The following is a 135,960-nucleotide window of genomic DNA, read 5'->3' as shown; positions in this document are numbered from 1 at the left end:
ATTTCTATGAAAGCATAAGCGCTAGTAAAAATAATATGATAACTTTTGTACTTAAAATTGCCTAATTGACTACAATATTTTTTCGATATTATACTCAAATACAAACACAGTGGCACGCCATAGCACATATACTGGTGAAATTCTCAAATTATGAGCCATTCGTAGAGTTAGAATTGTATTACTTTATGTTACAACTTCGCTTTCGCTTCATTGCAAAAATCGTCTTCACTATCTTGTTATAGTAGTAAAGGAGGCCCGTGCCCAACAGTGGGACAGTAAATAATACAGGGCTGATATTGTTATATTTTTATTATCTTTTTATGTACATTATATGTATTGAAGAAAATCTAATATGGGGCTCTATGAGAGCAACAGAAGAAAAACAAAGCTCCACTGCCGAAGTGCCGAAGTACTCTGATCCAGCATATTATAAAAAAATGGACTGTATTATATTGAGTGAAGGTTCATTTTCAATAATTAGTACAAGTTTTTGATGACGATAGTTATTTAACGTGGGTGGGTCATGACGTCTTTGATATAAGGTGATTATAAATAAGGTAATTTGTCAAATGTTTTTTGTATAGTTCATTATATCATTATTATTAGCACTTATTATACATATTCCACTGCTGGGCACGGGCTTTTTCTGCTTCTGAAAGGGTTTAGGGCTTAGTCTACTATGCTTAAAGATTAGATCGCTTGAGTTTTAATAATTTCTCATTAATCCGTATATAAAATTATATTATTTTTTGGTTTGTACAGGTTTTTGGAGTCCGTTTCAATACACCGAAATAACTAGAAGAGTATGTCACATACCTCATGCTAACCAATACAATAAACAGTAGCAACACCATGCAAAACCTTGACTTACAAATCATGGCACTCCTCTACGCTCGTTATCCTGAGACATAAGATGTTAAGTCTACTGAACAACATATAATTCTATCAGCATAATTTAGGACAACAATTAAAGCAAATAAAATATTAAATACTATTGTATACATGAGTCAGGGTCACTAACCTATGAATCGGAGAAGGGACAATCGTAAGCCTAACCAAGGATGCGCGTGAGATTCGCTCGTGACCATACTTCATAGTTCCATACCAATTGTGCCTATATCCATTGAATTAAAGCTGTTTGTGGTTAAGATTAAAAACAAATTTGTAATTGGTAATCGTTTATGATTCCAATATCATTAGTTCACGCTTGTCACATCGAAAAGATTGGCAGAGGTGTAATCTGTCAACTAATGATTAATTTGTATATCTTATGTTATGGTGGTGAGCATTTAATTTTTTCATGGCATAGACTGCTAAGTTAGCAAGTCTGCGGATGTCCAGCGCCCCATGTCATCCACGATTCTCAAAGAACAGCCGCGTCGTTGGCATTAAAGAAATAAGTAAGGATAAGAAACTGGTGGAAGGTATTGTGCTTCCGAATGTCTCACTTGCTATGTTATGGGGTCATAGGGGAGAAATAAGTTAGGATAAAGTAATGGTGGGAGGAATGGTGCTTTCAAATGTCTCACTTCTCATTAATATATTATTAGGTTATTTTTACTTCGATATTCTGTGAGATTTTCAATAAGAGAATTGGCTTAAAATTTAGGTGGAATAGCGGAAGGGTAAATAGATCCTATGGACGTTAATTACCGCATAACAGGGAACAGGATCTTTGTAAAATAATGACATCCCGTCAAGCTTACTCGTGGTATACCATTCTATAAATTTGTAGCTCTAGGACTTAATTTAGCGGTAAAGGCTCTGAATACTGATAAAATTTACAGAAAATTCTTCTGACAATTTAAACCATATCACATTATTTCTTTCTATGCTTTCTTCTTGTAGATAACTCTTTTTACTTTGTACCCACCGATGTGACGAGTAGCATTTACTCAGGAGCTGCGAAACAGGCAGAATGTTACAACTGAAAGATGTCTTGCGTTGGAATATATTATGTTTTAATATTTCTTGTATACAAAAGACTCAACCAATGCTTATAAAATTGGTACTAATTATAGTTATTTTACAAAGCTATCTTAAGATCTCAAGCTTGTAAATACGTCATCATTTAAATATAAATGATTAGACATAACATCAAGTGCCATTACGGGATAATTAAATATTAATATTTGCCGTATAAAACGATTTTGCTGTATATGTATTTTTATTATTTAAATGTAATTATAGTCTATAAATGTAATGATATACAGACATAAGTTTTTGCGTAATTAGACAAAACAGTTCATTACTTAATTTGTTATTTAGTTTTTTCAAATGTTATTAAATATTATTTGATCATTAAAAAGATAAATTAAAAAAAACTGTATTGCTCACCTATAATTTTTTTTCTTAATCCGCCTTGTAATGGAGTTATTAAATACATATTTGGAATAAGGAACATATTATGCACACGTTAGAGGAACATAATATTACTATTAAGATATTAAAATAAATTACATAATGAAACATTTCCGCCAGTTTCTATCCTAGTTGTTCGCCCGTTATGTCCTTCGTCAAAACAGCTAATGTAAATAAATATACACTTACACATATATACATGCTAATATATTAATAACTAAAAACGCCGAATAGCTTAGTTGGTTGTGGAACGGACTGTCGAAACAAATGTCTGCAAGTTCAAAACCAAGGGCACACACCTCTGAATTTTCTAAAAATTATGTGTGTATTCTTTGTAAATTATCGCTTGCTTTAACGGTGAAGTAAAACATCATGAGGAAACCTGCATACCTGAGAAGTTCTCTATAGGAATTTTGAGGGTGTGTGAAGTCTGCCAGTCCGCACTAGGCCAGCGTGGTGGATTAAGGCCTAATCCCTCTCAGTAGTAGAGGAGGCCCGTGCCCAGCAGTAGGGCAGTATGTATTATAGGGCTGCTATTATTATTATTTATACAAACAACTGACGCTTCAATTTTATTTATTTATCAAAGAAATATCTTACTTATTACGTCATAAGAATATCCCCATAGTGACAAGAAAATATGGTTTGCTATATCGCAGATGTTAAGTCACATGGCCTATAAGGAACCGCGGCGGTCACTCAAAGCCTTTTTACTAAAAGAGCAACTTCACTCGGGTTCATTGAACCGGACTTTAATTAAGAGAAGTTTGACCCGAAGTTGCTAGGCCAGTTTCTATAAAAATAGCCCATTTCTTAAAGTGATGCTCATAAAACTGATTTACTCGTGATATCTTGAAGATGATTTATTTCCTTAGTAAGTTTTTGTTTGTGAATAAAAATGAAGTGGAGTCCAGTAAGAATTTACAAATGTATACTAGTTTGATTCCCGGATAAACTTCCTCGGTTTGAACTTGAGACGACTTTTAAACTCAGCCGCGGGTTTGCAACCCGGCCCATACTCAATTCTGAGTGATCCGGAAGTATTTAATTCGGATCTTAGTTTTGCGAGGGCCAAAGTTTCTCGAAGTACAGTCAGCCACACTACTAGCTGAACAAATTTAAAACTTAAAATCGCTACAAAACGTTTGTGTTTTTATCAAAAAAAATCTTTACAAAGATAAAATTAAAGCAATATATTTTACTTCACACAAAAAACATTATGAAAACTTAACTCGTATTAGCAATTTGAAGTTTTAAATTGGTTCATCTACTTCTGTGGCTGGCTCTACATATTTCTTCATGACATAGTTCTTCATATCTACTATAGTGTTATACAGTATGGAAATAGCTATTAGGCTTTATTTACTTAGTGCGAATAAAGCGGAATTGACCAATGTGATTTAGCCAGAATAGAGTTAAAATAACAAGGCGACTGGTAGGAGCCCAGATCTTAATTTTAATTATCTTTATTTTGATATTGCACCCACTTTAAGAAATAACGTCAGAAAAAATAATGTAATCATCTTATTACATACACTGAGGACAATTAGTTGCATTGTAATAATGTTTATCAGTGAGAAAACCCACCTTGAATACCATTAAATATAATACATAGATATATATGACATAATATCATGTTGTTGAAATTGCTGGTGGTAGGATATATTTTATATATGCCCTGATAGCGACCACCGTACATAAGGTGATAAAACCCGCTATATTAGCCCTCGTAAGTGTGTCGCGTTCCGGGATCAGCCTGTGTATATCCGGTTCCAACAGGCCGGCATAATTTTGTCGATTGCTGAGGGGTAATCATCACTCGTCTTCTTCTATAATAACCATCTTTTAACACATTTATCTATAAAATTCATATATCAAAACATGGAAAGAATTTCACAAATAGGACATTTTCTTTATCAACAACTGAAATACTAACGATTTAAATTCAGTTCGGTTTGGGAATGATAAAATTTTCATTGCGTTACGTAATCATGTCTGCAGTGATTCTGATCACATGACTATGTAAATTGGATCCGCCAAATGATTCACTCAGGTCCGTTTCGTACGAAACCTTTTTGTACCAATTAATTAAATTGTATATAATTTTATAAATGGTTACGAACTATGTTAAATATGTTGTTTCGTTCTAATTAATAGATATTGAGTTGTTCTTAATGCATAATATTTTTTTTTTAAAATGTATTTTTGTCACATAATATAAGCTTTATTATTTTAATAACATTGGGCTTTCATGATTCTTTGTTAGAAGTTGGAAAAGTTAGTCAGTTTTTTTTATAGTCTATACAAATTATTTATTATACAATTATTTAAACTAGTTATTTTGTAGTTTCATCTAGATGCTTATCATCTTTTACTCTCTTTTAATTGGTTGGATATTTGTAATTTAAAACCATGGTTGTTTTTAATGCAATTTTATTACTCACCGGTATACCTACTTATAAATCTAAAACTACAAATTTTTTAAATTCGTTTTCCTCAAAATTTTATATTGATATGCGTTGTGCGCTTCTTCATAATAATCACGTGCTCTTACCTAGAACACAGTCATTTTATTTAATATTAAAAGCAGCGGTCGGCGACCTTTTGGTAGGCAAGGGGCACAAGGTGGCAAAATTAGCTAAAGGCGGGCCATACGTATAACATTAAACCTAGAAACCCTGCTTTAGATGCGCTTACTTTTAATTTAATACATTTATTTTGATGTGTAAACCTTATTACAAAACAATCACGGGCCACAAACAGAACGCTCGCGGATCGCGTGTTGCCGACCGCTGATTTAAAGGAAACACCTTGACAAATCCACCAAAGAAATATTAATTGGCGTAAGGATTCAAGCCACGATAATCATAATACAAGTTTTAAAGTCCTATTTAGCGAATTAATTGAAATTAAATACATGCCATATACGAACTTGCTTCGACTTAAACGGACTGATGTATTTCCGCGTCAAGGTATAATTCGTGTTATTCGAATTGCATGTCATCAATATAAATAAACATTGTAGTATTTCAATATATATGATTGAGCGAAAGGGTGTTTGTGTCGAATAATATTTTTTAATTATGTTAAGGTTAATATTAGTGAAATATTAATTCACTTATATCCATATCTAGTGTACTTCATAATATTTTCTAAATTCAATGAGATTGTGCTACTATATTTAAGTTCTTTATAATATTTTCTCATAAGATTGTGCTGAAATTAGCTTCTTGAACAATGCATATATTTGAAAGTAATATTTTAATAGAAACAGCAAAAGAAAAGTTAAGTTATAACTCACGAGTAATAATTTGGAATGAGTATTTAGGTAGAACTTGCAATATTAAACTAGGTTGTAATAATCTGTACATAAAATACTTAATTTTATTTGTACCTTCAATGTATAAAATATAATGAGCGCATGAATTTGCGTGCTTTAAGAAACCGAATATATGTTCCACGATGTTCTTAATATGGTCATCTTGGAAAGTCCGGTTAGAGTTCTGTTTGGGATATTCCAAATTCCAATCACTTAACAACAAAATGTATTTTTTATATTTCATCGCAACAATTTTCCCTAATATCAAATTGTACCTTTATCCTCATTCTTCGTAATAGAGCATACAATTCTAATTTATATTTCAATAAAACTAAGATTGATGAAATTAAAACAGTGAAACCGACATCGTTAATATAACAATTAACTGCCAACATTTTCTCACAAAGCACATGACGCGCCTAGTATAAACAAAGCATGAATAGCACACGCCCTTTGCGTCAGAATAGTGGGGGAGTTAAACGGCGGGAGAAAGTATGATCTTCCGTAACTACGAGCATGTGACTCGGCTCATGTGACCACGCTGTGCGGGTGTACACAATGCATTGCAAAACAGCTACCGATGCAGGTGAACAAGGCTTACGGCACGCATTCCGTGCGTTGTGTAATCGGCCGAAATAAGCTGGCCGATGAGATCGGCTTAATGCCGGGAATTAATCAAATGAGGTCAGTTTGGTTTTATAACACTGTTATTAATGAATGGTAAGTGTAATAAAAGATATTTAATCTATGTATTGTTTCTGTCGACACGATCTTGTACTTTATAGCTGAGAAGTTTCCCTTACAATTCCTTAGGGATTAAGAAGCAGTGTGTTTATTTTTAGGTTACAGTTTAATGAATTTATTAATGGAATTGCAGGTTATGTTCATTGCGTTTGTATGGGGAAGATGGTTTACAACGAAATGAAAGTAGAAACATTAATCTGTATTAAGATCGAGTCGATGTAGGTTAAATTACATCTGCATTACGTGTTATCTTGAATTTCTGCCGAGAAGTTTTATGGATGCCGCGAGTTACACAAAGGAAAAGGTTGGTATTTATTGTGATTAAGTTATGTGATCGCAATTCGTCATTCAATTAAAAATGTAAACCTTGGTTTAAATTTAAGACAATGATTGAGATAGCGTATGGATGCTTTAGTGAAGATAATTAGACTAAACTAGACATTATATTTGCGAGTTTATAGGGATGATAGCTTCAATATGCTTAGGTATGTACGTTAAATGCTATCCTCGTAGTTAGTGAAGAACATTTTGTATTAAAATCTGAAACAAAATTAACCACATTGAAAAAGGATACAAATAATTGCCGCATTCCCAGAATGTAATTCATTTTAAAAATAAAATAATTTAATGTAATATGTAGTTTTTGTTTGCGAAGCGCAAATTTATGACTAGAACACGGAAGTTCAGTCAATGCAGCGTCAACGATGCACAAAATTAACATGCTTATTAAAAGCGCTTACTTATACCTAATATATCTTAGTTGACCAAATCGAAATTTTGGTGTTGAGCCTCATTCATGACATTATCATAATTTTATTAATTACTTTTAAAAATGTTTTCGGATATAAAAGTACTTGACGATTTCTTACGCGATATTTTTTTTTTATTTGCCGAAGAATATATTATTATTGTTTCACATGCCTTATGAGACCGTGACCATGAAGGCTGCAAAGTCTCTTAAGTATTGGGAGAAAATAATAATATAAAAATCCGCGATAAAATCCGGAAAAAAATCTAATTTCAACGTCTCAAATTCGCGTAAACATAAGAAATCATTATGCCGTATGGGGTTTTTATCTGTAATGACACTTGTGTATTAACATGTAATTATAAGTCGCATTTTATTATTGTCATAAACTTGATAAAGTCAAAGGTAGGTAAACAAAAACTCATAAGAATTCGACGTAGCCTAGTTGGAAGTGGAACGACACGAATGCGCGCAGGTCTCCTGGATTTTTGTTTATTTATTTATTTATTTGGACAACCAACAGAACATACACCATACATAACTATTTGTAACATTACAGTAAATAATTGCTGCAGTGCAGTTTTAATTTTCTAAAGTTATGTATGCATACGAAGTCTGTCAATTCGTACTAGGCCAGCATGGTGGGCTAAGGCCTTATCCCTTAATAGAGGACGTCCGTACCTGGGCAATGAGATCGTATATAAAACAGGAGTATTCTAAGACAAGAAGTGAGAATATAGATGTAATTGCAATTATTAAACCCCGTTTATCTGTTTATGCACGCAATCTCATATACGTATGTATTTGCATATCCATCACAGTAAGGACATAATTCCTTGTTATGCTAATTGCTTGTAAACATATGTCTGTCTGTTTATTTTCCGTTCTTGCCCACACTTAAATTTTACTTCAAGAGATCTATCTGTACTTGGTGTATCTCGGTACTTGGTGTCATAAAAGATACATCACAAACCATTTTACAAAAAATATTATTACTTATTTAAATATGAGATGATTTATTATGTCTAGACTACATTTGAAATAAAACGACCAAAGAAGTGAAGTATGAAATTTGATTTATATAAATTTATTTATTCATTCTTTTATCCATAAAACTTTCCATTTTACCTATTATTGCCCTATCTAGCGCTTAAAACGCGACTGAAACCCTTGTTTCGCAAGCTTTCGCAACTGTATCCGCGTGATGTTATTTCAACGATAATCTGACACTCTACATTCCAGAATAAAAAATCGACCGGTTTCAAGCTGTACTCCGAATTGAATAAATACGATTATCTACTAATAATTTATGATCGTATTTCCCTAAATTGCTTCTTCTTAATATTTTCTCACAGGATATTTCAGTTAATTTTATATCGGTTAAAATTTGAACATTGCGAAGGATACCAAAAACAATAAATCGCCGCGCCGTCGTAAACTTATGTAGTTAAAAAAAAATCTATTGTAAAGAAAGCCATAAGAGATATCTTATGCTCCAAGTATGTTAAAAAGAGGATAATAAATATATTTCACACTCCGTATACAAAATGTATAATGCTAAATGTCTTATTCTAAAGATTAACTTTTTTAAAGAAAGGCATACTAGTAAATAAAACACGATAATTACGAACGTTAACCGAGACGAATGTAGTTAACGCAGATCATCACGCTAACGAATTTTACACAGTCGTGTAACACCAGCGTGATCGGTTTAGTTGCTTCACGCTGTTTAGTAACGTGGTTTTTCATAATTTTATTGTTTAATAAATTAAATGCTGGCTGAGATTCTGTTTAATCATTAAAATTTGTTTGATATTGAAACTGTCTGTTTAATCGGTTGGAAAATATTTATTTGAATTAATTATTATAAGATTTTATATCTGTTATGAATTTTATAGAAATGTCGTATTTATTTCTCATACCTAAAACATTTAGAAATATTTTATATCTCAGAAATATTTTTAAGCGATTCTTATCGTGTTTATGAATTTTAAGAAATTATAAATTGTTAATAGAAGCAAAAAGTAATTACGATTTTTTTTGAAAAACATAAATTGACACAGAATATCACAGTATTATGTACAAATTGTCGAAGAAATAATAAAAAATAGGATAAAAATTAAATATAAAAATGTAATCATGGATAGAAATACGCTTCTGGCACCTGTTTGACGGCTTGTTAAGCCCAAAATACCTTTGATACAGTAAAAAGAAGACAATTTACTTGGTTATCCACATACGAGCATAGCAACAGTAGTTAATAAAACAATCTTCAAACAAATATCAGCTTTATTTAAAGAACGTTCAGTTATTTTTACCTTATTACGTATGCTCATTACAATGCAACACAAGTTTTATTGCCAAACGTGCTTGTCTCAATTCCATCAGACTCGTTAAATGTTCTACGATACATTGTAACGAACATCACGTGGTTTTTATCCATAATTAGATGATTGCCTAAATCCGGTGCAGTTTTTGATTATATTTCAATGATTTATATCTAGCATTGATAATGATGATGCATCTTATAATAATTATATTTTATTCTTGGCATTCATGTTCACTTAATGTTTTGTTAATAATCGTCGTAGCTTTCTGAATTAGTTTTATGTTCATAAAATTATATCGAACAGTTAACCTCTCCAAAGATAACAAGAATATCCGCCTTGTATTTATTATATAATATACAGTTTTATTTCTATATTCTGAGTACGGCCTTCTCTATTAATGAAAAGGTTTAGACCTAAGTCCATCACGCTTATCTGGTGCGGGTTGGTAGACAACACATACCTTCAAAGATCTTAAGGAGGACTTCTCATGTATGCAGGTTTCCCCATGATGTTTTCCTTCACCGTTAAAGCAAGTGATAATTCATAAGGAATACGCACTTAACTTTAGAAAAGTTAGAGTAGCGTATTGAACCTAGGGATATTCCTCTCGACAGTCCGTTGCACTTCAAACTAGGCTATGGCCGCTGTAATATCCTATGTTGATACTTATAACTTAATTTGGAAAGTAATTGTCAAATTCAGTTACGAATCATTTTTAAAATGTCCTGCAATGTAATTGTCAAATTAAATCATATTTTAAAAATGTCCATCCTTCGTCTTGCGTCTTCATTATCTCAATAACAAATGTGCAATTAAATACGAAAGTCCATTCTTAACGGTAGCGTCACAAAGCTCAACCGGTCGTAGTATCGTCCTCATCGGAAAATGTCAAGGCTGGAGTCGTTACCGCAGTCACATGACTCGGCCGGTCACATGATGGTTTCGCTAATATAAACGTGCTTCCAGACAATGAGCCTTCCGAGTCTGACCACGTTTTAGTCACATTAACTTTCTAAGTATGAAATTTGAAGATTTTGGTTTTTCATCAGGAGTATGATCACACGATGGTTAAGTTAAGCTACGGTTTTTTTAATAGTCTTATTATTTGTATTTATTCTAAAGCCCTTTGACTGTATCCTAATTATATTTGTTACGAAGGAAATTTTTAAATTTTTGTAAGTTTGAATCTACATCATTTATATGTTACTTAATTATGTAGATAAGTAAATACATTGCATATTAAGTGCATTTACTGATTTCTATCTTCTTGCCCATACAATTACTAGTATTTTATCAATATGTACTTCAAATATATTATTTCCTGTAAAATATTTAGTATTTCATTGAGATATTTGAAAACTATAAAATATGTTTTACTTCATTCGCATAAATTCTTTGTAAGATGCCAATGAGTTCACAACCTTTTCAAATAGTGCCAAGACAATAAACAAGTTATTTATACTTATAAAGAACATTTCTATAAATATTTTAGAATTAATTATTAAGTTTGTTATTCGATATCCAATTTTAATAAACCAAAGCTTTTATTCTGCTCCTAGTTATATTCGGCCTGCCAGCGAAAACTACACGAAAACCCGTTCAGAAGTTCCGGACATGTGCGCTAACAAATAGAATAACAGAAAGTCTTTTAAAACTTTGATTTGTATTATATTATTCTTTTTAAGCACCCACCTTCCTTTTTATAACTTTTTTCTCAATCTATATACTAGTTTCTGCTGTTTATTATATGTATAGATAACATTATATTATACACATACATGTTACTCCTGTAACCCTGAAGAGGAAGGGACAAGTGCACCAGGGCACCTAGTTTGCGCCTGTGTGATCCGTACTATGATCTGATAGGGCGCAACCCTATCGCCAAATCGGGCAAACAATTCAGGGCTGATAGACCAGAAAAACTAAACATCATTATGTCCGACCCCGGATTTAAACCCGCGCCCTCATAGTGAGGTCTTATGCACACGCAATACACACGGTACCACAGAGTCAGCAATTTAAAATTATAATAATATGAATAATTACTATGAGCCGTTGTTTAAACATTATTTTTATTTTATTGAGTATGTACTCTCTTTCTTACAATTACATTTAAAAATACCTTCAAATCAAGAACGTGAATATTTTTTTAAATTATTGATGATAGTTGATTAAGAATGTACAAACGGTTCATTATAAGGTCAATTTTATTAGAAACTGTATAACAGCGCCATCTATATTTTAATAAGAATAACACGTTGTCCACTACGTTTGCATTAGAGAAAATATTATCTTCCTATCAGTAGGTATATCGTCGAAGTTATCATTTCAAACGCTGACCTGCAGATGGCGCTGTACAAAGATTCCGAGGTAAATAAATTAATTTAAATATTTATAAGTATAAATAATTCCATCCACAAAGTTTAGTATATATTATAAAGCTTATACAATACTATTTCTTTTTGCAAAATTAGCGTTTAGCAGTAATTAACGAAGAAATATTAATGTGTAATAAAGTGACGCGTTGATGTCTATTGTATCGAGAACCGCGGATAGTAAATTAAAAGTATCCTATTATGGCTCTTAATAGCTATAATATTTTTTATTAATCATTAAAATTTTAAGATATATATTTGGAGCAAATTTTAGTTAGTTTTCACCACTAAATTCGGACTATTAATTCTGTGGTTATTTGAAAGATTTTTTTTATAGAGCCAAAACGAAACTAAAAATCCGCATTTAAAACACAGCATAAAACTGTAGACGTGTGAAAATATTTAATAAAAGCTTTTCTCGACAAGTTTAAATCAGTGTAGTGTAGTACCTATATTATTATATAAGGGTATATACTTAATTGCCCTCTAAGCCTAAGCCCGTCTAATGGCAATCTATTTAGAACATCTCCAATTGAGATTTAAGGTTAAAATACAAAGAAATTTTATGTTTATTTTAAACAATATAAGTAATTTAGTCGTAATTAAAATTAGTACATTCTTTAATAACATTTATCTTCATCATGTGAACAAAAATACATTCCGATAATAAACTAGTAATAACACTCTCTTTTTTCGGGTAAACAAAAGTATACGAATATATATACATATTTATATTATGTAGAATGAGATAGACTTCAAATTATTACATTCTTTAAAGCTTTTGTGGAATTTAAAAATTGACTTGGAATCCGTTTATATTTTTGTTATGAACCTATAAAACCGATTAGATCGAATTTGTGATCTTAACGAATTAATTCAAAACAAGAAATTTCACTTTCTTATTGGAAAGTATGACGATTTTACGTTATTCATCCAAAATGAACAACGGACGATGTTTATCTACGGACCGGATATTACCAAATATAATCAAATTAGTAATTTTAAAGGTTTTTGTTATTTTCTGTTTAAAGTCAAAATTTTGAAGATTAGGTTAAGTATACGGTTTTGTATATATTAAATAATTTATGTGGATCTAGAAAACGAACAATTAAGTGTAGCTATTTTACATCCGATATTATATTATGAATTACTTATTTTCCTGATAATACAAAAAATGACAATATGAAATCCATTTTTTTTGCTTTCTTCCCGTCTATATAAATATATTTATTGATCAGGGATGTTAAATTTAGGTCGATCCTATTCCAATAGCCCTGTTAATTAATGGTACATAGCACGAGTCCTTGTGCTAGTTGCGTGGAGGCGCGCAGGCGCAGGCGGAAGTGAGAACCGAAAGAAAGTACCAGCAACCGGTCGCGTTTGTGGGCCACTGGAGTTCACGGCGCGTCGCGTCGCCAGCCGCGGTCATTTCTATTAACAACCTGTCATATTGTCTTACATGATCCCGTTAATGTTACAGTTGGTAACATTATCTGTGTAAATAATACTGGCTGGAAAAAATATCATGGCTTCCTAGAGCGATCTAGAACTAACAATTCAAATATCACAATTTTACGATTCAAAATAAGAACACAATAAAGTATTTCAATATAGAATTATACTATTCAAAATAAGAATATTACTGAAACTACTTTAAATGTAGAGGTCAAAACGAAAAGCAGTAAAGTTGGCAATGACTTCATGACAAATTACAGCGTTACGTATTTTGGCAGGTTAATTTCACCATACTTTCTCACTGACGGTGTTACTTTAGCAGAACTTTCCTTCTTCATTCTCAGAAGTCGAACGCGCGCAATAGAGTCGCAAAAAAGAAATGATATTTTATGCACCAGATGTAATTCATGTTTACTGTAATCCGACGTAACGAGGTAATGACTGATCGATAGATGTGTTATGGACGTGACCTTAATATTGTTGGCATTTATGCTTCGAGACTCACTGTACAGATTGAGAATGTAATGATTACATAGATAAAATGGCGATAGACGTATTATACTAACATGTCTTTTTGCTTTTAGAAATACTATATTTATTTGCTGATATTATTATCTTTTTCATATCATTGATTTGTTTTATTTTTTACTAGCTTCAAAAATGGATCCGGTCGCGAACGTTCGAGAATGTTCGTTTTACGAAGCTACTCGCTAGGTGATTCGCTAGCCTCTAGGTGCCAAGCAAGCCGCCTGCCTGTGCGTTCGCGACCTTATATATATACAAAAATAATCCTTATAGCATGATTCAGTATTCACGCATGATGGCTTATTATTAGCGTATTTCATGTATAACCTTGGTGTTTCTATACCGATTTCTATGATTCTTTTTTATGGAATATTTAATAATGTTAACTTTTTTAATTAGGGATGACTGAAAGTGTTATAAACGTAAGAGTAGACAAATATAATGAGAAAGCTTCGAACTGCTAAGCTATCGGGAGTTACAGGTGTTATTGTGAGTCCACCATAAAAGATAGACATATGCTGTCGTGGGATATTTTTTACATAATTTTAAGGAGAACATTTCCGTCATACATGATTTCTGTGTAGCTTAACCATTAAGGTTGCACACGCGACGGAAGCTTAAAAAATGGAATAACTTCTCCCGTTTTCCCAACATTTCCCTTCACTGCTCTGGTCCTATTAATTGTAGCGTGATGAAAAGTCTACTATAACCAGCACAGGAGTATGACAAATAATTGTACCAAGTTTCGTTAAAATCCGTCGAGTAGTTTTTGTTTCTATAACGGTTATACAGACAGACAGACAGACAGACGAAAATTTTATTAATTGCATTTTTGGCATCAGTATCGATCCCTAATCACCCCCTGATAGTTATTATTTTGGAAATACATTTCATGTACAGAATTGACCTCTCTACAGATTTATTATAAGTATAGAAGAAGATATAGATAAAACTTGTGGTAATGTTATCACTTATACTACTTTTTGATGGCTAAGATAAAAATATACACTTAGATTTTTTAACTACATTTACGTATTATTGCTTATTGGTCATAAATAAATACGTTATATTATACTTTTCCATTTAAATATAACACTAATGCAAAGTAAAAAAGCATAATGCTCAAACAAAATAAATAAAACAATTTTTTTTGTTACATTCCTTAATGACTACTGTTACTCTAAGAGAATTCGTTGAAACGGTATGACCACATTTTCAGTCAAAAATATACTCTCGCATAAACCATATTCGCACTAAACTACAATAATATAAAAATATAAAAACTAAAACCGAGATTTTTGGCAAATATATATAATTCTATATTCTATTTTTTGGCACAATGTTAACAGAGGTACCGAAGAGTATATGGTTTTATTTAGTAGTGCTATGTTCAAATTACTCTATATATCCTATAAAGTTATGTCTTCCTGAATCTAATGATTGTGCATGCAGACTCTGAACGATATCCCTGATCTGGTAATTCATGTGATTTAGTTTGTAAAAAATCCTACATATCAGGAATATACAAAACTTTTGTTTGCAATTTTTACTTATAGCGAGGAAGTATACTATTATATAATTACTTGGGGCGTAGAAAGCTTATTCCGGTTTGGGCCAGTTTCTATATAATATTAATACTACCAAATTTAAAATTTGTAGTAGATTAGTATTATGTTCGGTGGTTAGCGATATGTGGCGGGTCAACATGGTATTTAAGACAGCATTTTCCGAACAGATGCACCGTCGAACCCTTAAGAGACTATTGTTACCGCAACGGATAAGTTTATGATAAAAAATGTATACGGAAACATTATCATCTTCCCAAAATTTAAAGATCAGGCGCCTATTCTTTTAACATAGTATTAATATGCAAACTCTACATTATGTAAAATTTAGAAATCAGAATATGAAATATTATGCTTTTGCTATGTTCTATAAATAAAAACGATTTAGCTATATTAAACGCATTTCGATTTCATAGAATATTTTATGTTTATTTCTGGTGTGAAAATTACGTAACACCCAGGAAACAATTTTTCAATAATTTTATGTCCTAATTCTGAAGCAATTCTCTACAATCTACTCACCATGCATACTGATAAAATAATATGTCATAATTATTCCGTAGGTTACTTTAAACGAATTTGATTAGAGTTAGCACCAGAGTTCATAATTGTAAAGTACTGCCCTGAGCAATAGAGTCCCATACACGAATAGAGTCCCAGAGGAAGTAAAGGCCCTAACACAAATATTCGATGTAACTGTGTCACAATATATGCGAATACATTGACCTTACAGCGACAAGTGCCGCGATTTGGGAATGAATAGCAATGTGTGTGGACATCGGTGTGTGCTTGAGTTACTTGCAGTTATTAGAATAGGAATTTTGATGTATTGTCGATTTTCTTCGCTTTTGAGATGTTTTTTATAGTTGTGTTCCAAATGTTCACGTTTTGAGATATATTATACTACTAATTGTTTTCTTTTAATAAATACATTACGTTATTGGGTTTCAGCGCCATAGTAATCTATTCATTTAATATGAAGATTATTAAGTCCATTTGTCGAAGGAAAGCACATAGTGGACGATAATATCTAGGTGAATTATTGATAATAAGTATGATTAACATTACCTCTTCGATTTAAGATTCGTTGATCAATGGCAATATTAAGAGAAGTAAATCTATGTTATGATCCACTTAAACCTCATAATTTTTTTACACAATTACTAAGATGGAACCAAAGTCTACCTCGAGATTGTGCCAGAACTAACATAGTGACTATCTAGCGGATCATTACACTTTGAGAGGCCAGTATAGTTGTTTTTTAGTACGAAACTGATTACTAAACTATAAGAATAATACATTTCTTATAGTTATAGTATTCAGTTTAGTACTAGTATACACTGACTACACTGATTGAGAGGCCAGAGGCCTTATTCTCTATCCCGCACGTTATTATGACAGTGTGTAACAAGCACGTAACACAACGCATCATGTTTAGGACTATAGAAATTTGGCTTACAGAATACCATTCCACACACATTTCTCGAAGATAACATGACACGGCCGCGTTACGCGTTTACACTATCATACAGAATAAGGGCCCAGTATTATTAGTTGTCTCTTAGTAGTAAACTGAATATTGAACTATAAGAAAAGTTGTGTAGTGACCCCCAGTAGCAAGTTGAACACGTAACTAGATCAAACGGCGAGGCATCTTTTGTTTATTCGCAACTGTTACTCTTCCCAATAATGTTATGTATCGAATGGTTTTGCAGTTATTTCAAACTGCCTGACCTTTTTAATTTCCTATCTACATATAACTATATTATTATATCGGCTAGCATCTAAACACACAGATACAATGTTTGTAAAAATATTATTAATCTAACATCGGTACTTAAATACGAAAGTAAGTCTTTTAAAATTATGATGAAAACAATAAAACATATTAAATGAAGTTTTCCAAAACTAGCAATTTTCCATAACACCAAACTTCGCGAACGCCCGCACCTTCGTCACACACGTCCTATGTACCGGGCGTTAGTGTTAGAGCCACGTTGGGGCGAGAGAAAGTCCTCGGGGTCCATTCACAAGCAGCATACAAATATTTGTGGACGCCTACAATACCAAAAACGAGTTTAGACCTTTCTACATTTGACGATGTCGGCCCAGGAACGCTTAGCGAGACTTTTGTTAATGAGTTTGTCGACTTCGGTCAACATTTTATAATAGGAAATATGATTGCTATTTTACGACCCTTTAACGCCTAGTTAAGGATTAATTATATTATTTCGTTCGTTTGAGGAATTTAGTGTAATTTAATAGGTATATTAAAATAAAATGACTTTTATTGCTGGTTTCATAATGAGATTTATAGTTCTGTTATATTAATTCTGGAATTAAAATAAATAATTTATTAAAGAAAATGTTTTTAATATTTTACTTTTCCCAAAATAACTTAATATCCAATATTACGTATGTACAATTGATATGACTAATAAGTTTCTTGAGATTTTTTTCCTTACACCAAAATTTTAATTTCAGAAATTGTCATAAGCTGTGATTGCGTAATAAAGTGGAATAACATTTCAACAGAAATTTGCGGTTTGAGCCACATTACAACTTTCTACATAGCATGAATAGCTATACAAAATGTTTTTTTATAGATACGATGACCAAAAACAAATGTTGTGGAGACGGGTTATATGGTCAGAGAGAGATAATATTGTAATAAAGGCTTTTAAGATTTGATTTTAATTGCCCAAAAAAATCTACTTAAAGGGTTAATGCCATTTAATACAATTTAAAATGTAATTAATAAATTTGTTTTAAAGAGAGACAATTACTAAGTTTCGTTGTTCTTGTAGGAATTCAGATATTGTTTTTCATTGGTTTATTTTAAGAAACATTTAGAATACTATGCTGATGTAGCTTTATATAATGTATGAAAATGTGACTTTCATCGTGTGTTTTTTAAATCTGGTAGTCCGGATTCCGGTAGTCCGGAATTATTTATTTTTGGTTTGTTCACTGTTATTTTAGGTATGTTTAGATATAATATAAAGAAAGTCATCTACTACTTTAATTTGAGTAAAATTAAAGATTTGACAAAGCTGTATTAACATTATGGACACGAATCTTTAATCTGATGCTACAGTTACACTGAGGCTCACAGTATGGTTATTGTTTCTAACTGCATCAGTCTCAACATTATAGGCGTCGAATCTATCATTGCTATCACAAAAATTCCAGTCATGGTTAGACTAAGTGTTTTCGGAATCACAAAACACATTTTCGTTTAACTGACCTAGAAATCGAATCCAGGATTTCACCGATTTCACAAGCCAAATGCTCTGCGATCAGACCATTGTGACAATAAAGAGATCACAGTTATCCGCATAATTGACATTATAAAATGTTGTTTTTTTTTTTTTAATTTATGGAATGACAATTTTCACGATAAAAATGAAATACATTTTTATTTATACAAGCATAAATTACTAAAACACTGAATAATTGCTTTTTTATTTAAGGCATATGTTTAGATTAGCGATATCTCTTTATCAACGCGCACGTTTTCGTTTTTACGTCACGTTATCGATTACACTTAAAGCGCGTTTACATACATAACCTTAAGTGAAAGTATGGGGCCGGTCCCCACATACTAATGCACCGAAATGTGTTAGGATTCCGTCACCACACCAGCGGCCGCACTTTTCTCCGTCGAGACATGCCGAGTCAGTAAATAAGTTGAATAAATTAATCAATCGAACTCAAGCAACCCCTTTTTGATGCCATAGAGTATGAAAATAAGACATGTAGGCATTTATTGAAATATACAAGGGAATGCTCTGACAGTCTTTAGTAATATTAATGCTAATGAGATTATATATTTTTTTCAAAACGTGTCAGATAGTATAGTTTGCTAATAAAGTAAAAGTACATTTTTAGAAAGTGACTACCTACATCAAAGTGGAAATTTAATAATACGTAAAACAATAAGCCATTTCATCAAATTCAAAATAAGTATTTTTATTTTTGAAGATCACCTTACACCACTACTAATTTTATCTCTATAATAAAAACAAACATAAATCATACTTAAAAATCTCGTATTTACTAAAGAAACATACACTACGTACAAATGTACGCGGTAATACAGAACACGCATCTACATTGTCGGTGATCTGTGGCGGCAACGGCTACCATCACTACTTTCCTTCCCTGCGTGTGTGACGTAACTCTATAAAAGAGTGCGCACTGAAGACGCCGCCGCTATACCGTTTCCGTACGCCAGGCTCGGTCATAGCGTTCCGACCACGTAAATAAGGACGCGGGCGGAACATCTTCCGCCGGAGCCCACGGACTCAACAGTGATACACAAAGGTGAAGTGTCAAACAGTGCACGTGCTAGTGACAGTGATGTGATGTGTAGTGTCGCGCCTGCCGGTGTCATTAAAGTGTGCGTTTGTTTCAGATACGAGATGAGGTCGTTGTTCTTGTTAGCAGCAGTATGCTGCTTAGTGTTGTCGGCGTGCGGTAGTCCTATCGCGCGGTCGGAGGATGAGAAAGAGGTGGCGAGACAATCACCGGCAGCTGCTGCGCCTGCGCCGGTCGCCGCCGCTGACGACGATGATGACGACGACGACGATGATGATGATGTTGATTTGACTGATGGTTTGGGAGGTGAGAGCACGAGATATTCATTATTGGCCTATATACTTGCACAAAAGGCAGTTCAAAAATTCTAATTAGCCTGGCTGATTAAATACCTGATAATGTACCATACCATCGACAAAATCATCAAATTAAGCTACAAACATGGAAGTTTTAAATATTTGATATAAACTAATATTAAATTAATTAAAGATAATTAGTTTAAATAGTTCACATAAGGTTTTCGCAAGCTAGTTAACTAACACATTATTTAAAAACATAAAGCTTTACAACCATCTCCGACACGAGAATATTTTTATGGAGACAATGTAAGTTTTGTTTCGCTGAAAAAATATAACTGGTCAAGCTTGTGTATATTGACCAGTTAATAGTTTTTACCGTTTAAAAGAGGAACTCGATAACGGTAGAAAGAATAAACTCGTGAGATAACTATGAAATAGACTATTCATCGATGATAGTAACTCTTATAGCAAATGCATTCGATCTTCGGTATGAAGTCATTTGAAAGCAATGTATTGCATTTTATGGACACCTGTGTAATCACTTCACTTTGTGCAGTAATTTTATAGGAATTCGCATATATTTATTCACTAGTGTAATTATGTATACTATAAGTAATTGAGAAGTAATTGATTTTATAGATGTCGATTTTTTTGGATTATTTCTATTAATTATTTTAATTGTAGTGATTAACATTATTAGTGACTTAAGTGTGTAAGATCGAGTGTAAGATTAGTAATATAGATTCTTATTACATAAAAAAATTTCAAACTGCATAAAGTAATAAATACAGACAATATCATTGCGCTAAACAACCCACTTACATTAGAAGTGTTTCATCGATAAAATTCCTAAGAATCAGGACGTGGCGGGGCCAATGCGGAATGTGAGGCGGGCAGCGTGACAAACGCTCTCAATACTTAATTAATTCAAAAAGAAAGACTCAATCAGAGAAATTGACGCCCCCTGCTTTCTATCGACGAAAGCCTCGCGACTAAGGACGTCACGCACCAAGAATCGGCGGTGCGCGAACTTAGATTAACTGTTTGTTTAACAGTTCATTTGTGTTCGGTGCGATCGTGGTGTCGATAAACGGTGCTAATAGGTTGACAACTCAGATATAGTAAACGTAGCACATTCAGTGCTAATTTAGCAGGTTACTAGCATTGATAAACAGGTGATTGGTTCCGTTTCTGTGTACTTAATATTCAAAACACATTATGTAGGTGGTGAAAATAGTAGGCAACATGACGTGAATTTTAATGTAAACTTTTCTCTTGTTCCCAGATGATGATGACGACGACGACGATGATGATGACGATGACGACGACGATGAAGAAGAATCTGATGATGAAGAGGATGATGATTATCTAGAAAGGTTCTTCGATGACATTCTAGGAGGTAAGCTCGAAGCAATAAAAACAAACCTTACGAAAAAAGCAAACAAGTTATTCGGATAAACATAATCGAAATATTATTAATCTACAGGCGATGAAGACGATGACGACGAAGAAGCCGAAGCTGCCGTACAGCCCGTAGTTGCCCCCGCCGACACAGTAGCCGCCGCACCTGCCGCTGCCGCCTCCTCAGTAGAAGAAGTTGCCGCTGCTTCTGAAGAAGTCGATGCATCGGACGCCGAAGCTGTCGCTGAAGGCGATGAGCCCGAGCCCGGACAGAAAGAGCCCGCCAGTGCTGAAGTAGAAGCCCCCGCAGCCAGCGCAGAAGTTGCGGCGGAGGCGGACGATGACGATGAAGAGGAAGACATCACTGATGCCCTCGACCCAGAGGAAGACGATGAGGATGACGATGAAGAAGAAGACGACGACGACGATGAGGAGGAGGATATTACCGATGCTCTCGGCAGGAACATCTCCGCGAAGCACTCACGTGAGTCTAAAAAGCTGAAGGCGAACGTCGCGGCGTATGTGAAAAAATCGGGGAAAAAAGCCAACTACTTGGGTAAAGTAAAGAAAACCAAAGCGACATCCGCCGCGGCAGCAGCCGCTGAACACAAAAAGTTCAGATAGTGATTAGACGGCGCCGGAGTTCAGGCGGACCACGCCCTCATCCACCTGTGAGACCCCTGCGGTCCCCTCCTTTAGCTTAGCTATTTATTAACTATTTATTTATTCTATTTATTTTATTTATAAGGTGAGCGTGTTTGAAGTGTGAATGTGTTAGTATGGAACCGAGAGTTAAATTAATGTCTAGATTATGTCACACCGGTCTCGTGGCAATTTATTTGAAATAAATCTGTTGTTCTAATTCTGTTGTGTAAAATTTTTTGTCTAACCTTCACGAAGTTTTGTGCGTTAGGACAGTTTGGATGATCAATTAATTTTGAACCTGGAATCGGTCAGAACACTAGTTGACTGTTTCTATTAATTCTGTCAGATAATCGAGTGACATTTTCTAGTAATTAATTTAATATTTCGGCCAATAAATGTATACTAGTCAGCTAAAATATTTATATCCCTATTATATCCTTTCCTAAGCTATGATATACCGATAATGTATTTCGCTATAACATGTTAAATTATTTATATATTTCCTTATTATTTCTAAAGTAGATAATAATATTGTAAATATAAATTAAAATAAGTAATTAACTAGCTTTTTGACCGATTTATCTATGTAGTCTAACGCACAAACGATCCTTTCTCCCGCATTTCATCCATCCCGCTTAGTAATAAAAACTAGTTTAGTCACGAGCCAGATATAATTATAAGATAAGGGGCCTCGGTGATCGATAGCCATCTAGAAATCCCGCTAGAGTCCAGTGAGGGGCGCGCCGCGACGAGCGCCGACGAGGAACTAGCTCGATGATGTGTGTTATGAGGTCGGCCGTACGCTGCCGCTTACTTTCCCAATCCAACAGTACGATGAACCCGCTCGATTTCTTTTACAACCTTGACACTTTCTATGACCTTGCTCCTAGAGCTTCCTGGAGCGACCTTGACAAAACAGACACCTTTCGACATAAACAGTAGAAAGTAAGTCGCATAAACCTCGTTACTCTCACTCGATGACGAAATCCTACAGCAAAATTTGCGTGCCGAGTATCCGCCTCAGTGAAAACGACATAATGAGATGCGAAAAGAGAAATTTTAAATGTTTGTCGTCGTGAAATGCTGGGAGTGTCGCGAGGAATCATATGCGACCCAAATGAAACTTGTTTGTCACCGGCTAGTGCCGGACACCTGCTTCGACGCGGGCGGAGCGCTTCCTTTCACGGAAATAAATATATTTTACGACCGCCACATACTAATCCGACACATAATTAATAATATACATTTTTCTAATCACTCGTTACATAATTAGTAAATATTTAGAGTTTGGCATAACATAAACGAATACGACATTTCGTAAATAATTATTAAATATCGATAACTGTTAGTGACCATAACATCGTAAATAATTAAAATAACTTCAACTGAATTGTATGTGTGTCGTTAAAGATTTCTTCGAATACGCATGGCTCGGCACGCAGTTTCTTTTACGTGTGGAAAATAGAAAATCCACCGTTGACTGGACGTATTAATTGTAACCAATGATTAGAATTCAAGTGGGGCTCCGTGAGACAGATACAGTTAGTTCGCGTGCCAACAAAACGTGGTTGGAATCGAGCGTATGTAGGTATTCAGTTGAATAATTATTAAGTCTATGTTAAACTTGCATGTTAATATGTAAGTACATGGTTACAAATTATAGACACAATTAAAACGTGTCAATGGACAGAGAAATCGTTTGCTAATGAAATTTCCCTTATTTCCTAAACTCTCTCCGTGCTCCAACAGGCCCCTTTGTTATGGATTTTAATTTAATCGATAATTTATATGCGCAGCGCGGAATTTCGATGAAATTCATAAACATTTAAATTAAACTTTCAATTTCACCGATACCCAACACAACATTTAAGTTATGTAAGTAGCACGGAATGTAATTAACTGTTTCACACGCAAAGGACTGAAAGCATTATGGCAAAAATAGAAATGCAGTCGTGGATATGTTAATGCTGATTAAATAAAGATAAACATAGCAATTTGAGGTTTACTAGTAGGTATAATTTTGTGGAGTAGTTTTAAAGGACTAAAACATGCCTCTACATTCTACTACGCCCTATTCGTTGCTGTCAAAGACATTAAACAGTATAATTAATTATTGTCTTCTTTTCTATTAGGATTGTTCAATACAATAACGAGATATAAAAAAAATACAATTATATAATATATACTTATAATTAACATTGAATAGTATAGAACACTGTAGACAAAGTTGTGACCATTTGGAGCTATTAAAATTAGGTCATCTTTAATTCTAAAAATCTCTTGACCACAAATAAAGTTGTATTTGCAAAGAAATCGAGCCTTTGGCGGCATTAATGAAATATATTGAATCGCTCGAGATAGTTTGAAACTGTTTAGTAGGTGTCCTATATGACGCAAGCATACTGTATGAAGTCGCATGATGATTGCACCTCTTTACTAATCGTGTTTTCCAGTTTTGCTTTGACAGCAGATAATATTGGATAAAACAAAGAAACAAAACTAACACGTATATTATAAAATAATCAGTAATTGCAACGTATACAGCAAGCGGCGTTTTTGTAATTCTTAGGATTTATTCCAACACGTCAATTACTCAATAATATGTTAACATATTAATAACATATTATATAACATAACATACTATATAATATAATAATATGTTATTTATGAAATATTATGGAATAATAGAAACACTAAATATATGTGTAGTTCATAGACGTAAAGCTATACTATCGACAATATTTCTACTATCGATTTTTACGAAACATCGAAATAAAAAACAAAAATATTCGCGTGATGCGACTGATATATAACAGTCACGCAAAAAGCACAGTTGATACTAATAAACTGACATCTAATCCGTTCCGTTGGTTGAACATTTGATGAATTGTTTTTGTAACAAACTTATAAACTAATAGTTAAATACTTGTTGCAGTAATTGCCGGCTCCGTAACAGAACGCGAATCGGTCTATTTAGAAACAATGATAATGAGCAATAAACGCAATGTCGTAGGAATTTTACAACAGTCATTTATACTTGTACCATTTAGTTTTAACAAGCGATCAAAGAAATTTATAATATCAGTAACCTGTATGATATGATTTGCTTGTAAAATATCAGATTTAACAGTATAAGTGTTAATGGCCTTGTTAAGATAAATTAAGCGTTATGTTTTGTCTAAAGTAGAATTAATAAAATTGGTGTACCTATAAGAATTTTAAGAATGTCGTTACGGGTAGATACTGTAATATATAATAATATGTATACTGATTTATAAATTCTAGCCACTTTAAAACTTAGTAGAGAAAATAAAGGATACGAAGATATAAACGAAAGGATAAAATAGGGAAGTTGATTTTCGGCTTTAGATATACTTCAAATATCATCACCCCTATATAATATTGTCTCACTGCTGGACACGGGCCTAATTTACTAATAAGAGGATTTAGGTCTTAATCCACCACGCTGGATTCATCTATAAACTTGTATTTAATTATCAAGAAATAGGAAAAAAACGATTTATATTTAAACAATTTCCTTAACAGGCTCTTTGGGTGAGGAACCCGAGAAGAAACCAGCTCCCGCACCAGTACCGGCTGTCTATATCGTAAAATATAACAAATTTGTCGACACTGTTCTTGAAAAGATGAATGAAATTTTGAGCAAGTCTTACGATCCAGTCAGCGTAAAACTTCAGCCCATCGACGCAAGTAAGAAGAGCAGCAAACCAAAGAAAAACAAGACCAAGACAAAGAAAAGGTAAATATTATATTTTGCTATTCACAATATTGAGACATTCATTATAGTGCTCTTTAATTAAAGTTTATGTGTACTTACAAAAGTTGTGTTGAGATAAATATAATGATTACCTAGTCAGTACAAGTACTTTACTAAATTGTTACAGGAAAACGTCTTCTAAAAAGAAGAACACAGCCCGTGGAAACACTACAAACAAAAACAAAGGAAATATATCATCAACTGCAATTCCCGAAATGGCCAAGGACGAAAATACTCAACTTAATGAAATAAGACCTAACGATCCTGTTTTGGAACAAATTGTTGAATCTACTACTTCTATGGAATCAAGGGCTTTGAAGTCAGGTACTGAGAGTGGCAAAGCTAAACCTACAACGACCAAAGTTAGGCCGCCGACTAAGCCTTTAAAAGCAAAGCCGAAACCGAAGCCACCAACAAAGACCACTACTAAGAAACCTGTGACTACAAAGAACAAGACCAAGACAGGCGAGAAGAATAAACCAAGGGCTAAAGGAACTTTGTATGGTCTTTCAACTTTGAGGAGATCTGGAGATGTTGCAGTCAGCATTATGTCAGATCACACTACAATTAAGAGTAATTTTGCTGTTGGACCACTAATTCTCAGAGTGGAAAAAGAGGTACGTACAATAAAACTTTGATATTACAATACTACTAATTTGTTACGACATAATGTTAAAAATATTATAACGTTAACAGGTTGGTCGTGGAGCTAAAAAAGAATTAAAGTCTGCTACAGCGACTACAACAGAAATGGTAGGAAAGATGAGCTTGAGAGTAAACAACGAAGGCGTCGCTACATTACACTCCATCAAAGTTCTACAACCTAAACAGGTAAATAATAATATTGTAAAATTATAAATTGTACATTTTTCAATAATGTAATTATTACTTATTAATAAGTTTATCAATTAAGCAGGTATTGCTATTTTATACTTTATTGTTCACGAGTAACCATTTTTTTTAACATGTGGGTGACCAAAACGAGCAGGTGGCTTATCTTACGCCAGTCCTAAATTTGCCCTTATACAATAGCAATTAGCAACCCATTTAAAACTTGAAGTTATAATTTATTGGACGTACTACTCTACGGCCTTTTAACTAATGTATTATAATTTTTGTCTATTTTTAGGTGAGAGTTGACAGCAACCACGAGCGTACCCGAGAATTAGTTTGGCAGCGCAGCGCGAGGATTGCCCACGTGGTCTCTGAAAAATTGATGTCTGCATCGAAACCCATGTTCCACCGCCAACCCGTTGTCAAACAATAAGCACTAATCTACAAATAGAATTAATTTTCATAAGTATATGTATTTGGGTCTAGTTATGGCTAAACAGTAGTGTTCCTTTGCCCGCATTATCTTTAAAAAAGCAAGGGTTGGTCGTCAGTTATTCTCTTTTTAATGCATTTATTAGATAAGATAAATATTTTTTAATGGTTTAGGAACACTACTAATCTATGTTTTGGCAACTAAGCTTTTGGGTGAAGGTTATTTAATGGTAAAGTATTTTAGCCCTGCAACTTTGGACGGCATTTTTAAAGAAAATAATTTATTGATATTTATATGATTTATTTACGTAGCAGACTGATTTATACGTTGCTGTCCTAAAGTTGTTTGACTGAACTTTCAATAATGATGACTCCTTTGTTAGCTATAGGATCTTTTTTTCTGAATCATGATACTCATCTATACTATTATATAAAGCTGAAGAGTTTGTTTGTTTGTTTGTTTGTTTGTTTGTTTGTTTGTTTGTTTGTTTGTTTGAACGCGCTAATCTCAGGAACTACCGGTCCAAACTGAAAAATTATTTTTGCGTTGGATAGCCCTTTGTTCGTGGAGTGCTATAGGCTATATATCATCACGCTATACCCAATAGGAGCGGAGCAGTAATGGCTAATCTCAGGAACTACCGATTCGAACTGAAAAATTCTTTTTGTGTTGAATAGCCCTTTGTTTGTGGAGTGCCCTAAGTTATATATCATCACGCTATGACCAATAGGAGCGGAGCAGTAATGGCTAATCTCAGGAACTATCAGTTTGAACTGAAAAATTTGTTTTGTGTTGGATAGCCCTTTATTTGTGGAGTGATATAAGCTATATATCATCACGCTATGACCAATAGGAGCGGAGCAGTAATGAAACATGTTGCAAAAACGGGGACAATTTATTATTTTTGAGAGCTTCCGTTGCGTGCGCTGCGTAAACGGTTAAAGTTATGCAACAATGATGTATGACGGGATTGTTCCTCTTAAAAAGTTCTAAAAAATATATTATAAAACAAAGTCCCCCGCTGCATCTGTCTGCCTGAACGTGTTAAACTCAAAAACTACCCAACATATTAAGAGGAAATTTGTTATGGAGACAGTTTGGGACCCTGGGAAGAACATAGGCTCCCGGGAAACTACTACTTTTATAACGGTAAACTTTAGCCTGAAAAACTTTATAACGCGAGCGGAGCCGCGGGCAAAAGCTAGTAATTAATAGTCAGAGAATGCATTTATTATTTTGTAATGTTAATGGTGCTAAGCTATAGATAAGATGAATAATTATTTCTTTATTTATTTTGTTTGTACAAGATTTATTAGAATTATATTATAGTTTGCAAAATGATCGTGTTTTATCTATTTGTTGGTTTTATTTCCTATCATGTCAACACAAGTAAGGGTGCTTTCCGTAGACAAACATCCATCGTATTAAAAATATAGCACTCTACCAATATTCATGTATCGACAGTAGACAACAGCATTTATATGCATTGTCGTGACTTTAGAGAACATGAACTGTGGACGAACAAAGGTATGTGGCCTCTATGCGAAGTAGGTCTTGCTACTTCTAGCACGACGCAATTTAATATCATATCTGATGAATTTATCGACAAGTCGAAAGGATGGTGTAGAGTCAAATCATTATCTTAGAGAAAAAAGTAAGCAATATCCACTTTTTACATCATACTACTAACTGTTATAGCAAAAAGTTTAGAGTAAAAAGAGGAAAATAAAACATCAAAAACAATATTTTTTACACAATGTATTTTCAAACTCAAGTATACGAAAATGTTTCATTTTTCCTTATAGATAACCCGGTTACATAAAACGGTAAATCTGTGGTTATTTCATCTGAATATTTTTTTTAGTACTTATTTTGGTGAACACAAACTTATTAAAATATAATAACCAGGCAATGTGTGGTTTTGATACAACGTGATATGGTCTTAATAGAAAGTCAAGATTTATAGATTTGTGCATACACGAGAAATCCAAAATAACCCAGATCTAAAATCCGAGAAATCTCGATGTAAATATCTTTAACTGGGAAAAGTTATGGTGAAATACATGCCATAGTCGCCCAATTGCGTAACGATTTAGAATCATCCGGTTTATATTTAGAAGATATTCAGTGATAAATCTATAGACTTTCAAAAGGCGATAGGCCAATTATGGCAACATCGAGATTTAAGAAAAAACAATGTCCAGATGATCTGTTTTAGTGAAAATTTTCAAGTATCATAAAAGACTTTTTAAGTCCGGATAGGAATGTAACCTACGCAGAGGAAAAAGGATTAATACCGGACTAATGAAGAAACTTCATATCACTTTGTACCAATTATACATGACCAATAATGGAAATTTTTACTATAAAATGTAGACAGAATAGACTCACAGATCTTTGGTAGTTATTACTAATAAGATTTTAGACGTATATTTCGTATTTGGACTGATCAGCTGTTGGTGCCCTGAGTGAACACTCGGTCTAGTGCAGTTCTTGACATAAGGCAGTAGTTTAGAGAGAGAGTATGTCGACGTGTCGGTTATTGTTAAATACCCATTTTAATATCGAAGCCATTTGCCAAGAGATGTTCGTTTACGTATTTTTTGGTCCTAAATAAGACTGAACATTATGCTCACAATCAAACAAATTGAAGGACAAAAATTTAATCAAGGAATGTTATTAGTTTTATAGATTTATTTAGGTAAGCCGAATGTCCAGCTCGAAGGACCAAATAGAAAAAAAAACAAAACGAAAATAATGTGGCTGTAGACATTGCACTCGTATTTAGAGAGCTTGACACACAATATTAGCTTAAAATATGTGAATACTACAAATAAGTATTAATATACGTCTAAGTTCTTACGTTACGCCTTCTATGCTTATAAGATTTACAACACAAACAATATTTACCTAAGTATATTTAATTAAGTACCGCACGTAAATTACGAAATAAAATCTTAACTACTGATATATTTTGATTTAGGATTGGAATAGGAACGTTAACTAAGGTCACTGGAGTGTTTTCACTAATGTAGTGAGGTTATAATGGCAGGTAATGACTATAGGATTGTTTGATATTTTTATTTAAAGATTTATTATATAATAATGTATTTAATTTAGGTATTCCATGTTCAGAGCTAGGTTTATGTGAAATTTTTGGACGATTTAACGTGTATAAAAATGTTACGTGTAAACATGTACAAATCATTATATACGAACAGCCGAAATTGCCTTAGTATTAGGTCTTAAATTTATAAGATAACATGTTACTATTTGTTATACTAGTATGGTATTTGAAGAATCTATTTACTAATTAAATGGAATTTACTTTTCGAGACTTAACGCAGTTTATATTGCTGTAAACTAATAGAATACGGATCCGACGCAGTTATTGTGATATGCATCACCTATAGATGGCGCTATACACAATTTCAATAGTAAGTATTGCTAACTAATGTCACTTTATACTGTACATACTTATACACTATATGTATATATGTTGGCGAGATCATGTGTCATTGATCTCTGTGGCGTGAGATTTGGCCGCACTCCTGCAAAGCAGAGGAGTCCTGTTTTGTTCGTCACATATGACTATTTCAGTAATTTCGTCGGTGCGAAGAGAGTCGTAGTTTGGCGGCGGCGTCTGTCCTTTTCCGTGACCATTGATAAGTGGCAGTGGTATTTGGCCGGTAACATCTGGAAATATTTTTTTTAATGTAAATTCAATTTACAGTCGATTTTAAATGTATCCGATAAAAGTTATCCATCGAATAACTGTAACCCGACTGAATGTAAAAGTGAACGACATTAATGTAAATGACATTCTTAACTTGTTTACATTTTATTTTATCTAATTACTAACTTTTATTTTTTCATCATGAAATTAACCTAAGAATTGTTTTGCTAGGGTTATTTTGCACTTTTTTTTTTCTTCGTATGACATATTGTATAATGTTATTTCTTGCTGTAATTGAATTCTGCTCGAAGACATTTTTATTACCAAACGCGAATAACCCGCTTTCTTCTCCTTAAAGTTAGTATTATCGCTGTTCATACAAACATTAACAATCAGTTGACTTATTTTCTCGCTTTCGTCAGCATACGAACAAACTTCAATAGGTCATCAAATGTGACCGCAGCTTAATATAACTTACTTTGCAATGTAGATTCTAACTCATTGTTAGACAGCACCACAACGACGCTGGACCCTGAGTTGCTGAACACAGAGGCCACGTTGGCCCGAGGCGAGAGCAATATCAGCGGCTGACCGCGAGATGAGAGAGAGCTTGACAATGCGCACATGCCTTTAGCCGCTGTGAAGTCCGCGCCTGAAATAACACAAAGTATATTATTTGAACACAGCGAGTTCGAGGACTTAGATGACTTATAATTTTTTATGACCTTTTAAATATATATTTTAATTATTTTTTGAAGGTTTTTTTGTTCTGGAAGGTCAAAGTGTCGTATACGGTTGGTTCGTCGGATTTTATACCATATGTACGTTGTTCAATATCCAATAAAGTAAAAAAATCATCCATTGTGGTACCCTCAACAATTTTCCTACCTTAACCCATTACATTTTGTTAGAACTACAAATTATAAATAAGTATACAAAAAAGAGATGCTAGTGGACTATTATAGTATTTGCTATGTGATATTTTTTCGTTTAATAAAAAAAACTGCTTATTACTAATTAAAATTTGGACTATGTTATAGCTTACCTAGCACATATCTGCAGTCTATAACGACTGGCATACTGCATCCGCCTTGTTTTTTCGCAGCTCTTTCGACATACTGACGTATGTATTCCACTCCAGGGAAATAGAGACTATTTCCCACGGTCACCATTAAGTAGTTGAGGCCCGATGGGTTCTGAAAGAAATATGTGACAATCTTATGTACAATATGGTTACAGGCCGGCATAATTGTGTCGACTGTCGAGGGGTAATCTTCTTTCATCAGTTGTCATCATGACATTATAGTGGATGGACCCTACTCTACTTACAATGAGGTGCATCGGGGTTACTATTTCGTACTCGTATAAAAAAAAATCGAGTGTACCCTTGATTTAGGTCCTGAGCATAGACGAATAGTCATGGATACGAAAATGTACAAAGCTTAGTCGGGTGTATTCGTTGCTCAAAATTCATAGTCATATTTATTCGCCAGTAGTCTAGATGAGACATTAGAAATTTAATGTACTACATGACTTATTGTAAGTTTTTTACGTTTTTGGGATATAATTTTACAAGCAAAGATTGATATTTAAACATTCCTGCAATTTATTTAGACTATGTATACACATCTCCTTTCTTCCCTTATTTACATAATTAACTCAAAATAAAATACCCATCAATGGTTATTAATAAAAAAATAAATCATTACTTAAGGGTTCCACAATAAACCAAGAAACGAATTAATACTTTACCTATATTTAAGACTAGCTTTTGCTCGCGGCTCCGCCCGCGTTATAAAGCTTTTCAGGCTAAAGTTTTCCATTATAAAAGTAGTAGTTTCCCGGGAGCCTATGTTCTTCCCAGGGTTACAAACTGTCTCCATACCAAATTTCATCTTAATACGTTGGGTAGTTTTTGAGTTTAAGACGTTCAGGCAGACGGATGCAGCGGGGGACTTTGTTTTATAATATTTTTTTTAGAACTTTTTAAGAGGAACCATCCCGTCATACATCATTGTTGCATAACTTTAACCGTTTAGTTTACGCAAGGCACGCAACGGAAGCTCTCAAAACTAATAAATTGTCCTTGTATTTGCAACATGTTTCATTACTGCTCCTCTCCTATTGGTCATAGCGTGATGATATACAGCCTATAGCACCCCACAAATAAAGGGCTATCCAACACAAACGTATTTTTCAGTTCAAACTGGTAGTTCCTGAGATTAGCCATTACTGCTCCGCTCCTATTGGTCATAGCGTGATGATATATAACTTAGAGCACTCCACAAACAAAGGGCTATTCAACACAAAAAGAATTTTTCAGTTCGAATCGGTAGTTCCTGAGTTTAGCCATTACTGCTCCGCTCCTATTGGGTATAGCGTGATGATATATAGCCTATAGCATTCCACGAACAAAGGGCTATCCAACGCAAAAAGATTTTTTCAGTTTGGACCGGTAGTTCCTGAGATTAGCCATTACTGCTCCGCTCCTATTGGGTATAGCGTGATGATATATAGCCTATAGCAATCCACGAACAAAGGGCTATCCAACGCAAAAAGAATTTTTCAGTTTGGACCGGTAGTTCCTAAGATTAGCCATTACTGCTCCGCTCCTATTGGGTATAGCGTGATGGTATATAGCCTATAGCACTCCACGGACAAAGGGCTATCCAACGCAAAAAGAATTTTTCAGTTTGGACCGGTAGTTCCTGAGATTAGCCATTACTGCTCCGCTCCTATTGGGTATAGCGTGATGATATATAGCCTATAGCACTCCACGGACAAAGGGCTATCCAACGCAAAAAGAATTTTTCAGTTTGGACTGGTAGTTCCTGAGATTAGCGCGTTCAAACAAACAAACAAACAAACAAACAAACAAACAAACAAACAAACAAACAAACAAACAAACAAACTCTTCAGCTTTATATAATAGTATAGATACATACCGTAACAACTTCGACTTCAAGCTGCGGCCTTGCACTGGGATACAGCAGAAGAATCAGGTTGACAGCCACACCGGCCAGTATGCCTAACTCCACGCCCACTGAGAGACATAGCGCGAACGTTGCGAACGCCGGCACGAGGTCGGCGCGCCGCGACCGCCACATTGGTTTTACTACCTGCGTATCAATATTTAGGTATAAGACATAAGCCTTTGATATTGTAGTTATTGAATCCTCTCATAATGTGTATACGACTATCTAATTTGTTTATTTATATAACCAAATGAAGTTATCAAAGAGAATATTATCATCCAAAACTGTGTACAACATTGAATTCTCGTCATGCTGAAACATATCGCTGACTCACAATTACTGGGTCTTACTAATTTTTAAGTTAATTGAAAATATCAGATTTAATATTTGAATGTCGGTAAAAGTAGAAAAGACAAGTTCAAAGTTCAAGACATTCATGGTTCCCTCTTTATTTCTTTTTTGGGATTAGTGCATTTGTTACTGAAAGACAAAGAATGTTATGATAAATATATTTCAATTTGTGCAAAAGCTATAGCATAGAACCTTGTAATAGTAAGCCAGAGATATCGTAATACTAATAACACCTCGATACAACGTCAGTTAAAATGTTCAAACCAGAATACTGATGTTTGACGGCGCAAAACTACCGCAGAACACATAAAATTTATTATATCAAGAATGCTTACGAGGAGCGATGAAAATGATTAAGAAAAACTTTTATCCGAAAATATTTCACAATTAAAACATTTAACTGAATGTCTATTGAAGTACTTTTGAATAATGAATTTTAATGATTACTATTGCGTGAAGTTATTAACATGTCAAGAAATCAATAACAGGAAAAATAATTTTACGGTAGAACGCTTTTTTGGACTGTGTTTAAGTCACTCTCAATTGTGAACTTATTTATAGTGAACATAAGACGTATTGCCAGTGTTCTACAAATATAAATATATTATTATAGGAGCGGTGATAGCCTAGTTAGGACTTGAATAGACTGCCAAGACGAATGACCGCAGGTTTAAAAACCAAGGCACATACCGCTAACTATTCTTTAGTTATGTGTATCGCTTGCTTTAACAGTGAAGGAAATCATCGTGAGAATACCTGCATACATGAGAAGTTTTTTATAAGAACTTTGAGGTTATGTAAAATCTGCCAATCCGCAGTAGACCAGCGAGGTGGACTAAGCCCCAATCCCTCTCAGTAGTAGAGGCCGTACCCAACAGTGGGACAGTATATAATACTGGACTAATATCATTATATATACTATACTAGATGCTGCTTGTGGCTTCAGCCGTGTGAACAGCCTTATAAGCTATAAAAGTCTGTAAATCAGTAGCGATTCATAGGGCCATCTGTACGACCTATGAGCCATCTAGTTATTTTTATTTATAATAATAATAAATCTTTATTTGAAATAGTAATGTAGATTTGTCTAGATACAATGTTTGATGATATCTGTATTAGTTAAGTAACTATAAATTATTTCAATTGTATCTCAGGGGGCAATGTATCGGGATAATGTAGCTCAAATTATGTTATTTAATGACATGATCTACCCGTGTGCCAAATTTCACACAAATCCGTTCAGCAGTTTCTGAGTTCACTTCAGACATCCAAAAATTCGTATTAATATGAGTAGAAAATAAAATTCTTTTGCCATGCGTATAGGTACAGTGTTACATGCAAATTGTAGACTTATATTTTTATTCACCTACTATTTTTTTACAAAAGTTTGGCAAAGTGGCTTCACAACACGTGATGGTAAGCGAAGTGAAGCTCAAAGAAACTATGGACCGGCAAAAGACGGAAGCATCCCCAGACTGTCGGCACAGTCATGCCGGCTTGGATAATTGCTTCTTCACGCTCCGCTCGAAAGATCCCAAGTTATAAGAAGGAGGGTTCCCCCCTGCGTGTTCACGTATGCTGCCTGATGGTGCGGCACAAGTAACTCAAATGCGATTATTAGTAGTTGCAGCAATTAGTACAATTACAAATTATGCATACGCCAATAATTATATAATATTATTCTTTAACAAATCATGAATTGATATATTAATAATGACTGGAAATTACATTTTACGTTACATTGCCCATTTGATTACGTAAGTAGGAATCAATTCTGAATAATTAATGATTATGTAAGTATGACCCATAATTTTCTCATTCCGTTTGAGTCGTTATTTTAGTTTTTAAAGTGTTTTCTAATATTCTTTTAAAAATATATTTTTTTTTAAATTTAAGATAAGGAGATACAATTTGTTTAACCTTGTATCTTTACATAGAAAAATAATATTTATATATTTAGCCAGACAGGAATCTCGTATGTTCTAGACCGTTTGAGATAGTACCACCAGTTTGTATATATCTACTATCACTTAAAAGTATGACAATACTATTAAATTCCGGTTCGAAGGACCATAAATCGAGTGTAATTATTAGATTTTATAAGAGTTAAAAATCTAATACTTTAGCGCTAAGCGTGTCCTGCAATACACTATGTTATTCTTCAAAGTTTTTCCCTTTATTGCCTCAATTTATTAGCAATCCTGGTGCCAACTAGGCTATCGAATTCAACTTGTCTTCATTGGAAAGAAGTAACACTAGTGGTCGACCGGTAGTTGAAATTCAATTCAATAATTATTTTTTCTTCAGAAAAATAAACTTTATATATTATATGTGTTACAAATATAATTATATATTTGTAACACGTATAATATATTCATATAAATTTTATTTTTCTGCACTCTATATGAACTTTAATCATGCCTATCTCACACTCCACGATGCACGAAATGTGATTAAAAAGGGATGCAAAGTTTTTGTCTTTACATATTGATTAGATTAGACGTGTCATAGATTACACTTACCTCATATTCTATCATGAATATGACGGCGCATATGACCACCGCGGCCAGAGACGCCTTCGGTATATAGTAGAAATAAGGCGTGAGTAGACTGAGAGCTAACAGAACTAGAATACCTGTAAAGAACAAATTTATATATTGTCATTAAAAATCGTTAGTTAAGTTACAGTATACAGCTCTTTACTGTATATTTTACTTTTACTACATGCATATTTCTCGGCGTCGATAGAAAAAACAATTCATGTAAATCTATATTTACTCAAATAAAGTGACTCCAGTTTTTACAAGAACATCCGTAACATGTTTTGGAAACTTTATAAAGTAAAAATATATTCATCACACATTTCTCCCTTTCAAACTCAGGGCTGATACTGAGCAGTAAACTACCATATCACATCCGTCTCAGTCACCGAAGCCGAGATACGAGAACTAAAATAACCGGGCCAAATTAAAATGTCAGTATTACCTGTGAAAATACTGCCGAACTGCGTCGCGACACCGCTCGCGTGGTTCACCGCGCTGCGAGAGAACGAGCCTGTGATCGGCATAGCGCCCACGAACGAACCGAAAATATTCGCCAGCGATAGAGTTATTAGCTCTTGCGTCGCATCCACTGATTCGCCGCTGGCTGGAAAGATATATAATCATGTTTGATGAACTTTTATTGATTAACTAGTTGACCCGACAGACGTTGTCCCGTCTAAACTATGAATTTGCAGCGCGCATTCTGTCAATCGCTGACAGTTATTTCAAACAATTGACAGTTATATAAAATTAATATATTCGTTAAGTTTTCTTAAATTTTCTAATTTTCCGCGCAATTTTTTGATTTTTTTCTTTCATAAGAACCTTCTCCTGACAATAACAAACACAACAAAAAAAAATAGTGATATCGGTCCAGCCGTTCACGCGTGATGGCGTGACCAAGGGAAATAGGGATTCATTTTTATATATATAGATTAGCTTTTGCCTGCGGCTCCACCTTCATGAAAAGATGGTCTGGGATAATTGTTTTCCTGGGACAAAGAATAACTTATAACACTCAGGAGTAATGTAGCATCCAATTGATATTTTTTATACATGTGGCAAAGTGACCCTACTGCTTCTGATAGTAAGTGCAGTAGGGTCCAATAGAATGTCGATTGACGATAGATGATTACCCCTTGACAGTCGACACAATTATGCCGGCTTATTAATATAGTCTGAGAGAGTTTTAAAAGTTAAAAAATCGACTCCACCTTTTCTCTTCTATGTGGAAAAGTAATGAAGTCCAATGGGGGGTCTGAGCAACACTCTTATTCACATGTTGGATAAAGAATATGATCGTTTTTACAACACACTAACTAACTGACGCTTCTCGCGAGGTTTTCTAGTCTGGGCTAATTATTTCTGAAACGAACTCAGAATCTTTTGGCCACTGCGTATACATTGCCACTCGACCAAGGACGCGACACTTTCGAAAACTCGACATTGAACTTAATACAATACGCTTAAACGTAAATAAATATGTTTAATATTTCTAAAGTTTGATCAAGTTTAATATATAAGGATCAATTCATACACATTATGTCGGTTAAATATAATTTTATAGCGAAAGTATAATATGCACAGGTGAGAAAATAATCGGCTAACAAAGAAATTTGAGTTTTATAACAAATAAGATTAAAATTAAATTACGTTTTAAGATCATTTTTATTTATAAGTGACAGTTTTACTACCGAAAATATTCAAGACCTTCACTTTCAGTGAATAAAATAAGATGTGTATTTGTTTTTATTTTAAGCTATATTTCATAAGAAACATATCGCTGGCTCACTATTACAAGGTCCTATGTTATATTTGACGTGAAATTTTAATTATGTATATCACGTGATTATAAGTATTTTTAGTGAAAATTTCTTATAATCCCAGGAGATAAGTGAAAGCAGATCCATGGATTATTGTTTTTTTTTTATTTTTGCTAACACATTTTTTTAAATCTCATTTTTGCTACAGAAGTAAAATAACATAGGACCTTGTAATAGTGAGCCAGCGATGTATTGGCGTCATTTAAGATTTCATTTTGCACGACTAAACGATTTCGCTCAAATAGATATACTAGTCTCGAACGAATATTCAATTATATACCGTAATTTTATCTAAACAAAATTGTCCATAATTTAATAATTCTCGAACAAATAGAAAATAACTTCAATTACCTATAAAACGATAAAAAAACTGCACAAACAAGATTATAATCAGTCGTAACAATTCTTTAGTAAACGTAAACGACAAATGATTACCATATCAACAACTCAATTATTCGCAGTAATAATTGTTCGTGACAATAAACGGCAGATTAAATTGCCGTAAGCGTTGTAAGAAGCGGTAATTCGCGTTATCAATCGGGTAATGTTCGACGATAACTTTTGTTGTGTGTATTTTCCTGCATTTGGCTTTTGTGTTTGTTGGACTTTGGATTTTGTAACATTTGATCGGTATTTGATACCTATTATTAGGTTCGGGGTAAAATTAATAATGTAAATTGCAAAGTAATTAATAATAGTTGCAATGGCACTATTCCCGGATATACTTAGCAACTTTAGAAATTTAAATCAGAATTGAAGTTGGCAGATTTCAACATTTGAGTAAATTCAAAATTGACATTTTTTATTAAATTTGCATCGAGGTCTGATTTTTACTGCGGACACAGACCTGCTGTATATAATTAATGATTTTTTATAATTTACTATCAAATAAAACATGAATTATGATTTCTTATATTTACGCGAATTTAAATAAAACTATTGTTTGGTTTTTATCGCGATTTTTTTTATATCATTTAAAATCGCGATACAATACTGTAAATAGTTTTATTGCCAAACACGAATTATATTTATTACGTTCAAATTATTTAAAAATATATGTTTTTCATTTTTATACACAATAAATTATAAATTCTAATAAATAATATTTTCCGATATTGTCTACAAACATTAGACAGTCTACAAAATTTATGTTCCAAATTATTTTAATGAAAAACTTGTAACGCATAAATTCTAATATCGTGATAGATGGACTTATTCTGACAAATAGGCGTTCTGAATCGGTTTTGGATAAATTATTCAGTCAGAAATAAAAATTCAATAAACTAAACAATCTTCACTTAATTTTCATTCTTTATTTTATTCTTATTTACAATTTACGTTACATCGTGTAATTGGTCTAGTGACATCGTTTGACTACTGAGGTGTCCCCGCAGATTCAGGATTTGACTCGCGAACCGGTAAAAAAATGTGCGTTTTTCGGTCTATACCACCCGTTTTTATGTAAATAGAATTTTCACCCGATATGTCCTATATAAGTATAGGCCATATCGGACGAGAGGATAAGTCGACCTAGGCGGTAAGCCTTCTGTCACCTCATATGACGAAAGCGGATTCAGTAGCCTACAGCAGCTTCAGAGATAAAAAACGTGTGTTTTTTGTAGTTATTTATGTTATAGCATGTGTTGTATACCTTGATAGGGACCATACATAAATTATGTCATATATTAGGAGGAAGCGGGAGGGGCTCAACAAGCCAAAGGGGCAGGGGCCATAAGTTTCGTGTAATCATTTGGCAAAATTTTCAGTATTAACCCATTTAGCATCGGAATGTTCGCCGGGAAACATGACAGTTACATGACATTACGCGTGTCACGGAAAAATAACCTTATTATGTAGTATACAATAAGTTTATATTCCCGTGACACACGTAATGTAGCTGTCATGTTGGCCGGCAAACATTCCGCTGGTAAATGGGTTAAACACAAAAAAAAATATTAAAAAAAACTAAATATATTATATTCAATCTATGGTTATAACATATTATGTGTAAAACTGCAAATCATGTAATGTCACACCAAGGGGGTAGGGGTATCCTGCAAATGTGACTAATCATGAAATTCGTGTGACGTTATTTATGAATGCACCTTATTAGTCCAAGATAAGAAATAATAAATCTTCAAGATATTTTATGATCAAGCGACGATAGCCTAGTTGGGAACGAAACAGGACGAAAGTCTACAGGTGCAAAACTTAACATACCACTGACTTTTCGAAATTACGTGTGTATGATTTTAGATTTATTGTGAGGAAACCTACATACCTAAATATTCTACATTAGAATTTAGATATGACGTCTGCCAATCTATATTAGGCCACCGTGGTCGACTAAGGCCGAATCTCTTTCAGTGGAAGAGAAGGCCCGTGCCCAGAAGTGGGACAGTATATAATACGGGGCTGGCATTTTTACATTGTATGTAATTTTGGAAGGCAAGAATAATATTGGGAAAACTGTTCATACAAAAGAGACTTATTGTCATCTTGTAAAGTACTATACGAGTCGAGGTAATCAATCGCCTAGTCCGTTTCTAAAGAATAAGCCGAGGTATGTATTTTTGGGAAGTACCCGATTTTATAATGGTAAATAGGTTACGAATATGCAAAGTAGCGGAAAAATTGTATTCATGGACTAATTGATAAGAAACGAAACACAAAAATAATTATTTTAGTTCGCAATATATTATCAAACAGGATAAATTCAAGGCCAATTCTAGTCAACATCCCGATTCCACAAACTCTCAACGCTCTTATTGCCCTTCTTAACATCACTACGTTTTGACGTTTTATAAAAATTAGTCTCCATTTCCCTTGGTCATCGCATCACGCGTGAACGGATGGAAATATTTTGCTATTTCTTTTTATGTTGTGTTAATTATTGTCAGGAGAAGGTTCTTGTGAAAAAAAATATATAGAAAGTAGACCAGAACATTAGAAAATTTAAGGAAACTTAACTACAATATTAATTTTATATAACTGTCTGCAAATTCATAGTTAAGACGGGACAACGTCTGTAGGGTCAGCTAGTGATCCAATACGAATGTTTGCTCTATTGTAAAATTAATTCATGATACCGTATACCTCATGCAGTTATTAAGTATATTATTGATTTGTTTAATATTTCAGTGTAGTCTAATTGAAATAAATAAATAACATCACGGTGGCCGTCAGTTTACGTTACTATAAACGTATTTTCACAATTGTTGATTAATCATTATCTACTAGTTCGAGTTTATGCCAATTATAACCTGTTAAATGTATTGTACAAGTATTTATATATATCGTCGGTAAGTAAAACAAATATCTTGGTAACGCCAACGAGATATTGATACAGAGATAATAAATAGAATATACAAAAATACTGCCGTGCTAAGCTCAGAAGCGGTATCTCAAAAAAACAAAATCTTGATTTTTATGTCGTCAAATAGCTTAAGGAAATACCTATCCAATTAACTAACCTAAATAACGGTGTATTGTTTAGAACTTGTCAAAAAAAAATCTTAAAAGAGTTTCTCTATGACACTTTTACATACAAAACTATATTTACAAAACTTCGATTATCTCGAAATAAGGCTTCCTTGTCATACCGCTTTTGCGCTTAGCAAAGCAGATTGTAAAGGCATTAAATACTCACCAAAAGCTTTAGCAATAGCTACATTGCCCAACACAGCAACAATAGGCACTAAAACTATCGAAGATCCGAGATCCGAACACATTTCGGTGAATGACACTGCCCTGCCTCCATACTCCGTGTTGAAAGGCGGCAACCTTAGCGGCGGAAGACCTTCTCTGAAAGAAATAAAAACCGTATAAATAGAAATTATTTGAAAGTGAGGTTAAACCGATAAATATATAATTAACGTAACAAACGAACAATTTGATGAGTGCAATGAACTCTAATTGCACGTAAAATCTACAGTTAATTCGCCAATAAGCCAAGATATTCGCGGGCATACGTAATGAACATAAAACTACGTACGCGTGCGGTTTCGAATGAACCGCATTTAAAACAAATTCACGAAATGTATTAAAACATTTTGTTTGGGCGAAACCAAACCACAAAAGCAACATCAACCGCACTACAAACAGTCACATCAGATGTAATGGATACAAAAAAATATTAAAGAAACGTACTTTACTGTTCCTGTGAGCTTGAACGGTGATTCGGAGTGGCTCTCAAATATAAACGCGGCCAACGAACACAGAATAACTATTATAGCATTTCTTGACGTTGACAACAACCACAATGCCTTCTTAAGACCCTTTTGGCTCGCTGGCAAATTTATATCTTTCATTTTCTGAAATGAAAAAAATACTTTAGACGTGTTTATATTTCGGTGCTAGCGAGAGGATTTTAAATTGAAACCCTGAACAGGTTCTGAAATAACTGACAATAAACATGAAGCTATAAGAGATTTTGTTTAATTTCAACTTTACGGTTGTTAGCGAAATTACATAAGATACTAGTAATGGCGTACTTAAATAACGCCAATTAGAGGCGTGAGCTATTATTTCTTAAGACAATGCCCATTGAGGTTTTTTGAGTTCAAGGCGATGCGTGACTATTGATTATAACGCAAAATATGATTAATTATTTTATCCAACAATCAAATTCTGATCTATGATATGCTTGTCAGTGGTGAGGGTGAAATTTTCCGAAAAGGAACCCTACACCATATAATATAGGTACTAATATGCATTAATGCGGTGTGCAAATCGTTCTAATTATAATTCGATTTTACATAAATTACTAAACTAAGCGGCGATAGCCTAGTTGGGTGTGGAACGGTCTGCCAAGACGAATGTCCGCAGGTTCAAATCCCAAGGGCACACACCTCTGACTTTTCTAAAAAATCATGTGTGTATTCTTCTGAATTTTTTCTTTGAATTTATCGTTCGCTTTAACGGTGAAGGAAAACATCGTGAGGAAACTTGCACATCCGAGAAGTTCTCTATAGGAATTTCGGTGTGTGAAGTCTACTAATCCGCACTAGGCCAGCGTGATGGACTAAGGCCTAATCCCTCTCAGTAGTAGAGGAGACCCGTCCTCAGCAGTGGGCAAGTATAATACAGGGCTGATATTATTATACTAAAGAAAAGTCGGAAAAAGAGTTATGACTTAAGTTAAGAGTTATACCTTCACCACTGAAGCTTGTTGAAATTACTGAAAAACATCGTTTTTTTACTATAGATTTTTTAAATTCCATTCTAAGTTACATTGAGGAAATAGTCGTCTCCACTTAAGATCTAGTCTGTTCCAACGATTACCGGTACAGCGTCCAAGACTCGCCAATTGCGTCTCAACTAGCTCACATTTAGAGCAATTACTTTCTTTTTATTTGGACTACTGCGGACGGTGAATTCAATTTTAAATAAATGGTTCATTCTTAATGACAAATTCTAACGAATAATATGATGTCTCCTGATTTAAAATAAAACTTGTAGTTAAGTTTTAATTCAAATATAAATTTTAAATATGTTTATCGCTCCTGACATGAACATATCGTACGGGCTTTTTGTGTAAAAATTTATAGATCTTTATTCGGGAAGTAGACCTTAAGTAGTAAAGGCTTCACGCTACGAGCAAGGCTAGTATAGCTATATATAGTATAGTAGCTAGTAGTAGGGATATTTGCAATATAATATTGTGATGGGACTAAAAAATGGTAAAACATTTGCATATAGAATCCTTACAATATTGGTATGGTAACATACAAAAATAAAAAGATATTTATTTTTCTTTACAGTTTTGATGTACAATAAAGAGTTTAAACAAATAAATAAAAAGAATCATATAATTATATACTTACTCGCATTAAAAGCAGGACTGCAATGCATGTCAGTCCCAATAAACTATCAGGTATTCTTGCGTTTGGTATATTTATTATCACCTGGAAGACAATAAATATGATAACCTTCACAAACATGTATATTACAATTATAAAACACCAAATCATTTATGACATAATAAACCAGATAATCAGAAGCGAGTATGATCGTACTTGTGACGATTGAAATAATGGCCCCTAAGTAAGAAAGAAAGGTTTTTATTGTTGGAATAATAAAAAAACAAGATTATATATTTATGTTGTAAATAAAATATATATGATATTGTGCCAGCAATGGCAACCCTGATTCAGCTTCGTTCTGCAGTACAGCATAACCAATACTGCAGCGCTGATTTACATTTAATTTAATAAAGTTTAAGTGACTTACTTTTTTAATAGTATCCAAAAATCCACCGGATCTGAATTGCAAGCCCAACAGACCCTTGAGTTGCGATACCGCTATTATCACAGACGTAGCTGAAGTGAACCCTACGGTGACCGGCACCGATATAAAATCTATAAGTACACCTGCGGGACAAAAAAATATTGAGTGCCGTAATGTTAATGTTAAACTATTAAACATTATTTTATACAAGCTTTTGCCTGCGGCTCCGGTTGCGTAAATTTATTGTTACGGGATACATATTTTTCCGGGATAGAAAGTAAGCTTATAGCATTGCCAAGTACTGTAGATTCCTATTTTTTTCAAAATTGGTTTAGAGCTTCTGTGATTAGCGCGTTCAAACAACAAACAAACTCTTCAGGTCTTTTATATTAGAATACACGGTGGATTTTTAACATGGGGTAGCAAAATTACCTGCCTTAATTGATGTTGTTTCTTAAAAGATTGCCCATATAAGGATCAAAAGCCTAATTTTATCATTTTTTTATTCTGCTTCGATAATTACTCTCCAAAAAGTATTCACCAGTCGATTTAATCTAACTATAAACTATCAGTTCCGCACCACATCTATCCCCAGATCAAATCTACATCATGCCAATTGATATCCGATTCATTTGTAAGGATTACCGGTGATTGCGGGATTTCATTGTAATGGAACCATTGCTATTACTGTCACATCTAAATGTATAGTTGGTTAGAACGCTTGTATACAGAATAAATTCTCGGAATTATCATTGATTTGTGTTTGAACTAAATTATAGAAGCCAGTCAGTAGAATTATGAGTCCGCCGAATCACGAAGGCTGAAAAGTCTTCGAAACGTCGGGAGAAAATAATAATATAAAAAATCGCGTTAAAATCCGTAAAATAGTTTCATTTTAATAAATTATAGAAATTATTCAGTGAAATGTTGTTATTATTATGTTGTTATTATTAATTATTCAGTCCCCCCCGTGACCATGAAGGCTGCAAAGTCTTCGAAACGTCGGGAGAGAAGTAATGTATTAAAACCGCGATAAAATTCGTAAAATAGTTTAATTTAAATGAAATAAAGTCTTACGTTAGTAAAGATCTCACCAACTTAATAGCGTGCTATAAAATAATACTCAAAAACAGTTTCGCATCGGGATTTATTGATTCACAGACGGTATAAATAAAAATAGAACAAAAAATAATAACTTATACACAAACATTTCTATGAATTTGTATTTAAACACAAAAATACTTTTGTTCACCAACTTCTTAGTATATCCAAATTTAGAAAAAATAAGGAAATTAAAGACCTGTTGAAAAGAGCATTTATCTTGATAAAATATTTATATCACGGACTATTAAATAACAAGGGAATTAAAATTTTATGGGAAGTAAACATGATCAAACAAATAGACGGTCGAGTGAGTTTCCATTGGAGCCACAGAGTAATAATAATTTGACCGTTACTTATTATAAATAAATTATTGTATACGGTTTTCGTTCTGCGAGTGTATAAATATTGGCGGAAGGAACCGCGTTTGTTCTGACTTTAGACCTGTATTGTATACTATCCCACTGCTGGGAAGCGGGTGGGTTTTGACCTTAGTCCATCACGCTGGCCTAGTGCTGGTTGGCAGAGTTCACATTCCTTCAAAATCTCTGAATACTGGTTATTGCCTAAACTATAGATGCTATTTTTAACCAACGGCAAGCCTAATACGATGTTTAATAAAATAATAATTCGTGATTATATTTGTTGATGTGGTATTACATATGGTTTTTAGTTGTAATGATCCCCAAGATGACCATTATTACCAAGATTTTTTATAGTATTTATTTTTGTTATTAAATAAATAATGGGGAACTAAAGTCAAATTTTGAGGGTATGTTAAATCTGCCAATCCGCTCTAGGCCAGTGGTGGACTAAGGCCTAATCCGTCTCAGTAATAGAGGAGACCCGTGCCCAGCAGTGGGACAGTACATAATACAGGGCTGATATATAAGGTGAAGCGGCGATAGCCTAGTTGGGTGTGGAACGGTCTGCCAAGACGAATGTCCGCAGGTTCAAATCCCAAGGGCACACACCTCTGACTTTTCTAAAAAATCATGTGTGTATTCTTTGTGAATTTATCGTTCGCTTTAACGGTGAAGGAAAACATCGTGAGGAAACCTGCACATCCGAGAAGTTCTCTATAGGAATTTCGAAGGTGTGTGAAGTCTACCAATCCGCACTAGGCCAGCGTGGTGGACTAAGGCCTAATCCCTCTCAGTAGTAGAGGAGGCCCGTGCTCAGCAGTGGGCAAGTATATAATACAGGGCTGATATTATTATTATTATATAAGGTTGAATGGTCAAAAACCTCACGAAAGAAATATACAGAAAAAAAAAATTGGGCTTATTTTTAAAATCATTAACCACACTACACACACATATTCGCATAGTATATTTACAAGTTTTATCGCTGTTATAATCAAATACAGTTCGACTAGTTAGAAACGCAAACAATAGAATGTGATTAACTCGGGAGCGGGGCATAATGAAAAACGTATAACCGACGGCAAGCAGTAGGGTCGAGATATTAGAATTTATAAATGGAAAACATCGTAGATTTGTTGTATAGGCCATACTAGATTCAGGTACGAAATTTATCGATTCTTTTTTATATTATTTTGTGACTACTTTTTTGTAAATTTTTATTTAGTTTTTATTTATTACACTTTATTATAGATTACAGGTTATAGTACAAACATAAAATATGAATAATAATAAAATTAAGACAATAGTGCAATTGTAAAATTCTACAAAATCTTATGTAAAGGAATATTAACCAGGCCTATACATAAATAACCTTATGTTGTATTATCATATTAATAATATAAAGTCGAATGTCTGTGAAACCATAATAATTTTTTACTCAACAATTTTCACTGTCAGAACGTCCTGAATTAATACTCCTTCAATAAAAAAGGCATGGCTTATTCTGCAATTGAACTTATTAGACCGTTCATGGAATATCTTTCAGTCCTTTTTTGGAAAGCCGTAATGAATGCAGCGTCAATTCTCTTTAGTATTAGGTCTTGAATGGAAATTTTATTTCTATGTTCTATTTCATTCGGTTTAAATGAAAGGGTTGGGGTCTAAGCCCACGCTCTGCCGTCCTCATTACGCGCTCCAAATGATATAGTTAGTGTATGTATCGGATGTTGCGATTTTCAATAAACTGATAACAAAAGGGAAATCATCGTGCTCCGTCGGCGTTAATATGTACGTAATGAAAATTTGATTTAAATTACACATGTTTTGTAAAACCTGTTTATTCGTTAATAATATAATAGCCAATGGTATTATCGCTTTGGTTTATGAAATCTAGTTTTTTTTTCGGTGTTTGAATTTATTCGATTTTGGCTGTAATATATTTTCATTTGTAATTTTTAGCAAAGTAATTATATAGAAATTGTTATTTTTGTAAGCGCCTTCGTGTATATCGAATAGCAGATAATTTGGGAAGCACTTGGTGGATAACGTATGAACAAAATATGTGAAAGTTTCAATTGTTAGGATAATTCCCAACGAAATAGGAACCCTTGAAACAATACCACACTAAAGGGGGTACAATTTACCAATATTTAAACATAAATATAAATTGGAGAAAGTCATTATTTGCTTTTTGGTTTTTAAACGGTGATAGTGTGGCGGGACAGCTAGTGCATATACCGCCATCTTGTCAACATCGCTGGAACTGCAAGAGGATCGATGCAGTGACACAACTGGAGTGATAATCACACAGCAATCACGATAGATGGCGACATCGATCCTGAATCACGCTTGCACAATTTGAGCGATGTGAAGAATATATACCACCTCCGAATAGGAACTGTCGGAGGGGCCGCGGCCGCTCGGGCGCAACATCTGCCTGACTGGAAATCTTCCCCCTCTATAGAGGAATGCAACCATCTGTTCCTCTACAGTGGCGTCTACCTTTACGCCGCTACAGTGGTGACCCCTGACGCTGAACATCATCGCACCGTCATCAACGAGACCAGCCGCATCTGCATCACCCGTCACTTCCTTTCCATCCAGCCAGTCAACACTTCGCATAGCCAGTCAGCACTCGCCATTAAGGTTTACCACACGCATGCTGCCAATGCAAGCCTGGTACCTTCGGTACTCCTGCACGGACTTCGGCTCCAACGTCACGGCACAACTGCGCTACAGCCGGACCATCTACGGGCAGCATTCGCCGGTTGTCGCAGTATAGCCACGTGACGCACCGGACTCATCGCAGAGGACGCAGCATCGATTCCGACTCTCTGGAATCGAACACCGTCAGTTTCGCTTCAAAGGAGCTGACCACCCGCGCACAGCCCTCTGAACCACTAGGGCCAATTGCGCACGGTTCCGATTCACTGGGACCACACCCCCGACTCACTGGGGGCATCTCACCCCGACTCACTGGGGCATCTCACCCCGACTCACTGGGGCATCTCACCCCGACTCACTGGGGCATCTCACCCCGACTCACTGGGGGCATCTCACCCCGACTCACTGGGGGCATCTCACCCCGACTCACTGGGGTATCTCACCCCGACACACTGGGGGCATCTCACACCGACTCACTGGGGCATCTCACCCCGACTCACTGGGGCATCTCACCTCGACTCACTGGGGCATCTCACCCCGACTCACTGGGGCATCTCACCCCGACTCACTGGGGACATCTACATCCCGATGCACTGGTGCAATCTACTCTCTGGCACCGACATGCTATACGCTTAGCATCGAAGAAGACTCGACTGAAGACTCGACCTCCGGTCTCCGGGGGGGAGTGATGTGGCGGGACAGCTAGTGCATATACCGCCATCTTGTCAACATCGCTGGAACTGCAAGAGGATCGATACAGTGACACAACTGGAGTGATAATCATACAGCAATCACGATAGATGGCGAGATCGATCCTGAATCACGCTTGCACAATTTGAGCGATGTGAAAAATATATACCACCTCCGAATAATAATTTAATGCCGAATAATAAAAGTAAATTTAAATTATGGATTTTCTCAAACTTTGGACTGCTTCGCTGGCTATGCAATATTCATAGACAAAACTTGAACAAAAGATGAACAACATAATTATAAATTAAAATTAAAAGCTGGATCACCCAATTATATTGATAAAGATGTCTATACAGTTTCGAGAAACAAATTTAATACCGATTGTATGGAAACGGTACCATATTTAAGATAGAAATTCCAAACAAGTCCGTGGTTTCTAAGTATTAAGAAGTGTTAAGCTATATACATATATATTGCACCAGCCCCGATACTAATCAGAACGGAAAAAGTACCTAATCAATCAGCTGCAATTAATTCTTTATTTTATAACTTTATCGACGAAGTTCAAAGTTCTAAATCAGGAATGGACACGAACCCTTTTAATATTAACACGGTATTCAATATGCCACTTAAATTGGCTCCCGAGCGCTGTCGATATTGCGTTCAATCAAGCTTAGTGCTTTTGCAAATATTATAGTGTGCACTGGATTTAGTTTGGTTCTACATTAGAATTTAGAATTACGTCTACTTATGTGGCCAATTTAATTGCCAAAGTATTAACTACCGTTTTAAATATCTTTTAAAGTATATTTTCGTATACTTCTAGTGTTTGATTTGAACTTCTATTATTATAGTTAACGTGTCCGTGAATTTGATGGATTATTATAGATGTGTTGTTAGTATAATCAAGACGACCACTTATTTACAGTTATATCACGGTTACCGTGTTCAATGAAAATATCATTGGCATGACGATTGATCTTGATTAATGATATAACACACTTCGTGTTATAAAATAATAATTTGATATAAAAAGCCTTCAACTACTATTAATTAAGCCATAGAAAATTGCAAAACAATTGAGAATTTCTTGCAGTTGAATATTAATATTTGTCCTAGAAATGTTATTGACACAGTTTTTTATTGACCTTGAGAACAATAAACAGTCGATGATAACAATAAAGTCTTCATACAAAGGTTCAAGATGTGCATTTTAGAAGGCATTACACAATCAGTTACAATGTGAGTTCGTAATATTGTTATGTAAACACGTTTGTATTATTAAAACATACGTTTAGATGCACAATATAAAAAATATAATATTTTTAAAGTGACCTAAGTGAAGTAAAAGTGGCGATAACCTAGTTGGGTGTGGAATGGACTGCCAAGACGAATGTCCGCAAGTTCAAGACCCAAGAGCACACACCTCTGACTTTTATAAAATCATGTGTGTATTCTTTGTGAATTATCGTTCGCTTTAACGGTGAAGGAAAACATCGTGAGGAAAGCTGCACATTTGAGAAGTTCTTTATAGGAATTTCAAAGAACTAGGCCAGCGTGGTGGACTAAGGCCTAATCCTTCTCAGTAGTGGAGGAGGCGCGTGCCCAACAGTGGGACAGTATAGAATACTGGGCTGATATTATTTATTTATATTTTTTAAAGTGACCAGAGAAGGAAATCTTTAGTCTTTGGGGAAAGACTGTGTTATATTTGATGAAGATGGAAAATAAATAAATTAAACAATTCTTACCTAAATGCAACAGGCCCATAACTAACTGGACAACGCCTGACAGGAAACACAGAAGCACCGCATAGTCAGTGTTCCTTCCCTGTATCTGCTGATACGTCATAAGGGCCAATAAAGCCGTGGGGCCCAGAGTTATGTCCTTACACGAGCCAAATATTATGTATACGAAGCATCCCATAAACGAGGAATATAACCCGAACTGTAAAAACACTACGTGTAAAAATTTTATGGTGGAACGGAGTGGTGTATCAACGCATTCATCACATTCGTGTGATATAGATTTTTGGTATAGACTCGTAAAACTCAGTCATCATTGTTTTTTTTTTTTTTTGAGGTTATTAAATTAGTTCTGAATGCTAGAGGTATCTGTTTCAGAAAGTAATCATTAGAAGCTGCTCATGTTTTTATCAATGACATAATTTGTAACATTGTTACAGTAAAATAAGCCTATTGACCAGTTTGATTGAACGGCTGAATTCTTGAATGTCTTTTCCGACTGGGAAATATCAAATTGACGCTCAATATTTGTCATGTCTGAATAATGTGCGCCTTTGATCGATTCATTGATAAATCGGTCATCGCATAACATCACTCAATAAAATATAACGTTCCGGCTGAGATTGTATATTTATTAATGGTTTACGAATCACATTGGGTTTGTGTGACCAAAACATCAATCAAAACGGAGCATAGTTTATCAAGAAAAAGTATTAAGAGTCTATACGCCTAATAATACTGACAATTATCATAAACTACTTGAACAAGTTTATTGACATATTTATCTCATAAAGTATGTTTGTTTATTTAATGTTACCTGTGGCTCCAGGCCGGCGAGCGTGGCGTACGCCAATGCCTGTGGTATGACTGTCAAGCCCACAGTTATGCCAGCTATCAAATCCGCCAGTAACTTGTCAGAATTATATTCTGGCAGCCATTTAGAGATTGGCAATCTTTTGTGCATAAACCTTTTGCACTTTGTTTGCCTCTTTGATCGATGCTTGGACGGCGATGACATAATGACAGGTTTTTCTGCGAACAAAACGATATATTTAATTGGGATCATTGTTATTAAGCGATAATTAATCAAAATAACCACCGTGTACAAATACAAGCAGGATACATAATGGTGTCAGAATATGATAAAATTGCAATTCGCAATCACCTAATTAAAATGACATTATGTGAAAGTGGTTGCCACACTTATGTTGCGTAAATAAAACAAATTAACAATGCCATTAAATCGGTTTATATAATGTTAGATTAACGGGTGTGAGTTACCATGTCAGGCGAAATAATAACATGTTTATATTAACACACAATAATACGAAATAATCAGTGAACAATGTGAACCTAATAAACGTATTAAACAACTCAGCAAAACAAAATATGATATAACAATAAATATCGATACAAACTTTCGTAACAATGTTCAATTTGTTATTTCGATAAAGTTTATGAACAACGTATATTCACACAGATATGAACAAGCGCATTTGAAAATAAGTTTAGTTGTTCATTTACAACATGGATTGGTCGCTGCTGAAGTTTTAGAATAGAAAGACGTATCCGCACAAACAGTGTACGTGTGTTCTTACCGCTTACGTATTCATACTGTTCGGTTAATGCACCATTTGTGTGCTGGCCGACCATACTTAGTAGATGTAGGCGGTAAGGGACGGTAATATCGCGGTATAAGTAACCGGGGCGTTCCACCTTCCCTAGGCCTACAAAGGACTTTGGCAAGGAATATTGGAGTAGTTGATTTAATTTAAGACCCTTTGTGTCGCACACTTCCAATTTCCTAATAAAGGTCCGCCCCCCAAACTGCGAACGAAAAACAAAGGCTTCAAGTTCTTACATGTTAAAGGGAAGAATAATCGATGCCTTTATTTATTATTTGAAATACAATACACGCTTTATTACTGCAATGAAGCAAGCTTTATGTTGTCGAAAGAGAAATATGTTATTGACTACAATTTATGTGGGAAAATTATAATGCTCATTGGCTTCCAAATAAGCAAAAGGACGAAAAATTGACAATATAAATCTAAAGTACAATCAAAATGACAGCACAAAGAAACAAGAAAATCATGTTCCACGCCCCAAAGACACTGTCTCGAGGCGGGGAAGAAACAAATCAATTACTGTCAATTCATCTCTTAAGTGCCAAGTATTGGAAGAAAATTACCTATTAAGGGAAAGTGTTCCCGGTCCGAGCAGAGAGTGTTGGTCATTCTAGATAATACAGGGGTCGGGCGTGTTAATTTGCGATGGTATGTTACGTACGTTGCTAATAAACCTCAACGAACAATGTCGTAGGGACGCTTTGTTGCCCAAACCAGGTGCGTCTGACCAATTATTTGCCCAGATTAGATTGAAGATTTCCATTAACCGTTGTCTTTGTGCTTGTACATTGTAAGTTTTTCGCTCAGTTTTGTGTGTGGTTATTAAGGATTATTTTTTCGTTGGTTTATCTGTGAGCTGATGAGATGTGATTTTTTGTATTTAAATTTTATCTTGTTAGTATTCAAGGGTTACGAATCTTGTCTATGTGGGACACTTACCTCGCTTTTTTCATTTTGAATTTATATCGTAAAGCAATAGACAGATTCATAAATATTGGCTTACATTAATTGTAAGGTTTGATCTATTTCATCTCATTTATATACCGATAGTCAAATTGGGCGGTAGAAGTTAATAACTTGCTTTTTATCGCAGTCCGAGCTATCAAAAGATTCGTATAAAGAAAGAAAAAGAATTGCTATAGACAGATAATAGACTAGCTTATCGTACAAATTTCAACGACTCGGATGTTGTATCGACGATTAGTCATGTGGCGGATACATATATCCGTATTTGCCGGAAAAATCCGTTGTCCGTCTCTGTTTCGAGGTCTCCAACAAATCGTTCTTATTTACATAGGACAACCGCAAAAATATTATTTGGAAATACTAATAAATGAATAAAACTGCGTGGCTGGTAGGTTTTCATAGTTTATGGTCCACAAGAAAGATTTTGTAGTATTTGGTACAGAGTAAAATGAATCCTCCTAGCCCTAATTTTGGCCATGGCGGCTAATCTCAACGGAGATCAGCTAGGTACGCGGGAGATATTATAGTGCACAAGTGTATGCGCAATACACAGGTGCAGCCTCTGTTCCTTTACTCTCATAGTTCGGTGGCACGGCAATCCGCCATGACCGGAGGGGGATCAGGCGCAGGGCCAACGGCTTTCCGTGTTTTCCGAGGCACGGGGGAATCACACTGCAAATACTGAGTAATGTTTTCAGATGGAAAAACGCAGTCACAATTATTTTGGCTCGACCCGGGAGTCGAACCCAGGACCTCAACGCAGTAGTCGTACTCGTACCGTGTACAATTACAACTACGCGACCAAGGCAGTCACAGAGTAAGTAAAACCCCAGGAAAGAACACAGGATATTTTTATATTTTCTTCAGAGATCAATTCTAGTAATGTGATAGAGAACTGAATCTTTAATTTTCAATTCATCCAATAACCACTGGGACTTTTTTTATAACACGTCATGCGTGTAATAATATAATTGACATCGGACATGAACGGTTTTCATGATACTTGAAGCGTGAAGGCCACTAGAAACACCACACCACATGAAAACCAGCTATTATACTAATGTTTCAGGCAATGTGAAAATCTGCAATAATGTTTGAGTATTAGCACACTACTCATTATTTATTAAGCGCTAAATGGATTGACACAGATTGGCTAAATCCTACTAATATTATAAATGCGAAAGTGTGTGAGGATAGATGTATGTTTGTTCCACTTTCACGAAAAAACTACTGAACGGATTTGGATGAAACGTTCCAGTTATATTGGTTATACATCAGGATAACACATAGGCTACAATTTAAAATAATTTTGTGTAATTTGGTCATAATATAACGATACATATCAAGTAAGTCAGAAAAAAAAAATATCCCGGGAAACTCCTTCATGTGGGCGAAGCCGCGAGCAAAGCTAGTCGAGAATAAAGGCTAATTATATCCCCAAAAAACTTGGACAATTTCACGAAAGTGTAGTCGTGAGTCGATGCTAGTATTACTTCTATGTATGTCATGAGTAACAACTCACAAATTGTGCGTATTGAAAAACAGTAGCAATTAGCGTAACGTCTAATTTTGTAACGAACTATTTTTAGTAAGTAGATCACCCATAGATTTTTGTGATGTCAAGTCGCGTCTATTTAACCAAACAGATGGCGAAAGGTGAAAATTACTAAAAGGGAACCCGACGCAACATATAGGTACTAAATTGCATAAATAATAGTAATAATATAATAATATCAGCCCTGTATTATATACTTGCCCACTGCTGAGCACGGACCTGAGAAGGCCAGGCCTAATCCCTCTCAGTAGTAGAGGTACTACTGAGAGGGATTAGGCCTTAGTCCACCACGCTGGCCTAGTGCGGATTGGTAGACTTCACACACCTTCGAAATTCCTATAGAGAACTTAACAGATGTGCAGGTTTCCTCACGATGTTTTCCTTCACCGTTAAAGCGAACGATAAATTCACAAAGAATACACACATGATTTTAGATAAGTCAGAGGTGTGTGCCCTTGGGATTTGAACCTGCGGACATTCGTCTTGGCAGTCCGTTCCACACCCAACTAGGCTATCGCCTCTGCACTAAATGCGGTCTGCAAATTGTTCTGTTGATATTAATTAGAATACAGAAATACTAAATAAAGGGAAACCGATGGGAATCGGGTTATATGGATCCTTCACCACTGAGCCAAACATGTGCTCTCAATTACAGAGTGCTACATTTTCTAATCTCGATTTTTTTTAACAATATTTCTGTTAATAATTACAACTAAGATTACTATAAAATATTAATTTAAAAACGTTTTTTTTTTAATATATTGCGTGCATTATAGTAGTCACCATGTATTTAAAATGTTGTTTTATTTATTTTTATTTCATAAATGTAACGTGAATTGTGACGAATGTAAATTGATGATCTTAAACTAACTAGTAGTCGTCCAGCGGTAAATATTCGACCGTCGAATGTAGTATATTTGTAACAAATATTATACATCAATTTTATATTTCTGTAGTCCTACATATGAACTTTAATCATTCAAAATCTCTCACTTCTGCGTGTGCGCAGGTATGCTTAAAAAGGGAATAAAAAATATTTTTTACGTATTGATATGCACGTTAATAGTGACATGTGCATTTACGCATGTAAATGTCTACAAAGCTAATACCGGTTTACTAAATTATACAATAACGAAGGCTATAGATAATCTATACATTAAATAAATGCTACCATTTTAAAAACATAAAGCACTTATTAACTGCAACTAAGTAAGAACAGCAATCAAAGGTGATAATCAATTTTATAATTTATACTATAAACACCATTTATTAAACATATCAAGCGAGACAAACTAATAAATTTATACATCATTTAATAGACACAGTTTCCTTATATTATAAACTAATAAAAACTTTTTGAACGTAGATTTGAATAGATTGCAATAAATTTAAACGTATGGCCTTGTAATGCAATTTCCGGGTACATTATTATGAAAAGGTACGATATTTCGTGCATATAATACGCCGTATTGTTTACGACAATCACTAAAGCGATCAAGATTATTGAATTAATATCCCTGCTTGATCATAGTTAACCTTTAAACGGATGCAAAAAATACGCGATAATATAATCAATTGGCAACATGTTATTCAATAATCATTCCGGTTATAAAAAAAATTATAAACATAAGCTAGGTGGCGTGTTCATTCAATAATCATTTAGGTAACTACTTTCTTATCACAGTTCAAATTCTTGAAAATATAAGGTCAAATACCTAGAATACACATAAAAAACCACGTGGCCCACATAATCATTTAGGTAATTAAACTTTTAACACAGTTCAAATTCTCGCAAATAAAAGGTCAACTGGTGTCTAATTTATAGATAATAAACCACGTGGGGTAATATGACGCAATTTATTTTTGTACCATCCGACATACGTTAGTAGTTTTCTAGTTAGTATTATAAGACATAGGCCTTTTCTAGATAATCACGTGTTGTTGGTGATACAGAGGTCAATTTTAGAAAAAGTTGCCATAATATAATAAAATTGTGTCATTTTAATTAGTTTTTTTCTTATCGAGTGTTGTTGAGTTCGTGGTGGTCGTATTAATTTCTCGATAGGAGATATTTTTTTCGTATTTTTTTTTGGCTACTCGTGTGAAACCGTGCTTACGATAGAGTTTCAACATTTTCGTAATACATATTATTGATGATTAAGTAGTAGGTACTTATTAATCATATTGTTTCAGATAGTAGTGTCGTAAAAATTGACCGTGGGTCACGATACAAAATAATAGGTATACTTAGTCTGGCCATAAATACTGTTACACTTAATTATAAAAAAATATTACATTTGAATTTCGAATCTGTCATTTTTATACGATTGTTCATTGTGTTTTCTCATTTTGGCGCCAATACATTGTAAAATATTTTGCGATATTAAAATGGTGTGGGGTGATAAAGAGAACCGAATCGCTGTGATAGCATTACACAAAGTAGGTATGGAGCCAAATGCAATTTTTAAAACTCTCCATACACTTGGTATTAGTAAAATGTTTGTGTACCGGGCTATTAATAGGTACAATGAGACCTCCTCTGTTTGTGACAGAAAAAGATCTGGCCGTCCACGTAGTGTTCGTACGAAAAAGGTGGTCAAAGCAGTAAGGGAAAGAATTCGAAGAAATCCTGTCCGAAAGCAAAAGATTTTATCTCGGGAAATGAAGATAGCACCTAGAACCATGTCGCGTATTTTAAAAGATGACTTAGGACTTGCAGCCTATAAGAGACGCACTGGCCATTTCTTAACTGATAATTTAAAGAAGAATAGGGTGGTAAAATCGAAACAACTACTGAAGCGGTACGCAAAGGGAGGTCACAGAAAAATTTTGTTTACGGATGAGAAAATTTTTACAATTGAGCAACATTTTAACAAACAAAATGACCGTATTTATGCTCAAAGCTCTAAGGAAGCTTCCCAATTAGTCGACAGAGTGCAACGTGGACATTATCCGACTTCAGTGATGGTTTGGTGGGGTGTTAGCTATGAAGGAGTGACTGAGCCATATTTTTGTGAAAAAGGTATCAAAACATCGGCACAAGTGTATCAAGATACCATTCTTGAGAAGGTAGTTAAGCCCCTTAACATCACCATGTTCAATAACCAAGTATGGTCCTTCCAGCAAGACTCGGCGCCGGGTCATAAAGCTCGGTCCACGCAGTCTTGGTTGGAATCGAACGTTTCGGACTTCATCAGAGCTGAAGACTGGCCGTCGTCTAGTCCCGATCTTAATCCGCTGGATTATGATTTGTGGTCAGTTTTAGAGAGTACAGCTTGCTCTAAACGCCATGATAATTTGGAGTCCCTAAAACAATCTATACGATTGGCAGTGAAGAATTTTCCCATGGAAAGAGTGCGTGCTTCTATTGATAACTGGCCTCATCGTTTAAAGGACTGTATTGCAGCCAATGGAGACCACTTCGAATAAGCTTTTTATATTTTTAATTGTTTTATATTTATGTATTAAACTGACACACTGTAAAAGTAATAAATGTTATTTGCAGTTAACAATTTTCTTTTTTCTTTATTACAATATTTATGGCAAGACTAGGTATATTCATAATTTCAAGCGTTTAGATAAAAATCATACAAATTACTGTTTATTGCACAACTAGTAAGTTGTGCCCGCAACTTTGTTAACGTGGATTTAGGTCTGAGTTTGAAAAGTTTTAAAGTAAATTGTAAATATCATAAAATGATTACTTTTTCCAAAATCCGATTTCGATGAAACTAACTTTATATTCTGATCCCTGTCATACGCTGTCCACCTGTGAAACTGCATGAAAATCCGTTCAGAAGTTTCAGATGTGCACTAACAAACCAATTGAAAAACAGGGAGAAAACTAAAAATTGCTTATTTATGTTCTATTACTCTTTCTTTGTCATCCCCTTTTTTATTACTTCCTTCCAATGTACAGACACGCCGTATTCTGCTGTTTTATTATAAGCAGTTAGTATAGTTATAGTTAAGATCAGAAGGTTTAAAAGAAATGACTATGTATATAATGTGTATGAGCCTATTAACAACTGGAATAGCAAAGATTTTCCAAAACACGCAGCTCATTATTTTCCTCAATATTAAATATCCGATCATTATAGATCTTAAATAAATAAGCAACAACTTCATAGAAAAACTACTACATTCAAACACACGCTCATATTTCTTAAACAGCATACATACACTTTGTCCTTACGCTTCAAGTTTCACGGACGAAATTGATCAAGCTATCCATAAAAGTTGACTGAGACATAGATAAGGACAAAAAGAGAAAATATTACCACAGTTACTGACCACAACGACGGTACGGAATAGCTGTTCGAATCAACTATCGCGCACTAAACGCCTATCGGGGTTTCTGCTGGGCAATAATCCACCATCCCGAGGCGGCCATCTATCATTTTGGAAGATAACCACGTAATTCCTAGATCAATCCGTCGACCCTTGCGTCTGCCTAGCTATCAGTCACCGACGTCGGCACGTGACGAATGCTCTAGTGGAGTGTAAACCACAGTCGATAGTATCTCACTACTGTCTTTGTGATGTGTATTCTATGGTGGATAATACAGTTAGCTTTCTTATTATATGAATGATATGAATATACATTTTTTAATGTAGTGCCTATATAAAACAAGAGATAAAATAAATAAATAAAGAGATAATATATATTAATATGGGAAGATAAAACTATTTACCCATTTTTAAGCACATTGCGCGCTCGAACAAGTGTGAGATTTGGCATAATTAAAGTTCGTGTAGGGAAGTGCAGAAAAATAAAATTTATGTGTAGTATTGGCACAAATATTTTAACGGTTGAATGTCAACTATTGGACGACTACTAGTTTTAATTATTGAGTAGATGAAAAACTAAGTTTAAAATAACTTTGCAAGGATATTTCGGACTACCTATATTATAAAAATATCATTAAATATCTTCAAATGAAATATATTCATAGTTTCTGATTCGAAAAGAAAACAAAAACATTTTATGTAAACCAAACGCACATTTTTATAGCTGACTTAAAGTTAGTCAATTAACACACCGTTTACTCTCACTCACTACTAAAGGTAAGCTGTATGTATACGAAAAATTAAGAGAGTGTGCCACATATTTAAATAGGGGCGCTTACCAAAAATGTATCGTGCGATAACAAATGCAGTTGCGTAAATCCTTTTGCAAATAATCACTTTTCTTTGCTTGGTATTAGTTTCAATAGTTGCGTCACCGTTTATGTAATTGAAATATACCAACGTTGTAGTAGCTTTAGTAAACAAACTTTTTTTTTTCGCCTAGCCGGTTATTCCTTTGTATATGTAAATTTATATATCTAGTTTTGTTTCATTTTAATTAGTCACCGACTCCAAAATTGGTAACTGTATATACCTGTTATGTGAGATTATTTTTAGTAGTTTTTGAAGGCGTTTAATTTATAATCTTTTTATTCATACAAATCTTTGTCTAAAATCTATGTAGGAATATCGAAATTTCTCTGAACGAGAACAATAAACGGAATGTGATTGTTTGACGAAATAAATAGGGCATATTTGCGCAGTGGAATGTCTATTGCCGTTAATGCCTATCCGTTTCGAATTCAAGTGACTAGAAAATGAAATTTGCGACCTCTTTTGAGAGAAAGTACTTTGTAGCAAAATGTTATATGAATCGTATTGTAAGATTTTTCTTTGGTATACAATAATGTTAAAAATCAAGGAGGTAACACCGATCTATTTTGTCTGTATATTAGGAAGAATAATGTTTCCTTAGCCGGTTTATATTTAACCCGCATGGGACTTTATTTAAAATAAGAATTATCTTGGACCCTTCTTACTTTTTTTATTAAATGGCCAGTGTTGTGAAAGTAAAATGTTTGTATAAGCGATATAAATTTATGGTTAATATATATTTTTTGTGCAAATTAAGGTTCATAAAGAATATTTCTATACAAATTAGAAAATAAAATCTCAAAATTCCGACCCTCTTTGGTTCGGAAATATCAAAAAACTTCATCTCCGATTCTAACAATTCTTTCACTAATAAAAAGCTACAATATATCACCGTCACATTTTATTACAGGAAAGAAGTTTTTTGCAGGCGGAACCGTTAGCATAAGCTAGTCAAACAATATACTTCAATTAAGAAAGTTCACTAAAATTAACCTAACAAAATCTTAATTACAAAACAAATATGCTTCAAAATTTATTTCATACATCATACACACAGAATGGAATCATTTTGCAAACACAAACAACAGTAACATGCTACTTACGTTTATATTTACAATAAGCTTAACAGATAGCGAAATATCAAATCGCATAGATTACGGTCCGTTGCAGTTAATAACCACCGTGGGACCACAAGCAAACAATATTTGGATAATCTGCTATTATTCCGCAAATGAAGGTGTTAAACGGGATCCGGTGTGTATATGCAATGATCCAATTCGATGCCATTTATAACCTTATTGCCATTGATATTTTACGCTTAGGCAAATGTTTATCTTTATATACTTTATTGTTGAAATGAAATGATTTATTTGAATCTGTAAAATGTTATACATTATTTAGATTCCGTCAATATTAACTCTACCACCAGTTCGGAAAGCAGTTTTCACCAGAGAAGAACGGGCAAGAAACTCTGGTGTTGCTCTTTTCAATGAGTTTAGGGTAAAGACTACAGTACATGATAAAGTGTGAAGAGAAAAAAAAAAGTTTAGAGCAGTTCATTTTTTGTCTTTGGATAATGGTTTATTAGTAGCAGTATATCTGTTCCACCAATTTTTATTCTACTAAAATGTGGAGTCACACTTCTTCGAGCACATTGCAAGAAAGAATACAAAGAATATGCAGAAATTAATTTTGCTGGTGGTAGGATATATTTTATATCCGCCCGGATAGCGACCACCGTACACAAGGTGTTAAAATCCCTCATAGTGGCCCACATAAGTGTGTCGCGTTCCGGGATCTCCCTGTGTATATCTGGCTCCAATAGGCCGGCATAATTGTTTCGATTGTCGTGGGGTAACCATCACTCGTCAGTCGACATTCTATTGGACCCCACTCCACTTACCATCAGATGCACTGGGGTCACATGCCTGTATATATAAAAGTCAATTTTATAAAGAATAATTCGCAAAGGAAATTTAATTTGTATTTATCACATAATGAAGGTATTATGACTACAAATATATATTTTTCAAATAGAACCCAGTATGTTCAACTGCTGTGACATTATTTTGCAGCATTAAAAGTTTCGTCTTAATGTCTCGAACTCTGCCCGATCTGATTAAAAGTTTTTAATGTCATTGCGTTAATTTCGATGAAAATTATAAAATAATAATTTTCCGATGTGAAAACTCTGTGTGGGTGTCTAACCAAGTTAACAACATTTTTAGATGTTCCCAAAGCTTTATAATATAGAGCGGATTTTCCGAATATTAGCGAAGCAATGTTTATTTTGAGAATAGTTCGATGAACCTGGCCTGTAACCTTAATGAGAAGCCAACACGGTTTAGGTCACGCCTTAAATAGTGGCGGCTTAAAGTAGAAATGATCGTATATTAAAAAAAATATGTTTCATTTTAATAATAAAATATTGTATATACATTATCCCCCTTATTCATAGACGTTATTTATCTATGCTCTATCTTTGCTGTGATAACAAGTCTGTTCTCAGTGCTGACGACATGGCAGCTTTCGCAGTGCGTAGACATAGGGCCGTTGTGATTTGCTAATATTGAGATACAACTCGAATCTAGTAAACAAAGCTGAACAAACAGCTTTCAGATAAACAAAGTTGAGAAACAGACTTGTTATCACAGCAATGCTCTGTTCTTAGATAAATAACGTCTATGAATAAGGGGTATATCTTTCAATTAACTATTTTTTATCAGTACAAATTCGGTAATTATTCAGCGGAATATTGATAAAAATTCACTATTTTATATCTCATAGAAAACACAATATAATCAAGACTAAACATTTTAGAGTTTCATTCATACATTGACCGCACTTATGACGAACCTACCAATTTAAAAGGTCACTGTCATTAATTACTATATAGTACGTTATGTGTACTAGTATTGTACTTACCATTTTATCTTTAGCGATAATGACGGATGGCGGTCAGGAATCTCCGGTTTTATATAAAAGGTTATCAAATTCTATACGTATTATAAAACAAAGACCCCTTTTCTGTCTGTCTGTATGTTTTCGATTTACTCAAAATCTACTGAATGGATTTTTATGAAATTTGCTATGGAGAAAGTCCAACGAGTTAAAACCCTGGGAAGTCTTAAATTATCTTCTTCTATCGCGGTAAAATATATAGCGGGTGTTTCATCCCGGAAAACTCCTTCATGCGGGTGAAGCCGCGAGCAAAAGCTAGTATACAATAATTATTTCGAGCGCGTGTCACTCACACAGTAATTGCTGACACAGATTTAGAGTTTTCACAAAAACGGTGTATTATATTTTGCCTATTATAATTAACTGACTACTCTTTCAACATATTCTAAATATATTGATTCCATTTAATTATTTCTAATGGGAGCAAATTACCGCGATAAAATACTTTTTACCCTTGGGCTACTGCCCAAGTCGGTCTTTCAGGATTTTATCCAAATCCGTTCAGTTATTTCTGCATTGACATCTTACGTTTGTATGTTTTTTTGTATGTTTATACAATCCTCTACACATTTTCAGAAACTTGCGCATTTATATTAGTAAGAACAAATAAAATATGTTTATTTTTATCGACAAGAACTTTCTTTAGATGGAAGTCGTGGTTCGCCTTGGTGACTGATTTGGATATTTCTGTCACTACTCAGAGTAATTATTGTTGAGAACATTTGGGTGGAAATGGTTGGTCATTACTGAGTAACTCAATGGCATTCAATACCTGCGACCATGGCAGATTCAATTTAGTTGGTCCCTTCATGATCTAAAATGAGCCATCAGAGCACGACACGAAGCATTATAATATGCCGTCTGGGATTATGAACGCGGTCTCGTATAAACTTAGACGGCGGGATTACACTGCCGACCAATGATAAATCATAAGACTATTACGACATACCGAATTTCAGATAACTTGTATTCCAAATAAGAGGGCTTATTATATCTGCCCCGTACTACATACTGTCTTACTGATGGGTACGGGCCGCCTCTACTACTGAGAGGGTTTAGGTCTTGGTCCACCAAGATGGCCTAGTGCGGAATGGAAGACTTCAAATACCCTCATAATTTCTATAGACAATTCTCAAGTCTGCAGGTTTCCTCATGACTTTTCCTTCATCGTCAAAACAAGCTATAATTCACAAAGAATACACTCAATTATTAGATAAGTCAAGAGGCGTGTGCCCTTGGAATTTGAACCTGCGGATATTCGTCTCGGCAGTTCGTTCCTCACCCCACTAGACTATTGAAAAGGCTTACTAAAAAACTGAAATATGATATCGGTCTGGTTAGGAACAAAATACCATTAAGTAAAGACAAGTATCTATAACTAAATTTAACAGTGCTACTCAGAAGTTATATTAACCAATTCTAGACAATTCTTTACTTAAGAACCAAATATACTGGTAAGTAATATGAACTGATCTTTCATCTACGTCATCTGATTTCCTCTCTATCGGTATCTAACGACATCGCAAATTGTTATACTCAAAATAAATAACAACGTAAAAGAAAATATGATATATTTACGGTAACAAATCGCCAGAAATGTGAGTCCGTCGATTACGAGACATCGATTTATTTCAGCTCCGCTCAGTAGCGGCACGTAAGCGTCATTAATACAATCTCTGGCCGTTGTTTTTTCTAACGCCCCTTAAGATTCTGTCATACTGTGAAAAAAACGGTCCTTTCTTACTAATTTGCAACAGATAATAGTTAACGCGAGAAGGCAACTTCATTTTTAAAGAATTCCAACGCGAAGAAATAACTTCGTTTATTAATATATCCAAAAAATATTATATTATGATAATCACTTAGCGCTTCAAAACGTATCTCTTTAAATGGTTCACTTAAAATGTGTTTTTTTTTTCTTCTTTAATACAGATCTTTATTTTCTTTTATGAATATTTGCACGCTATATTATAATAACTTAATAAATCCCATACCCTTGTGAACGGTTTATGAATTTATGCAAACACTTATTAGAAGTTCACTCAATATAAAATGGAAAACTTATGTTATGAATTACAAAAATAATATTGCATTTAGAACAAAATGATTTGAATATTTTAGGTGGTACCGTTAAATCCTCGAATTGTATGTATATTATTACATATCTGGCGCATTATAATGATTGAATAAATTTTTACAAATCGTTTAGAGGCGGTTGTATATTTTAATCTGTATCACTGAAAAACTTACAATGTCTAATATACCTAATCGAAACTGACATCCATAGTTCCATTTAGTAAAAGCCTAACCATGACTGGCACGTTAAGTTATAATACAGTGAAGATTAAACCAATTCAAAATCTAGTCGCGTGCTCCTTCACAATGGATGATAGTGCACATCTGCAAAGGACCCTGGAGCTCTCACCTAACAAATTACGGAACCCGTGTTGGTCCAACGATTACAAGTAGACGATTCATCAAACGCTACGGACGGTGCAGCACGTACTTCTTTCATCTATTCCACCCGTCCAAAAGCCGATCAGTCAACGGTATCACAAGTCAGCTTTGACGGCATCGCTCCCTAACGCGGGTCGAAATTAATTTCGAGAAGGTTCCAAAGGTTCACCTTGATTTCGAAATCGATTACAGAAGCTATTATTCAAGTTTAAACGTTACAAAATTAAAACATCAATCATTATGAGTCGAATTGTGCGGCTGAAGCGAAAGGAGAGTATTTGTTAAATAAAGATCGTAAAATATTACGGCGAAAACTTCGATAGTATGCAATATCAACACTGTGAGGTCAGATTTACGTAGTAAAGTCTGCGACATGTGTGTATGTAATTGGAACTCATAAAATGTCTATACGGCAAAAGGAAACAGCAAAGTTACTCGTCTAGTCGCCACATGAGCTGATAAGGAGAAGCGTTACTAGCATTCATGTTACAACTAGGCTATCTCGATACGAAATTGGATACATAACTGTCTTATATCGATAATAAATTAAAGTGAGAAATCTCCATCGACGTCCACCTCCATCCATAAATAATAGAGTCGGAGGTTAGACTGTGTTGGACGTCTTCCGAACTGAGAAACGAGGGATTAGGGATCGGTTCCCGCAGCGAGACAAATGCTTATGTAACACTCAGATATTTGTACCAGATATGGATACTGTTCCGTTATTGTGTTTGGGTGAATTTAAAGCATAAATCCAGATTTAGGAGGTGTTTGAAATCGATTGAAATCCATAATTGGTAACTTCAGAAATGAAACTATTTATCTTTTCTTCATATTAAGGATATGAATATTTAAATTACGTGTTTATGGGACGTATTTGAATTTTTGATACAGAAATTATGGTTTGCAACATATTATATAATGCCTGACACCACCACAAAAATATTCACATCTCAACTTGCAATATATAAGTAGATATGACAATTTTATGTTTATTCTTTTGGAGTATCTATATAATAGTTTATATTCCACTTTAACCATATGACAATATTGTGTTTATTCTATTGGAGTAATTATATTATAATAGTATATATTCAACTTTAATCAATAGAAAAACTGATTGGTTGTTATTTTGGTTGGTTATAAAAATATCTAGATAGATCTCAGGTTCGCGGTCTCTCGTTCGTGGGAACATGAAATGTGATAAACACGCGATATCTACGCCGCTACTGCAAGTTATCTGATGAATCATAATTTAGAATCAGAATAAATATCGATGATTATAGACAAGTTCTGTTCATAATGATTTGTGATTTTATTAAAGATAAGTAATACTAATGACATTTATTAAAAACGTGTTTCCATATTATATGAGCAAAATAGTTAAATAATAATATTGGAACACGTGTATTTATAAACAATACAAGCGTTTAATATTTAATGAAGATAATCTTACCAATTTTATAAATGCGCAAATTTGTGACAATTTGGATGTTTAGATGTTTGTATGTTTGGTACATGTAAACGCAGAAACAAATGAACGTTTTGATGACGAAATTTAGCACGATGATAGACTATTTCCAGGATTTTTTTTATACGAGCTCGGCATTGTGACCTTACTACACCTGATGGTAAGTGGCATGGGGTCAAATAGAAAGGCGACTGACGAGAGATGATTACCCCTCGGGAGTCGATACAATCATGCCGGCCTATTGGAACCAGATATAGACAGGGTGATCCTGGAACGCGACACACGTGGGCCACTATGACGGGTTTTAACACTTTGAGTACGGTGGTGGCTACCCGGACGGATATAAAATACATCGTACCACCAGCAAAACAATATAGGTTTTTTTATACCGATAATTTTTTTTCACGGTAAAATATCGAATTTTTATCTCATTTTTTTAATATGTGGTGCTGGTGCCCCACAGGTTGCGCTATGAATCGCTACAGGGTTTTAGGTAATGTTGAATGAAGGCTTTTATGCAGGCGCAGTCACGAGCAACGCCTAGTAAGTATTTATGTAACAAAGAAAATGTTAACAAGGGCACCTTTTACTAATTAAGATATATATTTAAATTGATATATTTAATTACTCTTTTAGTTTAGAATTTGAAATAATGTAGATACGACTTGTACTTGTAGGAGTGTGGCAAAATTTCTATGCGGGCTATTTGCTTGGTGGAAGTTCATAGCAGGCAGTGTGATCAGGTTACAAAATGAGATATCCTGGCAAAATTCCCATTTTTTTAATTTGGTTTTTAATACAGTTATGTATGATTATGCAATATGCACGTAGAAAACGCAAGTTTTTAATTAAAGTTATTGACCGAAGCTAATGCAATAATTCAAAACATATCTACTTTGTATAATATTATTAATAAATCAATTTTATTTTATTATTTATGTTTTCGTATCTTAATTCAAAATTGAGGTGTTCTTATCAGTCAGATATAAATAGTATTATTTATTTACTTATTGACGTATATTCTATAGACACGAACGTCCATATAAATTATTTGTTCAAAATCTGAACTAAAATAGCAACCGAAACATTACTGTTATAACCTATTTATTCACTTGAACAACAAATATTTTTTCTTATTTAAGGCGATACCTCAAGGTCCATTTTCATACATTTTGTTTCACCTTTTATCTGGGTAACTAAACAAGTATTGGCAAGTAAAGAATTTAAATTCACGTCTAGTTAGTGATTAGTTCTCGCAGTTGAAAGAAAAACGTAAAAATAATTAATAATCATGGATATTTCGGCCTTTAAAATTTAATATGACGAAATTTTAAAGGCAGAAATATCCATGATTATCGCCGATATGAGGTATCGCCTTAACTAATATTTTGAATTTTGTGAATGTTCGGAACGATTAATCTAGTTCGTAGTACATATATATCAATGTAGTTACTGTGGTTCATTTAATATATAAGTATAGTAATCTATCTATATCTATACTTATTATAAATCTGTAGAGAGGTCAATTCTGTACATGAAATATATTTCCAAAATAACTATCAGGGGGTGATTAGGGATTGATACTGATGCCAAAAATGCAATTAGTAAAATTTTTGTCTGTCTGTCTGTCTGTCTGTCTGTCTGTCTGTTTGTCTGTCTGTATAACCGTTATAGAAACAAAAACTACTCGACGGATTTTAACGAAACTTGGTACAATTATTTGTCATACTCCTGTGCTGGTTATAGTATACTTTTCATCACGCTACAATTAATAGGAGCAGAGCAGTGAAGGTAAATGTTGGGAAAACGGGAGAAGTTATTCCATTTTTAAGCTTCCGTCGCGTGTGCAACCTTAATGGTTAAAGCTACACAGAAATCATGTATGACGGAAATGTTCTCCTTAAAATTATGTAAAAAATATCCCACGACAGCATATGTCTATCTTTTATGGTTGACTCACAATAACACGTGTAACTCCCGATAGCTTAGCAGTTCGAAGCTTTCTCATTATATTTGTCTACTCTTACGTTTATAACACTCTCAGTCAGCCCCGGATCAAGCCAGGGCCCATGCTCCGGGCGGCGAATTTAGAGGGCGGGAAATTCAAACTTGGCAGACGAATACACATCTCATCATTAACGCAACTTTGACTACTGCGACATCTATACTCTATACTATCTATACTTCTATACTATTATATAAAGCTGAAGAGTTTGTTTGTTTGTTTGCTTGAACGCGCTAATCTCAGGAACTACCAGTCCAAACTGAAAAAATCTTTTTGCGTTGGATAGCCCTTTGTTCATGGAGTGCTATAGGCTATATATCATCACGCTATACCCAATAGGAGCGGAGCAGTAATGGCTAATCTCTGGAACTACCGGTCCAAACTGAAAAATTCTTTTTGCGTTGGATAGCTCTTTATTCGTGGATTGCTATAGGCTATATATCATCACGCTATACGCAATAGGAGCGGAGCAGTAATGGCTAATCTCTGGAACTACCGGTCCAAACTGAAAAATTCTTTTTGCGTTGGATAGCTCTTTGTTCGTGGAGTGCTCTAACTTATATATCATCACGCTATGACCAATAGGAGCGGAGCAGTAATGGCTAATCTCAGGAACTACCAGTTTGAACTGAAAAATTCGTTGTGTTGGATAGCCCTTTATTTGTGGGGTGCTATAGGCTGTATATCATCACGCTATGACCAATAGGAGCGGAGCAGTAATGAAACATGTTGCAAATACGGGGACAATTTATTAGTTTTGAGAGCTTCTGTTGCGTGCGCTGCGTAAACGGTTAAAGTTATGCAACAATGATGTATGACGGGATTATCCCTCTTAAAAAAGTTCTAAAAAATATATTATAAAACAAAGTCCCCCGCTGCATCCGTCTGCCTGAACGTCTTAAACTCAAAAACTACCCAGCGTATTAAGATAAAATTTGGTATGGAGACAGTTTGAAACCCTGGGAAGAACATAGGCTCCCGGGAAACTACTACTTTTATAATGGAAAACTTTAGCCTGAAAAACTTTATAACGCGGGCGGAGCCGCGAGCAAAAGCTAGTAAGTAATAAAAGGCTTTTTTTTTTATTTATCTTAATGTGAAAGGACAATGCCCAAAACCAGGCTATCTTTGCGTCAATCATGCGTCTTAACCAAATAACCATGTAAAATCATAATTTTAATTATTACTTCATTTGTATTTATTTCAGCCATGAGCAAATAGGGGTTTTAAAGATATGAAAAAAAAAGTTGTTTAATTGTTGCAAATCAAACACCGGATAATTTACTGCCAATATGGCGAATTGATACCAATTTATAACAAATTCCCCTTTTAAATGGAATAAAAAAGTTAGTATGCACAATAAATATGCTTGTATTTGAATCTATACTTAATATGTGGATTAAATATATTATTCGTTAAACAAAAATATTGTTATAAAAATATATTTTACTTAATAATTATAACCAAACTCCAAATAGCTGGTAAAAAAGATAAAATATTAATCCTTCTAAAAACAAACAAATGGCGATTTGTAGTTACTTGCAATGACAGAAATACTAAAAGTCAGCTAAAACATGTCTGGACTTTATTTTTAATTAAATGAATATATGGGTACTGATTTTTATTACACTGGCAACTGAAATTAATGACATTTTGACACTAGATTTGTCTGAATGAAAATTTTCATTATTAAAATATTTTACTCAAGATCCAGAGTGTTATTCTTATGTATTTTAATGTTGAGTCGAGAAATTCACTGTTCAGAAACAAGGTGTATAGTGTGTGTTCCGAACTTTGAGACGGAAGGCTTTTAGTTAGCAACACAAAGTCGTCTAGAGCTTAGACCCAGGACTGTTAATCGAGACGGCATATCCCGGCGGCGTATTAACTGCACCATTGCGATGCCACAGCAACGATAATTATATTTCTCAGACAAGCTATCCAATTTGTAAGTTATGTAGATTATTATTAACCGACCTACAATGTGGGAAAAATCTTGCAAAAACTAAAGAACACAGTTTAACAATAATAATAATCTGAACATGTTTACTCAACTTCTACATTATATTTCAGGTTTCAAGGCTGGAATGAATTTGTGCTGCCTGCTGGAGAGCAGTTAATAGAGAGGTTTACAGACAACAACTGCAGCACTGCAAGAAGTCATTCACTCACTTCAGCAGTATTATAAGCGTGTTGCGGCCGCATCAAGTTCTTGTCTGTTTTCTGGGAAGCCATATCTATCATAAATACACATCTATATAAAAATATACATCGGATTTCGTATTTCTTGTTTTATTTTTATTTTCCTATGATAAGTAACTATTAGTCTAATTAGGCTGTGGAGTTAGTTCCTGGGTTCCTGTTCGATTTCCAGGCCAAGCAACATTTTATCTCGGTGTTTCTGACATGACTTGCCTGGGATCGGAATCCTCCAAAGAGGGTTGGCATCAGGCATGCGGCCGGTCATAAAAACTAAGCTGAATTTATTCTACAATATATGTTGGAGCCATATTGAAATGAGATAATGGTAGGTGAAAATAAAGATTAAGTTAATCCATGTAATAGAATAAGTCATAAGTCAGAAAAATATGTACTTACACAAAGGGTCGGGTAGTATATGCTTAGTGGAAAATTCATATTCCGCCATACTATCTTAGAAGTTTTATTGGAGCTTCGTCTTATCAGATATGTTAATACCTATCAGTTTCTTATAAGGGCGATTAAAGCTAAGTGAAAAGAATGTCCAATAATTGTTTATAGCAATATCAAGTAGGTACTGCAATACTGAACTTAATTAGGCACGTAGGTACTTTCTACCGTACATTATTGCAGTCCATACTTAACCTCAAAATAACCGAGTTAATAAAATTCTGATTACTCCGAACCCCCATCGAATATCCAATTGTTTTTAATTTATATAAGATTTAGGATATATTCCCTATAGTTTAGTAAAGGTTTTGTACAGACGCAAGCGTAGCCCAACTTTCATACAAAAATGGGCATTCTCCTTTCCTCACAATTTTAAATTTGAATGTTGTAGAACGAAAATGTTGGACATGATACGAACATTTCTATTTCTAGCAGCCCTAATTGCAGACGATATGCTGTAGTTTAGAATTTGGATGAGACAAGAAACATTGTTTAGTTTTGTAATTCAAACCAACATGACTGTAAAAATTTGCCGATCGATACTTTACATTTGTTTATATTGTCCGTCTCATATATGCAGTAGTCTTGTGTAGTACGTTTAGGATTTTAATTTTATAGCAGGCAAGCAATATTGTTTAGTGAGTCATGGTGGCAAAGGAATTTAATACTGTTATTTTTTCTCTTTAATTAAATTGGATGTAATGTACCAGTATAAAGCGACTTTATAAATGCGTATAATAAAAAGACGAGACCTTACTTTCATCCACAAAGAAATATTTATAATATAAATATATATTTAATGATAAAATGTTTTATAGTTCGCCACCCAAAAGCTATTCGAATTTCGCGTTTATGTTAACACTGAAAGATGATATATCAAAATTCTTCACATTTATTCACTGTAATATTTTTCTTATGGAACAATATTATAAGTCAGATCACGCGGCTGCTAGGCACTACGTTACCTTCAAAACTTAGACACTATAATACGCTGTTTTGGAACGAACGTAAAGCGCTCATAGCATCACAATTAGGCGAAACTCAATCTTACAAAATAAAATAAAGAGAAAATATGGTTTTCATAAAGATAGACAATGTAAGTGCTGACATGCGTGTTCGTGGGTCGGCGTTGTAAGAATACTAATATCTAGTCCTTACGTAAGAAATCACAATTTATTGTAAAACGTACGAAAACATACTTTTACTACCCACAGTCCGTAACTAATTCCAGATGGACAGTTTCAGAGACGTCGAAAACAAAAGGAAATTCACTCAAAACTCCAATTAACAACAATCTTAAAAATGAGCGCAAACAAAAGGAAAAGTGGTTAAAATATGTGGCCGGTGAAGGTAGCGGCGTTCAATGAACTCGTTTTTATAAGAGCGGTTTAATGTCGAGTAATTATGTAAATATATTTGACGTTAAAGAAGAGTACGACTGAAATTTCGCCGCAGCATTTAAGTAATGGATCGGAGATATTGATGAGCTTTGTGCCGGCACTACGAGTACGTGAGTGATTGCCGCCAGACCTTTGCATACCAATGGGATCTGTGTTTAAGGGGACGTCTGACATTTTTAATTGAGTGTCTAATCATCCTATGCTATTGTTAAGTTAATTAATATCATATTTAAATGATAAATGTAAAAGTTCGTGAAAATGATTTCATATTTATTAGAAGTTAACGCAATACTTAAATATAAAACTCTGAATGGATATTATGGATGAAAGATAATTGTAAGATCAAGTGCTAGATTAACATAATAGGTTTTTCGTCCCAAAAAACATTTAGCGGCCAAGGATTTTAGAAAAGCAAAAACAGTTATAGAGTAATTGCAAAATGAAAGATCGACATAAAATACTTAAGAACAGAGATCAGGAGTTAAATCCCTATATTCAATGAAACTCTTAAGAATTATTGGTTAACAGAGAAGACACGGCTAAAACAGGCGCCTATAGAAAAAAAATAATCAATCCACGAGTTCCATTTGTATATAATGTAGGTGAGTACAAAGAGATTTTAAAAATAAGTCCCCGAAAAATCTCGAAGGTTAAAATGTTCGAAGAGAATCGAAGAGAAGAGAATGCGGCTAAATAAAATTTGAGTCACTTTTAATCATTAACAGTATGTAATGTAGCAAGTAAAAATATGCAAGATCTTCTTAACCTAAGAAAAACTTAATAATAAATTATTATTATGAAGGAAGAAATAGTATATTATATTTTAACATAATATAGTATTTATTCCTTATAAATTTTAATTAATAAAACCGTATAATATAAGCTCGATTTTCATAAAGAAGTATTCAAAGGCGCGTCCTATTTGGGTTGAAACAATAGCAAAGAGCAATTTTGCTACTGTGTAAAAGTTTATTTGGAAAGCAAAAAAATAGGCTTATTGAGGTTACGGTGTTTTAGGAAAATTATTGCTGATTTTAGTCGACGAAGTTCTAGACTTTATTTCTAGGTTATGTAAAGGAATATTGCGAGATTTTGATTCGAAACTCTCTTGTGATTATGCTTGAGATTAGAATTTGAACTTAATTCATTCCTACAAAAAGCTTAGATCGGTTTATTTGTGCGATAACTATAATATATGCGTAATTTCCTTTTCATCGATTTATATATTTTTAAAGTTTATTGACAAGTAATAAATTCATAAAATATTCATCGTTTCATTTACAAAATTCACGCTTCACTCGTTTAAATTAAATTTACACGTTTCGTTTAGTAATAAACGTTTCTGAAATATAAAACATATGTATTTTACTTTAGACATATTTGTTCAGGTGAAAATGTATTGTATGAGAAAACACATTAATATATTCGTCAGAAAGTGAGGTGAAAATTATGAGACATGTTTTACAAAACAGTTGTTAAAGACACGTGATGTGTCAATCATTTACGACGCAAATTGTTCTTAGTTCGGCGGGAATGTGATGACCATTCAATTCAGAAGTCCAATTCAGTGCCATTTTAAATTGTATTTTTGGAATGGTCCTATTTAAAAAATATTTACGGATCATAACTTATCAATCCATACAATGCTAATTAATGCGATATTAATATCAAGTTCACGGATTGAATTAATATCAGAATGAACGTGTCTAGAAGAAACAATTTGCCATCGTTTACTTTACCCAGAAAATAGCGAACGCCTCAACATTAACAACATTTTGCTTTCATCTTAATCCATAATAGGCTTCACTAGCTTCGGTAATAGGAATTTAAGCTAGGCTTGCTTGCGCCAGTCTACGTTGACGAGTCGAATTGCAATCGAGGTAGACAACTCATGTTATCATTGTGATCTAGTATTTCAATAAACAATATAAGTTTCATTCTAGAATTACAGTACGCAAAATAAATTGGTGCAAGAGGTTCTTGTAACAACAATTAATAAAGGAAATCTAAGTAACACGCACGATGTTAGGCGGAAGAACAAAACATTATAAGAAAGAACACGTAGGTACCTGCAATTGTAGTGCAAAATATGAATAATTCGACCTAAAAAACTGATTTAGGGCACTTTATTAAAAGAAAATCCTTGAATTTTAAAGTAATTAAACTGCTAATATTAACCATTCCAGTTATAAATTTTAATATTAATAATATAATCTACACATATTATAAAATAGTAGCTTTTCTTTAAGAAAAACAGAGTACCCGGATGACGCGAGGAATTGGTAAAAGAGCGTAAAATAAAAAAAAAATGAAATGATTATTTCCCTTATATGGTCTTTTTTAGATTTTGCGTATTATGAAGATCAATATACAGAATGCAGTGACGGTTATTGCTTAAATAATAAACAGGCATTTATTCTTTATGTAACTACACGATACATTTTGTTATTTAAAACATTACTACGAAGTTGATTATATATTTAAAAACCTTTTGTTCTATTAAAAATTCTCTTATAAATGAAACTTACGTAAATTCATTATGTTACTTAATGATATGATGTTTCGGCGAAAACTATCAAAGTACGAAACTATAGGTTTCTTACGGTTTTATGTATATTGTAGAAGTCAAATTACACTCTTTATATTTTTAAATTCTATATAAATTACCATTCTATATTAATAACATATTTTAAAATTGTTATTGCTCAACCAACTTTCCTCAGCTGTGTTAAATATCCTTTAAAGACCCTCCGACAAAATGAGCATTCGTTCCATATATTTACGGCGGATGAGTTACGGGCGGAAATTTGCAAAGATATACGAATAATTTCTTTAAAGAATAAATTTTAGGTCTTTATAAAAATTTTACACTACCAAAATATATTTTAATAAATTTTCTATCTAATAGTGTTGGTTATAAATTAAAATTATGTGTACTTAAGAAGATGTATGGAATCGACAATTTGAGTAGCATTTTATTATAAAATTAATGAAACAATATAATCATTCTAAATAAATTTAAACTATCAGATTAAAAATAACTTATTGTAGAAACATGACGTTTAATTCTTTTATCTATATGTATTATAAATTTCGAATAGATAGCTTCCAAGAATATGATTATCGCACTTTTTTGCTGGGGGTAGCGCCTTCAACCTAATGGCGAGATATTAAAAGCTCTTTGTAGGTTTAGATTTAATGAAGAAATACAGTTTTGAGATTATTCCTAATGCCTATGAATGTATTCTGATATAATTTTGATGTTAGAACAGTACATGATATCATTTGGATATTTGATATACATTTAAAGCTATACGCTCCAACGCTTCTTGAGAATATTTTGGGTCAATTGACAGCCAACAAAAAATTTGTTCATTCTTTACGGACTTTTAAAATAACTAAATAAATACCAACTTACTTTAAACTACAAAACACAATCACTATTCCAAGCTTAAAAAAAAAGTAACAACACGAACGCGCTACGTATGCGCATACGCAACGAGAACGTTCACTTATCACAATGACTGTAGTGAGACTGCCGATTGGCGGACTCGTAATGAATGCAATACAAAGCATAATAAAATATACCTAGATTATACCATTGTCAAGTTTATATTATACTGCAACTTTTTACTTTGTTGATGCGAATGAGGTTTTTTTTGGTGGATAAGATAACAAGGACCTGTAATGTTTTTTTATTTATTATAATTTCTTTGATGCAATTCTCTGATCATCAAATCGTGTGTTATTTCCAACATAAATATTACGAAAGTATGTCTTCTCAAACTAAATAATACTTATTGGAATCTGTACATATATACCAAAACAAATTAAAGATAATAGGTACAAGGTACATGTTACATTATTTTCTCCCTTTTCAGGTTTAGTTTTTTTTTAATACTTTATTTGTCCCTATTCCTTGAACAAGTAAATTTTTAATCATTAAAAGTTAATAGGAAAATTAAAAACATGGAGTACCAATAAATTATATTATCCACTATTTTTGCACCATTAAGGACTCAAATTTTAAATTAAAATGAAAAATTAAAAAAAATAACATATGTTTAATGTATCAATTAAGAACTTAAATACCACTATTTAGTTACCTACTCAAAAATCATTTTGATCTTATAGCCACTGTATCAGCTATATTAGTGATACGGGGCCCCTCTTCGACCTTACTAGCATTAAACTTTGCAGGGGCCCATGAGTATGCACTGAAGGGCCCCCAACAAATTTTGATATAAGCCCCACCTATGTCAAGCTACGCAACTGCTTTTAGCTATTTCAAAATTACTTAATAATCTTATTTTTCTAATATTACAAATGTGAAAGTTTGTTAAGGTATAGTTTTGGATATTTGTTAGAAGAGACAGAAACTTTTTTCTCTCTATGAAATTCGACATACATAGAGACCATGCCTTGGCTTAACATATACTGCCACCATAATGAAAAAACATATATCACACATTAGTGACAAACGGGTCATATAACCCGATTCCTGCTGTCTTCTCTTTGTAATTCCTATAAAATCTATTGATCATTAGAATGATGTGCAGATTGCATTTCGTATAATTGTAGCATCTACATGTTGTGTTAGATTCCCTTGTGGGAACTTTTACCTATATTTTAAATGAGTGACAGTGGCGAAGGCGCCACTGTGACTCATTTATTGAGTTAAATACATATTTGTAGTATGTAAAGAAAGACATATCTAACAAGAAAAAATACTGCATACAATTTTTTATAGCATAGTGTATTTTCTGTATGTTGGTACTACCAAGTACCAACCAGCTTGCTTATTATCTTAGAAAAAATATTCTATGATACTCATAACTGAAGCAATAAGTCTTCATACAGCCAGTGCCACAAAATAACACTTAGTTATTTGTCATTATCATAATAAATTATCAAGTATTAAACTTTCTTTGTAATCATTTTTGTGACATTGTAATTTTTATGATCATAATATAGATAATTGTTATTTCTTTTGATGCAAATGAACAGTTTATTTTTATTTGGAAATTTACCAGCGAGCAGGTAAATAAATATAATTATTGTATGCATGAATTCTTTCTGACACCAGATGCCAGCCCACTGGCATAGTGGCTGCGTGATGATAAATAATGAATATGATCCATACAGAGTAATTGGCCCAACACTGGCATTAAAGGAGGGGAACAGGGATTACAAGGGCCTTCAAAATTATCATAATTGGCAATGAACTTTATGTTGATATGCCTACATAGTGATTATTGATGAATATTTGAAGAGGATTTAAACCAGGACCTAAACAAGTATTACAACATTATATTATTTCTAATGTAACATAACATTGGAAGGAGTTGTGGTTCAAATATTATTTTTGATATAAATATTTCATAAGTCAACAATAAACATATTAATTCTGAAACTAGGCACATTATTAACAATACAAGAAAGACTTATAAATGTTTCTACTGAGAAACAAAGTAGACACTGGGTAAGTAACAATTATGTTAACAAGTCTTAAATGTTCCATACGGCAATTAATTTCATACAAAGTTCAGAAATAATAAGTATGTAGTAAGCAATCTCGCAATTTAACAGTTACAACTAAGCTAAAATTGCAAAACCAAAATTATTATAGAAGTTTTAAACCAACTTAAAATCTGGATGTTTGTTTTAATTAGTAGCTTAGTTTTAAATAATTTTAAAAATAAACTTACCTTCGTGTGGGTCTTAAACTTGAGCGGAGTTTTATCTAATCAGAGTTGGGTAACAATGTCATGTTATACTTTGGCACGCATTTATTCACGATTTACGAAACGATAAATAATTTGATTTATTATTTGAAATAGGACATTCTCCACGCACGAACAAATCAGCAACATCTATTGAAAATACTGATTTGTCAAAGTCAACTGTAAAAATTTGACAGCCCGACGCAATTTATGTTTATCAAAATAACAAAACAAACACACAAACAGGACAAAACAGTCTTATAACATTACGAGTGAGCGAGATAGCTTAAATATAAGATGCTATAAAACCATATCACGAGGAATGAACCAACTTTACGTTCGGAAATTGAAGCATAAGTCACGAAAAGCATTTATTGCATCTGCAATACCAAATAAATTACAATATCTAGTATTTTATGGGGTCGAGGCAGGCAGTGTAAAGTTAAAATATCACATGTAATACTTATTTAGGCGCTTTCCACGCCTACTGTCTGTGTAAACGTTAATCATTGTTCATAGAATATAGAGTGAACAAAATATAAAAAGTCAAGCTCCCATCTAAAATTCACTACTCAACAAAGTCTAGGGAACAAGCCAAGTATATAATTTTTTTTATGAACCTTCTTTAAAACAAGTACTGGTCACTAAAATTTTAAAATGAAGGCTGGAAGTGCGTATAAATAAATGTTCGGAATATAAAAAAAATATAATAAAAAAAAACTTTTGGAAATATGGGGGGAAACCTTAATTTGGTCGTAGAGCACGGATTTTTTTTTACGTAAAAAGTTGAGAGATTATTATATGTGTTCGATTTTTTTTCTTGTAAAAATCAACTACTTACTCCTTGTAATTTTTGTGATCTCAGGGCGTTATGTCACGTCGACATTTAACACAGGAAGAGATGCTTAGGGCTGTAGGTATGTTGGAAACTGGGCGCAGTTAAAGGTTGTTAACACGCAACCAAGCGTAGTTTGCCTATTATGGGCACGCTACAGGACTACAGGAGATGTGGCTAAACGTCACCTAGGAAAATACAGGGTCTCTACCCAGAGACAAGACCGTTTTCTGCAAAACGTTGCAAGGAGGCATCCTCAGATTAGAGCATCCTCAGATTAGAGCTCACCAGATGGTAAGAAGACTCCAATCTCAGCACCAAGTGGTTATTAGTGACCAAACAGCCAGAAAAAGATTATATGAGGTCAGTCTTCACGCTCGCATATTACTAAGAGTTCCAGCCCTGTGACATAGAAATCAAGGGCGTTTTTATTCTGAACTAACACACATTTGCGATGGACTAACAATCAGTATGCATGCGTTCTGTTTTCGGATGAGTCTCAATTCAGATTTCATCCCGATTCAATAAGAGTGTGTGTTTGGCGAGGTCCTGGTTGCTAGATTCGACTCCAGAATCCTCAGGGAGTTCATCTTTACCAAGGCGGAATGATAATGTTGTGGGCTGGAATTCGCCGTAAGAACGCATCTCGTTTGAATACCAGGCAATTTATATGCGGAGTAATGCCGTGACCAGATTATGCATCCTATGATCATTCCTCATCGATAGCAACTCGGCCAAAATTTCATGTTCATGCATGATAATGCACGTGCGCGCTCCGCAAGGCTGATGACGAATTTGTTCCGCGTGGTCAATATTACTATATTATAGTGGCTTACTGAGTCCGTTGATCTCAATCCCATTGAGCATGCATGGGATTTTCTCGTGAGAAGAGCTTTCAGTGTTTTTCCTCAAAATTTTAACTTTCCAGAGAATGGAGGCTTATTCCACAGGCAACAAACCTCATTCTCAGTATGCCACGCCAATGTAGAGCCGTCGCTAATGCTTTAGGAGGTCCAACAGATTATTTTAAAGTTGTTAGGAATATTCTATTTAATTATTTTTTACTTATGCTATACTATTTTTTTTATTTACATGAACTTGTTTTTTTGGTTTCTAGCACTTTGTTAATTTTATGTAATAAATTTTCATTTTTTCACTTTCAAGTCTTTTATTAAATTGCATAATATAAATGAATATTAAATTACGCTTTGATATTGATGTCTAACATCTAAGATAAAATAATATTGGATTTAAAATAAACTATTTTTCTCATGTTCCCTAGACTTTTTGAGTAGTGACACATACGAGTAATTAGTATATTATATCAAACTATACAGTACTGTTTAGTACTTTGCTTACTAAACGCCTAAAAATAACGCAACGGCAAAATAACTGTTCACAGCGTATACATTTGCTAAAAAGAAATATATTTTGTGTAGTAGGCACTGCTTACCTATTTATCTGTTACTCATAAAACAAATATAGCTAAGTTAATAGTTTCTTCGTGATAATTTGCGCCAATTCTTTTTAGAAATGCGAATATCAGAGCATATCAACGAATGTTTGTTAAATCATTAGGTATACATTTATAATTAGTGTAGGTATCTACTTTAAGTTTCGATCTTTTGTGCCATATTTCATTCAATTGCAACTATTTTGAACGCCTGTCAGAAAAATAGGGTAGTTATAAGTATAAGGTGTGTCTATTTGTCTCTCTGTGGCATCATAGCTCCCAAACAAATGGACCAATATTGATGTGGTTTTTTAAACGAGATGATTGAGATTGTTTTAAGTTATAATTTATAAAGATCTATTTAAAATTTTAGTTACCTACCCTTTACATAAAAAAAAATATATCAAGGGTTTAAGTTTTTAGACTCTTGGCTTCACGTAGATATCTACAAACGTTATTAATTTCTTGTTTAAACCGGCTTAAACACTTTCTCTGGTAACCGTATGTTGTCTAGGTAGGTACCTACCACGTATCTACATCATTTCACACTCTCTCTCTACACTCAACATTATGGAGAGAAGAGAATTATAGGAAGATATTAGTCAATAAGGAAGTTAGCATTATAATGTAACCTATACCAGGTTTTGGAATATTCATTAACGTGTTAATATTAATAAAACATAAATATAAACTTAAAATAAAATAAGGTTCTTATTTATCACGTACGAGAACATAATACTAATGATAAGTCAAAATAATTTATGGAAATTAAAATTAAGGAATTAAGTCACTTATACCGCTATAACGTACATTTCATATTGGAAATAATATTTGTAAGGAAAGTACAAAGTAGTCAAAGAAGCCAAGCTCGAGCTGTCAAAAGGAGATAAAAAAACGCCTATATAATGTTATTTTTATAAAATAACGAGTATAACTCTTCACGATCCTTATCGGTAAGGATGATAATAGGCCCCAACCTATTACCTCACCGATCAGTCAATACCTGACCAAGTATTGTCTTCTATAAGAGGAAAGGCAGAAACGAACTCCGGGCTAACTTTTGTATTATCAATTGTCCAATATACCTTTAGAGGCGTAAAGGTAGACACCGCTGTTGAGGTACAGATGGTTACATTCCTCTATAGAAGGGGGATATTCCTAGTTAGGCAGGTATTGCACCTGACCGGCCGCGGCCCCTCCGACGGTTCTTATTCGGAGGTGGCATATATGGTGCGCGTCGCGCAAATTCTGCTGTCGCAAGCCAGTATCGTCCTGTCGCCATCTTGCGTGATTTCTGTGCGATATCACTACAAATGTGTCAATGCATCGATCATCTTGCAGTTCCGGCGATGTTGACGAGGTGGCGGTGTATGCACTGATGGTACTGCCACATACTTTTTGTATTTTTCAAGATTTTTGTATAAATTACATAGTCACATTTTCTTACCTAGGTACCTATATAAGGTAGTGCAGGCATCTGATCAAGAAAATGGGATAAAGTCCAAGTGATTTAAAATAAATAAGCGAAACTATACTACATAATATAATAATGTCAGCCCTGTATGACACTGTGGCCTAATCTACTACTGATCGGGATTAGGACTTAGTTTATTACTCGAGCATAGTGGTGAGGGTTAGCGTCTGTGAAGTCTTTCACATATCATCAAATTCTTATAGAAAACATCTCAAGTATGCAGGTTTTCATATGGTGTTTTCGTTCCCCACACAACAAGCGACAATTTACAAAGTATACCTATAGGTACACATAACTTTAGAAAAGGTGTGTGCCCTTGGGTTTTGAACCTACAGATATCATTCGGCTAAGGCTCGACCGAGATCTCGATCTCGGTCTCGGTCTCGGCATTCTCGGCTATAAATCCAGCCGAGAATTTTGTCTCGGTTCTCGGCTAAAAACCGCCGAGATTCTCGGCAATTATCGAGAAACTTTGTACGGAACAGAATGAGATTCAAATCAGCGCGCGGCCATATTCGTCGCTCGATGTGAGTGAGTGAGTAGGCAGTCTGCGTTGTGATTAGTTGGAGTCCCAGTTGGTGAACTGCGGCCGCCTTCGCGCCGTTCGTTCACGGTTTATTTAGGCATTGTTGTTAAATTGAAATTAGTTAAAATATTCTAGTTAATAAAAGTAAGTCACAAACCCACATTAGGCCAGCTTGGTGAATGCCTAAACCCTCTCAGTAGTAAAGGAGAGATGTTCCCAGCAGTGGGATCCAATATTTAATACATCGTATAAATTGTATAAATGTAAGTACTTTTTAACCGACTTCTAAAAAAAGGAGGAGGATATCAATTCGACGGGAATTATTTTTTTTCTTTTGTATGTTTGTTACCTCAGAACTCGCTCATTTATGAACCGATTTGGAAAATTCTTTTTTTATTCGAAAGAATTTCTCTCCAGATTACTCCCATAATTTTTTTTTCAACATCTCTTCAGTAGTTTGGTTTTAAAACTAAAGAAACTAGAATAATTATGTCGTCCTAGAAAACGAAATCGCGAATTTTGCTTACCTATAACGTTTTTAGTTATGTTTTTGCATTGAGTTTGGTTGATTGTACTTCTCATATACTTATACATATAGCATAACATCTTTTCCGAGTGTCAGGGGTAGGCAGAGGCGTAACATTTCAGCGCGATAGTCGTACTGTGTGTGAAACATATCAGTTGTGTTTTTGGGTTGGGTTTAGTTGACTCTACTTCTTACATGCATATATATAGCATCACACCTTTTCCCCTTTTCAGGGGTAGGCAGAAGTGTAACATTTCAGCACGATAGTCGTACTGCGAGCGAAACACATTAGCTGTGTTTTTGCGTTGGGTTTAGTGAACTCTACTTCTTACATACATACATATATATAGCATCACACCTTTTCCCCTTTTCAGGGGTACTCAGAGGTGTAACTCCTGAGCGCGATAGTCGTATCGTGAGTGAAACACGCCATTGAGAAGGTCTATTTTTTATTAACACAAAAAATCAAAAATAAAAATAATTTTAATAAAAAATTAAACCGCCTTCAAAAACCACTCAAAACCAAAAAATAATTTCACATAACAGGTATATATTGGAAACCAATTTTGGAGTCGGTGCCTAATTAAAATTGCTAGTTAAGCTATATTTGTTGCATAATCCATCTATGAGCTAAATTTCCTGTATACCTCATATGTACCTGTTATGTGAAATTATTTTTTGGTTTTGAGTGGTTTTTGAAGGCGGTTTAATTTTTTGTTAAAATTATTTTATAAGTATTGTTTTGCTGAGTTATTACTTGTACGATAAAAGGAGACACTCTTTGAAGGGTGAAAATACCGAAAAAAAAAATTATACTATATTATGTTATTTGACTTTGATTGTTAAGCGGTTTTTTTATAAAACAGTGCATACTGTAGTATACAGTTAACAAATTTTTTATACTTTATTCATGATTTGTCTATTCTCGGTCTCGGTTCTCGGTCTCGGCCGAGATTTTATTTCATTCTCGGTCTCGGTCTCGGCCGAGATTGAAAAACCCGTCTCGGTCGAACTCGAGCCTTACATTCGGCAGTCCGTTGCACTCCCAACTACGCTGTTGCGGCTTTTGATCACATCCATAAATATGGAAAATAAATCCTTTACAATAAATTAATGCAGTACGTTTCCGAAACAAATTATTACATCAATAGAAAAAACAGTCACGCATCACCGTACCCTTTGAGAAGTACATCTAAGTTGCCGGAGTTGCTAACGTAATACGGTTCAGTAAACTTGCTAAACATGTTTAGTTCTACTTTGTTATTCATTGGGCCGGACACTAGATACCTGTGTTCGTACTTACTTTATTCAGTTTATTTGTTTTGTTATCCAGTTACTGTTTCTTTTTGTGAATATTTTTATTATTCCTTTGTGACTTGCAAGTTTCTAAATGGCATTAAGTTTTATTTGTCTGCTTAACATGTATTTTATTTTAGTCCAGAGTAATGATGGATAGTTGCGAGCTTGACTTACGTATAAACTGAATTCAGTTTTCGCATTTACTTACTCTGACTATTTATATACTAAATAACACTCAATGGCACTTATATCTAAAGGGATGTACCTATTTGAAGTCTTCTTGCACTCAATTTTATAGTAAAACAATTTGGAGTCAGCCAACCATCCCAGATCTTAAAACCTTCTGGGGAACTAGTCCTAAGCATACTGTTAGAAAATAAAACAAAAAAAATCTCTACACAGGACGATTCCTGTGTAGAGATTTTTTCGAACCCACACATTACTTTATTTCTGCTACTAAACCAAAAGCCTTTCCAATGTTAGAAATCAGAGGGTACTTCGAAAAACGAAATATGTAGTTTAGGATGACGGATTGCACATTTTGTTATTACGAAGTGTTGTGGATCCGATGACGGATTCGACGACGGATCCGATCGGCTCATCGCAATATTTCAGACATGGAATTTGTAAGAACTTATATCATCCCTTTTTAAAACCATCTGAAAAAGATAAAGTTCCACTGCTTTCTCCAAAAAAAAAATATGGGAAATTGATCCTTCCACTAAGGAAAGCTACAGAACGGTGACGGATCCGAAGTAATTTGGTGGTAAAGTTAAATACGAAGTTCGTCGTTTCTTCGTTTCGCACCGACGCGACGCGACGTTTCGACGTTCGTTTTTTGAAGCATACCCTCTGTTTTTAATTACGATTATAATTGTATTGATAATTATTATAAATATGTTAAAACTGACTCGATCCTCGAATTTTTATTTTAAAATTTAAAAAAAAGTCACAAAAATAATTTTGCTTCTTATTTGTCCTTAGTAAAACACTGACATCCCGTATTTTTGCCCATTTAGGCATTTATCCCTTATAGTCTGAAAAAAATCTGGCAACCCTAATGAGACGTCAACGGTTAGGGAATGTAAAACACTTTTGAGTCCGATTCGAAAGGTTTTTTAAGCCACTGTAAGTCCTGGATATTATAATGATAAATAATACTAAAAGCACCGAAAAGAGCCCACCCATAAATCATGATTTTTTACATTTTAGTGATAAAAAAGTATTAAGATATTTTTAGTCCTTTCATTAATTATGTCTGCCTCGATGGCGTCGTTGTATTATGGTACGACTGCAGTTCTGAGGTCTCAGGTTCGATCCTTGGGTCAGGGAAACTGATATTGGGTTTAGTATTAGCCCGGGGTCTGGAATTTGTACGTTAGGCTCGCTCTCTATCATAACATGGGACGGAATTATAATATAATACGCACTGCGAAAAATGGGTGCACCAATTGCGTCTCTGCCTACCTCTTTTAGGCGTAAGTGTGTGTGTGTGTGTGTTATTTAACTATTACTTATAGGATTCCGTACCTCAAAAGGCAAAAAACGGAGCCCTTAAGTATAAGATCACTTTGTTGTCCGTCCGTCTGTCATGACCCTTTTTCTCAGGATCACGTGGAGGTAGTTAGCTGAAATTTATATCAAATAACCAGATCTACTGTCTTTTGGAGCTGTGAGAAAATCAAACCTCTAAGCCAACGCAATCAAAAGATACAGCCGTTTTTTTAGTTACGTCATATATTCAAAATATTTTTAATAATTTTAAAGTTAGTACTCCTTTCCTCATTAACGCGTAGATGTATTAGATTGCAATCCATATCAAACAATCAGGTCTATAATACCTTTAAGCTGTAACAAAATCAAACTTCTACGTCAACGCAATCAAAAGTTACAACAATTTAAACCGCATATTTTCTATCGCGCAACTACTCGCAAGAGAATCAAACCTAAAGGGTACTTTCAGTCGACCTAGAAACTTGAAATTTGGCATGAAGAAATTTTTTATAGCACATATTAAGGAAAAATTCTGAAAAGCTAATTTTTTTAGACGTTTGTCTTTAATTTATACTTCTCCAGCTATTCATATTGTAATGTTATGGATTTCATTTTGCAATAAAAATACCATAACTATGACTCGATTGTCGCGATGAGTGAACTATTACTTACCTACAGGTTTATACGGAACCCAGGCCACGGTGCGCGAGTCCGACTTGCACTTGGTCGGTTTTTATGATATATAGTGATATGTTGGATATTTAATGTAACTATGTATTGTAACTTTGACTTTACGGATGAACAACACCTCAGTCCCCCCCCCCGTGACCATGAAGGCTGCAGTCTTCGAAACGTCGGGAGAAAATAATAATATAAAAACCGCGAAAAAATCCGTTAAATACTTTTATTTTCAATATTTAAATGTAATCAAAGGTTTTACTTTATATTTTTTTATGACACTATTTTATAATTAGGTGGGTTCAAGGGTTTCATTACTTTATGACATTTCTCACAATGCAATGCGTTATAGTGTTTTGTTATTTCATGTCGTGGTTAGTGTTGCTATTGTTTATGCGCATTTGAGTTGCTTACCATTAGACAAGCTACTAGCTGGTCTCTTGACTGGGTTGTGTAAAAAACCTGGATTCATGATATCAGTAATGAAAATGCATTAGGTACTCCTAGCCTTGATTAGAAACCGAAACATTCTTTACAAAAAACATTTAAGACTCGACCACAACGTATTCAGTTAAAATTAATTGAAAAACTTCTCCTTAACGTTGGGTTTTGTATAAGGTTAAAAATTTTAAACGTTTTTCCGTGAAATTTAGCCTATTATCTTGATGGAGACAATAAAAAAACATAAGACAAGCTCTTCATTTTTAATGGAATCTTTAATTAATTTTACAAAACAGCATCCATTCTGCGTCCGCCTTGGTTCCTGCGAACAAAAAACAGAACAAAAAGTTTCACATAAATTCTGAAAATGAAACAGACATCCAATTCAATGCTCGAAAACCCGTTTTTATGTGCTATTCATAAAAAGAATATATGTTATCATATTAATAATTGGGGCCTGTTGTGGTAAATAATTGAAATGAAATCTCCAATTTATTATAATTAATTATCATGTATAGTTTAATACTCTCTATATTTTGTTATATTTATGTATATACTTTAAGATGTATTAGATTAGAAATGAATAATTTTAAATTGTATTTCATCATTGTAATCTCTTTGAACTGAAAATATGTGACTGACTTGCTTATGTTGCATTTAATCCACGAATGGGTTTGAAAACTATATCTAAATGAGGCGCTTATAAAAATGATGCATCCGCAAATAAAATGTATGTTTGAAATAGAACATTGGAAGGTTTTGTATAATAGTTTAGACATGGTTTAAATAAATTTTAAAATGTGTAATTTAAAGATAAATAATGATTATTAATGCTGTAGTGAAAAGCGGCGATAGCTTAGTTGGGAAAAGAACGGGTCACTGAGACCAATATTCGCAGATTCAAAACCCAACGGTATATTTGACTTTTAAATAAAATGAATATGACAATTTACAAACACCGCAACTTGGTACCATAATAAATTATGACATTTGATGGATGTTAAAAGTGATTACTATACAAAGTCCGTTAAGGTGAAGCTGAAAATGCTCGGGTTCCCTTTGCCCATACCTTCCGCACGATTCCAACAAACACTGGCATAGAAAGTGCTGCCATGTATAATAAAAACAAAACATATTTTGATATTAAGCCGCTTGACAGCGGGTTACCTTACGCCTGTGGCATCAAAATTTCACTTTGGTAACGGAATTTCTGGGGAACTAAATACCAGGTGCGCCATCTAACCTTATTTAAAATAAGTAATCGATATCGACTAAATTAACAAACAACGGGCTAATGGCCGATAGATGTCACTATTAAGTAATCATTAATTTATAAGTTAAGTTATCTATACTTTACTATTATATAAAGCTGAAGAGTTTGTTTGTTTGTTTGTTTGAACGCGCTAATCTCAGGAACTACCGGTCCAAACTGAAAAATTCTTTATGCGTTGGATAGCCCTATGTTCGTGGAGTGCTATAGGCTATATATCATCACGCTATACCCAATAGGAGCGGAGCAGTAATGCCTAATCTCAGGAACTACCGGTCCGAACTGAAAAATTATTTTTGCGTTGGATAGCCCTTTGTTCGTGGAGTGTAATAGGCTATATATCATCACGCTATACCCAATAGGAGCGGAGCAGTAATGGCTAATCTCAGGAACTACCGGTCCAAACTGAAAAAATATTTTTGCGTTGGATAGCCTTTTGTTCGTGGAGTGCTATAGGCTATATATCATCACGCTATACCCAATAGGAGCAGAGCAGTAATGGCTAATCTCAGGAACTACCGGTTCGAACTAAAAAATTCATTTTGTATTGGATAGCCCTTTATTCGTGAAGTGCTATAGGCTATATATCATCACGCTATGACCAATAGGAGCAGAGCAGTAATGGCTAATCCCAGAAACTAGGAGTTAGAACTAAATAATTCTTTTTGTGTTGGATAGCCCTTTGTTCCTGGAATGCTATAGGCTATATATATCATCACGCTATGCCCAATAGGAGCGGAGCAGTAATCGCTAATCTCAGGAACTACCGGTTCGAACTGAAAAAATATTTTTGATAATGTATGACGGGATTGTTCCTCTTAAAAAGTTCTACAAAAATATATCATAAAACAAAAGTCCCCCGCTGCATCGGTCTGCCCGAACGTGTTAAACTCAAAAACTACCCAACGTATTAGGATAAAATTTGGTATGGAGACAGTGAGACCCTGGGAAGAACACAGGCTCCCGGGAAAATATATAGCGTGACTTTTATAACGGAAAACTTTAGCCCGAAAAACTTTATAACGCGGGCGGAGCCGCGGGCAAAAGCTAGTTATAATTATAATTGTCCATTGTCTGATAAGTTGTAAATTTAAATTTGCCTATTAAATATATTGTTAAGTATCACCGAAATCCTAAAAGGAAAGCAGGTGGGAATCGGCTTGTATGGACGCTTCGCCACTGTTACATTGGTTATTACTTTGGGGCCAACTCCATGAGAGAGTCTCTAGTAAACACTTTTCTCACGCGAAATAAACCTTACAAAACAATAATTGAATAATCCGTGATTTATCGTAACAATAGATTCTAGACTAACAAGCCATAAGAATTGTACACAGCTGTAAGGGATTTGCAATGGTTGTATGATTCTATAATATATGCAGGTGTGACATAAGAGGTTGAATTGACATTTTATTTTTATTTTATTGTGTTATTTTGATAACTTTTCTATTAATTATATGATTTTGCAAACATTATTGCTTCAACATTCAATCAAAAGAATGGTCGGCAAACAAGTTGATAGTTGTGGAGTGACCCTCTTTATTACTCTGTATAATATCTTTCAAGTTATTGACAAAATTGATGTATCGCTGTTCGTATTCCTTTGTATCCGCATACGTCTTGTTATAGTCCAAAATAAATTGGTCAAAAAGTTTTTTTTGCGTCATTAATATCGTATTGCGGACTCGTTTCTTCGGGACGTGCACTTCTTACACTCCTTCCGTCCGCTTTAACGTCAGTATCTGTGTAGTCTTCATGTACACAATGAACTGTATTGAGATACGCACACGCACATAAAACTAATACCAGAAACGTATTCATTCTAAAAATCACAACAAACGTGTTCACCTACGGTACTATAGGTAACTTATAACTAATATCGTATTTAAAACCTCGTATTTAATACCTTGATAACGGGTTCGGTTTATACGCTGTCTCGCTAATTCATAAGCCGGTTATTATGACATTATGATGTCCAATTGACGCGCAACTTTTTTAGATTTTGTGGCGAAGCTCCAATTCTTAAGATCTACGCATACAAAGTATTTTTTAAGTGATAATGACAATCATTTTTAATGCGTATGTTTTATGCGCATTTAGAGCGTGCATTAATGTTGTATTTATGTAAAACTACACCGTTTTAGGTTTAACGTGTGAGGCATAGGCTCTTAAAAGAGATACGCGTTTAGAAAAAGTCATTAAAGTCCGTTTTCACTAAACTGAATAATCGTTATATATTGCAAATTGTCGGCGTATATTGAAAGGGTAAGGCTGTGTACATACATATGCATGGGTCGAATCTGAAACGAGATAAATCACAGAGCAAGCGTTATGCACATAACTCTCGGGCTACGGACCACTTGACATTAGCAAGGTCTTGTCCTCTCTTGAAGAGCTAAAGAACATTGTTCCTAGAAGAGTCATAAAATAACCATTAAATACTACAATGAAATATGGAATAATTAAATAATTTTAATTTAACTGGTAAAATTAATAAGCGACGATAGCCTAGTTTGTTGTGGAACGGACTGCCAAGACGAATGTCCACAGGTCCAAATTCCAACCGCCCTGTGGAATGGGGGCGTTTGGAGAATTCCACCACGGTATCCCCGGCCTGTCGTAAGAGGCGACTAATAGGGGCCACGAAGGAGGTCGTCGGCGGCGGTTGACCCCCGGGATGGACGGCAGTGTGTAGTTGGCCTCACGCTGCCGTAGACGCCGAGGGCGTCCTTCGGTGCGCGGGGGCTTCTGAGTACCCCCACCCCCCCATAGGAGACGGGCCGCAAGGCGGCACCGCGCAGGGGCGGCTGTGGTCGTAGACTTAGACACTTCAACGTCAGAGGAAGCCCGTAGCCGTCCCAAATGCGCCGAAGAGGGCCACCGCGGAGTTTTAGCTGGTAGGCCGTGCATAGGTTAAGTTGTATATAGGGTTAGGGACTCGACCCGGCGGTCGCCCGAAGGTCACCATCAAATCCGGGCTGCTCAACGCTGGGTCGTAAGGCACGGTTACCCCAGCATAACCGCTCAGTCGCCCCCCACGAAGGCTGGGCGGTAGTAATAAGGCACTTTCTCCGCGAAACCAAAAAAAAAAGTTCCAAATCCCAAGGTCACCCACCTGTGACTTTTCTAAAAAATGACGTGTGCGTTCTTTGTGAATTATCGCTTGCTTTAAAGGTGAAGGAAAAACATCCTGTGGAAACCTGCATACCTAAGAAGTTTTCTATAGGAATTTCGAGGGTGTGTGAAGTCACCAATCCGCACTAGGCCAGCGTAGTGGACTAAGGCCTAATCCCTCTCAGTAGTAGAGGAGGCCCGTGTCCAACAGTGGCACAGTATATAACACAGGGCTGATGATGATGGTAAATTAATATTTTGAAGATATCACTGTTGAAAATGTTATTTTGGGCAACACTTAGCATTTTCGGGTTGTTTGTACATTATAAAACAAAAGAGAAAAAATGAACTAACACTAACGAATTTTCGCGGACACAGGTAATACACTTTTAAATTATGGAAGTATTATTTCGGTAGAGTATCTTAAATCAAATTCGCTTGACAGTCAGACAAGGTAAAAGGCTTTACAATTAAAATAATATAATATTGATTTATACACAAATCAGTATACAACTTAATATACTAGCAGTGGCGAAGGGTGAAATTTTTCAAAAGGTAGCCCGAGGCAACAAAAAATTGTCTTAGTTAACACATCGCGGCCAATTTAACAGAAAACAAAACTAAGAAAAACGTAAATAAACCTAAAAGGGACGCCGGTAGGAATCGGGTTATATTGACGCTTCGTCACTGTATACTAGGTATGTATATTTAACAGTACCATTCATTGTTTCCTGAGACTAGTGGCCGCTTTCACCTGTTGACTGACAGGTGAATGTTCATAGGACATCAGTGAGGGGTTCGATCTCCGGCCGGCAAAAATACATTATTTATTGATTGATTTGAAAAATAAATCATATTGGCCAGTAATAGAATTTAAATTTAGTACTTGTGCTCCTCTGTACATATAAAAAGTTTATGACGTATTTTATTATCAGAGAGAGAACAGAGCGTGGTGGGGTTGAACAAGACGCTAGACCAACCCATCAGGAATAAAGGCGTGAACATATGTTATTACGCGAAAATATTGCAATAATCATAGCTGTATCATTGAACTGCTGTTTAACTACGTCGTTTGTCTTATCTAGTTTACCTTGATCCTTTGACGTGTCCCTAGAACCAGTTCCGAGATTGTACGGAGAGGTTATCACTGGGACCTAATTTAATTCATTATGCCGCCTTGTGTCGACCCTTCTGACAAGCCGAAAATCTCTCTTTGCAAAATTCTTTAACGGGTATTACTGGCCTGGTTAACAGTCATTTCGAATACTTTTGGACATCTCGAATTGAATACTCAATGTTTTAATGGAAATAAACGTTAATTTATAAACGTAGTTAGAAGCTATTAATATAGATGATAGATTTATCGAAAGGTCAATGCCACCATGCTTGTTGTTTTAAATATAAAACACTTAGGTTCGGACGAGAATAGTTATTTGTGGACTTACTACTTTAAGGTTAAATATCAGCAATATTTAGTTTAAATTTGGCAGGAAATCAAATTGAGTTACAAGACATCAGTAATTAGATTTTTCATCAGTGATTTACATATTGATTTATCTGTTAGATCCGGAGTTATTTGTTGTACGGAAAATAGTGCCAAAAAAATGTAAAGTTAACAGAGATTACTGTTTAAATTTTAAGATTCTGGTAGCGTTACTGTAAATAGTAAGAATTGTTGATTGTAGTTATGACGTCATTCACAAACATGGAAATCTTTACGATCGAACGGGTTATTTAAATGGCTCCGTCTAAAGACACAGAATGAAAAATCGTACGAAATTAAATCCCCTGACCATATACACGTTCCAATTCCTTAGATAGTTACGATTTCGTAGATAAAATTGTATGTGCTGTTTCTAAGCGTGTTTAATCGGCTTTTAGTCCATTGAAATGTTACATTTTTTAGGCCTTACCTTGCGTTTTTTAGAGGACGCAATTTTATTTTTTTGAAGTGTAGGGGGGGTCAGTGTAAAGCTAAAACCAAGTTTGTGGGGTCGCCACCCTTGTCCCATGGCCGCCATCTTGAAAATAGGGGTTGAAATGGTTTTTACGATGTATCTCTTAAGCTATTTATCTGACAAAAAAAATTATTGTGAACAATTGCTTCATCTGCGCCAAAGCGATTCAGGATCCAAGTAATTCGCGTACAAGCCGACAACCGCGGGTTTATGTTGTACGTAATGAGAGTACAAAAAAAAAGTATTATGAACCTTATAAACACACGTTCTGATGACGTTGCAATGGACATTACTTAACATTGAATCTCTTAACATTTTCGCTTATAACTTTTTTATTTATAGTTCTACGACAAAAGTTACTGAACCAAAGTTGTAGATAATTTAATTAGCAACAAAAATGTTTATAATTTTTTTTGTCAGATAAATAGTTTAAGAGATACATCGTAAAAACCATTTCAACCCTTATTTTCAAGATGGCGGCCGTGGGACAAGGGTGGCGACCCCACAAACTTGGTTTTAGCTTTACTCTGACCCCCCCTACACTTCAAAAAAATAAAATTGCGTCCTCTAAAAAACGCAACCCCAAATGTAAATTTTCAATGGACTATTTAGTTTTTAAGAAATGATTTTGACGTATTGACATATTGTCGTTTCAGGAATATTAGTCAGATTATGAAGGTATTATTAGTATTGAAGTGTTATGTGCTGCTGAGGTTACATGTTTTGGGTCCATGTATCTTACTAATTAGATTTCAAGTTATCGATTTATGTTACAAATATTTCATCATAGCGGAGCGATTAAGCGCTTGTGCTTGTCCGTGTACATAAAAAAATAAGGAAATTTTGTAGATGGAAGATTCTTATTGGGGCATATTCATAGAATATTCAATTGTGTACATTATGTCGGTCATCTATAAAGGAAACTCTATACGGTAGCTTTGTAGGTGAAAAATTCGTATAAGGATATATTCAATCACGTAGCACCATATTTAGTAGATATTTATTAGTATAACATTGGTCAAGGTCAGTGGGGAAGCGTCCTTACAACCCGATTCTTACCGGCTTCCCTTTTAAGTTTATTTACATTTATCTTAGTTTTTAATTTTAGTTAAATTGGCCGCAATATGGCTACTAAGGCATTTTATTATTGCCTCAAGTTACCTTTTGAAAAATTTCACCCATCACATTTGGTGGAGGTGCCAACTTATGTTGGTTATAGAACTTAATAATTGATTCAGGAGTAAAAAGTGCGTTTTGTACCCCAACGTGATTTGAACACCCAACCTGGAGTCAGACGCGCTATCGTTGCGCCACGGAGTCGATGGGATTCTATGTTGTTTGTTTCAAGATCAAAATGTTCAAAACTATTTACTTATATAAATAAAAAAAAAAATGACATGAACGAAGAAAATGCAAGTTGTATCTGTTTTAAAATATGTATGTATCTGCTCATGTGGTCACTGGTTGGAAGTGTAAAAATTGCCCTTCCACCACAATCGTCTGTCCATCATTGGATACCGACTTGCTTATTTCTCCCCTGTTCTATGACAGAGCTTCACATATTATAAAGCAATATACTGACTGGACATTTGAATGTAACTAACTTTAACGGTTAAGGTAATATTTATCGATCTATTTCTATTTACTTTTATGATCAGTATTGCTTGACAGAGAAAATAAATAATAAGTTGCGTTAATTAGCATTTTGGGCGCGTTGTTTAGATATTTACATTGGTTATTACTTTGGGGCCAACTCCATGAGAGTCTTTAGTGAACGCTCGTCTCACGTGAAATAAACTTTACAAAACAATAATTGTATAATCCGTGACTTATTGTAACAGTGGATTATAGACTAACGAGTTGTAAGAATTGTACACAGCTTTAAGGGATTAATGAGGGATTTGCAATGGCTGTGTGAGTCTATAATATTATTTGTAGGTGTCAGTGGCAAAGCGTCCATACAAGCGATTCCTACCAGGCTACCTTTTGTAAATTAATTAAAATAATAAAACAAGAACATAACAATATAACTAAAATAATAATTGTATAAGTACTCAAACAAGTCATCTTATACTTCAAATAGCTGAGCCGACGGACGTTGTCTTGTCTTAGCTATGTATGCACGCGCGCATTCTGTCGATCGCTGACAGTTATTTCAAACCACTGACAGTTATGTAAAATTAATATTGTCGTTAAGTTTTCTTAAATTTTATAATTTTCCGCGCAATTTTTTGAATTTTTTCTTTCATAAGAATCTTCTCCTGACAATAACAAACACAACGAAAAAAAAATAGTGAAATCGGTCCAGCTGTTGACGTGTGATGGTGTGACCAAGGGAAATAGGGATTAATTTATATATTCATATATATAGATTAAATATATATATTTAAAGATTAAATCAAAACTTCAACGATAACAGTTCATATTATCAATTATAGAAATGAACCCGGCCGTGCATAGCTTCCCTTGCGATATTGTTGTCCCTTTCACACGCACCGCAGTGTCTTAGTCTATTCTTTTTGAAGTGACGTAAAAATACATGTGTGCCTGCGTGTATTTATACTTCAGGGTAACCCGAGAATTTGTGGCTTCATTTGCCATTCACACGAATTTTTTTAATAATTTAGAATGTATAATTAGTGTTTGTGTATAGTATGCGTTATTAATTTTTGTTGGACTCTTTTAGGCACTTAACTTTTTTACCTATTTTCAAACTATGTGATTATTTTTTAAATTTAGAGTTTAGACATAATGGTTATGTTAGAACAAAATTATTAAGTATTGTATTTTACTAATTTTAATTTATTGTGAAGAACGTATTACATGTTAACTGTAGAAAAAAATATTTCCTCGTGTTCCCTTTTGAAAATCTTCACCCTTCGCCACTGAAAGGTGTGACATAAGGGGCTGAATTGACATTTTATTTTTATTTTATTGTGTTATTTTGATAACTTTTTTATTAATTATATGATTTCGCAAACATTATTTTTATGATTTTTTATGGATACTTACTAAATTCACATATTGCTTCAACATTCAATAAAAAAAAAACGTTTAGTTAACTATGGAAATTCGGATTCCGAAAGGTCGGCAAACAAGTTGATAGTTGCGGAGCCACCATCTTTATTAATCTGTATAATATCTTTCAAGTTATTGACAAAATTGATGTATCGCTGTTCGTATTCCTTTGCATCCGCATACGTCTTATGATAGTCCAAAATAAATTGGTCAAAAAGATTTTTTGCGTCATTAATATCGTATTGCGGACTCGTTTCTTCTGGACGTGCACTTCTTACACTATGTCCGTCCGCTTTGACGTCAGTATCTGTGTAGTCTTCATGTACACAATGAACTGTATCGAGATACGCACACGCACATAAAACTAATACCAGAAACGTATTCATTTTAAAAATCACAACAAACGTGTTCACCTATGGAACTATAGGTAATTTATAACTAATATCGTATTTAATACATCGTATTTAAAACCATAATAACGGGTTCGGTTTATACGCTGTCTCGCTAATTCATAAACCGGTTATTATGACATTATGATGTCCACTTGACGGGCAACTTTTTTTAGATTTTGTGGCGACGCTCCAATTTTCAAAATCTATGCATACAGAGTATTTTTAAGTGATAATGACAATCATTTTTGATGCTTATGTTTTATGCGCATTTACAGCGTGCATTAATTTTGTATTTATGTAAAATTACACCGTTTTAGGTTTAACGTGTGAGGCATAGGCTCTTAAAAGAGATACGCGTTTACAAAACAGCGGAGAATAATATATAAAATATGTATAACTGAATGCTTTAGCAAACACTTTCTGTAAATCCCTATAGCGCAGTATTGTTTTAATTAACAAAGTTTAAAATTTGATGTAGATAGACGCACCATGCTGTTATTTTATGGCGAGCATTATTATTCTAGAAAGATGCATTTTATTTGTATTTAATTTTTTTTCCTTAGGTAATAAGTTATTACTTACTTTGTTTTGATGTTTGTTGAAGTAAACGCAGAAAGCTCTGAACGGTTTTGAATGAAATTTGGCACACGGCGAGACCATGTCCTGGATTAGCACGTAGGCTAGATTAACCTGATAATTTGCTTCTTTGGAACTTTATTTAAATAGTCGTAAATGTCAATGAGATGGCTAAGAATAGCTATAGTGATTTAAGGCCTTTCGTAAAGAGAAAGGCTTCTCAAGCAATCAAAGTCTCAAGCAACCCGTATCAATGATAAAGTCTTAGTAGAATTATGTCGACGCATTTATGTTTTTTTAACACTATCAGGTTAAAATGAAAGTATTTTATGGTTTTATCGCGGTTTTTATAATATTATTATTAATTAATATCTAACATTCGCGTAAAAATAAGAAATTAATATGCAAACGTTATCAAATTTTTATTTTCGGCAAGCATATAAGGTTAATCCATGCATATAATTAATGCTATAATTATTGTTACCGAATTTTCGGTTGAGATCACTTTGTTATATCTGGAATAAATGGAAACCGTAAAAATCCTCGCGAGCATAAAGATTTATTTTCAGGTAAGTACTTAATCAATAATTTACATTCGTAAATGAAAAAGTGAAATTTAAATATTAAATTAAATAATAAAAATATACATTTGCTTGTTATTTCATTAACTATGACAAAGTATCTGTGTGGGTACTGAAAGGAATGCTTAACCGGCCACTTTTGAAAGTAATTGCTAGTAGAGTAGTGCCCTCCGGAAAAAAAAACTATTCTCTTATTTTCAGAGGCTTCCAATAGAATTAACTACATGTCACTGTCTTAACTTGCTACTCAGGGTCCAGGTACAAACCAAAGGCCTTTCGGCTAAGAGTGTGATGATGACTGATGCTAGGTTCCGGGAGGGAGAATAAAAATGTCAAAACTTTTTGGTAGGGACTAGGGGTCGCAATACCGGACCATTTTTCAAAACCGGCATTTTCGGTATTGACATAAAATAAATTCCGGTATTCCGGTATTTTCGGTATTTCCGGTATTTGAAGAAATATTAGAAAAATAGGAAATATACATTTAAGTTAGTAATTAAATGTCAAATTTTAATGACAGCTTAGTGGTTAGTTAAAGGCTGAATGAAAAGATTATTTTCGTAAACCAACGTTCATGCCGTTCTGATTCCTGAGAGCTGGCTCAAACCTCACTTTCCTTCAACCCTTTACCCCCTCCCTGGTTTCATTTCGATTAGAAATGATCGAGTTAACAGGAGAGGGGGCGGAGTCGCTATATATTTACGTAGCGACCTGAAATATAAAACTGTATTATCTTCCTATGCTTATTCTGCTTATGCGAAATTTCTGTTTCTTGAGGTTTGGGTCAAGAGAGTGAAAGCCTTACTAGGTGTTATTTACTGTCCCCCTTCTCTTGATTACTTCTCCGGTCTGGAAACATTTCTGGAATCTATAAGATCAGAATATGCTCATCACATCATCATGAGTGGATCATCATGGATCTCGTAAACTCCTTACTGTCCTTGATTCTGCTAAACTGCATGTCCTACCACTGCAAGCCACCCTCCATAATATGGATGGTCACGACACTTGGCTTGTCATTATCCTCACCTCTGCTCCTTCCCCTGTTTTCTCCCACGGTCAATTCCCGCTCCTGGCTTCACTCACCATGATCTCATCTACATGTCTTACGCCCTAAAACCTTCCAAGCTCTCCTCTAAGATATTGCACTTGTGTAGTTTTGGTCGCATTGATGCGGATAAGCTGAAAGGAGATGCTGCTAACTTTAACTGGGATCACCTATTGGCAGCCACCTCTGTTGACGATAAAGTCGTAATTTTTACGCGCTGTCACTGCACTCTTTGATACCCATGCCCCTTTAAAGAAAATTAAATTAAAACGTCCTCCTGCACCATGGATTACACATAGAGTTAGGATGGCGATGAGACGAAGGGATCGGGCTTTTCGCCAGCACAGAAGGCATCGTTCGGAGGAGAACTGGTGCCTTTTTAAGGCTGCAAGGAATCGGTGTAACCAGATGGTACGTAATGCTAAACGCCGACATATTCTCAGTAATATTTCTTCTTACTCGCCAGTCAGTATCTGGAGATTCCTCGGAACTCTGGGTATTGGCAAAGTTAAAAACATAGATGTCCACGGTGCGACTATTGGTTTGGATGATATTAATAAACATTTCACATCTGTTACCATGATTGATCACCAAACTAGGCGTTGTACCATAGATTTCTTAGCGGGTCTATCCAGGCCTAACATTAATACTTTTCATTTTTCTTCTGTGCCGTTGGGTGAAATTAGAAAAGTCATACTGTCCATTAAATCCAATGCTACTGGCTGTGACAACATTAGTCGTCGCATGATAATACCTATCCTGGACCAACTTCTACCAATCATGTCCCATATCATTAACGCCTCCCTCAGCACTGGTATCTTTCCGTCTTTGTGGCGGAGAGCTATTGCTATCCCTCTTCCTAAAATCCCTAACCCATCACTTTCTAAGCATTTCCGTCCCATATCCATTCTCTTTTTCTCTTGAAAGTGCTCGAGGCCTGTGCTCCCAAGCAACTGTCTGAGCATGTGCACCGAAACAACCTACTGTGCCCACTCCAGTCTGAGTTCAGGCCTGGCCATAGCACTATTACTGCACTCCTCAAAGTGACTGGCGATATTAGGGCGGGCATGGAGGATTCCAATGTCACTGTTTTGGCTTTGGTTGATTTTTCCAATGCCTTCAATACAGTCAGTCACGAAATTCTTCTTGCAAACCTCTCCCACCTTATGATCTCGCCCACGGTACAGTTGGTGCGCCTAGACGATTCTTCGTCTAGCTGGCGTGATATAGACTATGGCGGTCCTCAAGGCGGCATAATCTCCCCATTATTGTTCTCTATCTTTATAAACCTCTTAACACAAAATCTTCAATGTGCGTACCATCTGTATGCTGATGACTTGCAAATTTATTCTCAGGAGCAAGTCGATTGTGTGTCCGCAGCTGTAGATAGGGTAAATAAGGACAATTTCGGCCTTTCGGTATACCCCGCGAAATACCAGGCCATTATTGTAGGCAGCTCAAGGCTTTTAAACAGGTTGTATTTTACATCTATTCCCCCTGTTATGTTTCTCAGCTTTGTTTATCTGACAGCTTGCTATTTGTTCAGTTTTGTTAATCTGACAGCCGACTAGATTCAAGTTATATGACAATATTAGCCAATCACAACGGCCCTACGTCTACGCACTGCGAAGGCTGCCATGCCGTCAGCACTAAGAAACAGACTTGTTATCACAGCAATGCTCCGTCCTTAGATAAATAACGTCTATGAATAATGAGGATAGACTTTAAAGAACAAAAAATATTTCTTATAAGTTCTATTAAAATAACAATTAACAGTTAACACCGCTATGTTTGGAACAAAACAAAAGTAGCAATATAGCCATAAGCCATGTATTTTGCTCGGTCTTTGTAGAATATACGCCTATACCAATGAATGAAATTGCAAGAAGCTTAAATTTTTGCGATTTAAAACTCGAAAAATTTATAATTATACACACATTTTGTACTGAATTTTATAAAAATAAAATACCGAAAATCCCGGTATTTGTAAAATCAATACCGGTATTTTGAAGTTCTTAATTTGGTCCGGTATTCCGGTATTTTCGAAATCCGGGATACCGGTTTGCGACCCCTAGTAGGGACTATTCGACAGGGTCTTGACTTAAAACTAGATACAAAGGACCCTAGAATTTGATGGTCCCGATGTACTTCACCGCTTAGCCCTACTATAGCTATGGCCTGAATGTAGAAAATTACAATGTTATAATTCTAATTTGGCAATTAACTACTTTTAATTATGGTATATTGTAACTACTATTTCAGACAGTACTTTAGTCTTTGTTTCATTTATACCTGTTATGTCCCCAATATTTGTTAATATAAATGTATAAACTGTGGATATTGTTAGATAGTTGTACAATTATCTCTGATATGAATATAATCCAACTTTTATCAAATATAGTGCACAATATTTTTTTATCCTAAATAAACAAAATTTATTCGAAGGAACTGATAAATCTTGACAATGTCATGAGTGTATTTAATAGTAAACAAAAACAAAATGTAATTTGGATTTTATATGTAAAATATTATATTTCTTTTTTAAGTAAGCGTTAATGGATTCTATCTATACATGACTCGCTCGTCGCTCCAATAAGTTTTGCTCCATTGTTAAGAGATAAAAGATGTTTCGAGTTACTTGTTAACGTTGTTATTCTGTATACTGTAATTTGGTGTACTACACTAAACCTACTCTATTTTTAGCTTATTATTGAAGATAATTATAGTAGCTAGTTTTGATTTTATTTCTATACATAGTTAATTTTACTCTGCTTATAGTATTTATAAGGTAACGAGTCAGTGCTGCGAACTTGTTGCCGAGAAACACTATACTACGATACTACTATTTACGATCTTGCACTATAGTAAACCAGTTATTTTTAAATAATTTCAGTTCGTCCCGTCATCTCTTCTTTGGCCTTCCTCGACGCCTACGAGCACTATAGGGGCTTCACAATGTAGCAATCCTGGCCCAAAACTCGTCAGGCATACCACAGAGGTGACCAGCCTAGTTCCATTTGAGTTTACCGGCTTTTTGATCTACATCGGCTATTTGAGTTTTGCAGCGCAATTTGGTGTTTCGAAAATTTCCATTTAAGCTATTTTTTTATAATGGAAAGGATTATGACAAGCATGGGAACGAGAGGAAAAACTAATTTATACGTATATTCTACTGAATTTATAATATTAACAGTTACTAAGCATTAGACTAGGATTGGTGATTGATCACTTTAAAACAACTTTTCTTTGTTTAAAATAATTATCTAGTACTATTTTACGTAAACAAAGAGGTTTGTAAAAGATTACAAATCCCACAATTTCAACAATATTTAATCATGTTCTTGGAAAAAACCCGCACCGGCTGTTTCGCAAAAGAAACCAAGTTTATTGTTTGTATGAAATTTTTAATCTAATTGTAACGTCAGAAGGAAGACGGTCCGGCGAGGCGAGATAAGCAGACAAAGGTTTATCAGTACACCACAGGGTCGTAGTGAGGATTGTATGTTTTTTAATCTATTAATAACATTGTTTATATATATAAAAATGAATCCCTATTTCCCTTGGACACGCCATCACGCGTGAACGGCTGGACCGATTTCACTATTTTTTTGTTGTTGTTGTATTTGTTATTGTCAATAGAAGGTTCTTATGAAAGAAAAATAAATTGCGCGGAAAATTACAAAATTTAAGAAAACTTAATGAAAATATTAATTTTATATAACTGTCAATAGTTTGAAATAACTGTCAGCGATTGACAGAATGCGCTATATAGTATATATCAACTAGTGGTTTAAAAAACATAACATAACATACATTTAGGGAACACGTGTGGTTTTATGAGGAATTTTCGGTGGTACAATAATTTATCTTTATATAACTGAAGTGGAATTTTGAATAAAACTTAAAACGATTACTTTAAAATCTCTTTTCGGTTGTTTTGTTGCTCGTGTGTCAAAGGTAAATTAGTTATTTATTTAAATTAACTGCTTCTAAAGAAATAAAAAAGAGACTAGAAATTATAATAGTGACTTGGTATTATCAAAAACTGCATTTCAATTTAAATATCATAGGTGCATACAATGCATTAAATGCGTCTTTATTAGTGACGATTTTAAATACATAATTCATTAATTATTTGCACCACTTTATATTTAGTTATAATTACCGATGAGGAGACCTTTCAAAATTCATATATGACCTCGTGGAGGATTGTATATTTAAACTCCAAAGGATTCGATTTCACACGTTTATTCCAGTAATCTTCATACAAGCTTGTCACGAACTACTAATTACGCATTTGTTTTGTTTTGTTTTTGAAATGGCATACGTTTGTTAGCCTGGCAGAGCCGACTTACACAAACACACCGGTCTTGCAGGTGAGTGCTTTAGGCACTGCGAGCCCTTAAGTGGCCATGCTGAGGGCGACCCTCTAAGGGGTCACGACCTCGGCGCAGGACGGCCACTGAGAGAGGATGAGGCATCAACGATCATGGAAATCGCGAAAGGTGCGCAAGCGACCTATCAGTCTACCTAGTTTACATTGGCACGCGTGCCGGAATTATCAGAAGGGTCAGAGGGACGGGGGACGCGGCGAGGTCCTCGGCGGCGAGGACGGAGCTGCGGTCGTGGAGATTGTCGGAGCTTTTTGAGCTGCTGGTGCATGAGGCGGATTGCCTGAGTTATATCTTCCTCTGGACCAGTGAGAACGGCACGCGGCCTTCTCCATTTCACGCGGTCGAAAGGAGTGTAATTGAAATTGAGCCTAATGCGGGTTCAGATGATTGACCGCCTTATCGAAATAGCGTCTGCTGGCCATGTGCATAAAGTGCCTGATGATCGGCATATTGGTGTCCACGTGGAGGTTGCGCTTGCAAACGTATCACGGGGAACCGAGTGCACGTCTGAGAAATTTATCCTGCAGGACTTGCAGATGCTGAAGTCAAGCAGGAGGTATATGCGCGAACGCAGGTGACGCGTAAATTATGATCGCCCTAATACACATTGTAAAGATCCGGATCTTGTTGCGGATGTCCGCTCTATTTATATAGAGCGGATATATAGAGCTCTATTTATCTTAGAATTCTCTAGATAAAAATAAATAATTAAAATATAATTTGTTTTCATGTTGAGTACGTTCCTGTTGAATCGTAGGCACATAGTAGCAAAGCCGTTGTATTACTCTGCGGCAGCAAGCCGACTTGGCCCGGCCTTATCTGTCAACAAAACATTACCTGGCATCTAACGAAAGGGTGAAAATACTAAGGGTACAGGAGGATTACATAGAGACATTGTTCAGTAATCTGCGAGTTCGTTGCAGGTAATGACATTGCGACTTCTAGGTTAGGAATACCTCTCGACTGATTCCTATATTCGGAATAGTAATCTGATGAGTACTATTTGAATACTTAGTTCATCCTTTTAAGGATTGCAGAGCGTTCGTCGGTGTATTTGGCAAATATAAAGCGAAAATCTTATGTTTAGATATCTGTTAGACTGTTTGATGTAATACCGTAAGCGATGAATGGATTTCGATGATTTTTTTTACATAGATAAAAAATATTCTGAATATAAAGACTACTTTTATCCTAAAAAATAATAATAATAAAACAATAGGATATTTTTCTCATGCAAGGTTTATTACGGACGAAGCCGCAAGTAGCACCAGCGATTCTTATATTCGCAATACGAGTTATGAGTATTTTTAATATTGAAAATGCGTTGCGTTTGTTTATTGGTCATAATGTTATATAAGTGGATATTTTATTTAACGTTGCAATTTTCGAATTCGTCTGCCGATAATTCTGGTTGGCGAGGGACGTAACGCGTCTCCTCGGGTGATATTATATTTGGACAGCATTGTATTTACAGTTTTCTAATATGTCTGGCCATAAGTCATTGTCTTGCCAGTATAGAAAAGTCTAGATCAATGCAAACATTGCAATCTCATTACAAAATACAAAATTAACAGTATCTATAAATTTATTTTACCTTTATATTAGGTTCGCAGCACCTTTATGATTGGCGTTTGGAGAAAACTATTTAATCCAATCCCTTCAGTGCAAAACTTTGCTTTATACAATGTAAAGAATAAACTTGACTATCCAGTTTTAAGAGTATCCTAGAAAATTTTCATTATTGAATTCAGTTTTTTAGCAGTTGTTTAGTGTTTTTTTTCCTTCTATTACTTAATAGGATAAGGACCTGTTTCGCAACTTCTGTGTAAATGCTACTAGTCAAATAAAAAGTCATACTCCAATCAACGCTCCCAAATATATGAGTACCTATTATCTTCATTGAATGTTTAATAAAATAACTGTGAAATAAAAGTTCCTTGAAACATGTAAAACAGACCCTTAACCATCGTTATGGCAACTGTCAATTTCTTATACTGTAGTGTTTCTCGGCAACAAGTTGCGTGTCGGAGCGACAACTCAAACACATCAATTCTGACGTACACTAGTTAAAATGCAAAGTCCAAGCTCTCAAAGTGAAGCGAAGTACCAAAACACATCTCGACAAAGATGTTTGCCGACTCCTGCCTTGTTCACATAAAGTACTAAACTTGTTTATTTCCGTACAAAATGCCTACTGACACGGCAAGATACGGCAAGTCACCCAGAAAGTTAGTACTGCCGCATGCAAGTGAAACATTTTTGCCTTTTAGCAACTACATCTCGGAGGGATCGTTTAGAAACAATGTTTAGACATTGAAACGTGACCCTCGGCTATAAACGTGAAAGTTTTATGTAAACACCACCCTACGGTGGCAGCCATCCGTCCGTATTGCATAAGTTGTCTAATAAATTAGTCGTTCCCGTTTGAAGATAAGTGGGGCGGACAAAGGATTACCTTGTTTCAGCTGTGGAACTTGAGGAATAAACTGTAAAATCGTCGGAGCGGTCACGTCACGCCTCAGACTTAGGTAAGCTGAATAGAGTGAGATAAAAATAAGACGGATCAACGTCGCGCTCGTCACAAAGTGCTTTCTTAAATTTTAAGTGTTTTATCAAAGCCCTTGTCGTCGAACGTGCTCATTCGTTGGTATTTTCAAAAAAATATTTTATTCGTACGAGGCAAATAATAGGTGCTGCAAGAAAGAATATGATGAATGGGCACGCAACAATCCAATAAAAATATACAAACTGGGTGAGAAATGTATTATTGCTTTAGTAAAAATATATTTTTCGCAAATCATCTGAGAAAAATGTGAGATGCTATTTTTTGACGTAACACGATAAACAATGCCTTTTTGTAATATATTTTATTAACGCAATAAATCACCATTTAAATTTTTTATATAAATATAAATGTATTGTTAATTACGATGTTGTATTAAATACAAATTTCATCCGCAGGTAATAAATCCAACAGCCCCTACTCAAATTTATTTTGTACAGCCAGCTTAAGTGCTGGGTGTATACTTCTAATAGGCCGTTAGGGAAATACCTCGAAACAGCTGTGACCTCCCAAACTTGTACAGACCCACCAGACGCCTATTTTTTGCCAACTTTTACTGTCCGTGAGTAAATAATATACTAAGTGACAAACGTCTCATTCCTTTTTATTCCGGGTCACCCTTGAACCGAATAAATTGCGAGCAATTTTCGGGATCGTTTACCACGCTACGGGACGCCAATGATACGCCTCGAAACTCGTTCAGTCCATAGATGTATGCGTATAAATCTTACGCTTAGAAATTCTTTGATTGTCACCCTTTTTGTTTATTTCAATTTAGGGGTTACAAATGTGAAGATCGTTTGTAGTTTGCGCATGAATTTTGAACTTTATATATAGTGGGATTCTACCCTCTGTTTTCGTCTCTGCGTGTCCCCAAAGAGTCTTTAGAGGTAAAAAGGGATTCCTTCCAAGCAACCACCGACTCAGTTTGAAATTAGAATACTCCAACAATTGTGTGCGATGCAGACGAATTATACACGAATGCGTCACTTTTTTGTTATTAAATTAAGAAATAGTTGAATGGATTAAGCTTATTATAATTTTACGTTAGTTAAATAATTTGTGGCTCTAACATTCCTTTAAATAAAAAACCTGAACAAGGGATATGTCACTATTATTTTTAATACAAATAATAAGTTCCACAAAGGTAGGGACCTGTCGGTGTTAAAGAAAAGGTACATCCTTAAAAGTTTGTATAGAAAATATGACCCTCAGTATTATTTATGAAATACTTTAAAACCTGAAGACGAAATGGGGCGTAGCATTTTTATAGGTATACTTATTAATGTATAAGGAGCCTAAAGAGCTAAATGGAAGGTTGGAACTTCAGCGAGCAAAGTTTTGTGAATATTTCGATAAAATGTGTTTTGCTGTCTCGTTTTGGGCATTAACTAGTTACTAAAGCATAGGATAGAATATTTGTATACGGAATGGAGAATTAGATTTTGGATACGTTCGTTAAAAATTATCCCTTATAGGATCACTTTGTCGTCCATCGGTCTGTTATGACCCTTTTTCTCAAAGGCGCGTAGAGGTATCCCTAGAAATTTATTTTATACTAGCTTTTGCTCGCAGCTTCGCCCGAGTGAAAGAGTTTTCCACGATAGAAGTCTCGCTATGTATTCAAATGGTACTTATTAGTAAAAGAATTTACAAAATCTGTTCAATAGTTTCATCCCCTTAAAAACTTACAAATGGTGCCTTCACGTCACTTTAACCAGATATCCTCTATACTTCTATGACTATATATATTATAGATATATAATGTCAATACTGGTCGTAAATCTCTTTTATGTGAGAGTCCGCCTGGGTAGGTATCATCGCAATGTCTATTTATGCCAAACAGCAGTGTGTAGTCACTGTTGTGTTCCAGTTTGAAGGACATTGTAGCAAGTGTAGCCACTGGATATAATGAGACTTAACATCTCATGTCTCAGGATGGCAAGCGCAGTGGAATACCAAACAATACTTTGTAATTCAAGGTGTTATATGGTGTCACTACTGTTTATGGGCGGTCGTATAGCTTACCATCAGGCGACCGGCAAGCTCGTCTCGTCATTCAAAGCAATAAAAAGAACTGCTATTATTGGCATCGTGTTACGTACCCCAAAACAATCCGTTGTTATTTCTGACTGAACGTGTAGGCTTGTTTGGGGTGTTTTGTCAGCAGTCACGTCGCCGCGTCGGTTGCTTAATCATGAATGACGCGTTTACGTATTCAAGAGACTTGCCCCATCCGCTAACGAGAAGACGAGATAAGTTTACAAACGTCGTAATCTCAAATTCCCGAAGGAATTCAGTCTGAGCGTTGATTATCCAAGATTAGAAATTAACATATTAGATAATGCTCTATGTTCACTGCTCTACGTTGTAAGGGATCTTTCACAATTAAATTCTAGTGTAGAGTTTCAAAAGGGATGTTCCTGGTGTCTTTAATTATGACATTAGGTTTTTATGTTATTTTTTATTTATAATTATTAGTACCTATATCATTTGCTTTAACTGCTTTATTTTGTGTGTGTTTTTTATAAAAGTAGGAAAAATATGTGTTTACCCAATGGACATTATTACAATTGTTCTTTATTTGATTTTGTTGCAACTAGGAAATTTAATTTACAAAAAACTTTATCTAAAACATAAAATCTAATGTATTTTGGTAAATTAAAACCAGACTACAAAATATTATTCTTAAATAAGTTTAGTATGAAGTCTTGTTTCTCTGGCAATATAATATTTTGATATATTATTTTACTGATTACTAATTTATATGTAATTATAAAAGCGAATATTTGTAAAATGTTTAGAAGTTTTTTAGAAGTAAACACCGCAAAGGCTGAACAATTTTTGATGAAATTTCCTACACACATAAAAGTTATTTTGGATTAAAATCTGGCTTAGCTTGGTAATTTGTTTCCGTTGGAAATATTATATAGAATATTTAATCTGATTTTTTATGTAAATGACGCTGACGTCTTACAGGTGATGCTAAGGATCACTATTGTGCCTTGGGATTTATTTAATGGAAAAGGCTTTTCACAGTTAAACCATAAAATAAAAAAATCAATGTCTTGCTGTATTACAACCAACGATAACATTTTCTCTATTCTGTAGACTTAATTATTCTTTTCTTGCTTTTTGTAAGTCACCAACTTCTTTCCAAAAATTGTAAGTAGAGGGATGTGTGGCGTAAGACGTGTTGAGAGCATGTATGCAAGCTTCCTAAGTAGGGACAATGTACATGTTTGAATAGAGGATTGAGCTGTGACGTCGTTCTCCACGGCTGTCGCATAAACAATGGACGTCTTCTACATAGCCCGTGTCTGTGTAGAGATAGGCTGTTTCAGGCTTGTATAGTTTAGTTAATACCATTACCTACTTTCGTTACGTGATATTGATGTCTTTATTATTACATGTATGCGGGATATAAGTATATTATTAAATAATTATTTCTTATGTTTACGCAAATGTTAGAAGTCGAAATGAAATGTCAGACGTGTGAAGATAATTTAAATATAAAGAATCGCGATAAATTTGGAAAACTTTTTTTATTTCGATATTATTATATCGGAATACCTAATATTTATTTTGAGTTGTCGGTATTATAGAGACAGTTTTTATTCTTTTATGCTTACATACGATTTCTCATATTTATAACATAGGATATGCCGCAATATACCATTTTATAAGCTAGTATATAAAAGTCAGTTAATTTATATGCAATCAAAAAAATTTGTAGATCAGTTTTATTTCATAATACACCAATATCATGTTTCGAGTTATTTAATAATATAATTATATTATTAATTACAAGGTAATATAATTATATTACCTTGTAATTAAAAATATTTTTCATTCTTAATATACCTACATGAAGGATATAACTACTATATGATAACTAAAACCCTAAACAAAAATGATAGAGTTGTAGTGCTTATCAAATATAGTAAGACTAATATCACTATAAATGAACCAGATTTTATTGATGCCAATTGTACTCAAATAATAATAGGGAATTATATCTGTATGTTTGCAGTTCATAGCCATCCTTCTTTTAAAGATATCTCAAATTTTCTCTTCTCTGTAGACCCGGTATTAACATCAAATCGTTCGTTTACAAATATAATGATAATTGATGATATTAATATTGATATCGCAAACGGGAACACTGATTTGAAAATGCATGAATATCTGAACCTTAATGCTAGCCACAGTCTTTATTTACCTGCGCATACTCTAACTACACATGGTAAAACTTGTCTGGATGATATTTTCCTTAAAACTTATTTAAATGCTTGAACTGTAGTCATAGATTCTACATGAATTGATAATAATGCTGCCTTAGTGACATTTGATAAAATGAAAATAGATAACTCGTATATAATAAAGAAAATAAATGATTATATTTAGTTAAAAGGTCCATTACGGAATACGAATTTTTCTCATATGAATGTCCAACTGCAAATGTCGCGCTTGAATATTTTGTTAATTCATTAACAAGACCTTTAAAAATGTGTACTAAGTTTTATACTGTGCTTCACCGCTTGAGAATCATTAAGCCGTGGATCACTCTGGGTATATTAAGATGTATGAAAAATAGGGATAGAATGTATAAAAAAATGAAATGTACACCTAATGAAAATTAAAAAACTATATTTAAAAAATATCGGAATTTTTGCTAGATCATTCTAAAAAATCTCAAAAGACAATATGAAAAGGATGACTTCAATAAAGCTACACTTACTCCCAAAAATATGTGGAATGTTATAAAAGAGGTCACGAATACTAAGAGAATAGAAACATCAGCTAGCCCTTTACTTAAAATTAAGAGTTCGATTAAAGAGTCTGTTAACGTCATTAATGGAACCTTCTCGAAAATAGGTAAAGATCAGCACACAAGATCACTAAATCTTATAGTGATGAAACTGACTCTGTCGCCACAACATGTTTTGGTTCTTCTTCCCACTCGCTTGTATTTTTACAAACTAATGAGGCTGAAATATATCCTAATTTACTGTTTTTACGTACTAACTAACTGCGTAATTGGTATTGACGGTATATTATCTTACCTTCTAAAACAATATAGGTCAATTCTAATACCAACATTAACGTATATATTTAATCTTTATATAACCAGCGGAGTTTTCCCCTTTTTACTAAAGAGGTCACTGATTCATCCTGTTTATATGTTTGGGGATAGGAACCGTGTCAGTAATTATAGACCTATTTCTGTGTTACCATCGTTATCTAGGATTTTAGAGAAAATCATGAATCGTCTTAAAAGCTATTTACATAATTATGTCATTATTTTTAGAAATCAGTATGGCTTTCGAAACAATATGTCTACAAGCGACGCCGTTTATGACCTCACTAATCATGTTGTGGAAACTTTAGATCACCAACTGCTAGATAAGCAGTTGAAACTGTTTCAGAATTACTTTACTGACCGCACGCAGTGCGTAAAGATACATGAACACCTCAGTCCTTATCTGCTAATAGAACATGGCGTGCTCAGGGTTATACTTGGCCCTCCGCTTTTCTTAATATATTTGAAGGAAATGCGCGGAATTGAACTAGACCATGGTAAACTAATGACAATTGTTGATGATACGGCATTAATCTTTAACTGGCACTAACTTTTAATGCTGCACAGATTGGTTTTAGTAAATGAACGCATCGGCTAGCTGTTAATTCCTTGTCACTTAATGTAGATAAAACCAAATACTTGACATAATGATTTCTTATGTTTATGCGAATGTTAGACATTAAAATTATACTATTGTTACTATTTTTAGTCCCCCCCGTGACCACAAAGGCTGCAGTCTTCGAAATGTAACGAAAACAAAAATATTAAAACCGCGGTAAAATGGGTAAAATAGTTTAATTTAAATATACTTGTAATATTTGTTACATAAAGAAAATAAATAAAAATAAAATTAATCGTAAATGAACTTTAGTTGATTTGTTTACAAAATATGTAAGACCTCAGCAAAATTGCACTATCGAGAACGGGCTAAAATTCTACGATAAAAATATTGGGAATTGTGGCCCAGGTCAACAACTAGCTTCCTGATATTTTTTTACAAAATTAATAGAAAGTTTAGAACGGTCGAGGGAGAAATAACTAAACACGATTTGTACCTGAGACTGAATATGTAGGCAGGCAATTTATAAGCAAAAAAGAATGGTGGCAAAAAAATCCTTAAAAGGTCATTAATCTACTAAGTTTTCTATTTGAATTCTGATGTCTATAAAAATAATTATAATCCACGTGATATTCGTTTTTAACATCCTATAACGTATTAGAAGAACACGTGATTTTATTTTTGCGTAATTTCCTATAAGAAATTTATGTTATTAATACCATATAAAATAATATTTATGGTTTGGAATTATGAACATGTCTTATATCTATTTAATTTTTTCCGAGTATTATTTAAATCGAATTATTATAGATACTGTTTTGTAATTTGTAAATGCATAATATATAACTATTACAATATTTGAAAGACATAATATGATTTAATATTTTTTACTTCGCGTAAATCCTTATAAGAAATTAGTATTCTTATTAACACAATGAAAGAAGATTTATGGTATGGAATAATAAACATTTCTATATTTTTTGTACTCTTGTTTATTTTAAACAGAATTGTTACAGTTTGTACTTTGTATTTATTACACCAAATTTTACACACAATCTTACTAAGTTAGAGAACGATGTTGAATTTAGCATTGAGTGAAGTTCATTTAACTCGAGCCGTCGCAAATGAATCATTAGACCTAAACTAATATTAGCGTTTGTTATACACGTGTAAATAAAGAGTTTTGGGGCGCACCTCGATTATCAAGGGGGAAGACGCGAGTTTGCAGCTCTTGTTTCGCTTTAAGCAAATGTTCTTTCATTTTCTAATGGATCGGTGCTGGGGGAATATTTGTTGGCAAACTTTCGCCAGGCGCAGATATTTACATTACAAAGGAAGGGGTAAGGGAACGGTGTCCCTGAAACGTATTCTTGTCAGGATTCCGGATTTCACAAAAGGATTTGTCGGTCAATTACGCGCCGAGTACGTTTTTTGCTTGTACTACATTTTCTGCATCATCACGGATTTCTGTTAGGCAAATTAAGTGTATTTTATTGATGTTTGTTGCGGAAATATTTATGAATACACGTGTTACTTGTTGCTTATTTATCACAAGTTCCTGTTCGTATGATGCCATCATCATCGTGTTTTTGTAGAGCTTATGTAATTATATACTGTAATATTGTTATGGATTTTTTACCTTGACCTTAAAATTGTTTTCGAACATCTTGAGAAGGTGTTTTGTTATGTTTTTTATAAGGTTATTATTTATATTTATTCCCTTTAGTTTGTCTTACTTGTTAATTTAATTTGAATTACTTAACCTATTATAAAAATTAAATAAGAATTCACAATTATATAGGGCAGTGGATACGCTGTTTATATACTCCAAATATTCTTGTATAACATGTCAGCTTTTCAGTCAATGTTCATGCATTCCCATCTATACTATCCTATTTTCGTAGTATGTCAAAATGTACAATATTATTAAAATACCCCATGAGCCGATCATAAATAAAGTTGTAACATAGCATAATTTATTAGCAAATCTCGAGGATGAAACATAAGAAATCAAATTTTCCTCGTAAATGTACGCTTGAAAAGAAACATGGGAAGAAGTGAATCCCACAAAAATAGATTATATTTTTATTGAACTTTGTTGTCATCATATCGCCGTAAACCCTAAGGGGAATGGGCCTCCCCCGACAATGTTATCGACACGGTACAAAAATACTGGATAACAAACAAAAACCGAATAAACTTCACAACGTTATTCTTGCGTTGCCTTTTTGAGATAAGTTGCTTAAAGGTATACTTTGACTTTTATTTCCGAGCTTGCTTTTTAACTGTATCTACCTTTGCCTATTTCTTTGTGAATCTTGATGTGGTAATACTCTTTTGTGTGTCGTTATCTTTTGTAAGTATGAAAAGTAAGAAGGAAATGTTCTTTCGTTGTGATACCTTCACTGTGTTTATACACAACTGGGTGATAGTCGCGGATTCGGCTGCGTGAATGGCTTTTCCTGAAATAGAAGTTCTACCGTACATTTTTTCGGGATAAAAATATTTTATGCTGATCCATAATTAACAATTAAGATGTTCATACAAAATACGGTCACTAATCATATGATTCAATTGTTCATATTATTCTTGTCATGTAGTATAAAATAGTAATATAACACAACAACAAAAATGAATCTTTATACCTGTGATAGTTAAGTATATTAAATCCATTATGACTTATTTTTAAATTTATAAATTTTAATGTTAACAATATTATGCCTAATAATGATTAACAAAAATAACAGACTCTGATGATTAGGCAAGATATTTAAAATAAAAGTCTGTTTTACGTGTTAAAATAGAAATAGGCCCGTACCTTACCTTATCTTTCATCTTGCGGTTGGAGCTTTTACGCAAATTAGTAAACCTACTTGAACATTGCTTACCCGATGTTTGTCTTAAGAAAAACTTATATCATTTTGACTGTATATAACATTCTTGTTTGGTCTGTTACTATTGATATTTGGAACTCTTCGTATATTTATAGGACGATAAAAAGGTCTGCGAAAAATATCACTGATGAATACGATTTTGATTATATCTGAATATTGATAATTTGTATTACGATTTTATGATTATAATTAAAGTCGTCATGAAAAGTAATAAAACAAGATAATTAAATCTTATACGCATTCTTATTTGTGAACCGACATTTTTTTACTTTGTTTAGGTGATTCTGTTACTCTCGAGATAACTTCTAGAAGGCAAACGATAGTCTATGATTGAAGACGTTGTCCGAGACGAGTAAATCCTTCAGAACCGAGCCGAATTTAAATTTGATTTCAATTTACTCAGGTATTCAAATTTTCTTGAGCCGCTGCAGCGATTGTGACGACGAAATTGAATTACGAACATAGTTCGAAGCAAAGCTCTATCAATAAATCCGCTTAACTCCGAGCGAGATGTATATCAAGAATGTTCCGCTAGATGTCGCTATTTCTAAATTTGATTGCACCTTATGTTCTATGCTAACGTTTTTTGTTTTGTTCCTAATCATTCATGTCTCATTCTTTCCCAGTGGCCATTTTGGGCCGAGATTCGTAACCCGTTCGGGGGTTGCACTAAGCATGGTCGCTTAATTTTCAAGGGTTGCGAGCGCCTAAGGCGCTTACCCAAAAGTCCGGTGTGTTTGTATAAGTCGACCTTTATCGGGCTAACAAACGCATGACATGTAAAAAAAAAAGATTTTTATTTCTTCGACTTTATGGCTAAAAATCGTCTATGACATTAATTTCGTAGATCTAAGTTTCCTTTCACCAAATTTTTTAAATATATAATGTTGTATAACTTCAAGCTTACTGCAAAAAAGTTGTTTCTTGCTGGATATAAGTACAATTTTTTCGTAGTTGTCTTTGGAAACGTACCTATACTTAATTCATTTTATATTAATTGCGTGAATCGCGAAGAAAATTTAAAATTCGTATACATTTGCCGCCGAGAGGATCGGCCAATCCCGCCGTAGTCTACGGCCTGCTGACCAATAAGACGTCGCGCGCTCGCATCATCGGGCATCCATGAAGTTTTGTCGTTGGTGCTACCCTGTATCGGTAAATCGGCCCAGTTATTCTAAAAAGTGTGTCTAAAATAATCCACACATTTTTTATATAAAAAAATCCACTAACAATTAACAATCCACTAATATTTAAAAATAGTTGATACGTTTTGATATAACTATATCCACTTATCGTAAATGCACCACAATCTATTACTGATTTACTATATTATAGAAATATTCTTAACCTTAGTTTATCGATATATCCTATCGTTATTCCATAGTAACCGATTAAAATAATATATAGTCAGAAACACTAACTATTATGGCATATTCATCAAAAAGTTACAGGTTATCTTTGGAATTCATTAGAATCTATTCGTGAAAGTCCAAATTATTTGCATTGACAAATTCTGTATGAACTACGAAGTATAATCTAATAGTTAACACTATAGCAATGGAAAAGTTGCCTCGTTCCGCGTATCTAGATGTCGGCGGCAAAACAACTGTATCAAAATGACATTCAACTCTAACTTTAACGCCCGAGGCTTTGCCCCCGAGGGAAAGTTGTCGCTAAATGATAACATTTTCATACTCGGTTCGTGCGTCGAGTGTGTAATGTATCCACCCTGTATGGGATCTGCACCCTTTTGTGTTTTTGTTGATGTTTATTAAATCTTTACTAATATGATACAGAGGAAAGTTGAGTTTGTAGGTTTGTAGGGGCTAATATCTGGAATTACTGTACCGATTTTGATATTTTTTTATTTATAGGTTTTTTATCCAGGGAAAATATTTATTCCGGAAACATTTTTACACGGACAGAGCCGCGCGAAATTGATTATAAATGAAACTTTTTGAGTAGGTTCTCCAAAGCCGAATGTAGGCGGCTTGACGATATTGTAGAAAAGTTTCATATTTCGCTAAATGTAATTGTCTGATTTAGTTAGCTAAGGTATTTATAAAACTCTCATTCTACTCCTACTAAGGTGTCCAAACGCTTCCTTAGTTCGTCATAGGTATAAAGAGTGTTTGTAAATCCTTATGATAATTTGCCATCAAATGACTTGTTAATCTTCTCTCCTCTAATAGGAAAACGAAAACGTACGTACAATAATTTGTAAATACAGTAAGTAAGCAGTAAGATTTCTTTCCAAGAGAAAGCACCATGTGATTACATGGTTATGAAGATAATTTGTATGATATTATTAAATGGCGGTATGGTATTAAGTCAACATTCCTTATTCCAGCACAAAGAAGACTCGCTACACTATATTATAATAGGGATTGTAGACATGTGAGAAATGACATTCTTCGTCGGGAAAAATTATATCTAGCTGCCTCACTATATACGTCAGCTAATTTAGAAACGCGGCTCGCCAGTACCCAAGATGGCGGACACGTATATTTAGTAGAAATATAATGTCCTATATGACTACAGCCGCGCTCGCTATACGTAAATATCTGAACGAAATAAGTATGGTGCAGTCTGTGTACTAGGTGCACCTCTGCCTGCCCCTTCTGGTAGAAGGTGTGAGTGTATGAGTGTAGAAATAATAAAATAAAATATATCGTATCCTTCAGCATGATGCGCCATATTCGCAACTAAAGTAGACACTCTGCTCACTACACCGCTGCAACTCTAAGCCAGGATCGATTTGATCATCGGGTCTATGGGGAAACTTAAGTTTTCTTTAACCTGCGAACAAACTAATCAAAAACAAGTAGAGTAACGTGTTTGATATGTACCCACTTTATCAGCTTCCGTACATTTGAAGCAGCGAGATGAGCTAGTGATTACATGTTGCAGTAAAAGGGATCGATTTGTAAATATTTACTGAAGAGTAATTTGAAATTTAAACGCATAAAGGAATTTATACTGAAATCTAAGATTGTTTTTTCTAGAAGCAGATAAAGGAAATTAAACTACGTAGGGAGCTGATATTATTCTCATGCATTTATGATATTTTGATGAAATGCTTATGAATGAACTTAATCCATTGATAGAAACACACACACACACACACATCACATCTTTATCCCCGACGGGGTAGGCAGAGGTCCAACCAGGACACCCACATTTCACCTTTATATTCTATCCAATGATGTAACAGAAGGTGAGTATATCAAATTTCATATTCAGGTGTGATATTAAGCAGAAAATCCAATATAATTTTGCCTGACCCGCTATTGGTACCTGAGTCCTCAGAACGGTGTCGTATCACGCACGCAATACATCTATGCTACCGATGCACGCAATTCGATAGAAAATAATAGCCAAATAAAAAAAATATTTTAAATATTCTACACCCATCCTATAAATGCAAAGCTCGTAAACTCTCAAGATAATATTATGTAACCATATAATACTTTTAGTTTTAGTAGAAACCGGACGGACGTTTATAGCACGCTGTGGGTGAAACTTCAAGGTTTTATTCCCATTACTAGAGTCACAGGCGTCTAATGGAGTTAAGCACTACGTTTTACAGTAAACTGTGTACTTGCCCGTAGCTCCAGCGAATTTATGTCAAATATAGAGTTCTGGTACAGAACTTTGTACTCAAGGAAGTTTACAGTTGGATATTAGTTTGCATTTCCGAGTTTACATTTCATTTTATCAATACGTTGTTGATTTTAAGTAATTTGGATCAATGGGTTCGCTCTCTATTAATTATTGAAAATGGTTATATTGGGTCAGATATTCCAAAGATCGTAGCTTAGTACTTATAATAAGTACCTCCTAGATTATTAATGCGTAGAAAATCCGTCTTAATAATTTATTATTCTAAAACCCTTATTCTACGTCAGCGATGTCATATCGAGGAATTATAAGCACATTGCGATAGATTTGTAAACTATTTGTTAATTAAACGACTTACACTCGTTTCGAGAAACAACAAAGGAAAAGTTAGACGATGGTAGTTTGTATAATTTTTCTACCGCGTTAGAGTTATTTTAACACAAGGCCCGGACATTAATCTAAATTGTTAACCCAAAAACCCAGTTCCCAAATAAATGACGAAATAAAACTGTGTGTTAAATAGAAAAATCCCTGAGCTGAGTATTTGACAGAAAATAGTTAGTCCCTATGCAAATAAGAACATTACACCCAATTAACTTCGACCGTGGTGATCTCGTCGCCAACTCGAGTGAAATTAACGCTTAAATTAGGGGCAGTCATTTTTAGCTTATACCAACTGAATATTAAACAGAAAGGTTTCATTTTGGATGTTTCTTTTTGTTTAAAAATGTTGAGCCTAAATTATATATATTAAAATATCTTGAATCTATCTTTTCAACCATGAGTTTGAGTAAATAAACCAAAAATATTGTAGAGTGATCAGAAATAAATCAAATTTTATAGCTATATACATATAAGAAAAACAAAATATTAATGAGTAAATATAGTATATAAATTACAGATTCCGTTAAATACGGTATCAAAACACTCCACTACGTCATTTTATACGAAAATATAACATCCTAGTTCAACTTTCCGACTTTGTTTTTAAGCGCGAGAATATAGTGTACCAACAATTTGTGACGACATCGTTGTGACATGATATAATACATCGAGTTTATCAAGCGAGCTTAGCGGGCTGAAGAAAGCCTCACCGAGGCTCGCCGAAATGTTGAAATTTTGACAAATTATACTCGAGGATTACTGAGCGGGAATATGAAGAAAAGCACGCATTCCCACAAATTACTGACTCGTGACAAATGTTCCGGTAGATGACCCGCAATTTATTTTACGCTGTACCCAATGTAGTTAACGCTGACGGGCATAACGTAAAACACAAATTGGCTACGAAATCCTACGTATACTGAAATGTCAATGTAGTTGTGTCTGACTAAATAGCTTGAGTAATGATCATTTAAAAATAACTGTAAATGATCATCTATACATCTTATAAAACAGTCTCCAAAAACTGTCTGTCTGTATGTGATCGATTGTTTCAAAATCTATCGAATGGATGTTTTCGAAATTTGTTGTGGAGATAGTTTAAGACTCTGGAAAGGTAATAGGCTACTTTCTATCCGGGGAACATATATAACGAAACTTTTATCCCGGAAAAGTCGGTCACGCGGGCGAAGCCGCGGGCAAAAGCTTGTAGTAAACATTTCGGCAGTTTAACATCTTTAACATGTACAAAGGTACATGTGTTAACACTTAGATAGTCAATTTGTTTTAGTATCGCTTAGTCTGATGTGATTCATCCTAATTTTAAGTATGTTATCAATATAAGAAAAGCTACTTCGTTGAAGCAAAATATATCTTAAATACTTGTAAAAACATCCTCTTTATGCCGTAAATACATGTTAAAAAAACTGAAAGGTAAATCGACAAATCCACCTTCATTACTATTCAAAAGGCGGAATCAAAACACGCAGGAATAAATCTTCAAAATTCACCGACGACGCGTATTACAAGCGAAGATTTTGTCAATTTATTTTGTTGTGTTATAAAATAGGGATTTACTGTATTATCATCTAAAAGAAGCAGACGCGTTACATATACCGAATGGAGATAAATATTTTATGTCATAATTCATCCGAGCTATAAAAAGGGTGAGCACAGACACCCGAGCGTCTCGGAATGATTTTGCTTCGTTCGCTTGGGACGAAAATATACAGTTCATGCGATGAGAATGTTGATTCCACCTTTAATACGAGAAATAAAGAAATAAGTCGTGATGAGAATTAAAACTTGTTCAGATGATCTTTTGGCCTCGGTAACGGAAATTGTAATACGTAATACCCGCTGGGATACTCTGTTAAAAACAATATATTATAGCAAGATTATGTAGCATTTCAATTCACATATACCGCAGGTATGCTAAAACTAGTAAATTATCACAATCATAGTTGACTTAAATCAACCGTGGTAAGGCGTAACTCCTCTCAGTAGTCAAGGAGACCCGTGCTCAGCTGTGGGACAGTATATAATACAGGGCTGATATTATTATTATAAGTTGACCTTACTTGTCCCAAGTTGAGAAAGCATAAAGTGATCTCTGTGTATTAACGCTTTTAATATTGATTTTACGGCTCATCAGTTGGTTATATAAAATATAGCTTTTCCCCGCGTTTCCGCTTGTGTGAAATTTTGTTCCAGGATAATTATTGACCGGGATAAAAATTATAATTGTAATAAAATATTTAATGTAGCTTCCTGTCATAGAAAGAATTTTATAAATTGGATTAGTAGTTCAAGAGATTTTCCCATATTAATAAACTAAAAAAATTTTGCACTTTATAATATTATAGCATTTTGCTTATAACTTAACTGTTACTTATTTTATGCCAATTAGTTATTTTCTTAGTTAAGTACGCATTAAAATAAAAAGAAAAGAATGAACCCTATGTGTGAAATTTTTCGCTCGATACTACGAGCCCTAAGTTATTGGCGCTTATTTTGTTCCACACCAGTTAAACAACAATTTGAAATACTTTAGACATTATCAGTAAATAAAGTAGTTATGTATAAAAAAAACACCGATTCACATCATAATTCATTTTGAAATAGCTATACTACTAATATCAATCAAAAGGCATACTAGAAACTTAATAATGAGCTATCTTACTCAATCACTAGTGTACTTTCTAACGATAAATAAATAAAACCAGCCCGTTTTATGAGTTTAATTTAATGTAACAATAAGTAAAGATTATGTCCGACCCAAATCACAAGAAAGTTTGAAGGAGGCCTATAAATAAAAACAAAGGCTTGCTTAATGCGGGCAATTTTATGAAATTTCCATTATTATAATTGGGAAAGTTTGACCGCTCAAGGAGGGGTGGCCATGGAAGAACTATAAAATTGCAGTTAACGCAAACCAAACGGCTTCTCAATACCATTATTCTGAATTACGATATAATTGAGTGTCCTGTCCTATCCTCCCGACTGGAGCGCTCTAGCGTTCTGAACGATCGACGACTGATTTTCATTTTAATATCGTTGCTTCGTAATGGCTTGTTTAATGAAAATGTTCCTCGGAATTCTGTTTGGAACTTCGATGTTGTTACATATTTGACTATTGAATTGTGATGGTACTGGTTTTTTATAATTAAGAACTGCCAATGAATTCTCACAATTCTCTACTATAATATAAAATTGAATTACAACGTATAGTTTTGACTTTTGGTATTATAGATAAATAATAAAGTAATAACAATACCATTTGTGAATGCGTATTACTTTACTAGTAGTAACTATTTTTTCGATATGCAAAATTATTTTCAATTCTTCGAGCAGCGCTTATATAACTGAGCTAAAACATAAATCCCACATCACTATGTGGTCCCAGAATATGTTTAAGTCATTTTGAGACGTTACATATGAGGCCCCGAAGTCGTTTTCATGCAGCTTGCATTCGACTTCTCGGTAGTCTATTATTATTCGATTTTATGCACCAATAAAATATGGCGTTTTAAATCTTTTTCGAACTTTACACGGTTTAATAACATGATATACGCACTGTTCGTTTTGTTATTTAGTATGGCGTAAAGTAATGTTGATATGAACTTCGTTTATATTATAATCTTAAAAGTTAACATATAGGAATGTTAAATAAACAGACTTATTTCTTTTTTCTTGATTGCCGTTGAATTTATATTTGTAACCATTTTTAGTATTTCCACATATTTAAGAAGTTGATTTGACAACCCTTCACGGTTCATCCAAGTTAAAAAAAAATCAATATGAATGAATTAAGCTTACTTTAGAGTTTCGCATTATCAAAGCCCAGGGAAATCAAAATCTTTTTTCAATTACAAAAATGCGAAACTTTAGACTCCGCTTCGTGTTCACTCTAAAGCAATTTATGACTTGTAAACCATCGGGATTTTCGGCCTGGCGCCCCGCTAGCCAAACTGATGTACTGAATTCAACTCTGTATTTCTCAGTAATTGTGCACCAATCTTGGCAGAGTCCGTAGCGTACCGCATCTTTTGTCACTTGTCCACAAGCGTCGCTCTTTCTGCATTGCGACATGAAAAACATCGCTTCTCGGCAACTTTGATAGACGTTAATGGTTTGAGGATTTGAGTTTAAGCACTAAAAGAATAGGGATTAATGTTTGAATGTTTACATAATGCCGGACTTTGTATTGTGGTTGGATTGATAGACAATACTGTTTGGTAAGTAATATTATAATGATGTATTATTTAATTTGCCTCACACTCTTTACTCATTGACTGCCTCGGTGGCGTAGTTGTACTGCATGCGCGGTACGACAGCGCTCTGAGGTCCTGGGTTCGAATCCTGGGTCGGGCAAAGTGATATTTGGGTTTTTTTTGCTCAGTATCAGCCCGGAGTCTGGAATTTGTGCCCGATATGGCGATAGGCTCGCCCCCTATCACATCATGGGACGGAACACACTTGGCGAAAAGTGTGTGCCTTGGTTGCGCCTATGCATACCCCTTCGGGGATAAATGCGTGATGTTATGTGTGTGTATTATTTAATTTATTGTAGGCAATTGTTGATTATGTTTGTAGACTGCAGTCAAAAATCTTCAAAAATTGCGTTACGTAATACTTGAACGGCCCCTTATGCGTAAAGTATTTTTTCTATCTTACTTGTTTTTCAAGAGTAATTTCACGCAAATACAATAATTACATACAAAATAACTATACCAATTAATGTAGTTATTCACACTTAAATTGTTTTAATTGTAAACAAGTTTGCTTGTTTCAAAATTTGTGTTCTGTTTAATGTTTATCAGAATTTGATAACACCAACTAAAACAAACTTTCTTATTATAAAATTGTAATTCGAATCGAAGCAACATTGACTCAACGTTTCTTAAAGGTTTCATTAATATTATTTATTCTATATACTAAATATCAGCCCTATATATACTGTCCTACTGCTGGGCATGGGTCTCTTCTACTACTGAAAGGGGTTCAGACATAGCGCGGATTTCCAGGTATGCAGATTTCCTTGCGATGTTTTCCTTCACCGTTAGAGTAAGCGATAGTTCAAAAAGAATACACACCTATATCTCTTGAGTTTTGCCAGTATAAAATACCTTCCCGTATTAAATATCCCACGAGAGTGCATTGTGGAATCATAGCCTGTGTGTCAATTCAGATATCGGTATGCTGAATTACATTCAAACTAATTTTGGACTTTATTCGTGATGTACCTACTAACATCTAAGACTACCTAATACCATAAGGTTTATGTTAGTTGATTGTTTTATTTTGTAATTAAAACTTACTCCCAATTTCGTTATGTCGAGACAATGATCGGGATATTAAATGTCACAGAAATATATTTTTTTAAATAAGGATTTTTTCTCAAAAGTATGATATTTTATAAATATTTTCTACAAAATTCTATCTCAATTACACAATTCAATAAAGCTATTGATGGATTTCATTTATTCGTACAGAGAAAATTTACCAAATTAATGCTATTTGGAGGTATTTCGGATTAATTCGCACAAACAATTTCGGAGCTTGGACTATGAAAAATATTTTTGACGGTATAGCGGTTGCGACAGAGGCTTTAGAGACAGGGTCATCGAAATGCTTCACTTGAAAAAGTTAACTCGTATTTTCTTTTGCGATATTCTTTTTATTGCCATGTCATTATTTACTGTTTTTGCTTGACTGAGTTTTGTTAGAAACTGCAAATATAAAACATACGTATAAACGAATGGTTATTCGAGCCATTTTACAAGCCATTATATCTTTTTTATTTGAAATCGTTGTCATGAACTTTATTATATATTTTGACGGAATTTGTAATAAAATATCAAGGTCAGACAGATGACTTTTAGCGACATGATTGATATTAATTTGCAGCTAAAAAAGAAAGAGTTAATATCTAAAATATTTGACTGCAGCATCATAAACTAAAGAGACGAAAACAAAGTGTAAAAACATGATTAAAATTAAATATGTATAAACACTTCTCTTATTCACCTTTACAATGATAATGAATCATATATATTCACCATTTACATTTTACTTTTGGTAGATAACATGCATTTTATACGGATGTATTAACATAAATCTCACTGGTAAAGATCAAAAACATTCATTCAACCATCAACTTATGAACAAAGTATATAGAAAACAAAGAGTTCTTGTTTTATTACGCATTATTATAATAAGCTAAGCTGAAAATCCCCGCCGTTTTTGATATAATAGAAGATCCCTCTCACTTTCTCGACGCGCGTTATTCGGTGCTCGCGGGCTATTCGAGGAAACTTTATATAAAATTGATAAAACGAAGATGATCCTAGACGGGTAGGAATTATTGATGAAATGTAATATGGATGAAAATTGTACGATATTTAATAAATTTGTTTTGTATCTTTTAAAATATATCCAGATTATTTTGGCCGGTCTATACTGCATTAACGAGACATGATTCTTCTTATAAGTTAACTATAAAATTTTAAAATTGCTAGAGTTATTGTACTCAAGAATCTATCCAAGTAACTTTGTGCCTATATTTGCCAACTGACTACAACAAAAAATACCGTACTATTGTAGCACGTAAAACATTTTAAAATATTTATAAGGAAAATAACGTTTGCAAACCCTGTACGTGGCATGTGCGAAATTCGTTAATCAGTGGCAAAGCTTCGCATACGCCAATCAGCGGCGCGCACCTTTCAGCGTTTTGGGACCGCGCTGTCGTTTTTTGTCGGCAATCCCTTTTGTGCTAAGCCGCGTATTGTGCGCCTATATAGTCTCACTCACACTAAGACTTTGGATGTCTTTTTAATATCGAATTGTCACCAATCATGGTGAGAATTATCTGTTATTTATTACGCCATAGCATATTTATACTTAGCATTTCGAAATCGGTAAGTACGGCCTGTTTAATTGAGTTTATTGAACTTTGTAAACTATGACATCAATGAATATAAAGCATCTATATTGTAACAATATGATATCTTTACCCAATCGTATGAATTAATTTAAAAGCAATACTTCAAACATTGTGTATTAATTAAACAGAACCGACATTGAAAAGCTATCTATTTATAACGTGATCCTATTATTACCGTTATTACTGTTATTTGTAAAGTAAACAAATATTACAAGCCTGTTTGAAATAAGCCTTTTCCATCGCGTGTTGTAAGGTATAATAATTTACGAATGGAGAAAATAAATAATTGAGCATCGTAAACTGTTAGAACAAACTCGATGGAACGCGCAAACCAATATAATAACGTACCATTACATTGTATTCGAACGATTGAAATACTTTGTGTGAAACTTTTGTGTTATTTAGCACGGGCCGCCAAACGAATAAATTTTGATTATATGAGCCAATGATAACTAAAAAAGTATAAATGAGTCATTTTTAGAAATCAAACGAGTGTTTTGCAGCAACAGTAACATATCTTGACGATGACGTGTCATGTGAAAAGTTGATGAATTAAAAAAAAGATAGAAATACTAATATGCCCATTAAAAACTTACTAATCACGTTATGGAAAAAATATAAAGCATTATACATTGGTGGTTTGCTATTTCACTGTAAATTGAGTAACCATAGCATGAGCGCAACAATTTTGTTTGAAAATCTTCCCAAAGTCTGCTCTAAGTATATGGACTCGTTGCAGCTAGAATATTATGTCATATATGCGTACCATGAATACATCGCCATTGGTATAATTTCGAGTCTTCAGAGTATGCATGCTGATGTCGAAACTATTCTTTTAAAAATTTATACGAAACCTCTAACGCCTATACATTTCTATAAACACAAATTAAAATAATGAGCTATCAATTATATAATATAGTCATAGATATTGAGAAGCAATAAGGAGAGATGGTTCTGGTCATCACACAACGAATGAAGTCATTTACATTAATAACTATATACGCTAAACAGCTACGACATATAAACAAATACAGTATCCAAATGAGATCTAACCACAAACAATCAAGTAAAATGTAGCGATTAAATTGAAAATGAACCAATTATAACTACGCTGCCGTAAAAGTTACCACAACGTTCGAACTAGGTCGGAACGCGTAGTTTTTGCTATGTGATGTCAAAAACAGGTACGAAATATTTCGTTTCTATTTTGAAACATAATTAATGACTAAATATTTTTTTTGAAAGTATATTGTGCAGGATTATTTTAATATCGAAATATATGTAACTACTGCACATAATAAGAGAACATCCTATGTCTCAGGATGGGGAGCAAATGAAATACCAAACATAGTTTGTAATTCAAGGTGTTGGATGGTGTTTCTTCTGTTTATGGGCGGTCGTATCGCTTACCATCAGGCGAACGGTAAGCTCGTCTCGTCATTGCAAGCAATAAAAATATGTATATGTGTATATATTTTATTTAAAACTAGCTTTTGCTCGCGGCTCCGCCCGCGTTATAAAGTTTATCAGGCTAAAGTTTTCCATTATAAAAGTAGTAGTTTCCCGGGAGCCTATGTTCTTCCCAGGGTTTCAAACTGTCTCCATACCAAATTTTATCTTAATACGTTGGGTAGTTTTTGAGTTTAAGACGTTCAGGCAGACGGATGCAGCGGGGGACTTTTGTTTTATAATATATATTTTTAGAACTTTTTTAAGAGGGATAATCCCGTCATACATCATTGTTGCATAACTTTAACCGTTTACGCAGCGCACGCAACAGAAGCTCTCAAAACTAATAAATTGTCCCCGTATTTGCAACATGTTTCATTACTGCTCCGCTCCTATTGGTCATAGCGTGATGATATACAGCCTATGGCACCCCACAAATAAAGGGCTATCCAACACAACGAATTTTTCAGTTCAAACTGGTAGTTCCTGAGATTAGCCATTACTGCTCCGCTCCTATTGGTCATAGCGTGATGATATATAACTTAGAGCACTCCACGAACAAAGGGCTATCCAACGCAAAAAGAATCTTTCAGTTTGGACCGGTAGTTCCAGAGATTAGCCATTACTGCTCCGCTCCTATTGGGTATAGCGTGATGATATATAGCCTATAGCACTCCACGAATATAGGGCTATCCAACGCAAAAAGAATTTTTCAGTTTGAATTTCCCGCCCTCTAAATTCGCCGCCCGGGGCACGGGCCCTGGCTTGCCACCCTCCCCCCCCCCTCCCTAGATCCGGGGCTGACTGAGAGTGTTATAAACGTAAGAGTAGACAAATATAATGAGAAAGCTTCGAACTGCTAAGCTATCGGGAGTTACACGTGTTATTGTGAGTCAACCATAAAAGATAGACATATGCTGTCGTGGGATATTTTTATATAATTTTAAGGAGAACATTTCCGTCATACATGATTTCTGTGTAGCTTTAACCATTAAGGTTGCACACGCGACGGAAGCCTAAAAAATGGAGTAACTTCTCCCGTTTTCCAAACATTTCCCTTCAATGCTCTGCTCCTATTAATTGTAGCGTGATGAAAAGTATACTATAACCAGCACAGGAGTATGACAAATAATTGTACCAAGTTTCGTTAAAATCCGTCGAGTAGTTTTTGTTTCTATAACGGTTATACAGACAGACAGACAGACAGACAAAAATTTTACTAATTGCATTTTTGGCATCAGTATCAATCCCTAATCACCCCCTGATAGTTATTTTGGAAATATATTTCATGTACAGAATTGACCTCTCTACAGATTTATTATAAGTATAGATTAGAAAACAAGCAAAGGTACACTACTGACTGTGCCAAAGTGGACTTGACCAGCGCGGTGGACTAACTAAAATCTGTCAGTAGTAGAGGAGATCCATACCCAAATAGACAGTCCATAATACGGTTTTAGTATTAATAATACTATTTAACTTCCATTAAATATAGTCAAAGGCCATCATCCAACATACGTTGATAATTCCCAAAGTAACTTCCCAAAATAACTTTCATAAGTAGACAAAAAAGTACTTTTTGTGACCACTTTCAATACATTATCGGAAAAATACGATCATAAAACAAAAGAGTAGTAAAACAGTATCTAATGGAGCGGGGCTTAATCCTATTGGGGCTATTGGAGATATGGCGGCGACGAATAATGGATTTGCTGATTTTATCTGAGGCGAAAACTGGCAAACTTCAATAACTGGAATCTGTGACGGTGCGTAGCTTGATATTTACCACTTTTTTATCTAGGAAACGTTCTCGTAATGGTACTGAAACATCGCCAGGACGGACCCGATAAGTAAATAGTATAATATTGAAGGAACAAACTGTTTCCGATAAAGTAAAGTTATCCTTCTTAAGAGAAGGATAGCTAAGAATAGAATTTACTAAGGTAAATATTGTGTTATTCAAGCTGGTACGAACGATTATTTTTGATACCTACTATAATTTTCTCATTTCAATCAAATAAATGATGTGTTTTAATTAAGTCATGACATTTCTGCTTGAATGTATACAATCCACCAACAATGTATACAGTCTGTCTTCAATCCACCCACGTTATGATTATTTTGTGGGAAGCGAGTGGCACAAGCACACAATACATCGGAAAACTCCGGTCTAATATTATTTTTTTAAAGAGTTATATTTACAAAAACCTACTTTGTAGGCAATTTTAACATGACTTTGATATAGTACCCAAAAATAACAACTCATAAATAATTCACTGAGTTATTAACAATGGTACTAAATAAATATTTCGAAAATTATTAAATTAATTAGAGTAATTCCTGGAAGGATACCCATTGTTCCAGTACTAAACGGCGAAATAATGTTTGTAATTTAAATCATTCCAGATACTGGAGGATTGTGTTAGCTATATTTAATAGTAGGAAGTACGCAGAAATATTAAACGTTGAAAACTCTGGTCGCTTGGAAACAGTTTCGTAAATTGCATGTAATTTGCGAGGCTGGATGAAAAGGAATCCTAATGGTCGAGCGGTATCCGTCATATAACTATATCCCGAGAATAAGCTATTCGATTGAAATTGGCGCTGACAGAATTTTAATTACTAGTTATGTTGAAGTGTTTTGTCGGAAAATAAAACACAGTCCCCAGATTCTGTACTACCACTAAATTATGTTTATCGTTTTCATTAATTTATGTTAGGATGATGATGATGAATGATGGAGATATTATTAAAAAGTGTTAGCCTGGACGCAACAATCGAAATTGATGTCAATTAAGCGCTACTATCTGATCAAACTAATAACGAAAAATCAGATTTTGACAATCTGAGACTTTAGATATAAGATATTTAAGTAAAAGGTTAGGTTATGTAAATTTGTACATGCATAATGCATATTAGTGTGTTTTAACTCCAAATATTTTAAATGCGGTCGATATTACCTATAAACGTATATATAGATAGTAGTATTGACATTAACTTATTTGTTAAATATTATTATGTATACATATCATGATGTATACATATCCACCACTTTTTGATATAAATCAAAAAGTGGTTCGGGTAATTATGAACATATTTTAGTACAATTAAAGTACATTATATTTTTTATATATTTTTTATCCATCGGCATTTATAATTAATCGACTTATTATGAAGATGTTTCATTTTACAGCTCTTTGTTATGCGAATTAAAATGGTTGGTTAATTTAAATATAATTAAAATACTCATCTAGTAAAAGTATTATATTTTATAATATTATACTTTTACGTTATTTAATTTTTCTTTTTCAATATTTTTACTTTTTGTTATAAAAAAATATAACCACTGCTTTTAATCATACCTTAATTTTCATTTAAAATCCCCATTTACTTTAGCTACGTAATTATTTTATCAATACGTTTGCTTGAAAACTGGTATTCATAGGCCTTGATGTTTCAAAAACTAAACACGAAATGCTGAATTGATTATACCATTTCTAGAACGTTGCTTGTACTCTTCAAGTCATGACTGAAATTAGTCGTATATGATAAAAATGTGCTCATAGAGTAATAAATGAACCAAAAATGTTTGTACCGTCAAATACGCCAATTCTATGACGTAAAAATTTTAGTATTTACCTATTATAATAATGGAATGTAAATCGATGCTATTTTTAACCTTAGTTTTTACCTGTTTCCTGCATTGTTATGAAATAAAAAACATGTTTCTCATTGAGCAATACTCACTTGGTTATACAGATGTAATTCGAGTTGGCCAAGGATACAGCGCAGCGGCAATCAAGGTGGCATTCACAGGGTATCGTGACGAAAATCCAAAGTACTCTTTAGTCCTAAAACAACATTCACCCGTGACTTGTATAAACATGGCCCTACCAAAATCAGAGTTGGGGTTTCGAATGTGTTAGGCGATCGCTAGATGATCGACAGTTAGTTGTTTTACAGAATTATACTGAAACAGGTCATTGTTTTGTTTTGATATCAAAAATGTATAAAAATCTTAGACTTTTAGAAACAGATACCTATAGTATGCATAAAATAATGTTGCCGTCAGATAAGTATTCATTATTAACCGTTTTTAATTTATTACGGAATTTCATATTAAAACAAAATATATCTATATACATAAAAGAAAGTTGTGTTAGTTACACTATTTACCTATAACTCAAGAACGGCTAAAGCGATTTGGCTGAAAGTTGGTGAGGATTTTTTACTATTATATAAAGCTAAATAGTTTGTTTGTTTGAACGCGCTAATCTTAGGAACTACTGGTTCGAACTGAAAAATTCTTTTAGTGTTGGCTAGCCCATTTATTGAGGAAGGCTATAGGCTATATATCGTCACGCTATGATCAAAAAGAGCGGAGCAGTATTGCAAACTGTTGCAAAAGCGGGGAAAATTTATTATTATTAACTTTTGAGAGATTATATTGCGTGTGCTGCGTAAACGTTTAAAGTTATGCAACATATAGGAATGACGAAATTTTTCCTCTTAAAAAAATCAAAAAATATGTTTTAAAACAGACCCCAGCCATATATGGAGATTGTTGACCCTGAGTAGCCCTGCTACTTTCTATCCCAGGAAAATATATACCTAGCGGGACTTTAATCCCGGATCACGTTATCATCACGCGGGCGACGCTGCGAGCAAAGGCCAGTTAATAGTATTTATCATTTATGGTGTGACTTGTATATGATTAATATTTATTACTTATAATATTTGACACAAATAAATCAACACAATCTGATTCTGTTATTAAAATCAGCTAATCTATAGATTATAATATTGTAAGAGTTCTTTGAAGTCATTAATTTATTGAACATTTGTGTACATACATACAATAATCATTATTGTCATAATATAATTGTCGCAAAACTTTATTGATTTTGTAAAAAGCGGCTCGATACCACCCTCCGTGAATGTAGATTATGAAGGAAGTTTACCTCTGTACTTTTTTTGTTCTTTTATCTTTATTTGAGGAGCTTGGTCGTTATTTCACAACTATGTCGCTCCGTACGTCCACTTTTACCCATGCCTACTCATTTTTGATGATATCATATTTTTTTTAATAAAGCCTCTTCCGATACACGATATGATATTAAATTATTTATACTGCCCACATTGAAGCTTAAAGTATGAGGTCCACTCCGTACCTATATAAAATTTCGACAATATGACAAAACAGTTGACGAACTGTCATTCGCGTGTCCACAGCCTTACGGGGAACGCGATGACCGCAATCCACGTGACATTTAAAGTTTACTTTTCGGAATTTTAACAATATTAGCTTAGAATATAATGTTACAAAATTTTTGTTTATCGCGTTACAAACACGTTGAGGTGTTAATGACACTTAACCTCGTTTGACGCCACAACTATCCCTTTTTGGGGATAATGTAGCTATCCCCTTCAGTTAAGAGATCAAATTTACGTCTAATTAGTTTGTTTTGTGCTACTTTCACTAAACTAGTGGATGAAGGAAAAGTAGGCACGGATAATGCGTGTGATAATTAGCGAACTCTACACACAAGAGAATAATTTTATATTAAATAAAAATATTTAGGGTAATTTACTAGCATGCGCTCGTAGATTTCTCTGTGATATAAATATCGTTAATGTCAGGCAGTGGCGAAACGATCAAACAACCCGAATCCTTTCGGCTTCGCTTTCATAATTAATGTCAATTATCATTAGTACAATTTGTAGACCATATTTGAATGAATATGGTCTACAAATTGTACTAATGATAATTCGCCCTCCTCGGCGAATTTCGACCACAGCGGCCACAGAGATTAGCCAGGTACGCAGGATATATTATAGTGCCCAAATGTGTGCGCAATACACAGGTGCACTCTCTATTCCTTCACTCTCATAGTTCGGTGAAACCACAGAGAGATCAGGCTCAGGACCAACGGCTTAACGTGCTCTCCGAGTCACGGGGGTATCACACCGCCAACTGTCTGACTTCGAGCTGCGACTGAGTATTTTTTAAGACGGAAAAACCCAGTCTTAATTATTTTGGCCCGAGCCGGGATTCGAACCTAGGACCTCAGCACGGTAGTCGTACGTGTACCGCGTGCAATTACAACTACATCACCGCGGCAGTCAAGAACTAATTTATGCATATTATTAATAACGATAAGTTGGGTGTAAAATTTCACCCTTTGCCACTAATTTCAGGAAATCTGAAGATGGTCAGAAATCCTGTGGCGAGCGACGTTATCCACTAGGATTTCCAATAGAGGATTATTATCAAATGATGTTACTTCCACGAAATTGTTATACAGACAATATGTAAACCTACAGCAATACATATCAGGGCGAAGGGTATGGACCCTGTATATGGATAACCTGATTTCTACCGGCTTCCCGTTATGTAGAAACTAGAATGCGTGTAGGATCTAGTAATTATTAGAACGATTTGTCGATCGTATTTATGCATATTTGTACTTATATGTTACTAGCGACCCGCCCCGGCTTCGCACGGGTGCGATGCGGATACTAAATACACTACAGAAAAACTGTGAACGTTGTATATAAAAACATAGCGGCCCGCTCTGGCTTCGCACGGGTATAACATAACAAAATAACAGTATTTCTCCACTATTTCATGGATGTTATTATACATATAAACCTTCCTCTTGAATCACTCTATCTATTTAAAAAAAACGCATCAAATCCGTTGCGTAGTTTTAAAGATTTAAGCATACAAAGGGACATAGGGACAGAGAAAGCGACTTTGTATTATACTATGTAGTGATGTCAGGTTCCTTTTCGGCAAATTTTACCTTTCTCCATTGATACGAATCATATTAAATTGTAAGTATCTATGCTTATTTCTTGTTTATACATTTACACATATACCTTCTTATTCATAGACGTTTTTTATCTAAGGACAGAGTAAAGCTGTGACAAGTCTGTTTCTCAGTGCCAACGGCATGACAGCCTTCGCAGTGCATAGCCATAGGGCCGTTGTGATTGGCTAATATTGTTATATCGCAATATATTTACGGGCATTAGATAAAAAACGTCTATGAATAAGGGGGTTAGAATATGTAGAGCATAAATTCTTACGTAAGTAATTAGAGTTATATAAAATGTGGTTTTCAAATTGTGTCTAAGTCTGGAAAACGCTGTCAAAAATTCACCTTGTTAGCGTAAAACTTCTGCCTCGCATGACGATGTAATTATACAAAGTTTATACGAAATTTTCATGAAATCTGTACTCCGTTTTAAAATAGTTTTTATGATAGGATTAAAATAAATTGTATGTACTTACCTAAGTTATTTTAATGCAAATCCTACTCCACCAATACTATAAATGCGAAAGTTTGTGAGGATCGATGTATGCATGTATGTATGTATGTTTGTTCCTCTGTCATGAAAAAACTACTGAACAGATTTGGGTGAAACTCTGCAGTAATATAGGTTATACAGCAGAATAACATGTAGGATATAATTTATAATGTTTTTGTGAAATTTGGTCATAATATAACGATACATATCAAGTAAGTCGGAAAAAATTGCTGTCTTGGCGTACACTGCCTTAACGGTTGGAGTTAGACAAAGATACCGTAGGATTTTTCGTCTTAAATACTTCTAAATAAAAGTCCGCGACAGTATATATCTACTTTTTATTTGGAAGCCACTATGACTAAAATAGTGAGCCATAAATATAATTAAATCGGATGCTTTTTTAGCGGGACTTTTATCCCGGAAATCTCTTTCACGCGGACGATGCTGCGAATAAAAGCTAGTAATCTATATATATATACAAATTTATATCTATTTCCCTTGGTCATCGTATCACGCGTTTGCGGATGAACGCTGAAAAGGTAAAGGGTTGTAGGTAGGTACCTACCTACGCCCTGTTTAGACGGCCCAAGATATGCTACACGGTTTGTTTTGTGACATATGTGTTTTTATAGTGGAAAAAAAAAACTTATAACTTATATATATAACAAAGGTTATTTAAACTTCGACCGATACATAAAGTGTTTGTTGCAAACGCTGAACTAGCCAAACACTTTTGAATCGAGAAAGCAGTTGTCTCTAGAGACCGATTCGACACTAGTAGGGCGATGGATAGATA

General features: G+C 34.3%; 2 protein-coding genes and 2 long non-coding RNA genes across 5 annotated transcripts; 2 read left to right on the top strand and 2 right to left on the bottom strand.

Moving 5' to 3' along the window:
- Positions 1 to 19,644: 19,644 nt before the first annotated feature.
- On the top strand, positions 19,645 to 27,549 carry LOC115440413 (FK506-binding protein 5). The gene is made up of 8 exons (XM_030164701.2): positions 19,645 to 19,748; positions 19,840 to 20,048; positions 21,327 to 21,440; positions 21,528 to 21,926; positions 25,634 to 25,847; positions 25,993 to 26,482; positions 26,562 to 26,696; positions 26,995 to 27,549. Exons 2-8 carry the CDS (start codon positions 19,847 to 19,849, stop codon positions 27,130 to 27,132), a joined length of 1,692 nt encoding a protein of 563 aa, XP_030020561.1. The 5' UTR covers positions 19,645 to 19,748; positions 19,840 to 19,846; the 3' UTR covers positions 27,133 to 27,549.
- A 1,325-nt stretch (positions 27,550 to 28,874) lies between these two features.
- Positions 28,875 to 79,456, bottom strand: LOC115440391 (sodium-independent sulfate anion transporter). 2 transcript variants are annotated; one of them, XM_030164670.2, is made up of 13 exons: positions 79,260 to 79,456; positions 52,114 to 52,328; positions 51,303 to 51,498; positions 44,732 to 44,871; positions 44,326 to 44,406; positions 42,650 to 42,813; positions 42,150 to 42,304; positions 37,120 to 37,281; positions 36,657 to 36,769; positions 33,754 to 33,927; positions 31,854 to 32,004; positions 31,287 to 31,460; positions 28,875 to 30,828 (listed from the first exon to the last, which is right to left on the bottom strand). In XM_030164670.2, the coding sequence occupies exons 2-13, from the start codon at positions 52,312 to 52,314 to the stop codon at positions 30,641 to 30,643; spliced, it is 1,899 nt and encodes a 632-aa protein (XP_030020530.1). In that variant the 5' UTR covers positions 52,315 to 52,328; positions 79,260 to 79,456; the 3' UTR covers positions 28,875 to 30,640. The 2 variants fall into 2 exon arrangements, with proteins under 2 accessions (XP_030020530.1, XP_030020529.1); XM_030164669.2 differs by lacking the exon at positions 79,260 to 79,456 and adding an exon at positions 76,970 to 77,110.
- LOC119189074 lies at positions 71,228 to 71,785 on the top strand. Its single transcript, XR_005112227.1, has 2 exons — positions 71,228 to 71,450; positions 71,576 to 71,785. It is a non-coding gene; the product is annotated as an uncharacterized LOC119189074 (long non-coding RNA).
- Positions 79,457 to 88,247: 8,791 nt separating the features above from the next.
- LOC115440422 lies at positions 88,248 to 97,399 on the bottom strand. Its single transcript, XR_003938350.1, has 2 exons — positions 97,355 to 97,399; positions 88,248 to 88,322 (listed from the first exon to the last, which is right to left on the bottom strand). It is a non-coding gene; the product is annotated as an uncharacterized LOC115440422 (long non-coding RNA).
- Positions 97,400 to 135,960: the final 38,561 nt, after the last annotated feature.

Source organism: Manduca sexta, chromosome 12 (genome assembly GCF_014839805.1).
Source record: "Manduca sexta isolate Smith_Timp_Sample1 chromosome 12, JHU_Msex_v1.0, whole genome shotgun sequence".
In the NCBI taxonomy this organism is placed as follows: Eukaryota; Metazoa; Arthropoda; class Insecta; order Lepidoptera; family Sphingidae; genus Manduca; species Manduca sexta.
Note: the sequence above shows the minus strand (reverse complement) of the source record. Positions and strands in the feature narration are given on the sequence as shown.

What these genes read in the sequence shown, in the direction of transcription:
- LOC115440391 (XM_030164670.2), bottom strand. Translation starts at nt 52,314, where the DNA reads ATGTCATCGCCGTCCAAGCATCGATCAAAGAGGCAAACAAAGTGCAAA. An exon ending in TATTCATGATAGAATATGAG is followed by an intron (nt 33,928 to 36,656) that starts GTAAGTGTAATC and finishes ATTGATACGCAG; the next exon opens with GTAGTAAAACCAATGTGGCG. An exon ending in GTTAGAATCTACATTGCAAA is followed by an intron (nt 30,829 to 31,286) that starts GTAAGTTATATT and finishes AAATATTTCCAG; the next exon opens with ATGTTACCGGCCAAATACCA.
- LOC115440413 (XM_030164701.2), top strand. Translation starts at nt 19,847, where the DNA reads ATGAGGTCGTTGTTCTTGTTAGCAGCAGTATGCTGCTTAGTGTTGTCG. An exon ending in TTTGACTGATGGTTTGGGAG is followed by an intron (nt 20,049 to 21,326) that starts GTGAGAGCACGA and finishes TCTTGTTCCCAG; the next exon opens with ATGATGATGACGACGACGAC. An exon ending in AAGACCAAGACAAAGAAAAG is followed by an intron (nt 25,848 to 25,992) that starts GTAAATATTATA and finishes AAATTGTTACAG; the next exon opens with GAAAACGTCTTCTAAAAAGA.